This window comes from Oncorhynchus gorbuscha, linkage group LG15, assembly GCF_021184085.1.
Source record: "Oncorhynchus gorbuscha isolate QuinsamMale2020 ecotype Even-year linkage group LG15, OgorEven_v1.0, whole genome shotgun sequence".
NCBI classification, from domain to species: domain Eukaryota; kingdom Metazoa; phylum Chordata; class Actinopteri; order Salmoniformes; family Salmonidae; genus Oncorhynchus; species Oncorhynchus gorbuscha.
Window position 1 is genome coordinate 74,503,571 of NC_060187.1, and position 116,500 is coordinate 74,620,070.

Genomic DNA, 116,500 nt, shown 5'->3' on the forward strand with positions numbered 1-116,500 from the left:
GGTAAGGCAAGGTACAGCAGAGCCCATCCAAGCAGGCCATGGCAGGGTACAGCCGAGCCAATCTAAGCAGGTAAGGCAAGGTACAGCAGAGCCCATCCAAGCAGGCCATGGCAGGGTACAGCCAAGCCAATCTAAGCAGGTAGGCAAGGTACAGCAGAGCCCATCCAAGCAGGCCATGGCAGGGTACAGCCAAGCCAATCTAAGCAGGTAAGGCAAGGTACAGCAGAGCCCATCCAAGCAGGCCATGGCAGGGTACAGCCAAGCCAATCTAAGCAGGTAAGGCAAGGTACAGCAGAGCCCATCCAAGCAGGCCATGGCAGGGTACAGCCAAGCCAATCTAAGCAGGTAAGGCAAGGTACAGCAGCTACTCAAAATGCAGCAACTCAGCCAACACCTCCTTTTCTGTTTCTCTGTTTTCTCTCTATTTTCTTCATTTTATTTTCTATTTCTCTCTCTTTCTCTCTCAGGACCTGTTCTTTCTCTCCATACCTCCCTCTCTACAGTCCCCCTCCCCCTTTTAACTCATACCTAAACCCCCATCCTCTCTCCCCTACTCCCCCTCCCCTCACACTCTAATGCACTGACACTACAACATAACTGGAGCATGCCAAAGCTCAGACAGGCATGAGCGTTTGATACAGTAGAATTTCTGCTGAGGAGAAATCACCCACAACAATGCCAAAACACAATGGGGGGACGCGCCAGAGCGTGAACCAGCCGCAGTCGGGAAAGAGTCACATTTGTCATGCTCTCTGACCACGCTAAACTATGCTAAATGACACATTTAAGGAGACTAGAGCCCACAGTGGAGAAAAGGAGGGGGACAGGAGTGGAGAGGAAGAGATAGGGAGAGAGAAAGTGGGAGTAAAATAAAGAAGGGTGGGAGATACTGAGATACAGTTCACTGAAAGAAAGAAAGGAAGAAAGAAAGAAGACGGGTGCTTTTAGAGAGAAGGAAGGCTAGAGTAGGTGAGGGGAGGTAGAGAGGGGGAGAGGTGGCTTGGGGCAGAGTGAGGGGTGGTGACAGGGAGTGATGCGACTCGATCTAGCGTAAAAATGCTTTTTGTGTGTCTGGCTGAGGAAGTGATTCATTGATTCAGCTGTCTGTTTGTCCGTCCATCCAGGGAATGGGCTCTGCTCTGCTCTTGCCCTTTTCCAGAGCTGCCTGTGAGACAACCCTCCCCCGCCCCCCCTCCTCATGGCTAAGCCCAGAAATACAGACACAGACACCTCTGCCATTACTGAACACTGTCTGACAGCAGTGTGTGTGTGTGTGTGTGTGTGTGTGTGTGTGTGTGTGTGTGTGTGTGTGTGTGTGTGTGTGTGTGTGTGTGTGTGTGTGTGTGTGTGTGTGTGTGTGTGTGTGTGTGTGTGTGTGTGTGTGTGTGTGTGTGTGTGTGTGTGTGTCCTTCGAAAGCAACGGGCGATATCTCCAGAATCTACCCCTTTCCTCACTTAGGCGTATTGATTCCTGTGAGCAATAAATAGATCTCAAAGATGATGACAAACAAGGAGCGCTGACTGGGAGCACTCTCAGAAATGTGGGAACAGCACATATCCCCAGGCGCATCATAAAATGTATGATTTAACTGCCATGCCAATGGACTGGATGGCAATTTGAATGACTCACACGTCAGAAATATAGGTCCCGCAGTGTCACAAACACCTAGAGGGGGAAGACTCAGCAGGGCCTTACTATGAGCCTATACCTATTCTATACCTTACTTCCCTACTTAAACCACTTTGTCTATTTAGAGACCAAAATATATTAATTCATGGATGTAATAAGGACTCATAACTCCCTCTGCATGTTTAACAGCTGTCTCTAGTCTGTCTTGACCATTGAGATGTACAGTAAACATCGTAGATGTCTTATCTCCATGTCTCTGGTCTGTCTCTCCTAGATGCGGATGGAGGATGGGAAGAGGGAGCTGGCTGTCAGTATGCTTCCTGTGGTGCCGGAGGACAAGGACTCTGGCCGTACCTACACCTGTCGCGTCCTCAACCCCGCCGCCCCCGCCGGACTCCAGACCTCCGTCACCATCAACGTCCAGCGTGAGTGTCCTCAGTGACACTTAGTGTCCCCTACAGTCACTCTGTAGTGCCCTTGTCCCAGTGATGGGGACACACCTCGGGTACAACCCTCTATAGTGCCCTCGTCCTAGTGATGGGGACACACCTTGGGTACAAAACTCTGTCAGAGGACGGAGAACTCAGAGTTAAATACATTCAACTACCAACTATCACACTTGCATACTACTTAGTATGTACTGATGTATTGTCCATGGACACCAGTATGCTATTGTGGACGCTAGTATGTTAGTGTGGATATTGGGACATAGTCCTATAGGTAAAGTTTATAGTGACAAATATACTGCCAATAACGACAAGGTAGTAGCCTATGCACATATATATATATATATTATATACTTAAGGCATTAGTTGAGGGCTTTGGTTGAATAAATACATTTCACCCAGCACCACTTTAGAGTTAATGGAAGAGTGGTTAGTTCTGCCTTCCTGCACATGCACTCGCTCACCCTTCAATGATTCATACACCAACCTCTCTGTGACAAACACACACCCCTTCATATAGGTCCCAGCTCAGTGACACATACCTCCAGTGTTCACAGAGCTTCCTTTAGTACTGCTGTCCTGTTCCTTCTCCCTTGACTGACACATATTCAGCCTTCATATACTGTAGAATCCTCCCGTAAAGGGATGCGTAACTGGTGGCAGGGAAGTCAGACGCAGGAGGGCAGAACTAGGTAATAGCCGGAGCAGTTTAATACCAAAACCAACGGCATAAAGAAATAACCAATATTGGTACAAACCCGAGGCGCACCAGTAATCATGTGCACAACAAACAATTCCACACAAAGACATGGGGGGAACAGAGGGTTAGATACACAACAATTAATGAGGGAAATGACCAGGTGTGTAGGAAAACAAGATAAAACAAATGGAAAATGAAAAATGGATCGACGATGGCTAGAAGACCGGTGACGCCGAACGCCGCCCGAACAAGGAGAAGAACCAACTTCGGTGGAAGTCGTGCCACCTCCATAGTGATAGATATGACACATACTATGTTTACCTCTCAGTAATGTTCCCCTCCATCCTGCAGACCCCCCATCAGTGACCCTGTCCGTCCAGCCCCAGACTGTCATGGAGGGAGCCAAGGTTCTGTTCATCTGCTCTGCCTCTGCCAACCCTGAGATCACAGGATACAGGTAGAAAACAGCACCTCAACCTACACTTCATTGGGTTCATTTCTTTCATAGAGTCAGTGTGTACTGCATTATTATGGAACTATTATCCTTTTAGTTGGTACAGTTTGGACTTTATCATTATGGCACAACTCAAAATTATCTAGTGACCCAAAGTGACATGGTAACCCAATGTGTTCTGGTAAACCAAAGTGATCTTGTAACCCAATGTGATGTGGTAAATTGACCTTCCAACTTCATGTGAGCTGGTATATTGACCTTCTAACCCTATGTGATGTGGTAAATTGACCTTCTAACCCTATGTGAGCTGGTATATTGACCTTCTACCCCTATGTGATGTGGTAAATTGACATTCTAACCCTATGTGATGTGGTAAATTGACATTCTAACCCTATGTGATGTGGTACATTGACATTCTAACCCTATGTGATGTGGTACATTGACATTCTAACCCTATGTGATGTGGTACATTGACATTCTAACCCTATGTGATGTGGTATATTGACATTCTAACCCTATGTGATGTGGTACATTGACATTCTAACCCTATGTGATGTGGTAAATTGACATTCTAACCCTATGTGATGTGGTAAATTGACATTCTAACCCTATGTGATGTGGTAAATTGACATTCTAACCCTATGTGATGTGGTAAATTGACATTCTAACCCTATGTGATGTGGTAAATTGACATTCTAACCCTATGTGATGTGGTAAATTGACATTCTAACCCTATGTGATGTGGTAAATTGACATTCTAACCCTATGTGATGTGGTGATCTGGTGGTCCAGGTGGTCCAAGGGAGGAGTCCCCATCTCAGAGGCGAACGGGGACAGCCTGGAGGTGACGGTAGACCACTCGTACTTCACAGACCCTGTCTCCTGTGAGGTATCCAACTCAGTGGGCAGCACCAACGTCAGCACCCTGGTGGATGTACAATGTGAGTGGAGCACATCAGTGTATTATAGTACTAGTAGCCTGTAGTGTAATCTGAGTAGTGTGTCTGTGAACACTTCCACCCTCGTCACAAGAGTTATCGTGTCTTTGGAGGATACTGTGTAATGTGCTTTATGCTTTGAAAATGCCTTAGGGGATATGATAAAGTCATAATGAATGGTGAATAAGGGCTGTATTAGTTCTGATGGCGTCCTGGGCTTCTCTACAGTTGGTCCCAGGCTGCTATCGGAGCCCAAGCCCATGAACGTGGACATTGGGATGGATGCTGCCTTCACCTGCACCTGGACAGGCAACCCTCCCCTCACCCTGGCCTGGACCAAACAGGGCTCAAGCGTGGTAAGACAAGTACCTCAATCAATACTTATACTGTGTGTGTGTGTGTGTGTGTGTGTGTGTGTGTGTGTGTGTGTGTGTGTGTGTGTGTGTGTGTGTGTGTGTGTGTGTGTGTGTGTGTGTGTGTGTGTGTGTGTGTGTGTGTGTGTGTGTGTGTGTGTGTGTGTGTGTGTGTGTGTGTGTGTGTCGGATGCGAGTGTGTAATGAGAGAAAGCCCTCAGACATCAGAGCTAAACCTTCAGAGGCAGTGTATGTGATGACTGTCAGGTTCTCACACTGCTGAGAGTAGGGGAGGTGACACTCTGTCATAACAACGTGACCACTAAATCAATCACATCCACAGTTGAGACACACTAGTTAAAAACCAGCCGACACTCCGAGAACAGCTTCAACCCGGACCAAGACACAACACAAAGAAAATCCAGGGAGGAATATGTGAGGTAGCTTACAAACAGCCCAGTTCCACCTTTAGTTTGCATCATCCTGGTTCAAGGTCTCCCACCCCACCCCAGGCAACACTATCAGCGCTATCTCCAGGGAGCCTCTCTCCCGGTGTTTAATCGGATTTCAGAGGCAGCTTTTGCTAAAAACGCCACCGCTAAAGAGAAGAGAGCTGCAGGACAGCAGGCGATGCTGTAAAAGCCATGCTGTCATCTCCCATCTCCCAGACTGAACCGACGCTCTCCGGAAGAAAAGAACAGGCGGTGCTCTCTAATCCACACGCACCGCGGCCACCACGCCTCACACAGCTACCAGTAATGGATTCATTAGGTTACTCTATAATTGTGGCTGAATAGAAAATGGAGAGTGGGAGTGAAAGGACGGAGGGAGAGGAAATGGATTAATCACAGCTTGATGGAATGGTGGGATCAATGAGCCAACGAGTGCGCAAGTGTAGAGCGAACTGTAGCAGCCTCTAAAGGCTACGGCCCACTCACACCATGATAACGTTATGCTCTTCCGGCAACGTTTAATTAGGACAATCTCCACAGCAGCATGGTCACTCCAGAGGAGTCAGAGCAGCAGTGGCTGGAGTGCTTCATGTCTGGGATTAAAGCCACAGCATTGTCACCACCATTAAATTAAACTGAAACAGAGTGTAGGAGCTGGAGAGACTGTACGTACGGCCACATCCGTTCTGCTGCAACAACTGCCCCAATGAACTGCTGCTAAAAAGACACTCACTAGCTCCCCTCCCTCCCCTCTTATCCCTCCTGTCCACCCCTCTTTCTCTCTGATTTCCCCTCTCCCTCCCCTCCTCTCCATCCCGTCTCCCTCTTACCCCTCCTCTCCCTCCCCTCCTCTCCCTCCTACCCCTCGTCTCCCTCTCCAGGTGCTCAGTAATGGCAACACCCTGCAGCTGAAGGCTGTCACCCAGGAGGATGCTGGGACGTATACCTGCAAGGCCATCGTCCCCCGGATCGGTGTGGCTGAGAGGGACGTCACGCTCACTGTCAACGGTAAGTCTCATATGAGTCTCAATAGTCTGAAAATAGGGCTAATTCAATATCACTTTCAACATGTTGTTTTTGGTTGACTTTTAGATGTAGAATATTAAAGATGCACGTTTGGTATTATCTATGTAGAATGTTTACTCAAGCATCATATGTGTCAACCATCTGACAATGCATCTATGTTTAAAATGTCAATGTCTCAAAATCTCCCTCTTTCTCTCCCCCACGACTCTCTCACACAAACACTTTCTCTCTCTCTCTCCCTCTCTCTCTCCAGGCCCACCTATCATTACAGCAGACGCCACACAGCACGCTGTCAAGCACTCCAAGGGCAAGCTAGAGTGCCTGGTGGGAAACAGCCCCCCGCCTGACACGATTGTAAGTGAGCCTCTTGTCTTTTCCTGTCTTTCCTGTTTCAATGTTTGTGTGTGTGTGTGTGTGTGTGTGTGTGTGTGTGTGTGTGTGTGTGTGTGTGTGTGTGTGTGTGTGTGTGTGTGTGTGTGTGTGTGTGTGTGTGTGTGTGTGTGTGTGTGTGTGTGTGTGTGCTCACACACGCAAGTGTGTGCACATTTAATACACACTGAATCCCCCCCACCTTCACACACACACACACATCATCCCTTCACCACTCAATGGGGATGAGAAAGAGAGAGAGAACAGAAAGGTTCGGGGGGGGGGGCCTTCTGCAGGCTGCAGCCAAACCACATGGCTCAATTAGCGCTGCATCCATCAGGCCTCGGTGGGCTGACCCGTCAGGTGACCCTGGGTGCGTGGGCAGCTCTGACAGAGGATAATTAGGGTCTGAGGGGGAGGTAGAGGCAGGCACCCCGTTGACCTTACCTAGCAGCAGGAGAGAGGCTTCAGCACCAACAGGAGCATCTTACACAGCCTCACAGGTCTGGCAGGGCTTAGAGGCTGACAGGGCTTACCTCCAGGGCAAGACGTAGGAGGCAATTTAGACCTACGGCTCTTAGCAATGTCAGCCAGGTGGATGGAGAGGGAGGAAAATAGAGAGAAGGAAAGAGAGGGGGAAGGAGGGTGGTTGGTTAGAGGGATTGATCTAAACATGGGAAGTAGTGGTTGATCTGAGCTCTGACAGCGCTGCTAGCCACTCACCTGCTGTTCATCTCCCATCTTTCTCACTAGGTGTGGACGTTTGGAGACGTGACCCTCTCCTCGGGCTCCTCCGGTCGTTTCTCTGTCCAGACGGTGACCAGCGACCACGGAGTCCTGTCCTCCCTGGTCCTGTCTGAGACCCTGGCCCAGGACTTCCTACTCCGCTACAACTGCACCGCATGGAACCGCTTCGGCACAGGCACCGCGCTCGTCACCCTCAAGGAGCAAGGTACGGGTAGGAACTGGACAGGGGTCCTTATTATCTATCATCTCACACAGTCAGCATGACCAATCTCACTAAGACGAGCACTGTGGAGAGACGGTGCTGGGAAGAGAGAGGGGTTAGATGAGCTCAAAGCAGAACTCCAATTGAGTGCTTATCTTAATAATACTATTTTAATCAATATAATTTAATCAGCAGATGGTGGGCCTTAATGAATACATTGGGCCAATAACATAGATATGGATTGGGGACTAAAGTCAATTAGATCAGGCCACAGGTGTCCTGGGGCCGAGCCGCCGGCGGTCCCTTAGCTCCCTCTCTCTCTCTAAGTGTATGAGAGCCACCCTCTTCAAATTTACTTAAACCACAATTTACTTACTCACACACACACATACATGCACACACACACACACACACACTCTGCACACTGGAGTTGGCGGAGGTAAGGAAGGAAGGACTTTGTTGCAGTAGACACCAAAAATAAGGTCCTCGCCAGCAATTTACATCAAGGCAGCTCAGCCGGGGTCTCGGGAGAGTTGAGCGGTGCACCGTATCTCTCTCCTGGAATCTCTAATTAGATTACTGTCTATTGCTTCATTGCATGTCAGGCCTTGTTACCCTTCTTCCAGAGAGATTAAACACAATAGCCGAGGCTGTGGGGACGCAGGGGACTCTAAGTGTGTGTGTGTGTGTGTGTGTGTGTGTGTGTGTGTGTGTGTGTGTGTGTGTGTGTGTGTGTGTGTGTGTGTGTGTGTGTGTGTGTGTGTGTGTGTGTGTGTGTGTGTGTGTGTGTGTGTGTGTGTGTGTGTGTGTGTGTGTGTGTGTGTGTGTGTGTGTGTTTCTGAGGGACCATGAGACTTACTGCAGATGCATTTATATAGGAGCAGGCGTTGGCAGAGATTAGTTGGGGGGGAATGAGTAGAGTGGCGTTAGAACAGGAGACTGGATCTAGTCCTGCCTGTCTGTCTCTGATCAGTAACAAGATCCTGAGTCTTTTCTCTTTTCCTCTCTCTCCTTACAGAGGCCCTGCCCATGATGATCATCATTGGGGCGGCGGTGGGCGGAGGGTGTGTCCTGCTTATCTGTGTCGTCACCCTGGTCTCTCTCTGCTGCAGGCACAGCGGAAAAGGTGAGGTCGAAGGTCAGATATGGGCCATACTGGGGTTGGGCTACATTCCATGTCAATTCACCCTATTCAAGGAAATGAATTGACATTCAGTAAATGACTATTCACTCAATATTTTTCAATCAATGTGAACTGACTGAATTGAAATAGAACTGACCCCAACCCTTAGTCATGCATGGTTAGTTTCAACTTCATGAAAGGAGCACAATCAAATCCTTTTCTATAAAGGCAACAGGCATGAAAAGCAGTATTAGAATCGTTTCTAAATCACCTGTCTCTTTTGAATCCTCACAGGTAAAAAGTGCACACGCCTCTCAAAGAGTGACATCAGAGTTCAGATTGTGCACAGCGACCACAATGCTACCCGTGGCAACGATGATGAGGAGGATGTCAAGGAGCCGATGGTAAATGCCTCCGTTCAATCACTTTCAGTAGGTTTTCAAATACCTTTTCATCTTTATATAACAGATATACAGTATATAATGTATATTACTGTGATGATGTGATGATACACAGTACAGTCATTTTGTTGTGCTCATGTTGGTCTGAGTCTAAGATGTTCCACCTTTGTAATTGTAGGGCCTGTTGTTTCCCCCTCAGGCCCCCAACAGCAGTGAGTCTCCTGGGACGTCCCGGACGGAACACAGTGACCTGCTGGAGGAGGACGAGGACGAGAGGTCCGACATCAAGGTAAAAACCGTAAGGAGAAACACTCACTTATACAATGTTTATACAATATATATGCATGGGAAAAAATGCAAACATTTGTTGCATGTGCTGTTTTGCTGGGTGTTTTGAAGAAGTCTAACATCTCTATATAAATACTGTATCTTTAAAAGCAGTTTAACAACTTAACACCCTGTTGTTATTTCCTCTCCCCTCAGGACCCCACTAACGGCTACTACAACGTGCATGCTCACGAGGACCGGGTGATCCGCAGTGGTTTCTCAGATTACGTGCCCAACCCCCGTCCTGTCTACACGCCATCCCAGCTGCCCTCCCCCAGCCCGCTGTACGGCCAGCACACAGTGGTGGCAGCCACACAGCCCCGCATCTACGACTTCTCCCACCGCTACGCCACCACCACAGGGGCCCGCTCCACCTACGAGCAGCAGCAGGCAGCGGCAGCCCAGCCCGGAGCCATCTACCCCACCGACCCCGTCTACAGCGGCTCTGCCTACCTGCCCACCGCCGCCACATACGGCCGAGCCTTCACCAGCTACGTCAAGCCCGCCTCCTACGAGAAGGTGGACGCCTACGATCAATCAGACCAGGCTAGCAAGGTGTCTAGCTCCTCTCGTTTCTCCTATGCATCATCGCAGGTCTCCTCCCAGCAGTCCGACTACGGACGGCCGTCACAACGCATGCAGACTCACGTCTGATTGGACAGCGGAACAGGGGGTGGAGCGTGAAGGGCCATGTAAAGAGGAAGCATTTGTCATCTCTATAGGAGGTGTGGCCAGACTAACATGAGGAGAGAGAACTGGATGGCTGGTCCTTCTCCTGGACACGTTTTGGAAGGAGATGTAGGTGACATGGATTGCCTTCCTTATTTGTTATTCAGTTGTCATTCTGGGATTGAATGGTCCCAATGGAGTCCCAATGGCATTCCAATGGAGTCCCAATGGAGTCAATGATTGTGATGTGCCACTCACATTCCCCGTCAATAAATAATCTACTACAGTGTCTGCTCCTTCAGAGATGAGCCTGCTATTCTGTCATGGCACTGGTTTTGTTTTACCAGTGAGCGGATGGGAGGAAGGCAAACTGGAAATCACCAGACAGGAGCATCTCATGACTTTGGGTGGCCTAAACTAACTGGATGCTGGAGCCTCGCTAACATTTCTCAAAAAGAACAGACTGCTCGGACAAATAGAACTTCTAACAGACTATGAACAAAATAAAAAATACAGACATCTTCATAAAAAAGTTAAAAAGTCAACACATTGTGGTCATTTGGTGTTTGTCGGCATGTGAAAGGAGTTCTAAGCACATTCGTGTCTCTCTATCCATTTAAAGAAGCCTGAGCTCCACAATGGCAGCCGCTTAGCAAAACAATATGTTTAGCTGGTGTGTGGGTTATTGGGGAGTGAAAGCAGAGTGAGGTATGGAGAGAATGTGTATCCTGGCCTTCACCTAATAGAGAGACAGCCTCTGTGTTATTGTTCTACCCTGGAGGACAAGAAAAGGAAATGGAAAAACCCAGAGATGGTGGGCTACAGTACATAGCAGTGTATTGAAAGAGTTAGGGATTGAGATGAATTCCTCTGGGTACTGTATTACTTCTGTGTTTACCAGATTGCTAAATGGAGACTCTTTCCAGAACAATCAGAGAATGTGGTTTGTAAAATGGTGTCAATCTTGAACTTGAATAATCTCAAGGTGCAGTCTCAACAGGCTAAGATGGGTTCTACTTGTGAAACTGTCGCTCTTCAGACACCATCCACACTCCAGTCTTTATGACACAATCAAGTAGCTTCAATATGTTTACAAAAACACAGTACTACCCTGAAATACTGACGAGATCAACTGTACAAATGGGTGAAGAAGTCCCATTCTTTCTCTGTTGCATGCAGATGATGTGTCTAGTGAAACTCTTCAGCATTTCTTTTCCATGTTCATTATGCTTGTTTGAGAGACTGCTTACTGCACCTGGCTCAGTTGCATTCCGGTTCTGGACACTGCTGGATCCCTGTACTGCCATTTTGTGTCGAGAGCCGTGCTACCGGTCAGTCGGCCCAATTGGAAAACAAACGTCACTAAGTGAACCAAGTGATTTCAAAAAAGATCATCGCTCGTCTTTATTTTTATATTTTATATAAGCCTTAATGTACAGCTTGTAAGCTGCTTTACTGTAAAGTATCTTTATATTATATATATACATATAAATCTATATCTTGATTGATTTTATTTGGGTCCACAATTTCTCTCCTTCTGTTCCGTTGTCCATCAATCACTGAATGCAGAAAGATGAACTATGCTTTTTGGGAACACAACTAATTGCCATTTGTTGGTTTGGTTCATTTTGTTTTTTAAATAATGTATTAAGGATTTTATTTGCTAAAAATGAGCTATTGTTGCTTGTAACTTTGTACACATATTTATATTTAAATAAAACCATTTCAGATAAAGACCAGCGTGGTTTGAGTACTGTACTGTACATTGGCCCGGTGAGGAGATGCAGTGTGTGTGCTGTGTGTGTGTTGTGCGTATGTCATGGGGAACAGGTACAAACAAAGATGCTTATGTACCGAAGTTGATGAATACATAAATTAGAAGAGCTGTCTATGTTGATTCTCCTATTCCCGTGGTGGAGCGTAGCTTTTAATGAAGACAGATGTGATTGTAGATCTCCTACTGTCTGTGTATCCACCTCCTTACAGCCACACGCCCAGCTCCCCTGGTAACAGGATATTGCTGTGACAAAGCTAGGTATAATGTGACAATATCAGCTTGTCATGTCACCTTGGTCTCTTGTTACATCTCGTCTCCAGATAGACATGCTTGTCACAGCAGGGAGGAGATGAGTGCTATGAGAGCTCCAAATTCACAACAGGCTGATTGTGTAAAGGGACATGGCCCCACAATAGACTCAGATAATACTTACTATGTAATAACTATTATGGGGCGACAGGGTAGCCTAGTGTTTGGAGCATTGGACTAGTAGCTGGGAGGTTGCAAGTTCAAAACCCCCGAACTGACAAGGTACAAATCTGTCGTTCTGCCCCTGAACAGGCAGTTATCCCACTGTTCCTAGGCTGCCATTGAAAATAAGAATGTGTTCTTTACTGACTTGCCTAGTTAAATAATAAATAAATAAAATTAAAACAATTATGAGAGACACGAATCAGTCAATTACAAATGGAGGTAATTGACATGCAGAAGGTTCAGGTAAAGTATGTTTATTGTCTAGGATTCATAAACATTTTATATAAAAATGAGGAATACAAAAAAATATATCTTCAACCAATTAAAATCTCTTCAGCACTTCATAATTTACAAACATAATGGAGATCTTTGGGTTTTCAAAGTCACAGTAAATGTACAAACACAAGACAAAACAGAGAGTGAAAGAAAACCAATGAAGAATCTGAACAGTTAAAAGCAGGACCAGGATTGTCCAATAAGAAGTCCACTGTTTGAGAGGGATGAGATGAACTCATTGTGTTGCTCCGTGCAAACAGCTAAACCCAATTGATTTTCTTGAGCTGCCGTGCGTAGGGGAGTGAAGACCCGAGTCACCCTCAGCTCAACTGGCAAATGGAGACCATTTTAGCTAGCCTGTATATTGAGTTCTCCTAGAATACTAATGTGAATAAAATGGCCAAGCATCTATAGGAATAGATAGGAACCTCCAAATTGCACTGTGCCCATTGACCTTCAGAGAGGAAGAGGCGAATAGAGAGGTTTTACTCTGGTCAAAATCTGTCCACGAAAATAAGTCCATGAGGTGTCGAATTTGGTCAACAAACATTTTATTGATAATTTGCTAATATACATTTTGTAATACTTTTGTTATTACGAATGCACTGATATAAGTGGAAGCATGTGGCCTTTCTGCAACTTACCCAAAACAACTTTATATCAGTGTTGTGCCTGTTGTCAAAGAGGACTCATCATAGATATAACCCCTGTATCATGGGCATTGCCATTGAGGGATTCCACTATTTTAAATTAGTCAACTGGGTGGGGATTCGAGAGTTGGGAGCGATCATCCAATGAAGAAGAACATTGACTACTTTAAAATGGAGATAGCTAGGTTTGAGCAGTATACGGTATTCTGGGGTATTTAGAAATACGCTCGGTATGATTTTCCAATTGAGTTGTTTTTGAATATTTGTACTTCTTAAATAAATATCTGCATTCAACTTATGCACTAGGTAATAGATAAAGCAGATCGCATTCACCATTTCCCGTTCCATTATTTTTCACTATGAAGCCTACATGTACTAGTTTCACAAAACAGCTGTTTGAGCCAGTCAAGTGCTTATTAACAAGAAAAGTGCTTGTTAACAAGAAAACAGGCTTTGTGAGATGATTCACTCCTGCTTCACCATTTCCTGGTTGCTAAAACTAAATAATTGCCTCATTTCAGTTTGTGTGACAAACAAAATAAGATAGTGCAGAGAATCATTGCACCATCTGTGAAATATACAGCATTTTCCATAACCAAGAATATTGTTTCAGGGGTTTGATGCTGTTATACAAAACGGAAAGTTGGAAACGCAAAAACAAAACTTAATAACAAGAAGCATAGAAATAGCCCACATAGACCAGGTCTACCGCTTCTTAGACTTGCTTTCAAGCAGAATTATCGATCTATAACTCATATTTATGTGAATTTGATCAGGTACCCAAAAAAATTTAATATTTCCATTTTAAGCGAGGTGGTCAATTTACAGGAAATTTTTGCCAGTTAGATATCTTATTACTATTAAGTTAACTAAGATGTACCAAATACATTACTTTCCAGGTTTTGCTAACTTGATAATGCTAAGTGGCTAACATTAGCTTAAAAGATCAAGCTTCCTGGTAACAGCAGCAGACAATCCCCTCCTGGATTAAGATCCCTGTGGTCTAAAATTAGTTTTGTGGTCTGAAAACTGCACTTTGAGATACTGTTGAAGTCAGAAGTTTACATAGACCTCAGCCAAATACATTTAAACTCAGGTTTTCACAATTCCTGACATTTAACCCTAGTAAAAATTCCTATCTTCTCTCTTTTGTGCCGGTTTCCTCCAGCATCTTCACAAGGTCCTTTGCTGTTGTTCGGAGATTGATTTGCACTTGTCGCACCAAAGTACATTCATCTCTAGGAGTCTCCTTCCTGGGCAGTTAAATGGCTGCGTCGTCCCATGTTGTTTTATACTTGCGTACTATTGTTTGTACAGACGAACGTGGTAACTTCAGGTGTTTGGAAATTGCTCCCAAGGATGAACCAGACTCGTGGAGGTCAACACATTTGTTTTCTGAGGTCTTGGCTGATTTCTGTTGATTTTCCCATGGTGTCAAGCAAAGAGGCACTGATTTTCAAGGTAGGCCTTGAAATACATCCACAGGCACACCGGATTTAACAAAGAAAAATAAGATAAATTGCACTGCTGGTAATATCGTATATCCCGGGATGGCACAGTATGAAGGTATAGAAATCTGGATACCGCCCAACCCTAGAGATAGCATGGGAAGCACCATTGATACGTGTGTGAACAGACACTATAGTGGCACAGATTCCAAGATGAGTCATATATCTATCTCTATGGCCTGTTGTGCACAAACACACGTATTGGCCCTCTCATTGGCTAGAATGGTCCCACCTGATCTCGCCTCCTCCTGCCTGCCTTCCATCTTTGAGGACGTGTACTTCCATTGTTAGAGCGGTCACTCAAATATCTTGTCAGTTCCTCCTGAAAATATTCATACCCCATGACATTTCCCACATTTGTGTTATTTTCTGATTTTAAAATGTATTAAATTGAGATTGTGTCACTAGCCTACGCACAATAATCCATAATAAAGTGGATTTATGTTTTTAGAAATGAAAAGGTGAAATGTCTAGAGTCAATAAGTATTCAAACCCTTTGTTATGGAAAACCTCAAAGTTCAGGAATAAAAACAAGTCACAAATTGCATGAATTCACTCTGTGTGCAATAATAGTGTTTAACATGATTGTTGAATGACTGCCTCATCTGTATAACCCACACGTACATATAATTGTAAGGTTCCGAGCAGTGAATTTCAAACACAAATTCAACCACAAAGACCAGGGAGGATTTCCAATGCCTTGCAGAGGGGCACCTATTGGTAGATGGTGTAAAAAAAAAAAGGTTTAAAAAAAGCTGACATTGAATATCCCTTTGGGCATGGTGAAGTTAGTAATTACACTTTGGATGGTGTATCAATACACCCAGGCACTAGAAGGATACAGGCATCCTTCCAAACTCAGTTGCCAGAGAGGAAGGAAACCGCTCAGGAATTTCACCATGAGGCCAATGGTGACTTTAAAAAGGTTAGAGTTTAATGGCTATGACAAGAGAAAACTGAGGATGGCTCACCAACATTGAAGTTACTCCACAATACTAACCTAAATGACAGACTGAAAAGAAGAAAGCCTGTACAGAATAAAAATACTACAAAATATTAGAAAACATGCATCCCGTTTGCAATAAGGCACTAAAGTAAAACTGCAAAAAAAAATGTGGCAAAGAAATTAAATGCACACTACCGTTCAAAAGTTTGGGGTCACTAGGAAATGTCCTTGTTTGCGAAAGAAAAGCACATTTTTTAGCTCATTAAAGTAACATCAAATTGATCAGAAATACAGTGTAGACATTGTTAATGTTGTAAATGACTATTGTAGCTGGAAACGGCTGATTTTTTATGGAATATCTACATAGGTGTACAGAGGCCCATTATCAGCAACCATCCCTCCTGTGTTCCAATGGCACGTTGTGTTAGCTAATACAAGCTTAATTTTATAAAAGCTAATTGATCATTATAAAGCCCCTTTGCAATTATGTTAGCACATTAACTGGCCTTCTTTAGACTAGTTGAGTATCTGGAGCATCAACATTTGTGGGTTCGATTACAGGCTCAAAATGGCCAGAAAAATAACTTTTCTGAAACGCGCCAGTCGATTCTTGTTCTGGAAAATGAAGGCTATTCCATGCGAGAAATTGTCAAGAAACTGAAGATCTCGTGCAATGCTGTGTACTACTCCCTTCACAGAACTGCGCAAACTGGAGCTAACCAGAATAGAAAGAGTGGGAGGCCCTGGTGCACAACAATATACACTGGAGTTGCTTACCAAGATGACATTGAATATTCCTGAGTGGCTTAGTGACAGTTTTAAATGAAAATAGACTTGAAAATGGCTGTCCAGTAATGATCAACAACCAACTTGAAAGAGCTTGAAGAATTTTGAAAAGAATAATGTGCAAATATTGTACAATACAGATGTGGAAACCTCATTAGGGACTTACCAAGAAAGACTCACAGTTGTAATCCCTACCGAAGGTGATTAGAACATGAATTTACTCAGGGGGGTGAATATACATATGTAAATGAGATATTTCTGTACAAACGTTTCTAAAAATAGGTTTTCACGTTGTCATCATGGGGTATTGTGTATAGATGGGTGATTTTAGTTTATATTTAATCCCTTTTTAATTCAGTCTGTAACAAAATGTGGAATTACTAATATCACCGGTATCACACTGACTTATAAAACATTCCATGTTCTTGTCAAGGCACTTTAAGTGAAAATTGGCAGGTGAAAACAGCTGGTAAAGAAATACATTGTAAAAATACAACCAACTATTCTACTTCTGTTCCAATTCTAATTCCCTCAGTTCATTTGGTATGTCTGTCTGTCTAACAGAAGATGTGATCTCACATCATAGCAATGGTGGAGATTTGGCAAATAACGTACCACTTAAAAACAAAGTGCATCTTCAAAATATACATCTTCCATTATTTACACTGGGTGAATATTAATCAAACCAGTGGAACATGACATGATTGATGGAGGTGCAGGAGTCTTGCTGCTTCTCGGAGCCTTTGAGAACCAGGTTTGCATCAGTACAGCATAAAAACATTGAAAAATCTAATCCAAAACCCATTTGAAATCATTCATCTGAGCAGTAGCTAGCCCCATGCAGGCCCTCAGTGGGTGTCGGAGGCTGGTCGAGGCTGGCTAGATGGATGGATAGCTCTGGTCATCATGGAGGGACTCGTCCTCAATCAGACTCAATGTTCCATATTCCTTATTTTTTGTCTTGTTCTGTCAGACCCCCAAACTGTCTACCCGCTGTCCCTCCCCCTCCCCCATGTTCCATCATCAAACCCCTGTGTTCTTGTGGATCCAGTCTCTCAGCTTGGTGACACGCGAGTAGACGCCGGGCTTGTTCCGACGAGCGCAGCCCTCACCCCAGCTCACGATGCCTGCCTGGAACCACATTCCACTTTCCTCGAAGCACACCAGGGGACCCCCCGAGTCTCCCTAGTGATGAGAGCAACAGAGGACAGACATATTACATTGGGCACAAAGGAAACGTGTTTAGGAGTGTTTTAAGACGTAGGTGTCTGCCATATGTTTCTGTTTATAATTGCAAGTTTTTGTATTGTGTGTGTGTAGTATGTAGAGTGATAATGTAGCCTGCCATGCGTATCCCTCCCACCTGACAGGCGTCAACCCCTCCAGACAGGAAGCCGGAGCAGAGCATCCTGGATGTGACCTGACCCTCGGTGACCACGTTACACACCGTGTCGTTAATGATCTTCACCTCTGCCTTCTGCAGCAGCCGTGCTATGGCACCTGACCGCCACGAGAAAGAGAGGACACGTGGTTATAACTAGCAGGAGACGTCCTGCATGTCCATTAGCTACTGCCTACAACCCAGGTGCTAATGAGTTGGCTTTGGGTTGGCTAATGGGCAGTTAAGAGATCCCTCAAGAGAAAGAGGGAGAGAGAGGGAGGAGGTCTGGTATGAAATATGGGTGTGGAGGAAGGTGTAATGGAAGAGGGATGATAGGAAAAAGATGTGGGAGAGATGAAGGGAACAAGAGGAATGACATGATGAGAGAGATGAGGAAAATATTAGGATGAAAGATGAGGGAGAAGGAATGGGAACGGGGTGACAGAAGACAGGGATGTCATGAGAGATGAAGGGAGACAGAGCAGGATGTCATGAGAGATGAAGGGAGACAGAGCAGGATGTCATGAGAGATGAAGGGAGACAGAGCAGGATGTCATGAGAGATGAAGGGAGACAGAGCAGGATGTCATGAATGGGAGAGATGAGGGTTGAGAATGAAAATGGGGAGCGGGTGAGGGAAGACGGACGTCAGGAGGAGAGAGGGATGAAGGGAAGAGAAGGATGCCATGGCGATGAAGGGAAAGACACCATGATGGGAGAGATGAGAGAGGGATGAAGAGGGAGGGATGGAGAGAAAGCGCAAGAAATGTCAAGATGAGGAAAGCGCAGAATGCCAAGAAGAAAGAGAGATATAAAAGGTGTGTGTATATATATATATATCAAATACTATGCCAAATGGTTAGTATGTGAGGTGAGCTGATTCAGCACTTTCTTGAACTATCCCACTGTCTCTTGGCTCCTTTCCTTTCAAACGAAATCAAGTGCAGCTCGAGCATATGGAAATACTTGACCTAATGCACAGTATTTGACCCAAGCCTGCCGTATGAGAACAGTAGTGCTGGTCTAAATGAGACCATGTCTGGTATCTCCGTCTTGTCAGTATTGCTCGAGTGCGCACAGATGTGGATTACTTAGGCCGAACACCGGGATAGGTGGTGGAGTTTAAACCCTTTCACCTGCCTTTTATGTTGGAAGTCGTGTTTTTTCTTCAATGGAGTGATCAGGGTTGAGCAACTATATCCTTCACAGAAAATACATTTGCACAACACATTCATCAGGAAATAGCTTCATTTTCATCAGATGACATGCGAAGTGCAACACTATTCAGCTTGCAGCCACACAATTAAATGAGCTAGCCAGTGAGTAAGGTCATTTTTTGCAAAAGTGATGCATTGCCATCATATACATTTCTAGTGTTGTTTATCAGCTCCATTTCTTAATCAAATGTTTTATTTGAAGTTAATCTTGCATTTTACCAGAGAAAAGGAAGCTACGAGAAAAGTAGCTACAAATCAGTCAGAGTGCTGTCTGCTGATATAATGCCAGTTGGTGAATTCTCAGAGTGAAGAAGCGCAAGTGAAGCAGTCTGATGCCAAGCATTTAGATCTGCGTTTAGAAATCGCAGTAAGATTATTTCCTTATGCGTTTTCTCTTTTATATTTTGCCACTGCTAGGAGAAGCCAGAGCCGAGCAGGTAATACCGCTCATTATGGTTTAAAATTAACGATTCTAAAATGGCACTTCGTTTTTTATTGACTGAATATACTAGGCTATATAGAACATGTTATCTGTGAAGGTTATGATAAATTAGGCATTTTTGCACGCCGTTGGCATGTAGATAAACATGCACATATTTTCCTCAAGTGTGTTCTAATATACTTTAACTTGAATATTCTAGTACAAAAAAATAATAATGAGAGTACTCTTAACAGTAAAAACATTTCAAATGACCATCCCTAGTATGACCCAGTTCTGTAGCATGAAATAGAAGTAAATGTATGTTAACTCTGAACCCATGCACTAAATCAATTGCAACATTAGCATTTGAAACTATTCAACATATGTATTGTATATGACCTAGGTCTATAAGAACAACCGTGTAACTATATGATCGCCCACCTCCTTCGCGGAGAGTGCCCCAGCCTGTAACCCAACAGGACATGCCAGCAGGGAAGAGGTGGGAGCGTGCGGGTAGGCAGATGGGGTGGATGGTGTTGGTGAACTCCAGCGGCTGGCTCAGCTCCAGCAGGGCGACGTCGTAGTCATAGGTCATCTGGTTGTAGTCTGGGTGGGTGATAATGGTCTTCACCGATCTTCTCTGAACAGTATCCTGCTTATACTGGTCCTGCATGCCACTGTACGTCTGCCAGTTGGAGGCCACGTGGTTTCTAGAGGCGGTGTGTGTGTGTGTGTGTGTGTGTGTGTGTGTGTGTGTGTGTGTGTGTGTGTGTGTGTGTGTGTGTGTGTGTGTGTGTGTGTGTGTGTGTGTGTGTGTGTGTGTGTGTGTGTGTGTGAGAGAAAGAGAGCATGGGATGTTAACATTATTCAGTTATTCTGCTGGCCTCTCTGCCTTTGAAATTTCACTTGAAAGTGTTTTGTTTTTTTACAAAGTACAGGAGTGGATAGAATTGATTGTGGGCATGTTAACCAGCCTACAGGGCCAAGGGCTGGCAGTCTTATCTGAAAGGGGCCCGTGTGGGGGCAGGCTTTTGCTCCGGCCAAAGCAGCAACACACCGAATTCAAATAATGAACAAATTAGTCTTTAATAAAGACCCAATTGATTGAGTCGGCCGTGTATAGAGCCTCTCCACAGCATAAGAGAATGCTGTCTGTAAACACAAAGGAAGCCGTTTCTCTTCCAAGCTGACTGTGTGATTGTGAGAGGAACCAATGCTAGCAGCAGAGCTCTGTAAATCTCTGTACTGTTCATGAAACTGCCGCAGTGCACAGCTACATCATCCCCTACAGTGGCTGGCTCGAAATGGAAAAGACCACATCCATCCCAACACAGCAGTGCCAGATCACATTCTAGTGCAGGGATAGTGCTCCACCTACTGGCAGCCCAGCTAATTACACACAGTATATACATACAATAAAGCTACTTCGATGTAAATGTGGCCCTGAAGCATCTCTTCTAAACAGTATAATCAAGGGGTAATTTCTCATTCCTTGTGCTGTGGATCAAAACTCCTGTGTTGTGTAAAGCACCGTTTACCCATCATACTCGCAGGGCTCTGTTCAATCCGCATTGAGGAAATTCAGCTTTACAGCGTGATTGAAATGTAAAGGCAATGTTTCCACTTTAGTGGAGAACGCATTCATGGTAAACGCTGCACATGTTGGCTCAATACCTTTACATTTCTATTGAACCTGGAACTCTTCAGCTTTACAGATTGAAGAGCCCCTAAGTATTAAATGAGCGAACAGGATCCCTAAAACGATGTCCTCTGGAATAATGAATAATAATAATAACGAGAACGGGGCACCAACAAACTAAGTTAACTCAGTGAAGTAGATGAAAGACAGCAGAGTGGCCATAAACTACCCCCGAGGGAAAGGTAAAAATTGTTTTTGTTTGAAAGCAGAGTAGAGGGAGGTGGGAGATAGAGGCTTCAGAAGCAGAGATGGGACGATCTGTCTGTGAATCAGAAACCAGAAGAGGTGTGAGGGGTGCCATGTACACATACAGGGCTGGAGATCTTGAAAGAAGCTTCAGTACAGTAAAGAAGTCATAAACTACCCACAGGCATGACGGGATAGACAGACCCAAAAAAGAGGCATAGAGAACAAAAGCGAGGCGGAGGGAGGGATGAAGGGAGGACATTTGAAACAATAGGAAGGACAACCTGCAGAGAGGCAGGAGGAGCAGAGAGGAAGGAAGGAGGAGCAGGGAGGAAGGAAGGAAGAGTAAGGAAGGAAGAGCAGTGTTGTGTATGGAACTCACTCAGGGCTGATGGTCTTGAAGCAGTGGGCGGCAGACAGGAGCCAGCGGTTGGAGATGATTGACGCGCCACACACATGCCCACGGGTCTGGAAGTGCAGGCTCACCTGCCAGGGCCACTCCCCCAGCTGCGCATTCTCCCCGCCCACAATACGGTTAAGCTTGTATGGCCGGATGCCACAGTCTATTGGAAGGTATGTCGGAGAGGAAGAGTGAGACGAGCGTTAATGAACAGAGAGAAGAGAAGGAGAAAATAACTTCAACTTGACACCGCAGCCTTGGCGCTGAACCGCACGGCTCGTTGAAATTATAATAAGGTACCGACATTTGCTTATCAGAAAAACACTGCCAGACCCCGAGGCTTGTAGGAAAGGAAAAACACAAAAATATTCACACAGACGTCAATAGTTCTCCAAAGAAGAATGAAATAAAAGTGCTGGATGGAGGCCCTCCGGCTTGTTTGGTGCTCTGTAGACAAGTAGCCAGTCATACGTTATCCCAGCCCCACTACTCTGTAGACAAGTAGCCAGTCATACGTTATCCCAGCCCCACTACTCTGTAGACAAGTAGCCAGTCATACGTTATCCCAGCCCCACTACTCTGTAGACAAGTAGCCAGTCATACGTTATCCCAGCCCCCTACTCTGTAGACAAGTAGCCAGTCATACATTATCCCAGCCCCCTACTCTGTAGACAAGTAGCCAGTCATAAGTTATCCCAGCCCCCTACTCTGTAGACAAGTAGCCAGTCATACGTTATCCCAGCCCCCTACTCTGTAGACAAGTAGCCAGTCATAAGTTATCCCAGCCCCCTACTCTGTAGACAAGTAGCCAGTCATACGTTATCCCAGCCCCACTACTCTGTAGACAAGTAGCCAGTCATACGTTATCCCAGCCCCACTACTCTGTAGACAAGTAGCCAGTCATACGTTATCCCAGCCCCACTACTCTGTAGGCAAGTAGCCAGTCATACGTTATCCCAGCCCCACTCCTCTGTAGACAAGTAGCCAGTCATACGTTATCCCAGCCCCACTACTCTGTAGACAAGTAGCCAGTCATACGTTATCCCAGCCCCACTACTCTGTAGACAAGTAGCCAGTCATACGTTATCCCAGCCCCACTACTCTGTAGACAAGTAGCCAGTCATACGTTATCCCAGCCCTCAGACAAGTAGCCAGTCATACGTTATCCCAGCCCCACTACTCTGTAGACAAGTAGCCAGTCATACGTTATCCCAGCCCCACTACTCTGTAGACAAGTAGCCAGTCATACGTTATCCCAGCCCCACTCCTCTGTAGACAAGTAGCCAGTCATACGTTATCCCAGCCCCACTCCTCTGTAGACAAGTAGCCAGTCATACGTTATCCCAGCCCCACTCCTCTGTAGACAAGTAGCCAGTCATACGTTATCCCAGCCCCACTACTCTGTAGACAAGTAGCCAGTCATACGTTATCCCAGCCCCACTACTCTGTAGACAAGTAGCCAGTCATACGTTATCCCAGCCCCACTACTCTGTAGACAAGTAGCCAGTCAAGTTATCCCAGCCCCACTACTCTGTAGACAAGTAGCCAGTCATACGTTATCCCAGCCCCACTACTCTGTAGACAAGTAGCCAGTCATACGTTATCCCAGCCCCACTACTCTGTAGACAAGTAGCCAGTCATACGTTATCCCAGCCCCACTACTCTGTAGACAAGTAGCCAGTCATACGTTATCCCAGCCCCACTACTCTGCTGTCCTGTAGCTCACTGTTAGGAGTGACAATGATACATGTACTACTGGTTTCATGTGCTAGTCGAGGTTTTCGCATCAAACAGGAGTTCTAAAAGTACATGCTAACTCATGGATGTTTTTACAAAGACAGAGAGAGATGCCCAGAGAATAGGAAGTGAGTGAAGACGTAAATGAGAGGAGGAATGAAAGAGCTTTCTGCTGGGTTGTCTTGTCTTACCGCAGCCCTCCTCATCGGATTCGTCGGTGCAGTCTTTGACCCGGTCACACTCAGCGTTCACCTTGTTCACACACGCCTCGTTCTTACACTTAAAGCTGAAGTCAGAGCAGATACCAGGAGCTGCACAGAGAGACGTGGATAAAAATGTCAAATAAAAAGTCAAAACCCACAAAGAGATCCTAAGACAACACATTTCTGATATGAAAAAACAATCAAATTTTTCATAAACCTATTTCAGTGCTAGGCCAGGTTTGATGAAAAAGACTCTCCAATCAGTCAGGCATTAGAATGCAGTGCACCATACACAGTGATGGTGCTGTGGTTAACATTGACTGGCTGTATTGATTGAGATGGTCTAGTCTAAAATCCCACTTTATCCACAAAACTGAGATTGAAAAGGAGTGACAGGCTTTTAATGTGAGGAAAAGTGTGTGCAGTAGCATAAACATGGCTAATGTATGTCAAAAGAGAGGTGTGTCCTGTCACGTAATGAGTGGGTCTGGTGTGTGTTGACTTACAGACGGTACAGGAAGCCTCGTCACTCCCGTCTACACAGTCCATCTTAGTGTCACACACCACATCCTGAGGCAAACAGGTCCCGTCGCCACACCTCCACTCATTCTTAGCACAGCCTGGGAAAGGGGGGAGGAGAGAGAAAGATACATTTTTACTGATGTGGTCAGACTAGATGCTTGCTCTCGCTCCATCTCTCCCCTGCTCTGTGTTTTAAAAGGCTGAATGCATTATACATGATTAAGAGTCTAGACGGAGGCTGAGCAAATTGGGCAAGGCTTCCAACAAGCCACATTACTGATAAAGTAATGACCACACACAGCCGAGCTAGGAGCCAGTGTCCACCGATTAGTGCCTCTAATGTTAGCACAATTAGCATGGCATTAGTGGTCCGTATAGCCCGCAGACTGGCATTACATAGATAGAGATGGTCTTGTCGACTAGGAGGCTACTCACTGCAGTGCTTCTCATCACTCTCGTCACCGCAGTCGTTGACACGGTCGCACACCCAGTACTTGGGCTTGCACATCCCGTTGTCACAGGCAAACTGGTCCTTTTCACATTCTGAAAATAGCAAGAGGAAATGTCCAGTGTGTCAGAGGCTTCTATCACACAGACATGCACACACACAGGATTGTGAGAAGTATGCGAAGGGAGGGTTTGAAGGGGCAGTGAGGAAGGGTTGGAAGGGGCGGTGAGGGAGGGTTGAAGGGACGGTGAGGGAGGGTTGAAGGGACGGTGAGGGAGGGTTGAAGGGACGGTGAGGGAGGGTTGAAGGGACGGTGAGGAGGGTTGAAGGGACGGTGAGGGAGGGTTGAAGGGACGGTGAGTGAGGGTTGAAGGGACGGTGAGTGAGGGTTGAAGGGACGGTGAGTGAGGGTTGAAGGGACGGTGAGTGAGGGTTGAAGGGACGGTGAGTGAGGGTTGAAGGACGGTGAGTGAGGGTTGAAGGGTGAGTGAAGGGACGGTGAGTGAGGGTTGAAGGGACGGTGAGTGAGGGTTGAAGGGACGGTGAGTGAGGGTTGAAGGGACGGTGAGTGAGGGTTGAAGGGACGGTGAGGAGGGTTGAAGGGACGGTGAGGGAGGGTTGAAGGGACGGTGAGGGAGGGTTGAAGGGGTGGTGAGGGAGGGTTGAAGGGGCGGTGAGGGAGGGTTGAAGGGGCGGTGAGGAAGGGGTTGAAGGGGCGGTGAGGGAGGGTTGAAGGGGCAGTGAGGGAGGGTTGAAGGGGCGGTGAGGGAGGGTTGAAGGGGCGGTGAGGGAGGGTTGAAGGGGCGGTGAGGAAGGGGTTGAAGGGGCAGTGAGGAAGGGGTTGAAGGGGCAGTGAGGAAGGGGTTGAAGGGGAAGTGAGGAAGGGTTGAAGGGGTAGTGAGGAAGGGTTGAAGGGGCAGTGAGGAAGGGGTTGAAGGGGTAGTGAGGAAGGGTTGAAGGGGAAGTGAGGAAGGGGTTGAAGGAGCAGTGAGGAAGGGTTGAAGGGGCAGTGAGGAAGGGGTTGAAGGGGCAGTGAGGAAGGGGTTGAAGGGGAAGTGAGGAAGAGTTGAAGGGGCAGTGAGGAAGAGTTGAAGGGGAGATGAGGGAGGGCTGAAGGGAGAAGCGAGGTAGGGAGGGGTGAACGCGAAGTGAGGGAAAAAGAGGGAGGGGAGTGAGGTAGGGGTGAGGTGAGGCCAAGCAAGGCCAGAATCTACTTACTGCAGTTCATTTCATCACTCATGTCCCCACAGTCATTCCAGCCATCACAATGCAGCTCCTTCTTGATACAGAACCCAGAGCCACAGGAAAACTGGTTGGGGCAAGCTGCACACAGTAACAGAATGGAGGGAATGAGGAAGGAAGGAGGGAGAGAGGGAGACAGGGGGAAGAGACAAATGAGAGTGAGCGATGAGAGAGAGCGAGTGACAGAAGGCGTGTAAGGGAATAATAGTGTATTTCCGGCCCATCCGTCTTGTTGCAATCTGCTCGTCCCTATTGATCAAAGCAATTAGAAATCCATTATGGCCCAAACTCTGAAAGAGCAGCACTACAGAGGGTAGAGGGGACGAGGGGAGTGGAGGGGACAGACAGAGACTAGAAGTGCTCCTGACTGATAAAACAGACAATGAACACACTCTCATGGTGATTGGTGGACGTGTGATGTCAGAGCTGCAGTCTGTAAACCTCCATCATTGAACCGTCTCTGGCTGAGTGTCAGTCAGTGTGCCACTGGGTTTGGGGCACTAGTTCAGTTGTAATCGTCACTAAAACTCTGTCATATAGCAACTCCACTCGCATATCAGTTGCCATGGAGATTAAGAGGAGTTTGAAAACAGCACCATAAAATGGTAACACCTTCATAGGACGTTTCATACAATCCAGAGTCATATATAACACCAGAGAGAAACCACTCACGGTTGGAAGGATCATATGCGTTGTACTGAGCCTGGAAGCCTTTGTCTGTGAAGGACTCATCAGAGTGGAACATCACAGCCAGAGAGCTGGTGGTACTGGTAAGGGCCAGAGAAGACAACTCCCCACAGTACCTGAAACAAAGCACACAACGTTTATTTGACTGGAAATACTGACATTGTATGTCAATGGAATGTGATGGTTTAAAGCAGAGGACACATTTCCTTTATCCTGTGATAATCAATAAAGTAATACTGTTCTATAGAGCATCAGTAAGTAGAAGACAATTCTTACTTGATGCCCATGACCTCTATGTAGTCTTTGTGACACACCCTGACGTCCACTCTCGGCTCCTTCATACGGAACATGGTGAACTTCACACGTACCTGCTTCCCTGCAGGGACCTGAGACAGGGTTGTGTTCACGTGAGTTTTAAGAGTTGGAAAATGTCACCACTTTTCCCCTCTGCCCTGCTCCTTAGAGGTACGCACTTGTTCCTTCCTCCTCATAGTTTCCAAATAAATGGTGTACAAAATATAGTGGTCCCTCAAGCCTGCTTACACCAATTCGATGATTTGTAATCCACAAGGGGAACGGGACCAAGTGGGAGGTGTAGGGAATTGGAACTCAAACTACACTAACTGTGAGAGAACACCTAACCCACCTCCTCCCCCAAGACACAAAGCCTTAAGGACTGCTGCTGCAATAGGACATATGAAGATGGAAGAGGTGCTGAACAGCCTGGCTGACATTCTGCAGCCTCAGCATTCCCCTCATACAGAGCTATGGATGGTGCAGGAAAGACGGGACAAGAGAGAGGGACCAGAGAGCGAAGGGGTAAATAGAGAGGTAGCAGAGAGAGGGGGGTAACAGAAGGGGCTATGATGCAGGATCACCAACCTCGATGGTCCATTTGCAGTCCAGGGCTGGGGGATAGAAGCTGGGGTAATGGGGAGAGCTGAAGTTCCCCTGAGCATCACTCAGGACTCCTCCACAACTTTTGGCTAAAATGGGGTCATTAGAGTGTTCATCATCTTAACTTAGTGAAATGTGGACTGTTTGACTGGTATTGTCGTTGTACATCTTGGTAAGGGGATGACTGTGTGATGTTATCTTACATGTTGTTAGGGGGATGATTGAGTACTCTGCACTGAAGCCGGGCCTCTGGACAGCGCTGTCGGTGATGAGGTTGATGAGCATGATGTTACTGGACGACACCACCTCCAGGGGATTGCTGGGAGGCCTCTGACCACACTTGCTATAGGAGGCGATTCATACAGGAAATTGAGACATCAATCAATGTCAGGGCTGGGCAACACTGGTCAAGGTGCGAGACTTGAAAGGCATAAACCATCAGTATACCATCTACACTGTGTTGCTAAAGTGACATAGTACACTTTTAATAAAACACATTAATCAGAAGCCCAAAGAAGCCCATTAAATACATTTGAAATTAAAAATTGAAAATTGAACTAAATAACTGTTGAGCACCCACACATCAAAAAGCATTAAGTCAACTATTAAGGGAAGAAAAATAGCCCTGCCCACTCAGACACACATGGCATTTCAAAGTCAAACAGGTATTTTAGCGAAACGCTGCTAGAGCAGCACTACATCTACCTGCAGCAACGTAATGCCATTAGAAACTATTGTATTAAGGCTCTCATAAACCTGGTGTCACCTTGGATAAAGCTGATCGGCTGAGCAGCAATATAAAAATCTTATGCAGCGCCTGGCTACCCGCATTTGTTTGGCGAAGGGTTTGGAACTTGAAATTGCCTACAGTGTAGCCCCCACTGATTTGCACTCAGGTTGCCACAGTGGGGGAGAGAGAGAGCGAGAGCGAGAGAGACGGACGCCCACAGAGTCCACAACAGACAACCAACCACAATTACACACAGCAGCATGGCTGCTGGGTGGCACCCCTGGTAGATTGGAAAAGAGAGGTCCTTCTGAGCCAACTCAATCTCACTGAAGGTCCCCAATGTTAACAATGAAAGACGACGTGCTGGGCTAAATGCACCAGGATCCCAACAAGTGGCTAAAATCACCAATGATGTATTGGGAATGAAGTCCACAGCATTCGCTACACTTCAAAACGACCTTATAGCCAAATACAAAGTGATGTTCCTGTCCCTCTTGGGAATCCTGGAAAACTACATGACACACTTGTACTTTCTTTCCTCTTTAAGTAAGCATATGCATGTCTTGGTTGGACCATAAATGAATAAAAAGGTTGTAAACAAGTGGGATACACTGAGTGTACAAAACATTATGAACACCATCCTAATATTGAGTTTTACCGCCCACTTTTGCCCACAGATGTTGGCCCATGTTGACTCCAATGACTCCAAAGCATTGACTCCAATGCTTCCCACAGTCGCGTCAAGTTGACTGGATGTTCTTTGGGTGGTGGGCCATTCTTGATACAGACAAGAAACTGTTGAACGTGAAAAACCCAGCAGCGTTGCAGTTCTTGACACAGTCGAATCCAGTGCGCCTTGCACCAACTACCATACCCGTTCAAAGGCACTTAAATCTTTTGTCCTGTCCATTCACCCACTGAATAACACACACAATCCATATTTCACTTTGCCTTAAAAATCATTCTTTAACCTGTCTATGTATCTTGGTAGGATGAAGAATATATTATTTATTGTGCTAAAAGAAAGCAAGTTTGAAGTTGACTTCCTGCTTCCTTTTCCCCCACTGTTAACATAACCTTATCGATTGGAAACAAACCCGCATTCTCGCAGCACAACAACCTATCAATTACACTTAGCCTAGACACCAGGTAACCACCTTCGATTGAACAAAGCCAATATGTCTCACACAAATTTGCAATCTTACAATTGAATTCACTTGTCTGTGTATCACTGCTGATATTAAGACGGAGTTTGTCACAGATTTCCTTGGGCTGTGGAGAATAGTGGCATTATGACAAACATTGGCCTGATTCAGCCTCTCTCATCACCATCCCTGTACTAGAGTCTTTGGCTCCATGAAATGCACCAATAAAACAATCAATGCATTATTCATATTATTTATCTCTCATCATCATCATCATCATCATCATCACAGTAGTGGTTGTGAGAGCACTCACTGAGTGATGGCCTGGGACTCATCTGGGCTGAGGGAGTCGTAGATGGACACAAAGTCATCGGAGCAGTCGTCCTCTATGTGAAAGTGGGAGAAGCGGACTGAGATGGCGTTCTGTTCCGGGGCTCTGATCTGCCACTGGCAACGGGACTGGGCCGGGTACTGATCAGGAAAGCCTGGAGACTGGAAGCTCTGAGCTAAAGGGTCAGCCTCCAACCGGAAGAAACACTCGTAATCTGACGGGCAGGAAATGAACAGCATAACAGATTACATTAGTAGATGTACAGACATAAAGGTACAGTAGCCCAACAAAGGCTGTGGGTTTTCCCTGGTCAGCTCACATGCTAAAGGAAGAACTTTAGACTCTCTAGTCCCAAAAGATGCAAACGCCAAGGCAGATAACTTAATGGAAAAAAGAGCTGTGTGTATGGCATCAATCAAAATGTCATATCATGGTGAGGAGAAATGTACACATTTTATACCACATCTACTACACTGTTCATCATCCAGTGTCATCTGTTGATGCAATATCAACTCTCATCTGAAATTAAATGTAACATGCGCAAAATCTTTTGAGGATTACGCATCAACACAGAGGGTAAAAAAAAGACGCGTGAAATAGGCCAACATCCATTTTTATTCAGTAGTCCACTCATGTACTATATAGCCAGGGCTCTCAATCTCTTCATGAATGGAGCAGCAGCAGCATTATGTATCAAGCGGAGCAGGCATTCGTCACAGACTGGCAGCAGCGGGGTGAACATCTAGCGGGCTGGAAAATTACAGCGGCGTGTGATTGAAACGGTAGACAGTGGGTTTACTCACCGGCTCTGGGGTTCCTGGCCATCCTGGGGTCTGTGCCTGGAGAGAAGGGGGGTGGGGCAGAAGAGTTGGAGGGAGAAGGAGGAGAGAGAAAGGGAAAATGAGAGATAAGGGGGAGGGTTATAAGAGTGTTACCTTACTGAGAGGCTGATAGAGTGATGCACGGGTGTATAATATTTGGGTTGCACTTTTACTGTTCCAATTCGCCGTACACACTGCTGTTGAGAGAGCTGCCGATGGAGTTTTTTTAACCCCCCCCCCCATTGCCCCACGGAGCCCAGGGATACATCTCTGTCTAACCATCTGACAGCCACATCAAACCATATAAACAGAAATCATTTTAAAAGAGAGCAAAACCACTAAGTCATATAGGGTGACCTTTTTGCAATGCAATGTGAAGTAGACAGAAGCTAGAATAATGATAATGGCTAGAGCCAGGCAGCTAAAGGGCAGCCCAGGGGCCAACTAATATAACGTCATTAGAGAACCCAAACTACATAAAGTGTCCAATCACTGATACAATACAAACAGAGTGGCGTCCCTTATACCTCCACGTTATCTTATTAGAGCATGTCAGAGACATCTAGCTGGCATAGAACAGCCATTAATGCAGAAATCATATCAGATATGAATGCTTATGGAAGATGACAGAGGGGGCTTTCTTCAGACAATACATTTATCTTCATTAAACATAACCCTTTAATGTAGGGGAGGCCAACCCTGCATCTGGAGAGCTACTGGGTGCACAGGTTTTTGATCCAACTCTGTTGCCCCTCATTCAGCTGATCAAGGTCCTGGTGAGCAGCCAATTAATAGAATGAAGGTTTTGGATTTGGGTTGAAGTGGAAGCTTGCAGGACTCAGTAACTCTCCAGGTGGGTGGGTCACTGCTTGCTTAGTTTAAACCCTAAACCCCTAGATAAACCCTCTGCCCCAGGGACTACACCACCTGGTTTGGTCTTGACTGGGTTGTACTACCTACTAACTCACGTGAGGCAGTGACTTGGCTGATGTGGAGGCTCTGGCCGGAGCGTTTGCCCTGCTCCCTGATGCCGTTCCACAGCACCTCCAGGACCCGCTCCTCAGAGAACTCTGGCAGTATCTCCAGGTCCGCTGCCGGGATGTCAAACTGGGTCCAGTAGTAGGCCAGCACCCCCTCACTGGAGAGAGAGGAGGACTTGAAGGAAGGAGTAGAAGACCAAACTATGCTGACTGAGGCATTCATTGATCACTCACAGTCATGCATTTCAACATTTCTATTGTGCAGGTTTGACCAAACCTCTCCTCAGGAACAGCTGGTGTTTTGAGTTGCTGCAATGGACGTTCCATTGTCCAAATCACACTTATCCAATAAGCTTTTTCAAAGATTCATATTATGTAATAAACAAAGTGATCTCATGACTAGCTTTATGGCCAACTGTACATTACCAACATGCAGAAACTCCACATCCCAGAATGCTCTCCTACCTGAAGGCGGTCACCACAGATGTGGTGTAGTACTTGGAGAGGAACTCAACTTGTTTGTAGTTGCTCTTAAGCTGGTGAAAAAAGCCAACATAAAAATTAGCATTCACTAGGTTACCTGACAACCCATTTGCTGTTACCATGGCGAAGATATGGAGCCATGACCTCAGAGTTCAGCCGAATCCTCCATATAAGGTTTAATTGATCAAGGTTACCATGATGTTGGGAGTGCTCCAAGTATTGGCCAGTTAGATACCAAGAAAAGCTTGTCTGCGAGTCTGCAATAAGGCCACTGAGAACAAGTGTGTCTGTTTGCATTCCAACTGCCTGTATGCCATGAATAACAGGGTTTTCATTGGAGATCCCATGGAGGATGAGTGCTTTCAGCTACAGATATGTGAAAGAAATGTAGAAAGAAACTGGATATCTAATCCTAGCATGTGTTGTTACTAATCATGCTGTCTACTCATAGTGTGTGTGTGTGTGTTTTAAACTTCAGTTCAGACTGTGAATAAGAATGCATGTAGCGGACATGCAATTATCAGGCTGGTAAATGTTAAATCCAAAAGGTACATTATAAAGGCAGTGTAGCTGAACTCACCTCAGCGCCCTGAAACAGACTGAAGAGAATAGTGAACGATCTTCATCTTGTATCGACTCTGATAAGACCACATTGAGAACCGAGAAATGGGCTGGAGACTTTTCAATGGACCACAATGGAGAAAGTCCATTAACAATTCCGGAGGTGAGCAAAATGAGTGATCCACTGAAGTTGAACCCAGAAGCGTAGAATGTGATCACGTTGCAGTTTGCAGAGCTCAGACGAGAGACACAGTGTCTCCTAAGTGTGGATTTCCTTATTCAAAGCTGTTTCTAAGCACAAATAACATATTCTACAGCAGGTAACAGCAGACTACCAAGTCGACCACACAGCACCTCCAACATACAGAGAGGTGCATTGTTCCCTCAAAAAAAATATTTAAAAAAGAACTCAGTGTATTCTTTAGTCTTGCCAGTGGAGCCAATAGTGTGTTTCTGATTGGCTTTGTTAGTTCAGTTGTATATACTGTAGACCCAATCACCAACATATAATGACACTTTGCTCTACTGCATCTGCAATACATGGCCAGAGGAAGAACTGAATGTACCGAGCAGAGCGAATAATGGTGGGGGTGTGTTCTGTCACATTAATGCTCATTGAACAGCCATCTAGAATTCCATTCAGACCACCTACCTTATATTGTCACTCATGCAGCCATACATTCTAAAGCAATGCCACACTGACTGGGGGTTTAGCAATAGCAGTTTATCATTGTCATGTTCCCAAGTGGCGATACACACATCTCCATAACTCCAATGAAAGGAAATGTTGTTCGAGGAAATAACAGAGTAACTAAATGATGTTCTCTCTTCCAGTCCACCCACACAAATATGCCTTTAGCAATCTCCTTCCACCAGGAGAAAAACATGCTGTGGCAGATAGCTACAACAAACAAGAGAGAGAAACTGAATCTCAGTCAGTTCTGAAATCTGACACCTGACTTAATACCGTACCTGGCCTAAAGGGTATTGTGGGTGGAGGTTAACTTGGTAGAAGGATATTGGGCCAGTCATCAACCTATCTATCAAAAGTTCAACTAATTTCAACCTTTGAGGCAGGCAGGAAAATGATGGGAAATGACTGATGTCTGTCATCTCATCACTTTTGTCTGTCACCATAGAAAAACAATAATCTCAATCGTTTTTTTTTAACAGAACATCACCAGGACGTGGTATCGGAGCCTAAACCTGGGTCAAACTCACTATCTCTTCCAGGTCATCTGCCAGCTTTTGGAACTCTGTGCTGGTGGGGTCCTCCAGATTCTGGTTGTAGGGCACATTGTCCAGCTTCATGTGCCCGCTATACACCCGCTGAGCTGGGACACGCTTCATACTTATGGTGGCCGCAGACTCCCTGCCTTTGACTGAGGGAAAGAGAGTGGGAGAAAGAGCAGGTCATTTAATACAATTCTACATGCAACACCAATGCCTCCTCATAAACATCCAGAGATGGTTAATAAAAAGAGAACAGGGATTTAGGAGAATTAGGAGTTTGTTTATCTTTTGATTATCTCTCTGTAAAAGCCTCTTTGATCAGGCTGTAGAGTGAGCGTGTGTGTGACTGTCAGGATGTTTCGTCTACTCTGCACCGCGCCACTTTACTCCCCTGAATTATTAACACCAACCAAATTAAGGCCTGTCAAACAGGTTATCAATGTCAAATTAAAAACTTCCAAACTTCACACTTAATTTGGATATTTGTAACTAAAGTCTTTCCGGGTAGATAATAAAAAGCTGTTTGCCATTATTTACATTTCAGGTATCAATTTTATATTCAGACATTAGAAGAAACAAACCTCCCAGAATACTCCAGGCCAAACTGAGAGGGTGGGAAATTAGCAACATTAGTACAGTTGGAGTTATTGAGTTATTGAGCATCCTTTGCATTTTCACTTAGACTGAGTGATAGTACCTAGTCTAGGATTATTACATGCATTAGTCTCAGACTACATAGCAAAGTTGTACTCACTAACAAAGAGCCAGATGAGGATTCCTGTCACAGCGGCCAAGACAAGCAGAGCAATGAGGACTCCCACTATCACTCCAGTCTTCTTCTTCGATGCCATCTTGTCTTTGTTATCCAGGAAGGTGACCTGCTCATGCCGCCCGTTCTGCCCCTAGGTAGACAGAGGCAAACCGACATAAGAGGGAGATAAGTTCATTACTTACCTACAGTTATATGATGAGATTACTAATACTCAAGACGTAGGAGTACAATAACATATCGAGTGTAGGGTGTGAGTCACCTAACTTGGAGGACATGGAGATTGTTAGGAGATCATAGTGTTCAGTCTCTTCCTAAAATCATCCTGAAACTAAGTGCAAGACAGTAGCTATAGCCACCTCCAGACTCCAGTCTTACCATACGAGTTGAAAGTAATGACAGTGGACTTGTAAAAAGCTAGCAAGGAAAAGCCTGTGACATCAACGAAGGCACTAGAAACAAAGTGCCAATTCTACTGTTCCTGGCATCAGAAAGTTCCCATCGTCAACATTAGAACAGTAACAAAAAACTAAATGAAAGCTAAAATTCTGTGGCTCGGCAACTAAAATCAAGAAACAACCACAGTTGCATTATATCCCGAAGGTGAACTGATCCAAATCACCGTTCTCACCAGGAAGGGTTATGTATCACTAGTATAAACTATGCCATACTTCTCATTTCACATTGGAGGCTAAAGCATCTAAAAAGACATGAGCGCAGAGAGACAGAGCTGCCATGGAAAGTTCAGTGTGTCTATCGGTGTAGTAGTCAGATGTGTGGTGTGTGTAGGTCAGCAGGGGAAAGACAGACAATTGCATTGTTTGTGAAACTGACCGCCATCTTGAGCATCACCCTGTATTAGACTTACGGTGAATTGCAAAGACTGCTAACACAGATTCAAAACCATAACAATAACGTGTCTGTTTTACATTACTTTTCATGTTTTTGTTTAGGGAGAATCACTGACAAGTTTAAACAGGCTCAGAACGAATCCTGACGTAAAAACAGGCCCAACCAGTTTAGTGACCTGAGAGCACACACGTTGCACGGCAGAGAAGACTTCCATGGCGCTCTGTACATGCTTCACCTTCATTAAGGAACAGCCAACGGTGAGCAAGTACTTGGTGACATCAACAGCAATACTCCATAGCCACTGCCTCACCATGTCACTAAAACGTCAACAAAACGAAGCAGCTGATTGTGGACTTCAGGAAACAGCAGAGGGAGCACATCCCTATCCACAGATGGGACAGCAGCGGAGAAGGTGAAAAGCTTTAAGTTTCTCGGTGTACACATCACTGACAATCTGAAATGGTCCACCCACACAGACAGTGTGGTAAGGCGAAACTGCCCCCATGACCCACAAAGTTTTACAGATGCACAATTGAGAGCATCCTGTTGGGCTGTATCACTGCCTGGTACGGCAACTATACCGCCCACAACCGCAGGGCTCTCCAGAGGGTGGTGTGGTCTGCACAACGCATCACCGGGGGAAAACTACCTGCCCTGTAGGACACCTACAGCACCTGATGTCACAGGAAGGCCAAAAAGATCATCCAGGACAACAACCACCCAAGCCACTACCTGTTCACCCCGCTATCATCCAGAAGGAGAGGTCAGCGCAGGTGCATCAAAGCTGGGACCGAGAGACTGAAAAACAGTGTCTATCTTAAAGGTCATCAGACATCACTAGCTGGCTACCACCCGGTTACTCAGCCCTGTACTTTAGAGGCTGCTGCCCTATATACACAGACATGTAAACACTGGTAACTGTAATAATATTTACATACTGCTTTACTCATTTCATATGTACAGTGCCTTCTAAAAGTATTCAGACCCCTCAACTTTTCCATTTAAGTCATTTAGCAGACGCTCTTACTGCCTTATTCTGAAATGGATTTTTAAAATCCTCAGCAGTCTACACACAATCCCTCAAAATGACAAAGCAAGAACATTTTGCAAATCTATTAAAATAAAAAACAGAAATACCTTATTTACATAAGTATTCAGACCCTTTGCTATGAGACTCAAAATAGAGTTCATGTACATCCTGTTTTCATTGATCATCCTTGAGATGTTTCTACCACTTGATTAGAGTCCACCTGTGGTAAATTCTATTGATTGGACAACATTTGGAAAGACACACACCTGTCTATATAATGCCCCACAGTTGACAGTGCATGTCAGAGCAAAAACCAAGCCATGAGGTTGAAGGAAGGTAGATGAGGTAGACAGGATTGTGTCGGGGCACAGATCTGGGAAAGGGTACAAAAACATTTCTGCAGCATTGAAGGTCCCTAAGATCACAGTGGCCTCCATCATTCTTAAACAGAAGAAGTTAGACACCACCAAGAGTCTGCCTAGAGCTGGCCACCCGGCCAAACTGAGCAATTGGGGGAGAAGGGCTTTGGACAGGGAGGTGACCAAGTACCCGACGGTCACTGACAGAGCTCCAGAGTTCCACTGTGGAGATGGGAGAACCTTCCAGAAGGACAACCATCTCTGCTGCACTCCACCAAATCAGGCCTTTATGGTAGAGTGGTCAGAATGAAGCAACTCAGTAAAAGGCACATGCCAGCCCGCTTGGTGTTTTCGCCAAACGGCACCTAAAAGAATCTCAGACCATGAAAAACAAGATTCTAAATGCCAAGCATCACATCTGGAGGAAACCTGGCACCATCCCTACGGTGAAGCAAGGTGGTGTCAGCATCATGTTGTGGGGATGTTTTTCAGTAGCAGGGACTGAGAGACTAGTCAGGATCGAGGCAAATATGAAATGAGCAAATGAGATACAAATGAGATACTTAATAAAAAACCTGCTCCAGAGCGCTCAGGACCTCAGACTGGGGTGAAGGTTCACCTTCCAACAGGACAATGACCCTAAGCACACAGCCAAGACAACACAGGAGTGACTTTGGGACAAGTCACTCTGGATAAGAGCGTCTGCTAAATGACTTAAATGTAAGTCTCTGAATGTTCTTGAGTGGCCCAGAACCCGATCAAACATCTCTGGAGAGACCTGAAAATAGCTGTGCAGCAACACAAGGTTGTAATCACTGCCAAAGGTGAATCAAGAAAAAAACTGCGTTAAGGGTCTGAATACTTATGTAAATGTGTTGGGTATTGATTGGTGTGGGAAAAAAAAACAATTTAATACATTTTAGAATGAGGCTGTATCCTAACCAAATGCATAAAAAGTCTAGGGGTCTGACTACTTTCCGAAGGCACTGTGTTGACACTTTATTCTATTCTACTGTATTTTATTCAATGCCACACTGACATTGCTCGTACTAATATAAAAAAAATATTTAAAAAATCCATTCCTTTACTTTTAGATGTCTTAGTATTGTTGTGAATTGTTATATGTTACTGCACTGTTGGAGTTAGGAACACAAGCATTAACATATGTTAAATATATGTGTATGTGAACATTAAAATTTGAATTGATGTCATATTGACTTATGTGCATATAGTGACTCTCCATAACACAGCCCTCTCCCTACAGTACGATGGGTAAGTTCAGGGCTACCTGGGGCATAGGCTAAGATCTATGTGCCCTGCCCTGGGTCCAGGGTGTGTCCGAGTCCTCTTGCACACGCAGAAGACAGAGAGCGATTACAGAGCAGATAGTAATCACCGCACACAATTGCATCTGCGCCTGTGGCCCAGTGTGGAGAAGGACCCGATCCACCATTAGGGACAGGAAAATCGCTTCGGTATTAAATCAATTTGTCAGAAGTGCCGCCCCTTAAGATGGGGGCTCAATTACACTGGTCTAGATGATAACTCATCGCAATTAAAGGCCATTCTTACGATGCTCGGCTCTCACACATGCCTCCTAAATGGGAATTTCTAACAGCAATCATGGTCTGGAATTAAGGGAATCATTAGAGACGGGGGTCGGTGAGCGCTCGGGGGTCGCTCTCTCCATCAGTCACCCTGATCACAGCCTAATAAAACCATTACATGCTTTTCGTCATATCCCGTCTCCATCTCTCTGCCCCCAAACAAAAATACTACTCCCTCCAGTTAGATCCATTTGTAAACTGTGCTGGTTGTCTTTCCAACTACAGGCCTCAGTAGTGTCCTATGATTACACAGGAAATGGTGTTGAATGCAGTGGCCACATACATACAGAACAGAATAAAACAAATCAAAAACATTGCAAAAGCTTATCACAGTATTACACCACAAAAAGTCAAATAGAGGCTTCGGAAAGTATTCACACCCCGAACTTATTCCACATTGTTGTGTTACAGCTTGATTTCAACATTGACTACATACATTTGTCTGACCCATCTACACACAAGACCCCATAATTCAAAATGTTTTCAAATTTATGAAAACAAAAAACAAATATTGAATTTACATAAGTATTCAAACCCCTGAGTCAATACATATTAGAATCCCCTTTGGCAGCAGTTATAGCTGTGATTCTTTCAAAATTGCTGAACATTGCTAGACAACCATTTATGTCTTGCCATAGTTTTAACTTAAATCTGCTTGAAAATCTAACTCGGCCACTCACCCATAACACGACACAGTCACCACTATGTTTGAAAATCTGGCGAGTGGTACTCAGTAATGTGTTGTATTGGATATGCCGCAAACATAGCACTTTGTATTCAGTACAAAAAGTGAATTGCTTTGCAACATTTTTTGCAGTATTACTTTAGTGCCTTGTTGCGAACAGGATGCATGTTTAGGAATAATTTTATTCTGTACGGGCTTCATTCTTTTCAGTCATTTAGGTTAGTATTGTGGAGTAACTACAATGTTGATCCATCCCCAGTTGTTTCCTATCACAGCAATTAAACTCTGTAATTGTTTTAAAGTCACCATTGGCCTTATGGTGAAATCCCTGAGCCGTTTCCTCCCTCTCCGGCAACTGAGTTAGGAAGGACGCCTGTATATTTGTAGGGAATGGGTGTTTATACACCATTCAAAGTGTAATGAATAACTTCACCATGGTCAAAGGGATATTCAATGTATGTTTTTTTCTCCCCCCCCGTTTTTTTCTCCCCATCTACCAATAGGTGGCCTTCTTTGCGGGGCAAAAAAAAAAAGCCTCCCTGGTCTTTGTGGTTGAATTTCAAATTCACTGCTCGACCTTACAATTATCTGTATGTGTGAGGTACAGAAATGAAGTAGTCATTCAAAAATCATGTTAAACACGATTGCACAGAGTGAATCCATGCAATTTGAGACTTGTTCAGCGAATTTGAATTCAAATCGTTATTGGTCACATACACACGGTTAGCAGATGTTATTGCGAGTGTAGCGAAATGCTTGTACTTCTAGTTCCGACAGTGCAGCAATATCTAAAAAGTAATATCTAACAATTCCACAACAAATGCCCAATACACACAAATCTAAGTAAAGGAATGGAATAAGAATATATAAATATATGGATGCGCAATGACAGAGCACCATAGGCTAAGATGCAATAGATAGTATAGAATACAGTATATACATATGAGATGAGTAATGCAAGATATGAAAACATTAGTAAAGTGGCATTATTAAAGTGACTAGTGTTCCATTTATTAAAGTGGCCAATGATTTAAAGTCCGTACGTAGGCAGCAGCTGCTCTGTGCTAGTGATGGCTGTTTAACAGTCTGACGGCTTTGAGATAGAAATAATATAATAATAGAAGCTGTTTTTCAGGCTCTCGGCCCCAGCTTTGTGGCACCTGTACTGACTTCGCCTTCTGGATGGTAGCGGGGTGAACAGGCAGTGGCTCGGGTGGTTGTTGTCCTTGATGATCTTTTTGGCCTTCCTGTGGCATCGGATGCTGTAGGTGTCCAGGTAGTTTTCCCCTGGTGATGTGTTGTGCAGACCGCACCACCCTCTGGAGAGCCCTGCGGTTGTGGGCGCTGCAGTTGCCGTACCAGGCAGTGATACAGCCCGACAGGATGCTCACAATTGTGGATCTGTAAAAGTTTGTGAGGGTTTTAGGTGGCAAGCCAAATTTATTCAGCCTCCCGAGGTTGAAAAGGCTGCTGCGACTTCTTCACCACACTGTCTGTGTGGGTGGACCATTTCAGTTTGTCAGTGATGTGTATGCCAAGGAACTTAAAACTTTGGTTGGGGGTTGCTCCCACTGCGGTTTCCTGAAGTCCGCGATCATCTTCTTTGTTTTGCTGACGTTGAGTGGGAGGTTATTTTCCTGACACCACAATCCGGGAACACTCACCTCCTCCCTGTAGGCTGTCTCATTGTTATTGGTAATCAAGTCTACTACTGTTGTGTCATCTGCAAACTTGATGATTGAGTTGGAGGAGTGCATAGTCACGCAGTCATGGGTGAACAGGGAGTACAGGAGGGGGCTGAGCAAACACCCTTGTGGGACCCAGTGTTGAGGATCAGCGAAGTGGAGATTTTTCCTACCTTCACCACCTGGGGACGGCCCGTCAAAGTCCAGGACCCAATTGCACAGGGCGGGGTTGAGAACCAGGGCTTCAAGCTTAATGATGAGCTTGGAGGGTACTATGGTGTTGAATGCTGAGCTATAATCAATGAACAGCATTCTTACGTAGGTATTCATCTTGTCCAGATGGGATAAGGCAGTGTGCAGTGTGATGGCGATTGCATCGTCTGTGGACCTATTGGGGCAGTAAAGCAAATTGAACTGTGTCTAGGGTGACAGGTAAGGTGGAAGTCATATTCCTAAACTTTAGGTTTGCGTCAACAAAGGGGTTGAATACCTATTGACTCAGGACACTTCAGCTTTTAATTTCTTATTTATTAGTAAACATTTCTAAAAACATAAATTCTACTTATTGTGTATAGGCCAGTGACAAAAAAAATCTAAGTGTAATCCATTTTAAATTCATGCTGTAAAACATGTATTTATTTATTTTACTCAAAAGGGTGTGAATACTTTCTGAAGGCACGGTACGTGACCACTACAAGCACGAGGGGACATCTGGAGAGCTAATGGCATTAACTAAACAATAAGGTATAGTAGAACTGCTAGGCATACAGTAAGGTAGCAGCATATTAGTCAAACCAGTTAGACTGATAGGTAATGAGGTGTTCTCTACTGAGAGGTGTGGTCCAGAGAAATAGCTAACAATGACAATCTCCTTTTTACACACAACCTTTTGTAATGTAAACATACATATGTGCATCCTCTGTGTTTTTCATGTTGTATAGTACATTACATTACAAGATGTGGCTTTCGAGAGTGGGAATGAAAGTCAAACCAAATCAATGAGTAGTCTGATTCGGCCTACACAATATAACTAAGCAGAGCAACTGCGCTTTAGACAGGCATTCCATCTGTTTAAACATTAACCAGGACTCTGAATGGTTGTTATTTAAACCCTCAATCATTATCGATGTAGCACCTTTCCAATGTCAGCTCCACCAGAACTTTAGAAACCTGTTGGTTGAAATATCTCATCAGCCTAAAACTACATGACAAATACATTGTGAGAAAGTGAGGAGCACAAGATCTGAAATGACTTAAAATTCACAAATGAAGTGATCTATTTATGAAAGTGTAATGCATTTGTGAAATCATATTTGATGTAAATTTCACATCAAAAGGACTACACTAACCTTCTCAGGCTAGTAACATTAACTTAAAATGAAAATGTAGTGTTCTAATAAAGTCATGATATAGCTATGCTTGTTTATGATAATGAGCATCCTAATAGTCCATGTTATGGAACTTTGACCATATAATAACCCATAACATTAGATTACAGATAAGTGGTAGAAAATGGTCATGACAAGTGTCAGGTTATTTTGTTCTAGTACAATAACATCACCACATTGTGATGAGTTAGTGTGAATTCTCTCTTCCTGGACACCATGTGGAACTGACCTGAAGATGTTACTAGGTGACTGGGTTAATTTAATAACCAACCTGCTCTACTGGTAATGTGTGAGAGACTACAGTAGGCAGGGTTAACGGGCCATTCCACAGGACAGTCAAGAGATAAGACCGCAGACTGTCGGAGACGCCCCTGTTGAATTCCTACCTGGGTGTCCCCGTACTGCTCACTTCCACTCTGACCCACACCTTTCACTCTGATCTGACCGAAACAGCCACATTCTTCCATAATCACACCCCACTGCGGACACTGATCCTGTCTGGAAAAGGACCGGTCACACTGACCTCACCTGACCCTCAGCTCTTGGGATCCTAAGATCAGAATATTGCTGTTGTGCCCTTACATTTGGGGATCCACTTTGTTTATGGATGTAACGCATCTCCACATGTACAAATAGATCTTCTGTGAACAATATGCATTACTGGCCAGAACAGAGTTGGTGGTGGTTATGTTTCTAGAAAACCTTTCTTCAAGTGCAATTTAAAACGGGCAATCTGCAGTTCAAACAATAACAAAGTGGGTACCCTGCCACTGTTATTGTAAAAAGCTGAGGTATGAGGCAGGAGAAAAATAACCACTCTCAAATGACTTGTTAATAGTTTACTCCACTCTGTGTTGTCTGCTCACACTGCTATGCTTTATCTTGGCCAGGTCGCAGTTGCAAATGAGAACTTGTTCTCAACTAGCCTACCTGGTTAAATAAAGGTGAAATAAAATAAAAATCCATTATATCAACATTTTAGATTTAACCATGTTGAGACTATACGGTGTTTGTTTACGTTTACAAACAATAGCACTAAAACAAGCTTACATTTGGGGCTCTGATGGGTACGACAGTTGAACTAAGCTCATAAGGCACACAATTTAGCTAGCCAAAATAAACAACATCATTACAAACTCTGAGTGAAGGAATTTCTCTATTATAAATACTCACTGTTATACACCACTAGACACCCCAAAGGTCTCTTCACAGTCCTGCACAGACTATGGAAGGTGTAAAATCAAACTTAAAAAATGGATCAAAATGCACCTTAAGGAACAACGGGGACTGTGAGGACACACACACAGGCATACACACACGATAACATACGCACTATACACACACACATGGATCTTGTGTTGTAGATATGTGGTTGTAGAGTAGTGGCCTGAGGGGACACAATGTGTATCGGTTGTGAAATTTTATGTAATGTTTTTACTTGTATAAAACTGCCTTAATTTGGATGGACACCAGGAAAAGAAGCTGATGCCATAATAAATATAAATACTCAAGAGGATTCAAACAGGAAATCCTAAATTGGTAACTGGGGAAATGACAAAGCACAAATCAGGACTATGACATCATTCCCTGATACTAAGGTGGATAACATAGAGTGCCTTCAGAAAATATTCATAACCCTTGACTTATTCCAAATTGTGTTGTGTTACAGCCTGAATTCAAAACAGAGTACATTTATTCAAAAATGAATTCAATACCCCATAATGACAAAGTGAGTGCGGTGTCAGGAAAATAACCTCACTCAATGTAAAAAAAAGAAAGAAAACAACAGCGATGCTAGTGGTCTTCAGGAAAGAGCAGAGGGAGAACCCCCCCAACCATATTAACGGGACAGCAGTGGAGAAGGTGGAAAGTTAAGTTCCTCGGCGTATACATCACTGACAAACTGAAATGGTCCACCCTCACAGACAGCGTGGTGAAGAAGGCACAACAGCGCCTCTTCAATCTCAGGAGACGGAAGGAATTTCGCTTGTCACCTAAAACACTCAAACTTTTACAGATGCACAATCGAGAGCATCCTGTCGGGCTGTACCACCGCCTGGTATGGCAACTGCTCCGCCCACAACCGCAAGGCTCTCCAGAGGATAGTGCGGTCTGGCCAAAGCATCACCGGGACAAAACTACCTGCCCTCAAAGACACCTACAGCACCCGATGTTATAGGAAGGCCAATAAGACCATCAAGGACAACAACCACCCGAGCCACTGCCGGTTTATCCCCACTACCATCCCGAAGGCAAAGTCAGTACATGTGAATTCAAGGTGGGACCAAGAGACTGAAAAACAGCTTCTATGTCAAGGCCATCAGACTTTAACAGCCATCACTAACATAGAGTGGCTGCTGCCAACATATATATAGTGGGGCAAAAATGTATTTAGTCAGCCACCAATTGTGAAAGTTCTCCCACTTAAAAAGATGAGAGAGGCCTGTAATTTTCATCATAGGTACACTTCAACTATGACAGACAAAATTAGGAAAAGAAATCCAGAAAATCACATTGTATGATTTTTAATGAATGTATTTGCAAATTATGGTGGAAAATAAGTATTTGGTCACCTACAAATGAGCAAGATTTCTGGCTCTCACAGATCTGTAACTTCTTTAAGAGGCTCCTCTGTCCTCCACTCGTTACCTGTATTAATGGCACCCGTTTAAACTTCTTATCAGTATAAAAGACACCTGTCCACAACCTCAAACAGTCACAATCCAAACTCCACTATGGCCAAGACCAAAGAGCTGTCAAAGGACACCAGAAACAAAATTGTAGAACTGCACCAGGCAGGGAAGACTGAATCTGCAATAGGGAAGCAGCTTGGTTTGAAGAAATCAACTGTGGGAGCAATTATTAGGAAATGGAAGACCCCTGATAATCTCCCTCGTTCTGGGGCTCCACGCAAGATCTCACCCCGTGGGGTCAAAATGATCACAAGAACAGTGAGCAAAAATCCCAGAACCACACAGGGGGACCTAGTGAATGACCTGCAGAGAGCTGGGACCAAAGTAACAAAGCCTACCATCAGTAGCACACTACGCCACCAGGGACTCAAACCCTGCAGTGCCAGAAATGTCCCCCTGCTTAAGCCAGTACATGTCCAGGCCTGTCTGAAGTTTGCTAGAGAGCATTTGGATGATCCAGAAGAAGATTGGCAGAATGTCATATGAAACCAAAATAGAGCTTTTTGGTAAAAACTCAACTCGTCATGTTTGGAGGACAAAGAATGCTGAGTTGCATCCAAAGAACACCATACCTACTGTGAAGCATGGGGGTGGAAACATCATGCTTTGGGGCTGTTTTTCTGCAAAGGGACCAGGACGACTGATCCGTGTAAAGGAAATAATGAATGGGACTATGTATTGTGAGATTTTGAGTGAAAACCTCCTTCCATCAGCAAGGGCATTGAAGATGAAACGTGGCTGGGTCTTTCAGCATGACAATGATCCCAAACACACCGCCCGGGCAACGAAGGAGTAGCTTCGTAAGAAGTATTTCAAGGTCCTGGAGTGGCCTAGCCAGTCTCCAGATCTCAACCCCATAGAAAATCTTTGGAGGGAGTTGAATGTCCGTGTTGCCCAGCAACAGCCCCAAATCATCACTGCTCTAGAGGAGATCTGCATGGAAGAATGGGCCAAAATACCAGCAACAGTGTGTGAAAACCTTGTCGAACATTTTCTGTAAGTCTTCACCTCTGTCATTGCCAACAAAGGGTATATAACAAAGTTGAGAAAATTTTATTATTGACCAAATACTTATTTTACACCATAATTTGCAAATACATTCATAAACAAATCCTACAATGTGATTTTCTGGATTTTCTTCTTCTAATTTTGTCTTTCATGGTTGAAGTGTACCTATGATGAAAATTACAGGCCTCATCTTTTTAAGTGGGAGAACTTGCACAATTGGTGGCTGACTAAATACTGTTTTGCCCCATACATAAAAAGATACACTATTTCTATTAAAAAAGTAGGTGAACACCGCTTTAAACATTTGTGGATTTTGATATTTCAACCACACTGATGACAGCTGTATAAAATTTAGCACACTGTCATGCAATCTCCATAGGAAAACATTGACAGTAGAATGCCCTTACTGAAGAGCTCAGTGACTTTCAACATGGCACCGTCATAGGATGCCACCTTTCTAACAAGCCAGTTGGTCAAATTTCTGCCCTGCTAGAGCTGCCTCGTTCAACTGTAAGTCCTGTTATTGTGAAGTGGAAATGTCTAGCAGCAGAACTGGCTGAGCTGCGAAGTGGTATGCCATAAGTTCACAGAAGGGGAAGCTCGTAGCCTGTAAAAATGGTCTGTCCTCGGTTGCAAAACTCACTACCGAGTTCCAAACTGCCTCTTGAAGCAACATAAGCACAATGACTGTTCATCGGAAGCTTTATGAAAAGGGTTGTCATGGCTGAGCAGTCGGCTGGAGTGGTGTAAAGCTCACCGCCATTGGAGTTCGGTGCAGCGGAAACACGTTCTCTGGAATGATATATCACACTTCACCATCTGGCAGACAAATTCATCTGGGTTTGGTGGATGCCAGGAGAACGCTACCTGCCCCAATTTATAGTGCCAACTGTCAAGTTTGGTGGAGGAGGAATAATGGTCTGGGGCTGTTTTTCATGGTTCAGGCTAGGACCATTGGTTCCAGTGAAGGGAAATCGTAACACTACAGCACACAATGACATTCTAGATGATTCTGTGCTTCCAACTTTGCAGCAACAGTTTGGAGAAGGTCCTTTCCTGTTTCAGCATGACAATGCCACCATGCACAAAGCAAGGTCCATACAGAAATCGTTTGTCAAGATCGGTGTGGAAGAACTTGACTGGCCTGCACTGGCCTGCACAGAGCCCTGACCTCAACCTAACTTTAGGCCTGACTATGAGCCAGGCCTAATCGCCCAACATCCACTCCCAATCTCACTAATGCTCGTGGCTGAATAGAAGCAAGTCCACGCAGCAATGTTCCAACATCTAGTGGAAAGTCTTCCCAGAAAAGTGGAGGCTGTTATAGCAGCCTCCATATTAATGCCCATGATTTTAGAATGAGATGTTCGTCAAGCAGGTGTCCACATGCTTTTGGTCAGGTAGTGTACGTGTTCATCAGGGAACTGCTCTTAACGACACTTGTGGAAGCAAAGGAATATTTTCCCTTAAACACAACTAATGAAAAGCTACTGCATTTACTAACTTACTGTGTAACCTGGAAACATATCAATGACAACCAGGATATCTGTGTGGAAATCTCCATGACCCAATTCTACAGACAATACTTAATCCAGCTCTTCTATGTGTAGCTAATATTTAACTAAAGACCTCTGGTGACAGAGTTTTTACTATCATTTCTGTATTTGTTACGTGAAACCTAGAGACAGTCCAAGAACTATGACAAAGCATAATGTACAAACCAGGAAAACTATGACTACATTCCTGAGCATGAATTAACTGCACAAGCACCCATCTCATCAGGACACTCAGGGAAAACAGATCATATTATTCAGTATACCAGTAAGTATTCAGAATTGTTGTTCCTTTCCCTTACAAATATGATATCCATTTCTGGTCCCTAAAAAGTGCATGTTCTTTCAGGACTCCTGTTTGCGTTTCATTTTTGACTGAGCTCAAAACTATGTAGAATTTCTCAACCCTCACCTTTTAATCAACATAACTATGTACGTGTATAAACATCAAAGACAACATTTAGAATAATATCAAAATGTATAGTGTGTGAAAGAGGTATACCATAGAGGAACCTACCTTCCCCCCTCTCTAAACTCCTCTGTGCAGCAACTAACTTTCATCTCAGTAGTCTTCCTCTGTGGGTGAGCAGCAGCGAGGACGGAGGGGGATCAAGTCAGGACAAGTCTGGGATCCACAGGGTATCAGAATACCTGGAAGTTGGGGCAGCACTGTCTGGGTTGGGAGTGGGGACTCAATACTATGTACTGTTACCAGGGGGCCGGTGCCTGCCCTTAGTACAGCAGGGAAATGAAATTAGTTTGTGATCACTGAACACTGCAGGTATATGAAATCAATATGGCCACCCTGACCAGTGAGGGAGAGATCGAGTACACAGAGCTGACATATTAGAGTGATGTGACTTATACCATGAATTGATACCTTTACACTTGTCATGTGTCTCTCTTATCAAAGTGTTTAGGTCTTTAAATTAACATAAGGTTGAAGAAATATCCAGACAGTCAAGATGGGGAGGGTCGCTGCTAACTAGTCTACAGGTGTTTCATTCATGCTGTCTAGGGCTCATCTGAGAAAAGAGATGTAATTATCAATGTGACTTCCCTGTTTAAATAAAGGATATTTTAAAATAACATATCCTATCCTGTGTTTCTTCCTCCAACACAATTTTTGCTTAAGTCATTCAAAAGACATCGCATTCAAAACAGATCTAATTTTTATTTTTAAATGATTTAACCTTTATTTAAAATGTTATTATGCACATCCATCTTCAAATTATATGATCATGAATAATTACCCTACATAAAAGTTAACTATACAAGTTTAAAATTAACTGGGATAACCTGAAGGTCAGTGAGAAAGCAACGTACTTCCTTGAAGTGTTTACTTGTGGTATGTTGTCACTAAAAGTCAATTGAAGTAGGTTTGCCTATATGGCGGAGTTTGACAGGTGGACCTTACAGAAACATGGTGGTGACTGGAATTAAACGTTATGCATTTGTCTGTGAAATAGAATTTCAAATGAAGTTTCTAACAACAATACAACTGTGAAAATGCTAAAGTGACAGCAATGGCGCATGCGCGACTTGGTTACATCGTTGTTCCGACATTTCTAATTTGTTTGGTGTACACAACATTTCCACCTAAACAAAAAAAACTTACCTCGTATTCATATTTTGCGGAATTCATGTTCTTCAATTACCTCAGCGTTAAATCCAGTTGGTAGAAAGTTCTATCAAACAAAACGATTTAGACACGTTAAATGCACGGGACTATAGTCCTCCCTCCCTGGGGTCCAAGAAGTTTCAAATCAACACGTGAGGGAGATTAATTCAAATGTTGATCAAAAGTAGCAACGGTCCCTTTGGAAAATTCCTTCAATGACTCAAATCCTGTGGTTAAAATGTGTGAAAACGTTATGGTTGTCGTGGCTGAGATCTTTGTTTCAGTCAACAATTGTACACCTTGAAACTGACCCTTTCCATCCACACCCACGACATTTGGCCACGCCCCCACCTGGTGCAGCCTTGTAAAATGGCCAGAACGCCAGGTGAGATCAGGAAGTTGCGATTTTACAGAACATTTAAATTAGAAGTAGTTTGTGTAAACAGGCGCGGTTCTGTTATATCAGCTCTATATGTACGTAGGCTAAAAATATATATATATTCTCGATAGCAACGTTTTATAACAAATAGGTCTATATCACGTCTTCATAACGCTGAGAAAAATATTGTGTAGTAGTAGAAAAATCGCCAATAGTGATTGAAGACACTGATAGCCCTCACGTAGAGAACGAGGCCATTAGCTTACCTTGTGTGCCACCTATTGAGCAAATACAGCATTTGGATTGGAATGTTTTTATCTTTCGTATGATGAATGACTGGGTCCATTGCTGAATGCTTGGGCCAGGAAATATTTTTTGGACCCGACCATACTTACAACGTAAAACACACTGCAATTCAATCAAACAGGAACTACGGAAAAAACACCCAACGTTTTGTGCATTTTTTTTAAACCGGCCTGTGATCAATTACATCATTGTGAATTGGAAGGTTATTGTGTTTTTAGGGTGCGTTCTTCTTTGATGAGGTTTAACGGCGGTTGCCATCCAATAAACATTGCATTACCGTCACCTACTAGACTGGAGTATAACTCCCTTATACTTTGCTAAAAAATAATAAAATAAAAACAATACCCTACCTAAAAATAAAATAAATACCATACTCCACTATTTAAATCTATTTAGTCCTACTTCAGGCCAACAGCCTGAAAGGGTGGGACACCCCGACTTATAACACACCATGTAACTCTTCCGAAGTCAAATATCCCAATTCCAACTCGGACATTTCAAAGTTGCCTAGTTCCGACTAGCACATGAACGCAGCCTCTTTCACAACTGCTGTAACTGAATTCGTGACGCATATTATGAAACGCTCAGGCAGTTTCACAGATCGACCATTTTCTATCCACTGCCTGCACTTCCCATTCATATCCATTGGGTGTCTCCCTCTACCAAATCAAACCGCAGTTAATCTAAAAATGTTGGCGCTTTGAGGAAAGTCCATGGTACAATACAAACTCGTAGATGGGCGTTGAGAGCCAGACTGCAGCCACATAATAGTCTGGACTGCGATTGGAGAGAGCAAGTGCGCACGGACGCAGACGCAGGAGATATCGGAGGCAGGCACCAAACAGAACAGAGCTCATCATAGTATCTGATTTAACTGTATTTGGGAATCAATTCAGATTAGAAAGAAAAAACGTTCCAATTGAGAAACGGAAGAAGAAGGAGTGAAAATGGGACATACAGTGTTACCCATTTTGATGGCCGTATTATCCCATTGCATGTGGGGAAATGTCGAGGTAAGCCCCAATAGTAGTATCTTTCATTTCTATGATAAACACATTGTTGCTTTATATTTGTTGTATAAACATGCGTTTTGCTCGAAGTGGTGTTGTAAATGTTCATATCTATATCACTCATGTCATGAATATCAATTCGTATCAGTTTTGCTGACGCGCACCGTTATCTTGGACAGATTTAATTAACAAATGAATGCGCACACAGACTGTCAGATGATAAATGACACGTCAACAAGAAGGAACGCTCAGTAACCTACCTACGCAGAATAAATGCTATTGTCCAATTAGCAAATTTGTATTATTGAAATACAGAAGATATCTGTAGACATTTGGTCGTGCCAACCAAGTATTCAAGCCAATATATTTATTTTGTATTGGGCTATTGTATGTCAGCCTCTCCCCATGGTTTTTAGTGAGCAGGAGAGAGACCATCTGGGATCTACCCTTGATAAACAAAGAGATAAATGTACTGAACGTCTTCATAGCCTGGGGTGGGGTCATTGTTTTTTGTTGGTTTTTACTCTGGTCTAATTGGGGAAAAAATGAAGAATGCAACACAACATCTCATTTGTTAGTATCATATCAGTAGGCCATAGACTGGTATATGCTATTATAGGCCTGCAAGTCTATCGAAATAATACACAATCAAGTGCTGTTTGAACATCACAGAGCCATGAATGTAATGGTGGCCTTATACCATCAGTATAGAAGGTAGGGGGGCTGTAGAGGAGCCCCACTGGCTGCCTGCTTGCTTTGTCATGATGCCCATGCTAGGAATGCTGAATGAGAGTACGCAGTAGGCCTTTCCCGGCTGCCTACAGAGAGAGAGTAGCATCACACCTGCTATTTTAATGAAAATGTACAGTCTTTTCCAGGCTATGTCTTGAATCTGGGACTTGCATCGGATGCATAAGATTTATCTGCAGTGGAGGCCTGAGCTTGAACCTTTATTGTGCCACTGTGAATCCAGGGGAAAGAGAGAGAAATTCTGTATTGATTGTGAAATGTGGTGCTTTTCATTTTACACCCTTGTTTCTTTTTTTAATGAGTACAAATTATCTTTCTGTAAGCCTACACCTTAGCCTCCTGCTTTGAAATGGGGTCAACTTTGATCTAAGTTTGATCCGACTACATGTTGTATAGCAGGATGTAGAATGAACTAAGGCTGAGGCCTGAGCCACTACTAATCTCCATCTTGTCACTGCACTGAATGACGAAAAAAAATGCAAATGGCTGTTCTCAGGTCAGCTCAGCAGGCTCTCTCACCATGCTTCATGTGTTGTAGATAAGAGTCTCTGACAGACAGACTGTTCTGGGGCCAGATCAATGTAATGACCAGGCAGCCATCAGTCACTCTGCCCTCCCATCATACTGCTATCACTGACAGCATACTTTAAGGAGATCTACCACTGCATAGCTCTGCACTCTCCAGACTATGACTCTTCCATTTCCCCCATGGATCACTAGAATAGACCCAATTATTTTAGTTTCCCATCTCAAAATCATGACGTTTGAATTGTTAGTACCTTGCTGTGTTACTTGAATGGGGTCATTTATTTTTTATTCTACTGTTTTACCTTTTTATATAACGGCTCGTGTATCTCAAAGTGCTAACACTTAGACATAACATTTAACCTTGTCCACAGAGGATCAAATCACTCCCGAGGCTAATTGGGAAACCATAGCACATGTGCAGAATTTTCTCACATCTGGCTATTCTATATAGAACACCTGTGAAGGTCTAGACTCCAGAATGATATGTGCCATCATGGGCCCTTTCAGCCTGTGCCACCCACCACCGAGCTGTGCCAATGCGTCAGAGGTGACTTCCAGGGACCACTAGACCCAGACGCTGCCTTCACCCAGCCCCCAGAGGCCTTCAGCCCCACAGCTAATGAGGGAGGCCAGGCTCCCTGTGGGGGATCTGGAGTGGAGGGGAGGTATAAAATGGCAGAAGGGCGTGCTGGGTGGAAAGCAGGGGAGAGTGGGGCGTGAGCAGTGACTCATGGAGCCTCAGCTGGAGTTACAGTGCGGGTCAAGCTTACTTCCCACCTGGGAATAGAAGTGGGAATAGAAGTGTGAGTTGTTCCCTCGCTTTGTTACTGTTTCATTGTAAGGGCGTAGGTAGACTAGAGGAGAAGCTCTATGTTCCTCTGTAAGAACTAGCTCACATTAATAATCTCACTCTATCTACACATCGATCTTTCTATCTATTTATTGTAACTATTCATATACTGTCTACCAACTGTACATTATGCCCTTGGAAGGTATTAGAAATCCCAATCTCCAGTCAGTAGAAAGCATGTAATCATCATAGTAGGGTGTGTAAGGATTCATTCTGAAGATGTTAAGAGGATTAGCATGTGTATTTATTAACCATCGGCGCTGGTTGCTCACAGTGCGTTTTATTAGCCATAAACCTGTTCCTTTCATTGTGGAATTATTCCACTGCTGTAAGAGCATTACTGGGATTACTGCTGTATGCTGAGGAACCATGCTTAGGTTTACACAAGGAGACCTGCAGATATGTGAAGGTTTACAGTCCAGATTACACTTTGAAGAGGGCTGGCTTGTTGACTTAACAGCTGTGTTAAAGATGGTTCTTGAATTTTGCCACCATTTCCGTGGTAAACGTTGAAATTGGGCAATTTTGCGTAGCTGCGGCCTGATCTTTTCCACTTAATGCATTGCTGGTAGATGGCACTACTCTATTTTTTTATAGTCTAATAATGCCTTTGTAAATGAGATGGAGGCAAACTGTTGTCTGTATCATGTAATGGCTTTAGGGTGCAGTACAAATGGTGTTTGTTTACAGAGAACGAAATGTAAGAGAACGAAGGCATTAGAGTTTCAAAGCACAAGGGCAAAGTCAACATTTACCTATCTGAAACACAACCATTATGCAATGTGTACTTCTGCTCTCTGTCCTTGTTCTCCATTTTGATTGCTATTCCCATACTGTGTATGATGTTCTTACTGTGTATTGTGTTAAAAGCAGGGAACAGTGCATTGTAGAATACATTTTCTTACTGTTTACTTCACTTCAGTGTCCATGAAGCTGACACAGTAGCGTGACACTCCTAGCATGATACTTTGGTAGTTTATCTATACTGTCCTATGTGCCTTAACCTCAGCCACCTTGGATGCAATGACATGTACCACTTGCAGTGCTGAGATTGTTTTGTTGATTGGCAACTTGGCATAGGTCTTGCCTGATGACTCAAACTGAATTCTTCATTCGCTAAATACTTCAGTCTGAGACTGCAATCTCAATTTGTTTGTGGTGACATCAAAATGAGTGGTGTTGTACAAAACAAAGCCATCAGTGATTGGATCATCTCTAACCAATCAGAGTATCAAAGACAATGATGAATTTTCAAAATGTTGCTTTACCCACCTGTGTTTTGTCTCAGGCCCAACCCTGGATTGCTGTTGCTATGTATTGGCCATTGAGAGGCTTTGAAGTCACCTGTCTGCCATATTGGCACTCCCCAGTAGGAGCAGTCCTCCATAAGAATCAATGGAATTTTGCACGCCCAATTCTTCAGTTTTTGATTTGTTAAAAAAGTTTGAAATATCCAATAAATGTCGTTCCACTTCATGATTGTGTCCCACTTGTTGTTGATTCTTCACAAAAAAATAGTTTTATATCTTTATGTTTGAAGCCTGAAATGTGGTAAAAGGTCGCAAAGTTCAAGGGGGCCGAATACTTTCGCAAGGCACTGTGTGTGTGTGTGTATATATATATAATCCTTGGGCCCAACCCATCAGTTTCTGAGACCAATCAGACTGTCTAGAATGACCAATCAGACGTTCTAGAACATGTTTGCATTCTAGAAATTGTAGGGGAGGTACTCATTGCAGAGAAGAAACTAGTGGGCGTGGCGTAGCGTTTGGCTGGAGCAAGGAGTTTTGGTAGTCAGGCAAGCAGAGGTCACCTTCCCTACAATAACACAGCGTGTGTCATGACTGACAGAAAATAACTGCTATAAAAAGATTATGTTGATGATCTTAAACATTGACAGATTCTGTTTATAACAGCACTTCAGCCTCATGCTACTTCCACCTGCCTGAAAATGGAAAGATGGTAGTGATGATGAACGTTTCCTCAAAGACATGTTTTGTTTCAAGCTGAAGTGTCAGAGTCAAGTGATGTATTAATGATGAGGAATGAGCAGGTTTTGTTATCTGCCCGTGCATATATTTGAGTACAGTACAAGCCTCCCGAGTGGTCCAGTGGTCTAAGGCACTGAATCACAGTTGCTAGCTGTGCCACAGAGATCCTGATTTGAGTCCAGGCTCTGTCGTAGCCGTCCACGACCAGGAGACCCACAATTGTCCCAGCGGCGTCCGGGTTAGAGGAGGGTTTGGCCAGCAGGGATGATCTTGTCCCATCGCGCTCTCGCGACACAGTCACCAGGTGTACAGTGTTTCCTCCGACACATTGGTGTGGCTGGCTTCCGGGTTAAGTGGGCATTGTATCAAGAAGATGTGCGGCTTGATTTGGTCGTGTTTCGGTGGACGCGTGGCTCGCTGCCTTCGCCTCTCCCGATTTTCCATACGGGAGTTGCAGCGATGAGACAAGACTGTAACTACCAATTGGATATCACCAAATTGTGGAGAAAAAGGGGTAAAAGTAGAAAAAATAACAAAGGAGTACAGTAAACCGCAAGCTTTGGGGGAAATAAATGACTGCAGAGAAAGCCACTGGAACCCAGGGAGGCCGGAGAAGCTGCCGGCCATTGGTAGAGCCATGAAACGCAGCTTTCCGGGTCTCATATGCACTCCAATTTATGTGGGAGGAAGGGGGAGAATGATAGTGGGGTATGTTTCGAAGAGGAGGAAGAAGATTAAACTGATACAGGGAGTTGCTAAATTGATGCGCATGTTCCCCCCCCCCCCCCCCCCTCAGCATTTTCAGGCCTTGTGTTGGAACACAGACGCTCACCCCTCCACTCCCCCTGCCCGTGACTGCAGTGCTATGGATATGTAGAAACGGTTACAGGATACTAGCAGCTCTCTGTCTGTATTTCTTTCTCCTTTTAATTAATTTCCGAGCCAGGAGATAATCAGGTTTCCTTAATGGTTTCCCTTGTGCTTTGCTCTGTCGTGTGCCTGGGCCTGGGCCTGGGCCTGTGCCAGAGGACATGTACCATTTTATTGGATCCCATCTTTCTTCTCCTCTCTTTATTGTGCTCTTTCCAAGCGTTTTAAAGGGAAAAGCACATAACAAGGACCTGATCCAAAATCTTGCACAGTCATTGTGAAATTTAACCTGGGCACAATGAAAGGAAAGGTGTGAGATACAATAACTGCTGGAAATGTGCATCAGCAATCAAGCCATTACCAGTGGTGACAGCTAAATGAAAAGGTTACATGTGCCATTAAACAAGCGACCTGGGTTATTCGTGCCATGACAGACATTCAAGGAAGTGCATGCATGGTATCACGAAGTACAAATGGCCATCGGGAGACTCATGCAAATCCAACAGCTAGGGAGATTGGGAGGGTGCAGCACGAATGGGAACTAAGATTCCCTAAAACTGTGTGCATGTTTAGGAGTTAGGGGAACGTGTGGAGAGAGAGAGGGAGTGTGAGGCATACAGTACATCCATAGCTACTCTGATCACATCTGGATCCTGTGCCTGCCTGCATGTCAGAACTTCTGGCAGGCTGGAGATATCACTCCAACCCAAGGTCTCCCATCCTAAATGCTAGGCCTGGTAAGCCTAATTGGCAAAATTTCTGCTGTAAAATGTTGAAGCGAAAGAGAGCTGTGGGTCTGGCTGGTCCCTGCTGAAGCCAGCAGGAGGTTTCAGTAGAGCTGCCCGTGAGACATCTGCTGTGGAGTGATAACATTTGTCCTCCGTGTTGAGAGCGAGAGAGACCTCCGTTAGTCAGGGAGAGTGGGGGAGGCTAGAGAGAGTAGACAGAGAGGGAGAAGAGACAGTTTACTGAGAGAGAGTGGCGATATAGGCTTGGTGGGTAGGAGGGGAGTAGAAGGCACATAGTTGGTGCTAAAAGAAACTCTAAACCCACAGGCTCTCTGGCCCTGGTGTCTTGAAAGGCAGATATTAATCTCTGTCATGTACTGTATATGTATTCATAGGTGGCCCAGGGAAAGTGGAGGAAGGACACTGCCTGCTGGCCATAGCACTGAGCCTAGTCATTACCCATTCACACACATGTGCGCGCACACACACGCAGAGAGCCAGTGAAGAGGAGGGTGAGGAGGGGCTGGAATGCAACAGGACATTTCCATAATGGCACTGGGACGCATGGATACGTTTTTGGAGGCTGACCTGGCTGACGGAGTGGGGAGGTAGCTGGCCTGGCTGACAGGGAGGGGTGGGGAGGTAGCTGGCCTGGCTGACAGGGAGGGGTGGGGAGGTAGCTGGCCTGGCTGACAGGGAGGGGTGGGGAGGTAGCTGGCCTGGCTGACAGGGAGGGGTGGGGAGGTAGCTGGCCTGGCTGACAGGGAGGAGTGGGGAGGTAGCTGGCCTGGCTGACAGGGAGGGGTGGGGAGGTAGCTGGCCTGGCTGACAGGGAGGAGTGGGGAGGTAGCTGGCCTGGCTGACAGGGAGGGGTGGGGAGGTAGCTGGCCTGGCTGACAGGGAGGGGTGGGGAGGTAGCTGGCCTGGCTGACAGGGAGGGGTGGGGAGGTAGCTGGCCTGGCTGACAGGGAGGGGTGGGGAGGTAGCTGGCCTGGCTGACAGGGAGGGGGGTGGGGAGGTAGCTGGCCTGGCTGACAGGGAGGGGTGGGGAGGTAGCTGGCCTGGCTGACAGGGAGGGGTGGGGAGGTAGCTGGCCTGGCTGACAGGGAGGGGTGGGGAGGGTGGGGAGGTAGCTGGCCTGGCTGACAGGGAGGGGTGGGGAGGTAGCTGGCCTGGCTGACAGGGAGGGGTAGCTGGCCTGGCTGACAGGGAGGGGTGGGGAGGTAGCTGGCCTGGCTGACAGGGAGGGGTGGGGAGGTAGCTGGCCTGGCTGACAGGGAGGGGTGGGGAGGTAGCTGGCCTGGCTGACAGGGAGGGGTGGGGAGGTAGCTGGCCTGGCTGACAGGGAGGGGTGGGGAGGTAGCTGGCCTGGCTGACAGGGAGGGGTGGGGAGGTAGCTGGCCTGGCTGACAGGGAGTGGGGAGGAAGCTGGCCTGGCTGACAGGGAGTGGGGAGGAAGCTGGCCTGGCTGACAGGGAGTGGGGAGGTAGCTGGCCTGGCTGACAGGGAGTGGGGAGGTAGCTGGCCTGGCTGACAGGGAGGGGTGGGGAGGAAGCTGGCCTGGCTGACAGGGAGGGGTGGGGATGAAGCTGGCCTGGCTGACAGGGAGGGGTGGGGAGGAGGCTGGCCTGGCTGACAGGGAGGGGTGGGGAGGAGGCTGGCCTGGCTGACAGGGAGGGGTGGGGAGGAGGCTGGCCTGGCTGACAGGGAGGGGTGGGGAGGAAGCTGGCCTGGCTGACAGGGAGGGGTGGGGAGGAAGCTGGCCTGGCTGACAGGGAGTGGTGGGGAGGAGGATGGCCTGGCTGACAGGGAGTGGTGGGGAGGAGGATGGCCTGGCTGACAGGAAGTGGTGGGGAGGAGGATGGCCTGGCTGACAGGGTGTGGTGGGGAGGAGGATGGCCTGGCTGACAGGGAGTGGTGGGGAGGAGGATGGCCTGGCTGACAGGGTGTGGTGGGGAGGAGGATGGCCTGGCTGACAGGGTGTGGGGAGGATTTCAGAGGGTCTGGGTGAGGCTGATCAGCAGTGCATTAACATTCCACACACTGTTGGATAGGTGGAGTTGATTGGCATAGAGGGAGATGTCTGGATCAGTGTCAGTGCCCTGCTCTCTGCCATCTCTAGCAGCAGAGGGATGCAGCATGGCACAGTGGTAGCTAGGGCAAACCCAGCAGCTGGTGGCAGGGAGTGAGGTGGTGTGGTGTGAAGCGGGTGAGCTAGCTACTCATTTCCTCCTTCCTATGCTCACATGAATACTAAAGGGAACGTGGGTACACAATGCACCTCAATGACACGCACACCTCCACACATGCTGACAGACAAACAGCCCAGACACATGCAGGGTAATCCAACACACACACACTATCCAGGCACTCACACTCACTGCTTTAAAAAGATGTCACGCTGCGGCAGCTGCATCAATTATTGACGGTCTTGGAAAGGTTTGGGCTCTTGCTTGTTGGATTGAGCTCTAGAACTCTCACGCACTCACTCCTCCCCAGAACCCACCCCAGCCCCATTCCTCCCTCTGTCCTCCCCTCCCAGCCTCTGAGTGGATCCTGACCATACACCAGCTCTTCTCCAGGTTTTTTTCTACACATACAATATGTTTGCTCTTGAAATATTCATCCTCCACGCCCACTCTCCGTTCTCTCGCTCTACCTCGCTCTCTCACTCACTCTCTCTACCTCTCTCACCCACTCTCTCTCCTGTTCTCTCTTTGTCTCTACCTCTCTTTCCTCTATGTTCTCTCTCAACACACAGACACTCTGTCTCCATCTTCCGTGTCGTCCATCCTCACCCAACCTCATCAGATCTCACTGCTCCTCGTCTGTGTACATTTTTCATACCTCCAACGAGACAATATCCTCCACATACAGTATGTTCTCACAACAGAAATCTCTAATTGCCATAGCATGTATTTATACAACCTTGTCAAGATGTTCAGACGTTTTGGGGTAATGGCTAAGGTGACAGACGTAGGTACGATATGGAAGGGAACAGCTAATGAAAAGTCTCATGTATTTAATCTGTGACAATAGGACTCCGACAGACACTGAGACAGCTCCATTTTTCATTCATCCCCCAGCTCACCATGGTCGAGGCCAAGCTCTCAGCTGCACACACCAGCCAATATTCACGCTAGCTCCACTGACAAATTGGATATTTTTTGGTCTACTGTCTGCAAAAAAAATAAGTTCAGAAAGGACAAGAAGCTCAAATGGAGGTTTCCAGGCCTGGAGATATATGGTTCATTTTACAGATCGTCTGAATGATTCAACCATTCTTCTCCCCCATCTGACAGTCTATAGGGATTTGATGGCCTGAGGAAATGAGATAATACTAATGTTTAATCTACTGAGGGACTGGAGAGCAGACAGACCAGCAGACTGCACCCTGCAACACGTTATCTCACCAGAGCGGCACAGGTTGAAATAACACACACAGAGACAGACCAGCAGACTGCACCCTGCAACACGTTATCTCACCAGAGCGGCACAGGTTGAAATAACACACACAGAGACAGACCAGCAGACTGCACCCTGCAACACGTTATCTCACCAGAGCGGCACAGGTTGAAATAACACACACAGAGACAGACCAGCAGACTGCACCCTGCAACACGTTATCTCACCAGAGCGGCACAGGTTGAAATAACACACACAGAGACAGACCAGCAGACTGCACCCTGCAAAACGTTATCTCACCAGAGCGGCACAGGTTGAAATAACACACACAGAGACAGACCAGCAGACTGCACCCTGCAACACGTTATCTCACCAGAGCGGCACAGGTTGAAATAACACACACAGAAACAGACCAGCAGACTGCACCCTGCAACACGTTATCTCACCAGAGAGGCACAGGTTGAAATAACACACACAGAGACAGACCAGCAGACTGCACCCTGCAACACGTTATCTCACCAGAGCGGCACAGGTTGAAATAACACACACAGAGACAGACCAGCAGACTGCACCCTGCAACACGTTATCTCACCAGAGCGGCACAGGTTGAAATAACACACACAGAGACAGACCAGCAGACTGCACCCTGCAACACGTTATCTCACCAGAGCGGCACAGGTTGAAATAACACACACAGAGACAGACCAGCAGACTGCACCCTGCAACACGTTATCTCACCAGAGCGGCACAGGTTGAAATAACACACACAGAGACAGACCAGCAGACTGCACCCTGCAACACGTTATCTCACCAGAGCGGCACAGGTTGAAATAACACACACAGAGACAGACCAGCAGACTGCACCCTGCAACACGTTATCTCACCAGAGCGGCACAGGTTGAAATAACACACACAGAGACAGACCAGCAGACTGCACCCTGCAACACGTTATCCCACCAGAGCGGCACAGGTTGAAATAACACACACAGAGACAGACCAGCAGACTGCACCCTGCAATACATTATCTCACCAGAGCGGCACAGGTTGAAATAACACACACAGAGACAGACCAGCAGACTGCACCCTGCAATACATTATCTCACCAGAGCGGCACAGGCTGAAATAACACACACAGAGACAGACCAGCAGACTGCACCCTGAAACACATTATCTCACCAGAGCGGCACAGGTTGAAATAACACACACAGAGACAGACCAGCAGACTGCACCCTGCAACACGTTATCTCACCAGAGCGGCACAGGTTGAAATAACACACACAGAGACAGACCAGCAGACTGCACCCTGCAACACGTTATCTCACCAGAGTGGCACAGGTTGAAATAACACACACAGAGACAGACCAGCAGACTGCACCCTGCAACACATTATCTCACCAGAGAGGCACAGGTTGAAATAACACACACAGAGACAGACCAGCAGATTGCACCCTGCAATACATTATCTCACCAGAGCGGCACAGGTTGAAATAACACACACAGAGACAGACCAGCAGACTGCACCCTGCAACACATTATCTCACTAGAGCGGCACAGGCTGAAATAACACACACAGAGACAGGACATGCAGTTACACACACATACCGGGGCAGTACAAGACAGGACATGCAGTTACACACACATACCGGGGCAGTACAAGACAGGACATGCAGTTACATACACATACCGGGGCAGTACAAGACAGGACATGCAGTTACACACACATACCGGGGCAGTACAAGACAGGACATGCAGTTACACACACATACCGGGGCAGTACAGGACAGGACATGCAGTTACACACACATACCGGGGCAGTACAGGACAAGACATGCAGTTACACACACATACCGGGGCAGTACAGGACAGGACATGCAGTTACACACACATACCGGGGCAGTACAAGACAAGACATGCAGTTACACACACATACCGGGGCAGTACAAGACAGGACATGCAGTTACACACACATACCGGGGCAGTGCAAGACAGGACATGCAGTTACACACACATACCGGGGCAGTACAGGACAGGACATGTCATTTTGGCATGGTTTCATAACATTATTCCCGGCCTGTTATCCGCAGTGCCTATTTTTCCATCTTGCGTCACGACAAGATGCCAGCCCTCAAACCATTTCTTTAACTGTGATTTAAAGAGGGGGAATAGCAGGAAAGCAATAACACAATGCGGTGTTCATATTAAGAGGCCCTGTGCTGTGTCTGGAAGTGACAGGCTCCAGACAGTTGACAGATTGAGTGGTGAGATGGTGTCAAGCCTATCACAGTGATCGTTGTAGCCCTACAGCATGTAACATGGTGATATGTTGCCTTGTCTAAATTGCATAGCCTACTGTTAAAGGACTAGTGCATGTAGGGTTGTACGTAGCCTTATCTGAATTGTATAGTGTACTCAATTTTGTATGGTTGACCTTTATGTCAAAAATTGAAGTGACTCATATTATTGTGCTATTACCATGTGGTGAAGTGACTGATATTATTGTGCTATTACCATGTGGTGAAGTGACTGATATTATTGTGCTATTACCATGTGGTGAGGTGACTGATATTATTGTGCTATTATCATGTGGTGGAGTGACTGATATTATTGTGCTATTATCATGTGGTGAAGTGACTGATATTATTGTGCTATTATCATGTGGTGAAGTGACTGATATTATTGTGCTATTATCATGTGGTGAAGTGACTGATATTATTGTGCTATTATCATGTGGTGAAGTGACTGATATTATTGTGCTATTATCATGTGGTGAAGTGACTGATATTATTGTGCTATTACCATGTGGTGAAGTGACTGATATTATTGTGCTATTATCATGTGGTGAAGTGACTGATATTATTGTGCTATTATCATGTGGTGAAGTGACTGATATTATTGTGCTATTACCATGTGGTGAAGTGACTGATATTATTGTGCCATTACCATGTGGTGAAGTGACTGATATTATTGTGCTATTATCATGTGGTGAAGTGACTGATATTATTGTGCTATTACCATGTGGTGAGGTGACTGATATTATTGTGCTATTATCATGTGGTGAAGTGACTGATATTATTGTGCTATTACCATGTGGTGAAGTGACTGATATTATTGTGCTATTACCATGTGGTGAAGTGACTGATATTATTGTGCTATTACCATGTGGTGAAGTGACTGATATTATCATGTGGTGAGGTGACTGATATTATTGTGCTATTATCATGTGGTGAAGTGACTGATATTATCATGTGGTGAGGTGACTGATATTATTGTGCTATTACCATGTGGTGAAGTGACTGATATTATCATGTGGTGAGGTGACTGATATTATTGTGCTATTACCATGTGGTGAAGTGACTGATATTATTGTGCCATTACCATGTGATGAAGTGACTGATATTATCATGTGGTGAGGTGACTGATATTATTGTGCTATTACCATGTGGTGAAGTGACTGATATTATCATGTGGTGAGGTGACTGATATTATTGTGCTATTACCATGTGGTGAAGTGACTGATATTATCATGTGGTGAGGTGACTGATATTATTGTGCTATTACCATGTGGTGAAGTGACTGATATTATCATGTGGTGAGGTGACTGATATTATTGTGCTATTACCATGTGGTGAAGTGACTGATATTATTGTGCCATTACCATGTGATGAAGTGACTGATATTATCATGTGGTGAGGTGACTGATATTATTGTGCTATTACCATGTGGTGAAGTGACTGATATTATTGTGCCATTACCATGTGATGAAGTGACTGATATTATTGTGCTATTACCATGTGGTGAAGTGACTGATATTATCATGTGGTGAGGTGACTGATATTATTGTGCTATTACCATGTGGTGAAGTGACTGATATTATTGTGCCATTACCATGTGATGAAGTGACTGATATTATTGTGCTATTACCATGTGGTGAAGTGACTGATATTATTGTGCCATTACCATGTGGTGGTGAAGTGACTGATATTATTGTGCTATTACCATGTGGTGAGGTGACTGATATTATTGTGCCATTACCATGTGGTGGTGAAGTGACTGATATTATTGTGCTATTACCATGTGGTGAAGTGACTGATATTATCATGTGGTGAGGTGACTGATATTATTGTGCTATTACCATGTGGTGAAGTGACTGATATTATTGTGCCATTACCATGTGATGAAGTGACTGATATTATTGTGCTATTACCATGTGGTGAAGTGACTGATATTATTGTGCTATTACCATGTGGTGAAGTGACTGATATTATTGTGCCATTACCATGTGGTGAAGTGACTGATATTATTGTGCTATTACCATGTGGTGAAGTGACTGATATTATCATGTGGTGAGGTGACTGATATTATTGTGCTATTACCATGTGGTGAAGTGACTGATATTATTGTGCCATTACCATGTGGTGAAGTGACTGATATTATTGTGCCATTACCATGTGGTGAAGTGACTGATATTATTATGCTATTATCATGTGGTGGAGTGACTGATATTATTGTGCTATTATCATGTGGTGGAGTGACTGATATTATTGTGCTATTATCATGTGGTGGAGTGACTGATATTATTGTGCTATTACCATGTGGTGGAGTGACTGATATTATTGTGCTATTATCATGTGGTGGAGTGACTGATATTATTGTGCCTTTATCATGTGGTGGAGTGACTGATATTATTGTGCTATTATCATGTGGTGGAGTGACTGATATTATTGTGCTATTATCATGTGGTGGAGTGACTGATATTATTGTGCTATTACCATGTGGTGGAGTGACTGATATTATTGTGCTATTATCATGTGGTGGAGTGACTGATATTATTGTGCTATTATCATGTGGTGGAGTGACTGATATTATTGTGCTATTATCATGTGGTGGAGTGACTGATATTATTGTGCTTTTATCATGTGGTGGAGTGACTGATGTTATTGTGCTTTTATCATGTGGTGGAGTGACTGATGTTATTGTGCTATTATCATGTGGTGGAGTGACTGATGTTATTGTGCTATTATCATGTGGTGGAGTGACTGATGTTATTGTGCTATTATCATGTGGTGGAGTGACTGATGTTATTGTGCTATTATCATGTGGTGGAGTGACTGATGTTATTGTTCTATTATCATGTGGTGAAGTGTTACCTCCACTACAAGGCGAGTCACCTGCAGTCAGTTCAAACATGGTGATAGGGGTGGCAGTGTGGATTCCATGATAATGACTGTGTCAAGGAAATGTACAGGTGTTGAGTCATACAAGACGAGGTGTGTGTGTGTGTGTGTGTGTGTGTGTGGCATATCACAGCAGCTGTCAGTAGAACAGATTCAGACTTGAAGATCGAAGGCGAGGATGATTAAAAAATAAGGAAAGAGGCACAGCTTGTTCTGAAGCTAAATGCTTTGTCATTCCACAGTGCCCTGAGGCAGGGGGAACAGAAGGGATGTTGACACAAGATAAGGGATTGGGTAATCTAATGGTTCATCAGGAGTGGCTCTGACCAGTGGCTCGCGTCTGGGAAGAGCAGGGTGATTAGACTGGGGAAGAAGAAATATCTGATTTGATTTGAGGCTCAGCAAATCAGACTGTTATGAGTTTGTTTGTTTATCAGTAGTGTTGGTGAAACATGAGCTCTAAACAGATCTATCCTCCACTCTGTTAGTGTCCTCTACTACTCATTAGTCTGGACCTGAGGCCTGAATCATTGATGTGATTCCTATTAACATGACTCTTACGCATACAGAACTCTGATAGGCTGTTTGGATGGGAGATTTCTGTTCAGAGATTGGTGATACATTTTAGTTAGTCAATTGCATTTAATTATTTCAATTATTTTGATTATGTGCCAATTGTTTCTAGGAATTTGTAAAGGAGGCACTCTTAAGATGGAGGTTTCAGAGAGGAGGCAGACAAGTTGTAGCAGTGCAATGTCCAGGGGGAGGACTTTTATTTAATGTGCAGGAGAGTGGGTGGCAAACTCTACACTGTGTATATGTATACAACAAAAATGACGATGACTAAGACTGGTACCATAAACTGGGGAAAACAAAGTAAATAAAATAATACATTAAACTCAAATAACGCAGGCCTCAATCATGTCTGAACCAGCAGTATACCAGCCTTACCCATGTCTGCCAGTTACATAAATGATGAGGCTTAAATAGTACCTGGGTTATCCTCCGACCTGGAACATACCAATATTGACCAATCAAATATCACTGCCGTGAAATAAAGACAGGAAATGACCAAAAGGCATGTGCAGGCATTTCCATGGACATTTTATAAATGCACACTCTCCAATAACAGGTTAGCAAGAAACATAAAGCATACCATCGCCCGGGGTAAGCAGTCATAATATCATGCACGGACTGACACCAGCTCCGTGACAGAATTCTTGAAAACATTTTTCCGATGTTGTCTTTCCCAACAAATGCATACTTCCACGTTGACGGGCAAATGAATGGATGTGTAAACTAAACAACAACCTGCTGGCAATGCGAAACATGCCGAACCTACCATTCCTCCAGCCAGCAGTGACCTACTGAGCCCATATCACTAAGCAAACATGGAGACACAATTATCAGACCCAGTGAGAGCAAGCAAAGGAGAGGGACCAAGTAGCGTGTTTTGAAATTCTGCAGGGAGCCAGTTGCTACAGTAACAGGGAATGTAGCCAGCTCCGATGGGAGGTGTTTCCACGGCAACGGGTCTCAATGGCCAAGTGATCTTGCTGAGAGGGAGAAAGAGAAGGAGTGAGAGGGGGGGGGGGTGTAAAATGTATGCGTAAGTGTGTGATGTGAGCAAGCGAGTGAGAGGGTATGTTAAATGAGATTGAGAGGAGGAGAGGAAGCTGATGAAAAACGTGTGAGTGTGTCATTGAGGTGTGCCGTGATGCGTGTTTCATTAATTAGTCCATTTAGCTGAGCCTCCGCTCCTCATGGAAATTTCTTACCCTCCCTTCACAGAGAGAGAGGGTTCAAATAAAGAGATGGAAGGGGTGAGAGGGATTGTGTGAGAGCTGGGATACCCTGGGGTCTCATTTATAAACTGTGTGTACGTACAAAATATACCCCACAATGTACGTGCTCTCGTTTTCACACAAAAGTTTGAGAATGTGCTCATCTCCCCGCAATATTTAGACCAGGTCTCTCCAACCCTGTTCCTGGAGAGCTACCGTCCTGTAGGTTTTCAGTCCAACCCTAATCTACCACACCCGATTCTAATAATTAGCTGGTTGATAAACTGAATCGGGGTAGTTAAAACTGGGTTTGGAGTGAACCTACAGGAGAGTAGCTCTCCAGGAACAGGGTTGGAGGGCCCATCTTTAGACCATGTGTATGCACATCCGCTAGTTGAAATGTTGTACTGAAAGCTGACAAATATGTATTTTGTGCTAATGGGGGATATGATGAAAAGCTTATTATTTAAAAAATAAAAACAGGAAAACATATGAACAAGAATGCAACAATTTTCCGTTAGTGAGAAGTGTTTTATTGTGTTTTATTTTTAGAATCTGAAATAATTACATATAGGAATCTTATAATTATAATCTTTTTCCTATTTTTTATTTTTATAGCAATTGCAGAACATACTGTAATCCTCACCTTTTCTATCTGTGATGGGTTAATATTCCTGAAGGAGCCATACAAGAAATGACCACGCACATCTCATTAAATTGGACCTAGTAGCCTAGTAAATAGATAGGCTCTATGTATTTAAACTTTTGCAATATCGTAGGCAGCACTGTTTATATTACCAGTATACAGTTGAATTTAACAGCTGATGATCTTTAATGTTGGGGTAGACCTACGTATCAAGTTCCATGTTTTTATTGTCACGTGCGCAAGTACAGTGAAATACCTTTCTTGCTTGCTCGTTCCCAACAATGCAGTAATGAATATCAGTAGTACAATTTTTTTTTTAAAGTTAAGTAGAACAAAATGCATGAGAAATAGAACTGTAAGTACTGTAATTAATTTTTTTGAGTAGCCTACCCTACAATGTTTCAGAATTCACGGGCATATTTAGGTTGGGGGAAGGGTTGATTATATACACTACCGGTCAAATGTTTTAGAACACCTGCTCATTCAAGGGTTTTTCTTTATTTTTACTATTTTCTACATTGTAGAAAATTGAAATAACATCTTACGGAATCATGTAGTAAGTGTTAAACAAATCAAATATATTTTAGATTTGTCACTGGTGTAGAGAGGAGTAGGCAGGAGGCAGTTACAGGTTTAGAACTACTGAGTTTAATTAAGCACTATAGATCAAAGACAGACGGAACCCAAATGCTGCTGTGCTCAAAATATATCTTCAGAAACAAAAGGCACAGGGTGAACCCAAAGTGCAAAATATAAAGTACTCAGGAAATAGTAGGAGAGATTTCTCTCAGGAAAACAATTAACATTTGCAACGACCGACAAAGACAAATGGCAGAGGGAGTATATATACAGTGACAGAGTGGGGATTGGAACGAACCGTGTGTGTGTGTGTGTGTGTGTGTGTGTGTGTGTGTGTGTGTGTGTGTGTGTGTGTGTGTGTGTGTGTGTGTGTGTGTGTGTGTGTGTGTGTGTGTGTGTGTGTGTGTGTGTGTGTGTGTGTGACAAGACAAGACCAGGGTTGATGAGGGAAGGGCGTTTGCCAGTAGTAGGATCGGCAGCAGCTAGAATGCCAGCAACGCCGAACGCCTGAGCTGGACAGGAGGGGGAGACAAAAAATGAAGGCTGGTGTGACGATCTTCAAAGTAGCCACCATTTGCCTTGATGACAGCTTTGCACACTCTTGGCATTCTCTCAACCAGCTTCATCTGGAATGCTTTTCCAACAGTCTTGAAGGAGTTCCCACATATGCTGAGCACTTGTTGGCTGCTTTTCCTTTACACTGTGGTCCAACTCATCCCACACCATCTCAATTGTGTTGTGGTTGGGGGATTGTGGAGGCCAGGTCATCTCATGCAGCAATCCATCACTATCCTTGCCCAAACAGCTCTTAAACAGCCTGAATGTGTGTTTTGGGTCATTGTTCTGTTGAAAAAGAAATGATAGTCCCACTAAGCACAAACCAGATGGGATGGCGTATCAGAAACTGACACCATCCTTTTCCAGATACAGCATAAATTCTGCCAACACCATAAATAGACCAGTAGCTTATGTAAAATCGTTGACAGTAAGGTAGGCTACAGTATTGCTGTGCAATAGGAGCGCGGTATCGTTGCATATTTAATCTCAGCGTCTCTACCAAGGCAGGGTAAAGAAACCCAATAATCTATTGATAAACTAAATATTGAACAACAATTTGTCTTTTCTATGCCGTGGCCTAATGGCAATAGTTCCAAATTATACAGCAAATAAAGGGTGTTATTGTCACCATGAAAGGTGAATGGAGGCGCTTTCCAGGTGTTTTAATGCTCGTTTAAGTGCACACAGTTTTACGAACGGTCTGATTTCTAACAGGAAACATGCGTATGTATGGCATGCAGCCCCAGCTGCTCTGCCTCCTGTCCATTAAAAGCACATTAGCAGCTCCTTTACTATCATGAACAATGTGCCAAACATGCTGGGGTGGCGGGGACAGGAGAGACATTGGGAGAGGGGGACAATGAATGTATTGTGTGAGAGTTCAAATGATACAATGCATGGACCGGGACAATAGGTCAAACCTGTGAGGTGTGTGTGGGCTTCTCAGCGTGTAATTCCCATGGGCTTCACTGTGTGTGTATTGGCCTTGTGTGTGTCTGAGAGTGTGTGAATGTGCGTGTGTGTCTCTTTGTGGAGTGATCTCAGCTTTGTATCTTGTTGTCAGCCACAATGGTCAAATAATCTCTCATTTTAACCGCCCCCCCCCCCAACACACACACACACACACAAATACTGTCTGTAATATCTAATTTCAAAGTCTTATTTCAATCGCAGGCATCTACCATACAGGCACCCTGGAGAACTGTGGGGGCACACATTTTTGTGAGGGAGAGGGGGGAGATAAAGACGGGGGGAGGGAGAGAGAACAGGGGAGAAGTGAAGGAGAGCGGGATAAGTCCCACAGGTAAAAATGTGTAGTTGTAGTCTTCAGCTGAATCTCATATGGGATCAAATCATTTGGGTGCATGCACTGCTCATGTTACTACGCTTTCTCCCCCCTCTCTCTTTCTCCCCCTCTCTCACCCTCCCTCTCTGAGACACTCCTCCAATCTTAACTACCTGTGGTGTTGGAGTCAGTCTGTGTGTTTGTGGCAGGGCTGAGAGATCAAGCGGAGGAATATTCCAAAGCCACCGCCATCTATTAAATATGCACACGTACCACAGGCCCACGGGACCCCCCGCGCCAAGTAGCCCTGCTGAGGAAAACCTCCTGCATACAGAGTAAGATGTAGAGAACTACTCAGAAAGCCATTTCCTGAGAAGGTATGCGGGTAGTGGAGTAGTGAAGGGGAGAAAATGACACACATCCATTTTAAGAGAGACAGAGCAGAACGGAAGACATCTCCTGGGAGAGGAGGGAAAGACTTCAATAGAGATGTCAGTATAGATGGAGAGATGAGGGGACCAAGGCCTAGAGCAGGAAAGGAAAGCTGATAGATCAGAGATGCTGCCTGACAGGATACACACATGAATGAGTGCATCAAATGTTTATCTGGATGTTCTAAATCTATTATGACATTGTTTTAATACCTCTTCAAACCTGACCCCTGTACAGTAGTCTATAATGGCTCTGCCACTCATGCACCTTTTTATTTTAAAGAAAGACCTAAAGAAAAGCTTAGTTTCGACCCCCCCCCCCCAAAAAAAATCAAATCAAATCTCGTGCATAATCCCTAATCTCCAATAACCTGGGATGAAAAGTGGCTACTTCCAAAGGGGATTAATAATTTCACACAGGTAACATACCCAGTTCTAAGCACCGACTGTCTGTTCACACAGGTAACATACCCAGTTCTAAGCACCGACTGTCTGTTCACACAGGTAACATACCCAGTTCTAAGCACCGACTGTCTGTTCACACAGGTAACATACCCAGTTCTAAGCACCGACTGTCTGTTCACACAGGTAACATACCCAGTTCTAAGCACCGACTGTCTGTTCACACAGGTAACATACCCAGTTCTAAGCACCGACTGTCTGTTCACACAGGTAACATACCCAGTTCTAAGCACCGACTGTCTGTTCACACAGGTAACATACCCAGTTCTAAGCACCGACTGTCTGTTCACACAGGTAACATACCCAGTTCTAAGCACCGACTGTCTGTTCACACAGGTAACATACCCAGTTCTAAGCACCGACTGTCTGTTCACACAGGTAACATACCCAGTTCTAAGCACCGACTGTCAGCCAGTTAAAACGTAGGGCGGCTGATTCACCACGCTCAAATCGAGGAGGAAAGGAGATGCAGCTGCTGTCCTGTCTTGTACTGGCTGTCCTGACTGCTGTCCTTTCCAGCTAGAGGCCTGGTTCTCCTGTTTAGCTGAAGCCCACACTGTATTGGTTCACTATGTGACTATCTATGGATTTATATTTTTGATGTTTCATTTGAATAGGGACAGAACATTAGATTAGTATTAGGCCTAGGCATTATTCATCCCTGTCGGGATGTTATTTTGTCATCTTGGCCATGGCATAAAACACACATGCAATAAAATAACAGACAAGACACTGGGCACACACTGGTTAATCCACAATGTCTCCACGTTGTTTCAATGAAATGAAGTTGAACCAACATGGAATAGACTTTGAGTTGACGTCTCTGGACAGCTGGAAGCATCTTACCTGGTATCATATAACAATGGTTTAATAATTGAATCTAGCAATTTAAACCATTGACATATTGAGTAAACATATAATCTCTGTTGCACACCAGTTTTTTAGATTAGCTTTTACAAAGGATAATATTGTCTTTTGAGGCATGTTGGGGCTGCTTTCCATACTGCCCGTCTTTATCTGAGGCAATCAGCCAGGTGCTGAGTGAAGTCTCCAGTGCTCAATCTCTGATTGGGTGGTAGATGAGTTGACAGTTGGGTGTTGCAGTCATAGAGATCTGTAGTGGAGCTCCAACTAGAGCTAAGCCTTTGATTCCTTAAACCCCTGAGGGTTCAGATGTCAGATCTTAATTTGACCAGTATTATTATATATAGTATGTTATACAATTCTCAGCAACAAAAGAGTTAAGCTCCTACATCTGTAATACTTTAGCTGGGAGGCCTTCGTCACATCTGGAAGAGTTACACAACACTTGGCATTAAATTACCAGTGTGATGTTCACTGTCATGGACGACCAGTATGTTACATGGAAATTGCATTTCATGGTTTGAGTTGGTGGACCAGGTTATCTAATGTGAATTTCAGTGGATATGATGTTGAGCTTCTGATGGGTATTGACTGACTGCTGGACTTGCATGTTAGGAAGTCTCCTTTTGAAGCACAGGAACATTTTATAGCCTACTAATGCAAAGTTCGACAAGTTCAGTTTTCAAAGTCCAAGGTCCTCCGTACTGTCAGTGGAGACGTTGGCACAGGAGGACATTCTGGGCAGACCTCCTTATGTTTGAAGGTCAGAACACTTACTGTACACATGTAGGTTCCCACTTCTAGGGTGACGAAGGTGCATGACTCAGAGAGAACGCATCTGTCAAGACGTGGGCGTCAGAGAGGGGGAGAGAGAAAGGAGGTGGGGTGGCCTCTCTTCAACCAATCACTACATTCTCTAAAGAGAAATCCACACTACAATAGAATCGTCAATATAACAAGTCTGGGAATGAGTGCCTCTCAATAAGAATCATTCCAGAGCAGATGAATCGTTTTAGTGTCAGTGGGAGTTATTGTGTTGATTGAATTGTAAGGGTTTCATTGACTGTTAGGAGGACTCTTGCTGTGTCTTCAGTCTCTGTTCTATTGTTTAGTAAATGGAGAGAAAGTATTAGGTAAACAAATAGATAACAACAAAAGTGGTGCACTAGTGCTTGTTAAGTCCATATTTCAAATGACTAAAGCCTTGCCTCTAATGGAAGAAAACAGCTAGATAAAACCCTTAGTGTATGAATGAATAAACAAACCACTGAAAAGGATTGAAGAAACAGAATGTGGACAGAAGATGGATACATTGAGTGGAATGATTAAAATGTGCTCCTACACTATAGCATTGATACAAATACTGTGTGTGTGTGTGTGTTTGAGTCACGGCTGTGAACCCATCTGTGTGAATGTGGGAGTTTTGTGGAGGAGATGCCTACTAGTCTGTTGGGTGATATGCTCCTGGACCTGGCCTGGTCTGTGGGAGACAGGACTCTGTCAGCCAACCACAGCCGCATGACTTCAGGAGAAGTTTGGGACCTTTGCAGAGGAGAGATGCCTCTTCTGTAAGTCATGACTTACCGTGCTGCCTATTCTCCAAGCCACAGCTTGATAGGTCAGGATGAAAAGCAGGCGCTCAGAGAATGGAGCTGTAAGATAGTAAGGTTTTTTTCTATTAAGTATCTATGATTTTGTATATGTAGAGACCAGTGCAAATATGACTCTGAAAAATTATACACACTGTAGGTTTACTTCTAAGAGGTATAGCCACCATAAAAATAGAATCCCCAAAATATGATGATCACCGTCAAGAACTGGTTTATATACCTGCTGACCACTCTCTCCATCTCTGGACTCTCTGATGTTTGTGTCAGTTGATAGCTTATTTTAACTCACATCTGAAATTAAATTAAATGTTGCTCTGTGGCCTTTGGCTGATTTCTGGCCGGTGCTGTGGCCCTACGTAACCTGTGGGTTTCCGGGGTGATTATAGACCATCTGCTCCCAGTGGGCCCAGCTGGATGGGGCACCGCTGTAATCTGGTTGGATGAAGTCCGGGTCGCTGGGAGACAATGATGTCACAGCATAACATAAATAAGACCCTCCACCAGGATCATCTAAAGCCATGTTTTATTTGATTTGAGTGTGTAAGGTGTCCACTAATTTCTGGGTTGAAGGAAAGACAGCAATCCTCCATTACAGGGAGAGACTAGATGTCGAGTCAGATTTGTTTTGTTTTATATGCACTACCAGTCAATAGTGTGGACACACCTACTCATTCAAGGGTTTTTCTGTATTTGTACTATTTTCTACATTGTAGATTAATAGTGAAGACATCAAAACTATGAAATAACACATATGGAATAATGTAGTAACCAATTTCTTTTTTAACAAATCAAAATATATTTTATATTTGAGATTCTTCAAATAGCCACCCTTTGCCTTGATAGCTTTGCTCTTGGCATTCTCTCAACCAGCTTCACCTGGAATGCTTTTCCAACAGTCTTGAAGGAGTTCCCACATACAGTGGGGCAAAAAAGTATTTCGTCAGCCACCAATTGCAAGTTCTCCCACTTAAAAAGATGAGAGGCCTGTAATTTTCATCATAGGTACACTTCAACTATGACAGACAAAATGAGAAGGAAAAAAATCCAGAAAATCACATTGTAGGATTTTTTATAAATTTATTTGCAAATTATGGTGGAAAATAAGTATTTGGTCAATAACAAAAGTTTATCTCAATACTTTGTTATAAATACCCTTTGTTGGCAATGACAGAGGTAAAATGTTTTCTGTAAGTCTTCACAAGGTTTTCACACACTGTTGCTGGTATTTTGGCCCATTCCTCCATGCAGATCTCCTCTAGAGCAGTGATGTTTTGGGGCTGTTGCTGGGCAACACGGACTTTCAACTCCCTCCCAAAGATTTTCTATGTGGTTGAGATCTGGAGACTGGCTAGGCCACTCCAGGACCTTGAAATGCTTCTTACGAAGCCACTCCTTTGTTGCCTGGGCGGTGTGTTTGAGATCATTGTCATGCTGAAAGATCCAGCCATGTTTCATCTTCAATGCCCTTGCTGATGGAAGGAGGTTTTCACTCAAAATCTCATGATACATGGCCCCATTCATTCTTTCCTTTACACGGATCAGTCGTCCTGGTCCCTTTGCAGAAAAACATCCCGAAAGCATGATGTTTCCACCCCCATGCTTTACAGTAGGTATGGTGTTCTTTGGATGCAACTCAGCATTCTTTGACCTCCAAACACGACGAGTTGAGTTTTTACCAAAAAGTTATATTTTGGTTTCATCTGACCATATGACATTCTCCCAATCTTCTTCTGGATCATCCAAATGCTCTCTAGCAAACTTCAGACGGGCCTGGACATGTACTGGCTTAAGCAGGGGGACACGTCTGGCACTGCAGGGTTTGAGTCCCTGGCGGCGTAGTGTGTTACTGATGGTAGGCTTTATTACTTTGGTCCCAGCTCTCTGCAGGTCATTCACTAGGTCCCCCCGTGTGGTTCTGGGATTTTTGCTCACCGTTCTTGTGATCATTTTGACCCCACGGGGTGAGATCTTGCGTGGAGCCCCAGATCGAGGGAGATTATCAGTGGTCTTGTATGTTTTCCATTTCCTAATAATTGCTCCCACAGTTTATTTTTTCAAACCAAGCTGCTTACCTATTGCAGATTCAGTCTTCCCTGCCTGGTGCAGGTCTACAATTTTGGCCATAGTGGAATTTGGAGTGTGAGGTTCTGGACAGGTGTCTTTTATACTGGTAACAAGTTCAAACGGGTGCCATTAATACAGGTAACGAGTGGAGGACAGAGGAGCCTCTTAAAGAAGAAGTTACAGATCTGTGAGAGCCAGAAATCTTGCTTGTTTGTAGGTGACCAAATACTTATTTTCCACCATAATTTGCAAATAAATTCATTAAAAATCCTATGTGATTTTCTGGATTTTTTCCCCTCATTTTGTCTGTCATAGTTGAAGTGTACCTATGATAAATTACAGGCCTCTCATCTTTTTAAGTGGGAGAACTTGCACAATTGGTGGCTGACTAAATACTTTTTTGCCCCACTGTATGCTAAGCACTTGTTGGCTGCTTTTCCTTCACTCTGCGGTCCGACTCATCCCAAACAATCTCAATTGGTTGAGGTCGGGGGATTGTCGAGGCCAGGTCATCTGATGCAGCAATCCATCACTCTCCTTGCACAAACAGCCCTTAAATAGCCTGAAGGTGTGTTGGGTCATTGTCCTGTTGAAAAACAAATGATAGTCGCACTAAGCCCAAACCAGTTGGGATGGCGTATCGCTGCAGAATGAGGCGTGGTCCTTGGGCTCAGGTTCTCCGGAGAGGAAAGAAAGATGGCCGAATTAGATGGAGCATACTTAAGATCACACAGTACTATAGTTCGACCCGTTCCGAAATAGACCTTAGGCTTTCCCAACCGGACCTGATATGCATACATTTATTTATTATATAGAGACCAGTTCCGAATGGACTTGTGGACAACTAGAACAATTCTGTATAGACCTGGTCAGATCCAGACTTAATCTGAATGAGGGAAGCAGCAGAAAATAATAATTTTTTAAAAGCTATTTTATTAACCGGAGCTGATAAAGCGTGAGAGGGAGAGAGAGATGCCGCTCTAGCAGGCGGGGGAGGGGCTGTAATGGGAGTGAGTGACACGAGGGAGTGACGGCTACCAACCAAGCCGACTCGCGCTATAGTAGACTTAAAGTTGCCATAGCTGTGTTATTTATCATCAATATGATTACGTAGTATCTGTCTTGAATGTGGCCTGTGGCCTCTTAACCATATCCCTGGCATGATGTCTACTTTTGTCCACTATTGTGCATGTCAAATTGGATCTCTTTTGTGCATGTCAAATTGGATCTCTTTTGTGCATGTCAAATTGGATCTCTTTTGTGCATGTCAAATTGGATCTCTTTTGTGCATGTCAAATTGGATCTCTTTTGTGCATGTCAAATTGGATCTCTTTTGTGCATGTCAAATTGGATCTCTTTTGTGCATGTCAAATTGGCCATTCAGCAAAGGTAGCGTACATTGGGGGTTAAGAACAGCACTAAGCTGATGTGTTAGGTACCTAACACAAACTGGAAACCACAACAATTTAGCAGTGGGGTTTTAATTAGTATGGAGCGATGATGGGGGTTGATGTTGATGGCATGCTATTCCCTATATAGTCAAATGTATTTTATATTTATTTATTTGATAAATATAGTGCATTATTTGTGATCAGGGCCCCCATTTGTGGCACAAACCTTAACTGTCTCCATGCTCCACCAGACCAGACTCAGACCAGACCCTGGAAAAGCCAATAAAATTTTAAACACTGTGATTACTATGATGAATACTCCCAAATCTATTTCACCATTTAGTCTGAGCCCAGCAATAGGGATGGAACAACAGAAGGTGTGGTGTAGGAGCGAAGGGAGTGTGGGTTGGGACGGTGTGGAGGAGGAGGAGGAGGAGGAGGAGGAGGAGGAGGAGGAGGAGGAGGAGGAGGAGGAGGAGGAGGAGGAGGAGGAGGAGGAGGAGGAGGAGGAGGAGGAGGAGGAGGAGGAGGAGGAGGAGGAGGAGGAGGAGGAGGAGGAGGAGGAGGAGGAGGAGGAGGAGGAGGAGGAGGAGGAGGAGGAGGAGGAGGAGGAGGAAATATCTGTGCTGCAGAGAACCACAGGCACAGCAAGGCTTCAGGCTGTGTTTGTAAGTGTATGTGCTTATATGCCTCGCCCTTGCGGTGTCACCCGGCCAGCCAGCCCTGGATGTAAATTAGCAGGTGAAATAACTCGGACCCCTCAGAGGTCCCATTTCTCCGGTTCACCCCCCGACCCCCCCCCCCCCCGAACATCCATCAACATCATTACACCAGTGTGAACATAGACTTAACATGGTCCTCTCAACACACAGCCCTTAGCTACAGATCTAAGATCAGCTGACCCTCCCCAAGTCCTAACCTTATCCACTAGAGGGAAGAAAACCAAACTGATCTTAGATCAGTGTCATTGGGCTAGGATTGATTTACAAACGCACACACAGGAAGTGATGAGCCAGATGAGTCGGTGTCAGACGTGCAGCTCAGCTAACATTTATGGCAGGGCCATCTGATGGATTAAAGGGATTGACAGACGATGGAGTGGCTCCTCCCCCTCCGCTGCCTGGCCTTGCCATGTAGGGCTTGAAGAGATTGCATCATATCAGAGGATGAAGTCATCCTGCAACAAAAGGCAGACAGGCAGGGGGGAACAGGTGCTGCATATTTAATTAGACAAGGGGGTGGGCCGTGGCGATGCCAGAGGAATATGTAAATTTGATGGAGGCCCTGGCCTGGCACGAGCTAAACCCAGCTGACACAGAGATATTTATGGGCAAGATTATGGTTTTCGTTTAGTCTCTTTATTTTTCCCCAGTACTCAGTCACACACATGCATCTGCATTGCAGCTTAATTACCTCCTATCAGGGGTATATCTGAGAAATGAGGATGGCGGTCTCTCTTTTTCTTCATGCTATGCTAGGATATTCCCAGACCGCTGTGCTTCCCTCTGCCCTTTGCTTTTTGTGTCAGAGCACTCAATACCTCCTTGTGATGTTTTCTTCCTTGGAGAATAGGGAACATGGGGACGAGGGAGTACTATTCATGAAAGGAGTAGAGTCCATCCATCCCCAGTTAGTGGATAATGGAGAAAAAGAGGGAAATATCAGGGGAGAATGAGGAGCAAGAGAGAGGAAGGAACCAGGAAAAGACAAAAAGGCAATCGATGTCTCTGGGCTTGTGTCAACAGGCAATTATTAATGATGAGGTGGGCTCTGGCTCTTTGCCTCTGTGCAGTGGTAGAGTCAGGGAGCTCTCCTCTCCTGTCCACTGTGTTTAGCTCCCTCAGCACTAAGGTGTGATTTGTGGGAGCGAGAGAGGGGGGGAGGGAGGGAGGGAGAGAGAGGGAGGGCCTTGAAGGAGGTTGAAGGAGGTGGAGGGAGAGGGATGGGGGATGGGGCACCACACACCCCTCTCAAACACACACACACCTCAGCTCACACTGTACTGTACATCTCTGGGAGACATCCAGGCCTTTACTGTCCAATTAAGGTTTGCCCAGGGGGGAAAGTACAGAACAGAGCAGACTCAGCCTCTCTCTCTCCAGCCTCTCTCTCTCTCCAGTCTCAGCCTCTCTTTCTCTCCAGACTCAGTCTCAGCCTCCCTCTCTCCAGACTCAGCCTCCCTCTCTCCAGACTCAGCCTCCCTCTCTCCAGACTCAGCCTCCCTCTCTCCAGACTCAGCCTCCCTCTCTCCAGACTCAGCCTCTCTCTCTCCAGACTCAGCCTTAGCCTCTCTCTCTCCAGACTCCGCCTTAGCCTCTCTCTCTCCAGCCTCAGCCTCAGCCTCTCTCTCTCCAGCCTCAGCCTCTCTCTCTCCAGACTCAGCCTCAGCCTCTCTCTCTCTCTCCAGACTCAGCCTCAGCCTCTCTCTCTCTCTCTCCAGCCTCAGCCTCTCTCTCTCTCTCTCCAGCCTCTCTCTCTCTCCAGCCTCAGCCTCTCTCTCTCTCCAGCCTCAGCCTCTCTCTCTCTCTCTCTCCAGCCTCAGCCTCTCTCTCTCTCTCTCTCTCCAGCCTCTCTCTCTCTCTCCAGCCTCTCTCTCTCTCTCCAGCCTCAGCCTCTCTCTCTCTCCAGCCTCAGCCTCTCTCTCTCTCCAGCCTCAGCCTCTCTCTCTCCAGCCTCAGCCTCTCTCTCTCTCCAGCCTCAGCCTCTCTCTCTCCAGGCTCAGCCTCTCTCTCTCCAGGCTCAGCCTCTCTCTCTCCAGGCTCAGCCTCAGCCTCTCTCTCTCTCTCCAGGCTCAGCCTCAGTCTCTCTCTCTCTCTCCAGGCTCAGCCTCAGTCTCTCTCTCTCTCTCCAGGCTCAGCCTCAGTCTCTCTCTCTCTCTCCAGGCTCAGCCTCTCTCTCTCTCTCTCTCTCTCCAGGCTCAGCCTCTCTCTCTCTCTCTCTCTCTCCAGGCTCAGCCTCAGCCTCTCTCTCTCTCTCCAGGCTCAGCCTCAGCCTCTCTCTCTCTCTCCAGGCTCAGCCTCAGCCTCTCTCTCTCTCTCCAGGCTCAGCCTCAGCCTTAGCCTCTCTCTTTCTCCAGGCTCAGCCTCAGCCTCAGCCTCTCTCTCCAGGCTCAGCCTCAGCCTCAGCCTCTCTCTCCAGGCTCAGCCTCAGCCTCAGCCTCTCTCTCCAGGCTCAGCCTCTCTCTCTCTCTCTCTCTCCAGGCTCAGCCTCTCTCTCTCTCTCCAGGCTCAGCCTCAGTCTCAGCCTCTCCCTCGCTCTCTCCATGGAGGAGCTGGGTAATTGTTAACAGATTGGGAAGTGTTATTGTGAAGCAGTGTGGATCAGGACATCTCAGCCAGCCGACCAGACCAGTCGGTCAGCCAGCCGGCTGGCCAGGGGTGTCTGTCTGAGAGGCTCACGCCACTGTGGTCACAGCAGAGGTCTTAGTGGTCTTAAGCCTAATTGACTAAGAAATAGAATGAAAAGCCCCCGTCCTGGCAGACAGAGGAACCCAGGCTGGCTTTTCTACTGAGCAGAGAACAAAGACTATTAGAGAGATAATTAAAAGGAGTCAAAAACTGACAAAACATACTTTTTATGTGAGACTAATTATCAGTTCCATTTCCATTAGGACTCATTTTAAAAGTCTACTGAATATATAGAAAAATGAATTACACCTGGAAATGTGTTTGATCTAGCGGTCTATTCCTGCATCTTCTCAGTTGACTGCCTTGGTTAGATGGGGGCTACACTTGACTGATTTACCATTTAAACAGGATTAGTGACTGGCTGCCAGATTCCCCTAGTGTGCCAAGGCAAACGCCAAGACCACACCAGCACCTTTTCATTCAGGCTTTTGGTACTTCCTCCTAAAACTCATTTAGACCAATTAGCAGAGGGCATGCTGTCTTGTCTGACCAACCAATCACAGCCATATAGAATCCATCTCCTGACAGGGACTTAAACAGTTAGGATTTTGATGTTCAAAATGTTCCAGATAGAGGTGCATTGTATAGAATTGATGTGACATTATATTATGTGTAATAAACTGTCATGCCAGGTCTATGCAGTACATTTCTATCTGCAACCCACCAGATTGAACAGGCCCTGGGTGACTGTAGAACAGGCGTGCTAAACAATTGTCATAAGTAAATGACAGCGTGACGGCAGCCAGTTCCTGTTCACACGCATGTAACTGTACCGTTCCTTCTGTAAACAACAGTGTTAGTCAGCCTGTCTGATTCACTGACAACAGAGATACAAGGCTTCTTTAATGAGCCTGTGGGTGGGAGAGTTTGTCTCTCCTGGGTCTCTCTATTGAAATGGACTGATTTCATGCATTTATGAACAATTTCATGCATTAATGAACACACTGAGAGATACTGTACCTTTTTAGCATTGTTTAGGCAGTGTTTGTGATTAGTATTTGTTATCTCGGCAGGCCCATCTAATCTGGTGGGGAATCAGGGAGAGCTGGGATTGGCTGAGGTGCTGCGGAGCCTCCTCTCCACGCTGGAGGTCAGGCCATCTGGCTACAAATGGGCTCCTATTGATCGGAGGGAGCATGGCGATCCAGTTGCAGGCGTACATCATCGATTTTCTGTTGAAGTGCGGGGGTAGGGGGGTGAAGGCTGGAGCACAGCAGAGCTGTCAGGTCATCTTCTCGAATATCCAGAAGTATTTTTTATGGCGTTGACCTTCCCTGAGTCAAAGAGACATATCTATTTAACCACTACCTCAGCAGGCACAGTGGCTAGTCGCTGTGGGCTGTGTGTAGCTTAAGCAAGCGCTTTAATTCACACACACACACACTTTCCTTAACACGCATCAATAACGTGCTCCCAGAAAGCTGCCAGTTCAGCAGAAATCAACATCTCTAAGCACCACTCTTAATAATATGCAAACAGTTTCTATGTCCACTTACTGTATATGGGGAGTTGAGTCTAAAGTCACGTACAGTACCAGCAGTCACTCAGAGAGACTTTAATTAACAAAGTACAGAGCTAAGGTTATCACTGAACTCCAAATAAATTGGGTGTCTGCACCATTCTGGAGCTCCAAACCCACTTCCTCAAGGCCTCGCTCGGCCACGTCCATACAACTTTCATTATAATCCAATGAACTCATTATCATGGTTTCCATTCATATCTAATTTGGGGCTCTAATGCTCAGACTCCTCCGGTCCTATTATATTTATTGTATTTTTATTCATGGGTTTTGTATATATTTATTTCCGATATTATACATTTCAATTAGAACTTCAAACACTTTAGCAGCAGTATGCTGAGGCAGAGCTCCCCTTTGATCAGACGTCACTCGCCCTGCTTTCCTCTCTCTCTCTCTCCTCTCCTCCTTACCCCTGGGCATCTTGATGCTAATAGGCTGAGTGTTGCTCTTCTTGCCTGTCAGTCCATCTGTCTGTCTATGGAGATTAAAGCAGTCGGGCCAGTCACAAGACGGGTTGAATGGGTTCTGGGTTGCCACTTTCAGTGTGGATAGGGATATTGTTTGAACTTTCCGTCATATTCGTTTTTATAAGTGTCTCTTGGCTGTTAAGCCAGAAGAATGGCAAGACTGAGCTAAATGATTTGTTAGGTAGATGTTCAAGCATGTCTTTGAAATATTCCCCTACATTTTCTGCACCAAAGAGGACTATGTGCTATGTGCTATCTATACTGTACGTGTGAACACAACACCTGATCACTCCATCCCTCTATGTCCCTTTCTAAAATAATCCTAGTGAGGCATTGACGTCATAATACTCAGCTTGTGTTAGAAAACGAGCATGTTTGGTCTCTACGTCTGTGGAGATTATCTCCTGCAGTGGGTACATCATTGTGTGCCCCCCCCCCGACTCTCCTCCTTTCCTCTCCCTTCCTCTCCTACTCTCTCCCCTCCTCCCTCCCTCTCCTGTGTGTTAATGTACTTGAAGTGGCCCGGCGGTCAATGAGCTTGTATTAACACCTGACTGGGAGCGGTGGGGCTGGGGCCGGCTGGTGTTTGTTCCTCCACGGTGCCTCCCCTGGGCCCGACCCCCAGTATTAACACCTGACTGGGAGCAGTGGGGCTGGGGCCGGCTGGTGTTTGTTCCTCCACGGTGCCTCCCCTGGGCCCGACCCCCAGTATTAACACCTGACTGGGAGCAGTGGGGCTGGGGCCGGCTGGTGTTTGTTCCTCCACGGTGCCTCCCCTGGGCCCGACCCCAGTATTAACACCTGACTGGGAGCAGTGGGGCTGGGGCCGGCTGGTGTTTGTTCCTCCACGGTGCCTCCCCTGGGCCCGACCCCCAGTATTAACACCTGACTGGGAGCAGTGGGGCTGGGGCCGGCTGGTGTTTGTTCCTCCACGGTGCCTCCCCTGGGCCCGACCCCCAGGCTGCAGGCAGATGGAACAGATCCCATGATCAATAACAACATCGTAGCAGGCTGCTGAGGGTAGGAAGGAGGGAGGGGGAGAGGAAAAGAGAGAGAGATAAGGGAGAGAGACAGTAGGGGAGAGATGGAGAGAATAAAGGGGAGTGGTAGAAAGAAGATAAAAGAAGGGCAGATGGGAGCAGGCTTTACAGTATATAGTTGTACACTTCCTGTTTATCCACCCTATCTTTATATTCTCAACTCTTAACATTGCTAACAAAACCAGGGCCTAGTTTGTCAGTCGATAAGTCAGACTTTTCATCAGCTTTGGGTGTCACTCAACGCATCATCTGGTATAAAGATTTTCTGATCCTTGTTTCTGCCAATATTCTCTATCACTGTAGATACAGTGTGTGAGACTAAATGGTATCTGCATTAGCTTGAAAGTCCATCTCTTTCTATACAAATATGGCACACACAATGCATACAACGATGTATACACAGTCTCTCTCTCTCTCTCTCTGTCTCTCTGTCTCTCTGTCTCTCTGTGTCTCTGTGTCTCTGTGTCTCTGTGTCTCTGTGTCTCTGTGTCTCTGTGTCTCTGTGTCTCTGTGTCTCTGTCTCTGTCTCTCTCTCTGCAGCTAAGCCATTGTCTGTGTTGGGAGATAGATCAGAAAGACTATATCAGCTGGTACATTTAGACTAATCTAAGGTCCTGTCCTTCATTTTCAAACTCGATATTATCCCACCACTTTGTTTGTATTGACTGCTCTTCATCTCGCTCTCGCTCTGTTTCTCTCGCTCTCTCTCTCCCCAATGGTTTTATTGGCATGGGAAACGTGTTAACATTGCCAAAGCAAGTGAAGTAGATAATAAACAATAAAATGAACATTGCACTCACACTCTCTCTCTCAGGACAACCATAACAAAGTATTTATTTTCCTCCACCTTTCCGCCTTCTTTCCTCTCTACTTCCATCTATTACTCTTTCTATTTCTCAACTTGTCTTTTCTCTTTCCACCTCCCTCTCTCTAGGCCTTGGCCGTGGCTGAGGTGAATGGACCGGGGCCCCTGGTGGCCGAGCCACAGATTGCCATGTTCTGTGGGCGTCAGCTGCTGCACATGAACCCTGAGACTGGCCAATGGGAGCCTGACCCTCAGGGCCGCCAGGGATGCTTTACAGAGCCCAACCAGATCCTGTCCTACTGCCAAGAGGTAGGAGCCAACAACACTGCTATGGTTATCTGATCGACCTCATACTGCACTGTAATGCTCAGCTCATCGCCAATGCTGCTGCAATAGCATAGTAGAGAGCAGATACTTTAGATCGGTTTATGCATATAAAGATAGTGGTAGATTCAGTGCCTTCAGAAAGTATTCATACCCCTTGACTTATTCCACATTTTGTTGTGATACAGAATGATTTCAAAATAGATTTATTTTTATTTTTAATCTACACACAATAATGACAAAGTGAAAACAACATGTTTTTGCAAACGATTAAAAGCATACGCAGAGCAGCCACAACTATGCTTGAAAAGAGGGAGAGTGGTACTCAGTAATGTGTTGTGTTGGGTTTGCCCCAAACATATCCAGGACAAATATGGAATTGCTTTGCCATATTTTGTGCAGTTTTCCTTTAGTGCCTTGTTGCAAACAGGATGCATGTTTTCTGTACAGACTTCTTTCTTTTCACTCTGTCAATTAGGTTAATATTGTGGCATATGGTAACTGCAATGTTGTTGATCCATCCTCAGTTGTATCCCATCACAGCCATTAAACTCTGTAACTGTTTTAAAGTCACCATTGGCCTCATGATGGCCGCAGATTTTTACTCCTGAAGTTATTTAGGCTTGCAATAACAAAGGGGTTGAATACTTATTAACTCAAGGCATTTCAGTGTTTTAATTTTTTATTGATTTGTAAACATTTAAAAAATTCATACCACTTTGACATTATGGGGTGTTGTGTGTAGTAGGCCTGTGACAAAAAAACAATGTAAATACCTCACACAACATTACAAATAGGAGTAGTAGTAGTAACCAACCCTAATCTCCCCTAATCTCCCAATCTGTCTCACTTGGTATGTCTTGTTCTATCAAATCTATATATTTCCATATATATAGTGGAGTGATGGTGGTCAGGAGGAAATATTTGATATTTCCTGAATATTAATACTACCATCCATCGGTCTTCCTCCTGCCACATTTATCCCCCTAATTCCAGAAAGTCTCCTGCATGCCAAATTTAAGACACATCAATGGCGTACCAGGCCTAGCCACAGCCTTGGTTTGATTAGAGACTCGCTGCTCCACCTCTGAAACAAGAGCAAGGAGACAGTTTTTATAAAAGGACATCATGCGCCACCTGGTGGCTAAATGAAGCATGGCGGGTAAAGACAACAGCAGTCACACAGTTGAAATAGCTGTAATGTGATTACCCAGCTCATTATGCGTCTGTGATTGCTTTTCCACAAAAGCGTTTCTTTTTCCTCAACGTCTGTGGATCCGGCTCTCAGACAGCGTGCCAAATACATTTCTCAATCCATTAAACCTCATTATAGAGCTATGCTTATGCCATTGCCCTACATTTTAATTGAAAGTAGTCAGATGTGAAATTGGGGTTATTGAAATAATTGGAAGTGGGATTGTATAGGTCAACTTGTTTTCAGACTCGAATTTTCCATACAACTTTAGGAGTATATCAGTGTACGACCTGCATAGTCAGAAAATAGACCCTTAGTGCCAAAGTGTTTCAGACCGTTGCATGAGTCTCTCCTTTTTTACCTTTCTCCCTATTGATTGTGCTATCCTCTCTCCTCCTCTCTCCCTCATTCCTCCTCTCTCCCTCTCTCCTCCATTCCTCCTCTCTCCCTCTCTCCCTCTCCTCCTCTCCCATTCCTCCTCTCTCCTCCATTCCTCCTCTCTCCCTCTCCTCCTCTCCCATTCCTCATCTCTCCCTCTCCTCCTCTCCTATTCCTCTTCTCTCCCTCTCCTCCTCTCCCATTCCTCCTCCTCTCCCATTCCTCCTCTCTCCCTCTCCTCCTCTCCCATTCCTCCTCTCTCCCATTCCTCCTCTCTCCCATTCCTCCTCTCTCCCATTCCTCCTCTCCCTCTCTCCTCCTCTCTCCCTCTCTCCTCCTCTCTCCCTCTCTCCTCCTCTCCTCCTCTCCCATTCCTCCTCTCCTCCTCTCCCATTCCTCCTCTCCTCCTCTCCCATTCCTCCTCTCCTCCTCTCCCATTCCTCCTCTCCTCCTCTCCCATCTCCTCCTCTCCCATTCCTCCTCTCCTCCTCTCCCATTCCTCCTCTCCTCCTCTCCCATTCATCCTCTCTCCCTCTCCCTCTCCTCCTCTCTCCTCCATTCCTCCTCTCTCCTCCATTCCTCCTCTCTCCCTCTCCTCCTCTCTCCCTCTCCTCCTCTCTCCTCCATTCCTCCTCTCTCCTCCATTCCTCCTCTCTCCCTCTCCTCCTCTCTCCTCCATTCCTCCTCTCTCATTCCTCCTCTCCTCCTCTCCCATTCCTCCTCTCCTCCTCTCCCATTCCTCCTCTCCTCCTCTCCCATTCCTCCTCTCTCCCTCTCCTCCTCTCCCATTCCTCCTCTCTCCCTCTCTCCTCCATTCCTCCTCTCTCCCTCTCCCTCTCCTCCATTCCTCCTCTCTCCCTCTCCTCCTCTCTCCCTCTCCTCCTCTCCCATTCCTCCTCTCTCCCTCTCCTCCTCTCCCATTCCTCCTCTCCTCCTCTCCCATTCCTTCTCTCCTCCTCTCCCATTCCTCCTCTCTCCCTCTCCTCCTCTCCCATTCCTCCTCTCTCCCTCTCTCCTCCATTCCTCCTCTCCCTCTCCCTCTCCTCCTCTCTCCTCCATTCCTCCTCTCTCCCTCTCCTCCTCTCCCATTCCTCCTCTCTCCCTCTCCTCCTCCCCCTCTCCTCCTCTCTTACTCTTACCCTCTCCTCCTCTCTCCTTCTGTCTACTGTACGTCTCCTCTTCCCCTAAACCCTCCTTTTTCCCTCAATTTGTCTGACCCTGTTGTCTCTCTCCTCTCTCTTGTCCTAACTCCTCCCTGATGTCCTGTCTGTCCATATCGTCCGTCCATCCATCTTTCCCTCCCTATGTCTTTCTGTCTGTCTCTCCCACCGTCTGTCTGTCCGTCCATCTGTCCAACCAGATGTACCCAGCCCTACAGATCTCCCATGTGGAGGAGTCCTCCAGCCCCGTCACCATCCCAGCCTGGTGTAAGAAGGGCTGGGGCCACTGCCAGACACGCCCCTTCATCGTCATGCCCTACCGCTGCCAGGGTAAGAACCACATGTCTGCAATGTCTGCACCCTCATCATCATCATCATCATTCTAATCTTCAGCATATCCCTACACAAACATCACTCAAAACATTGCACAACTTCCCTATGATCACCCACCCCATATCGGAGGATAACTTTATTATATTAATAAGTAACATCATGTCATCATTATGTTTAATACAAAGCATGTCATTTCAGTTATATGGTTAAGTAGCGTTCAAATTCAGCCTTGGGGAAGTAATAATAGAAATGGACATAGTATGTCTAATAGTTCATATGAATGGATTCCATTGTCAAAGCTTTGTCAGCTGTACCAAAAGGCTTCACTCCTTCAAAATGGTGGAAAGGTCTTTCAGTCTGTGTTGAATTTTAACCCACTTGTCTCCACATATTTCCAAACATGCCACTATGCACATCTTATACCATTAATAACCCTAACACGTAATCCAAATTGCTTTAAAAAATACCAGTAATTGAAAGGTATGTAAAAAATAATTGTGACTGATGGGAACATAGTGCTCTGCCTATAATAACATTAACAGACATTTGCCCCAATATCTACTGTATATACCTCAGCTCATTTACCCACACACCCCATCCCTCTTACCCCCATGCCCTAACCCTAACACCCACGTGCCAATACCCTAATATTGATACAATCAAGTACTGATACACCCATATCCTAGCCCTGAATGATACACCCATATCCTAGCCCTGAATGATACACCCATATCCTAGCCCCGAATGATACACCCATATCCTAGCCCCAAATGCCCTATTTGTTACTCATAGACCCCAGATCCTTTGTCAGTACACCTCATCCCTGATACTTGCCGATCTCAGCCCTTTCACCCATTTTCCTTAGGCCTGTATTCCCCAAGTCACCAACAGTAACCTATATCCAGCTATTCGCTGCACACCCCAACCCTGTTATTAGCATATCTTAGTCCTGTGACCTCTGACCTGGATACGCTAATAATTGACTAGATAAACTCATAGTACAGTGGTATGTTGCCAGAAAGGATTTGAATGGCCAATAGACGTCCATCCAGACCCATTGTCTGTATGAGCCTTGTTTAACCCTACATTCTTAGAAAAAAGGGTTCCGAAAGGGTTCTTTGTTTAGCTGTCACCATAGGAAAACTCTTTTTGGTTCCAGGTATAATCCTTTTGGGTTCCATGTAGAACGCTCTGTGGTTCTACATGGAACCCAAAAGAGTTTTACCTGGAACCGAAATTGTTCTTTCAACCTGGAAGCAAAAAGGGTCATTCAAAAGGTTCTGCTATGGGGACAGCTAAAGAAACTTTTTAGGTTCTAGATAGCACCTTTTTGTCTAAGAGTGTACACCCCTTTCTTCAGATAAACAAGGGAAATCCATGTGCGTACTTGTATAAACAGGTCTACCCCAGTGCCCAAGCCTCAATATTAATACAAACCAGGTTTACACTCGTACTTCAGACCCAATATTCTTACAGATCAGGTGTACACCTGCACATCTAACCCAATTTACTTACAGATCAGGTGTACACCGGCACATCTAACCCAATAATCTTACAGATCAGGTGTACACCTGCACATCTAACCCAATTTACTTACAGATCAGGTGTACACCTGCACATCTAACCCAATTTACTTACAGATCAGGTGTACACCTGCACATCTAACCCAATTTACTTACAGATCAGGTGTACACCTGCACATCTAACCCAATTTACTTACAGATCAGGTGTACACCGGCACATCTAACCCAATATTCTTACAGATCAGGTGTACACCTGCACATCTAACCCAATTTACTTACAGATCAGGTGTACACCTGCACATCTAACCCAATTTACTTACAGATCAGGTGTACACCTGCACATCTAACCCAATATTCTTACAGATCAGGTGTACACCTGCACATCTAACCCAATTTACTTACAGATCAGGTGTACACCTGCACATCTAACCCAATTTACTTACAGATCAGGTGTACACCTGCACATCTAACCCAATTTACTTACAGATCAGGTGTACACCTGCACATCTAACCCAATATTCTTACAGATCAGGTGTACACCTGCACATCTAACCCAATATTCTTACAGAGCAGGTGTACACCTGCACATCTAACCCAATATTGATTCAAACATTTATAAAAAACAGGTCTACTGCTACATGTCAGCCCCAATTGTCATAAGAAATTAGGTGTATTTCTGCATTTCAGCCCCAATATTCATATAAACCAGATCTACACCTGTACTTCAGCTCCAATTTACATATCTGTAAAGTCTGCACCTGTGTTTGAAACCAATTAGTCAACTAAGCCAGGTCTAAATGTACCGAAGCCTGAATACTTATAAACTGTAAAACAGGTCTACCCCTGCACCTCATCTCCAGTACTCTTACAAACTAGGTCTACATCTTTGACTGAGTCCCAATACTAATATAAACCAGATCTACCCCTGCATACCGACATTGACAAGACAGCCTATAGAGAGGAGGTCAGAGACCTGGCTGTGTGGTGCCAGGACAACAATCTCTCCCTAAAAGTGATCAAGACAAAGGAGATGATTGTAGACTACAGGGAAAAGAGGACCGAGCACACCCCCATTCTCATCGACGGGGCTGTAGTGGAGCAGGTTGAGAGCATCAACTTCCTTGGTGTCCACATCACCAACAAACTAACATGGTTCAAGCACACCAAGACAGTCGTGAAGAAGGCTCGTCAAAACCTATTCCCCCTCAGGAGACTGAAAAGATTTGGCATCGGTCCTCAGATCCTCAAAAGGTTCTACAGCTGCACCATCGAGAGCATCCTGACTGGTTGCATTACTGCCTGGTATGGCAACTGCTCGGCCTCCGACCACAAGGCACTACAGAGGATAGTGCGAACAGCCCAGTACATCACTGGGTCCAAGCTTCCTGCCATCCAGGACCTCTACACCAGGCGGTGTCAGCGGAAGGCCCTAAAAATTGTCAAAGACTCCAGCCATCCTAGTCCTAAACTGGCAAGCGGTACCGGAGTGCCAAGTCTAGGTCCGAGAGGCTTCTAAACAGCTTCTATCCCCAAATCATAAGACTCCTGAACACCCAATCAAATGGCTTCCCAGAATATTTGCTTGCCGCCCCCTCTTTTACACCGCTGCTACTCTCTGTTATTATCTATGCATAGTCACTTTAATAACTCTACCTACATGTACATATTACCTCAACTAACCGGTGCCCCCGCACATTGACTCCCACTGTATATATATAGTCTCGCTATTGTTATTTTACTGCTGCTCTTTAATTCTTATCCATATTTTCTTAAACTGCACTGTCGGTTGGGGGCCTGTAAGTAAGCATTTCACTGTACTCGGCGCATGTGACTAATAACATTTGATTTGGTTTTGAATCATACTTGACACCTGAATAATGCATAATATATGGCTTATTTGTTAATAAATACAACTTTAACTTCTCTAGAGTCTGTAAAGTACAAAATCATTTCTTTCCACTATTGTGACCGATGTAATCAAATGACTAAAATGAAAATCTGAATTTAAGCATATTTCACATTGTTCTGTCCTTGACTGACTGACTGGCTGCCTGCAGCTATTGAAAGTAGAACTGCATGCAGCAGCACACCATGGTGTTCTGGATCAATCTCCACTCCCCACCTTGTCCTCAGCTCAAATAGTGCAGAGGCACTGTAATGTTGGCATTATCTTATAATACTGAACCTTTCTAGTTCAAGTCTCTCTCTGTCTCTCTGTCTCTCTCTCTCTCTCTCTCTCTCTCTCTCTCTCTCTCTCTCTCTCTCTCTCTCTCTCTCTCTCTCTGTCTCTGTCTCTCTCTCTCTCTCTCTGTCTCTGTCTGGCTCTCTCTCTGTCTCTGTCTCTGTCTCTCTCTCTCTGTCTCTCTCTCTCTGTCTCTCTCTCTGTCTCTCTCTCTCTCTCTCTGTCTCTGTCTGGCTCTCTCTCTCTCTCTCTGTCTCTGTCTGGCTCTCTCTCTCTCTCTCTGTCTCTGTCTCTCTCTCTCTCTCTCTGTCTCTGTCTGGCTCTCTCTCTCTCTCTCTCTCTCTCTCTCTCTCTCTCTCTGTCTCTCTCTCTCTCTCTGTCTCTGTCTCTCTCTCTCTCTCTCTCTCTCTCTGTCTCTGTCTCTCTCTCTCTCTCTCTCTCTCTCTCTCTCTCTCTCTCTCTCTCTCTCTCTGTCTCTGTCTCTCTCTCTCTCTCTCTCTCTCTCTCTCTCTCTCTCTCTCTCTCTCTCTCTCTGTCTCTCTGTCTCTCTGTCTCTCTGTCTCTCTGTCTCTCTCGCTCTCTCTCGCTCTCTCGCTCTCTCGCTCTCTCGCTCGCTCTGCAGTGGGTGAGTATGTGAGTGAAGCCCTGTTGGTTCCAGACCGATGCCGTTTCCTGCACCAGGAGCAGATGGATGTCTGTGAGAGCTACGTCTACTGGCACAACATAGCCAAGGAGGTGCGGGCGGAGCGACATTATATTAACTAAGATTATATTAGAGTTAATTAAATTATGCATAAATTATATTACATGTTCATTTTTCAATTCATTTCTTAAGTTTTAATTGGGTTTTAACACAACTAAGACTCTTTATAGAGAGTTAGCATAGACTCTACGACATTAAACTTTGACTTGGACTAATTGAGTCAATAACTAAACTGCAGTGTCGACTGCAGTAAAAGACTTTGGCTGGAAGCTAACTGTACCTAGCTGGGTGTAGTGTAACATACAGTACCATACTGTATCAGCAGAGAAAGTAGCTAGAGGAGTTTAATATAGGCCGGGGAGGTGAGGTGGTTTAATATAGGCCGGGGAGGTGAGGTGGTTTAATATAGGCCGGGGAGGTGAGGTGGTTTAATATAGGCCGGGGAGGTGAGGTGGTTTAATATAGGCCGGGGAGGTGAGGTGGTTTAATATAGGCCGGGGAGGTGAGGTGGTTTAATATAGGCCGGGGAGGTGAGGTGGTTTAATATAGGCCGGGGAGGTGAGGTGGTTTAATATAGGCCGGGGAGGTGAGGTGGTTTAATATAGGCCGGGGAGGTGAGGTAGTTTATTATAGGCAGGGGAGCTGGTTTATTATAGGCCGGGGAGCTGGTTTATTATAGGCCGGGGAGCTAGTTTATTATAGGCCGGGGAGGTGAGGTAGTTTATTATAGGCAGGGGAGCTGGTTTATTATAGGCCGGGGGGTGAGGAAGTTTATTATAGGCCGGGGAGGTGAGCTAGTTTATTATAGGCCGGGGAGGTGAGCTAGTTTATTATAGGCCGGGGGGTGAGGAAGTTTATTATAGGCCGGGGAGGTGAGCTAGTTTATTATAGGCCGGGGAGGTGAGCTAGTTTATTATAGGCCGGGGAGGTGAGGTAGTTTATTATAGGCCGGGGAGGTGAGGTAGTTTATTATAGGCCGGGGAGGTGAGGTAGTTTATTATAGGCCGGGGAGGTGAGGTAGTTTATTATAGGCCGGGGAGGTGAGGTAGTTTATTATAGGCCGGGAGGTGAGGTAGTTTATTATAGGCCGGGAGGTGAGGTAGTTTATTATAGGCCGGGGAGGTGAGCTAGTTTATTATAGGCCGGGAGGTGAGCTAGTTTATTATAGGCCGGGAGGTGAGGTAGTTTATTATAGGCCGGGGAGGTGAGGTAGTTTATTATAGGCCGGGGAGGTGAGGTAGTTTATTATAGGCCGGGGAGGTGAGCTAGTTTATTATAGGCCGGGGAGGTGAGCTAGTTTATTATAGGCCGGGAGGTGAGCTAGTTTATTATAGGCCGGGGAGGTGAGCTAGTTTATTATAGGCCGGGGAGGTGAGGTAGTTTATTATAGGCCGGGGGGTGAGGAAGTTTATTATAGGCCGGGGAGTTGAGGCACTTTATTATAGGCAGGGGAGCTGGTTTATTATAGGCAGGGGAGCTGGTTTATTATAGGCCGGGGAGCTGGTTTATTATAGGCAGGGGAGTTGGTTTATTATAGGCAGGGGAGTTGGTTTATTATAGGCAGGGGAGCTGGTTTATTATAGGCAGGGGAGCTGGTTTATTATAGGCAGGGGAGCTGGTTTATTATAGGCAGGGGAGCTGGTTTATTATAGGCAGGGGAGCTGGTTTATTATAGGCAGGGGAGCTGGTTTATTATAGGCAGGGGAGCTGGTTTATTATAGGCAGGGGAGCTGGTTTATTATAGGCAGGGGAGCTGGTTTATTATAGGCAGGGGAGCTGGTTTATTATAGGCAGGGGAGTTGGTTTATTATAGGCAGGGGAGTTGGTTTATTATAGGCAGGGGAGTTGGTTTATTATAGGCAGGGGAGCTGGTTTATTATAGGCAGGGGAGTTGGTTTATTATAGGCACGGGAGCTGGTTTATTATAGGCAGGGGAGTTGGTTTATTATAGGCAGGGGAGTTGGTTTATTATAGGCAGGGGAGCTGGTTTATTATAGGCAGGGGAGTTGGTTTATTATAGGCCGGGGAGCTGGTTTATTATAGGCAGGGGAGGTGAGCTAGTTTATTATAGGCCGGGGAGGTGAGGTAGTTTATTATAGGCCGGGGGTGAGGAAGTTTATTATAGGCCTGGGGGGTGAGGCAGTTTATTATAGGCCTGGGCTGGGGGGTGAGGCGGTTTATTATAGGCCTGGGCTGGGGGTGAGGCGGTTTATTATAGGCCTGGGGGTGAGGCGGTTTATTATAGGCCTGGGGGTGAGGTAGTTTATTATAGGCCGGGGGTGAGGAAGTTTATTATAGGCCTGGGGGTGAGGCAGTTTATTATAGGCCTGGGCTGGGGGTGAGGCGGTTTATTATAGGCCTGGGCTGGGGGGTGAGGCGGTTTATTATAGGCCTGGGGGTGAGGGGTTTATTATAGGCCTGGGGGTGAGGCGGTTTATTATAGGCCTGGGGGTGAGGAGGTTTATTATAGGCCTGGGGGTGAGGCGGTTTATTATAGGCCTGGGGGTGAGGCGGTTTATTATAGGCCTGGGGGTGAGGAGGTTTATTATAGGCCTGGGGGTGAGGCGGTTTATTATAGGCCTGGGGGTGAGGAAGTTTATTATAGGCCTGGGGGTGAGGCGGTTTATTATAGGCCTGGGGGTGAGGCGGTTTATTATAGGCCTGGGGGTGAGGCGGTTTATTATAGGCCTGGCCTGGGGGTGAGGCGGTTTATTATAGGCCTGGCCTGGGGGGTGAGGCGGTTTATTATAGGCCTGGGGGGTGAGGCGGTTTATCATAGGCCGGGGAGGTGAAGTGGTTTATTATAGGCCGGGAGGTGAGGCGGTTTATTATATGCAAGAGAGGCGAGGCGGTTTATTAGAGGCCGGGGAGGTGAAGTAGTTTATTATAGGTCGGGGGGGTGAGGTGGTTTATTAGAGGCCGGGGAGGTGAAGTGGTTTATTAGAGGCCAAGGAGGCCGATCTCTAGTTCACCTTGGTCTTTTCCAACTTGATTCATGTTTTAACATATTTTTCTCATCCTCTCTCTTTCGGTTTCAGGCCTGCACAGCAGACAGTCTGGAGCTGCATAGTTATGGGATGCTGTTGCCGTGCAGTGACCGTTTCCGTGGGGTGGAGTATGTGTGCTGCCCGGGGAGGGGCGGGTCCAGTGGCAGGGGGGAGACCGAGGGAGGGGATGTTCTCCCAGCAGGACCCCAGGCCCTCACCCCTCAGGTCAAAGTCAACACAGGGTGAGTCCCATTACCCCTTCTCTCTTTGGTGATGATAATGATGATGATCGTAATGTTTGACCTTGTACCCCATTCCCAGTGTCAAAGTGACAACACCCACCACAAGCCCCTCTCCTGACACTGATGTGGACGCGGCAGACATGGAGGAGGAAGATGATGAGATGGTGGAAGAGGATGAGCAGGTGGTGGAGGAGGAGGAGGCAGTAGAAGATGAGGAGGAGGAGGAGGATGAAGAGGAGGAGGAGGAACAGCAGCAGGAGGTTGAAGAAGCAGCAGCAGTGAAGGAGGAGTATGAGTACTCCATTGACTCTGGCCCCTACCAGGCTTCTGACTACACAGACTCCTTCTACTATGAGAAAGGCCAGGGTCAGACTGGTCGCAACCCCTCCACATCCCCACCCCAGACCAGGGGAGACAGCCGTGAGTAACCCTCTACCTTCTATCACACAGTTACATCTTTGCCCTGTCCAGAAACAATCTTTAGCCCCTACTTACCACCTCTCAACTAGATCTGAGAGTATTTAATGGGCATAAGCTTTATAGGAAGTGGAGTATTAAGTAGTGTCAAGGGTTCTGTGTCTAGTCTGGATCTTTCTCTCTAAAGGCCAGTCTCCGTAGGGGAATAGTCTGTAGTTTCTACCCTTAGAGTGGTTAACAGGGCAGTAAAAAATTGGGTAAATGCTGACATCACCCTCCCATCTCCCACTTACTCTTACTTACTGGGGAATGAACTGTAGTGCCCAGTTAGCATCTCCAATACTTTATCTCACACACTCTATCTCTCTGTAATAGACTAAGGATGATTACACACACACGCATGCATGCAAGGGCACACACACACACACACACACACACACACACACACACACACACACACACACACACACACACACACACACACACACACACACACACACACACACACACACACACACACACACACACACACACACACACACACACACACACACACACACACTCACCATGCCTATCTGTCTGGCTGGATATAGGAGTTAGATAGGAGTGGCTGGCTGATGTATTTACAGCACTACTCGTCTCCAACTCAATAATGCTGACCACTCACCCTACTATCTGGATCAATGGCTCTCTGTCTCTCTGGGTAATGGCAGTGATTAGGATATCTTTCTGTCTCCCTCAACCTTCCCCTGTCTTTCATTCTGCTGCACTGCCTGTACCTCCATCTCTCTCTCTTCTCTCCTCTGTTTTGCATCCTTTATTCTCTCTCCCTCTCGTTCCCCTCCTCTCCTTATCCCCCGCTCCTCCTTCTCCTCTGTAGTACCCACCCCTCACCCCACAGATGGCGTGGATGTTTACTTCGAGATGCCAGGGGACGACAGCGAACACGCCAACTTCCTGCGTGCCAAGATGGACCTGGAGGAGCGGCGAATGAAACGCATCAATGAGGTAAGGTGGACAGGGAGGCGGGTTTGGACAGGCAATGAACCAATAAGAAGAGGCCCGGCCTGCTGTGCTGTTTCCATATCTGTGATCTCCTACAGAACCCACTGTTGACAGACTGGGGCAAATTGCTCTGGGACCTGAAGTGAGGTTTTAATGCAATATTAATATATTGGGAGAATCTCAATTGAATACTCTTTATGTCCTCTTTCCTCAACTCCTTCTCAAAACCCATTGGAGGAGAAGGTCAGAGGGCGGGACCGCTGGCTTTCTCATCCAATGGGTTTTGAGAAGGTTGCGAGGAGAGAGGATGCGAGGAGTATGCAATTGAGATTGTCCCACTGTTTACTTCTAGTAAACCAAGCCAAGTGGTTACCCAAGAACAGACAGACTTTTTTAGTAGCTGCAGTTTGAGGCAGATATGGAGCATTTTAAATATCAGAATGGTCCTCAGTGGATTCCTGTCTGAGGAAATTAGTACTTGGCTCTGAGTGTGTTTGTGAATGACGTTAACGCACGTTGCCTTTTCAGATCATGAAGGAATGGGCTGAGGCTGACAACCAGTCCAAGAACCTGCCCAAGTCTGACCGCCAGGCCCTTAATGAGGTAAGAAGATGGAATAGGAAGAGGAGGGGATGGAAGAAAGGAGAAGAGGATTAAAGAAGGGAGAAAATATGGGAGATGGACACTCATACACCTATTAACACAACAATGATCCCCTCTCCTCTCCCCCCAGCATTTCCAGTCTGTGTTGCAGACTCTGGAGGAGCAGGTGGCAGGGGAGAGACAGAGGCTGGTGGAGACCCATCTGGCCCGCGTGGTAGCCACCCTCAACAACAACCGCAGACTGGCCTTGGAGAGCTACCTGACCGCTGTGCAGGCCGAGCCCCCTCAGGTCCGCAGGGATATCTACATTTTGTTAGGCAGAGAGCATGACTGTACAGATCTGCACCGCTGCTGGGTTTTTCACACAACAATTTCCTGTGTGTATCAAGAATGGTCCACCACCCAAAGGACATCCAGACAACTTGACACAACTGTGGGAAGCATTGGAGTCAACATGGGGCAGCATCCCTGTGGAATGCTTTCGACACCTTGTAGAGTCCATGCCCTGACGAATTGAGTCTGTTCTGAGGGCAAAGGGAGGGGTGCAACTCAATATTAGAAAGGTGTTCTTTATGTTTGGTATACTCAGTGTATATTTGTTAGGCAGAGAGTATGAGTGGACTGTAGTGTATTGATCATTTCTTCCACACCTTCTCCACCCACTCCATTCTCTGACTATAATATCCCTCTCCTCTCAACAGCCGGAGCAGGTGCTGCAGTCTCTGAAGCGATACATGGCAGCAGAGCAGAAGGACCGCAGACACACTCTGAGACACTACCAGCACATTGAGGCCGTCGACCCCCAGAAAGCTGAGCAGATGAAGTTCCAGGTGTGAAATGAAAATATACCGGAATATACTAGGATGAGAAGATACTGTACCTCTTCCTTAAGCAGTGATGCTGCTTCTTGAAAAACGGAACTCATACAATAACTCTTAAAGGGGCAATCAGCAGTTGAAACAATAAAAAAAGTGTATCCCCGCGCCCGTTTCGGTAAAAAGCTGAGGGAGCTTTGACTTGTAATGAACCTAACCAGCATTGATCTCTTGGGGTTGCAGGTCTACACCCACCTCCATGTGATTGAGGAGAGGATGAACCAGAGCTTGGCATTACTCTACAAGGTCCCTGCCTTGGCTGAGGAGCTGCACGATGATATCCGTATGCTACACTCCTCTCTACACTCCTGTTAGCCATGTAGACCAGGATGTGGGGTTACTGCCCCTGTCCTTATATTCATGTTTTAGTTCCTTCATAAGACATTTAGAAAGAGATAAGCAAGCATTTATCATGATGGCTTTTGTAAGACATTGCATGTTCCAAGTTCACATGATCTATTAGTAGGTTGTTATTATCTTGACATTTCTCTATGGAACTCTCATTCAGAAAAGAAAAAAAAGGCCGTAAATACATGATACTTTACTGTATATCAAGCTTTCCTGTTTTTAAAACCTACTTGTTTCTCCCTCCCTGTAGAGGAGCTGGTGAAGGCGGAGCGAGGAGATATCAGTGAGCTCATGACCACTTCCTTCTCTGAGACGCGCACCACCGAGGAGCTGCTTCCTGCCGAGAGTGAGGAGGAAAAGGATGACGAGGAGGAGGAGGAGAGAGCCTTCCAGAACAGGCCCTACCCACCTCGCATCGGTACGGGGACACACACACACACACTCATGAATGCATGCATACACACAAAATGTCTCCTCTTCAAATAGTTCAGGAATTAATTAATTTATTTGAATACAAGCAGTAGGTTAACATTTTATTTATCTCTATTGTTTCTGTCCTGTCAAGACCCACAGTCCAACACTAAGAAAGGTGAGTTAAAGGGAAGGGACATGAAATCTGATATTTGTCTGCCAAAATGTAATTTTCAAAGACAGAAATGTTGAAGTTGATCTGTGTTTTCTGCCTCTGCACTCAGCCTCTACAGATGAGTATGACTATGCCACATCTGAGAGAAGCCCCACATATGAATATGAGGAGAAAGTAAGAATTTATTTTTATTACAAACATACATACACATCACTTTACGGACATGGTATCCTTCTTGCACTTGTGTTTACAACACTGCCAAGAGTTACCCTGACACATTATCTCAATCATCTCATCTCTCCTTCTCTCCCTCCATCCCAACCCACTTTGTATCTCACCTCCTCAAGTGTATATGGAAAAATAGCTTGTGTCGCACTGCAGCCTCCACGTGATCAACTGCTACATTTTTACTCACTTACTATAACATCCTCCCACAGCAGGAAGTCAACTCCTATAGAGATATAGTTAATGTGTTCTATTTAATTCTGTGGTACTTCCTCTGTAATGACCTATTAAATTACCCCCTCTCTCACTTTTGCTCTCACTCTCTAGATTAACACCTCTCTAGAGCTCAAGCAGGTGGTCTTCAAGTCTCCTGAGATCCAGACCGATGAACTGGTGAGTCTGCTACCTAGATAAGTGTCTGGATGGGCTGGGCGGAACCGTCCCCTCTTGTGGTATTGTAAGTCATTCCCATGATGATATCAACATCTAATTTCTCCATCTTCCCCTCTTTGTGCCTTCTCTTCCCCTTTTCTGTTTCTGTCCTTAGCAACCAGACGCCCTGGAGACGTTCAACCGCGGGGCCATGGTGGGGTTGCTGGTGGTTGCCGTGGCCATCGCCATGGTGATGGTGATCAGTCTGTTGCTGGTGCGCAGGAAGCCGTATGGCACCATCAGCCACGGCATCGTGGAGGTAGGAGGCAGGGAATCAGTTAGAACAAACACCTGCTCACTTTGATATTTCCAAAACTTGTAATCTGGAACAACTTGTTCCGATTGGTGTTTTTAAATCACTGATGAAGGATTTTGAGGCTGATTCCTTGACCTGTCAATGTTTTTAATTAGCTGTTTTATGATGTTATACTCTTGTGAATTCTATGGTTTTTATGAGATTACTTGTAGTTTTTCATGTTGTCTGTCTGTAATTGTGTAATGACTTGGTGCTGCCTATCTTGGCCAGGACACTCTTGAAAAAGAGATTTCAAATTTCAATGAGCCCTTCCTGGTTCAATCAAGTAAATCACAGTCCAGTAGACCTCTTTATTATCATCCCTTCCAGTTCCATTACTCACACAAATTGTTGATTCGTTGATTGTTTGTACAGCTTCTAGCTGTATGCAAAATAAAACTAAACACAATCAATAAATCAAATGTATTTTATGAAGCCATTTTTACTTCAGCAGTTGTCACAGTGCTTTACAGATGCCTTGCCTAAAACCCCAGAGCGAAAGCAATGCAGCTGTAGAAGCACAGAGGCTAGGAAAAACTCCCTAAAAAGCAGGAACCTAGGAAGAAACCTAGAGAGGAATCAGGCTCTGAGAGGTGGTCAGCCCTCTTCTGGCTGTACCGGGTGGAGATGCAGGTGGCCATTAAGGCCAGATAATTTTGGAAGAAGTTCAAACTTTCATAAATGACAAGCAAGGTCAAATCATAATCATGGTGGCAATAGAGGACGCAGCAGAGCAATACCTCAGGAGTAAATGTCAGTTGGCTTTTCATAGGCAGGTATTCCCTGCAGCGGAAGGTAGGAGAGGCACTTTATGCTTATAGCACATTAGTGTCCCCCTCCTTCCTGCTGATAGCACTTCCTTATACCGTAGCATTAACTTGTACTGTATCAGTATAACCTTTGACCCGCCATGTCTCACAGCAGGTTGACCCCATGCTGACCCCAGAGGAGCGCCAACTAAACAAGATGCAGAACCACGGCTACGAAAACCCCACCTACAAATTCTTTGAGCAAATGAACTGAGGCGATGGGTGTGGCCTCCCGGTCATGCCCAATCACACGAGGCGCTCCCTTTCCTTGTTCCCCTCCTAGAGGTGGTCCCAGTCACACCGCCTATGATGTATTAAGATGTATCATTACGACCAACACTTTAATGTAACTTGACAAGCAAATAGGGCGGTATACGCCCCAAACCTCTGACCAACCATGTCCCCACATCAGTTTTGGAATGTAAACCAGTAACAGAGATGTATTACCAGCTGATCCATCCTCTTACTCTTCTGGTCTAGAATAAAGGGGTGGACATTAATGCCACAGTGTAACAATCATCTCCTTTGGAGAGATTCACTTCTGTCTGCTTGGATAGGAATGCCATTGGAATGGCTTGAGTTGACCCCCTTATTCTTAATCAAATTGGATTGATATTTGTCAGAAACTGACTGACTCAATGTTGAACACTGCATTTTGCTTTGTTGTGTGTGTCATCTGTTTATTCTTTGTTTTTGTGTTACAGCTCTGATTCATTATATTCCACTTCAGATAAATGGTGGAAAATGTGAACAAACAATATAGTCTGATTATAGTATAACTGATTTAAATCTCCATACAAACTGGTTCTCTATCTAAAGCTACAATGACTCTGACGTGATGACCACCAAGCCAACCCCACCTCCATGAGTCAATGTAGGACATCTTCTTTCAAAGCCAGGCACAGTTGTAAAGGTTAAGCAGAGATGAGGAGGTTGGGAACGTGAGGTATTGAAGCTTGATTAACTTAGTTGTTCCTTACACCCACATATATTATCAATCCATGGTAATATGGGTTGGTGATCTTTTGATATTAAGCCCAATCTCATCTCCTTCAGTCTGTGGCATCTGACACAACTGGCACCCAGAGCCTGTTCTATGCGGATGTGAACTATAGAATTGAACTAATGTACCAAATGTTCCGTTAAGTGAATGACTGCTACCTAAAAAATGGTAACAAAGTAATGAGAAGTCTATTGTTTTAATGAAAGCATGCAGATTTGGTGTTTGATGCTACCGTCTTTGTGTTCCTGGTCTTTGCTTTTGATCAAATGGAAATGTGACAGATTAAAATAGACAGTGTAAATATCTTTAGAAAAAAAAAACATCTTCAAAATAGACATTTCTAGAATGATTTTGCATCAGTGTAATGGAATAAAAAATAAAAAAAGAATACCTTGTGCTGTTCAGAGCGAGAACATTTTCCTAACATGGCTGATTGAAAACGGACTGTTGTAAAAAACCAGCACAAGACGATACAGTTAACTTCTGACTGAATGTATTTTAGGTAGACGTTGAGACTCCATTTCTTCTTCGGTAGGGCATCACTCCCCTAGTAGAACCCCAAGGACTAACCGGTAATCAGTAGACAAGCTACATATCCAATACCTTCCTCATCATCTCACTGTAGTTTATTAACAATGGATGTCTCTTTTCACTATTTGCAGGTCTGAATGAGAACAGTGGGATGTCATTCATTATTTTGGTGCAATGGACTTTAGCATTAGGGAACATAGTGATGTTGGCAACATGGTGGTATTGGGTAACAGTTGCATGTAAAGGAGGTATGCCGAGGACTGGACTATTGCTCAGATTGGGTGGGACCACAATATTTGCTCGAGCACACCTTAGTGAGTTATCTTCAGTTTATTGCTTCAAATTCAAGTTGAATCTTTATTAGGGACATAGCCGGTTTCAGGCAGGATGAACATACAATACAGAACATATAGACGCTGTATAAACACCAGTTGAATGTTAGTCTACTAGGGAGAAGTGTTGCGTCTCACTGAAGTATCTGTCACCGTTATTATGATCAATATCATTCACTGTATATAGATAAGAAGGGATTGTCCACTTTTCAATGGCTGATTGTTGCCTCTTGGATGGGTTTTATGTTGAATTTATTTTCCACTACATGATTTTGGCACCAGAGAGAGTTCTCTGTGTTGGATGGTCACATACACAGTAGGAGGTTTCTTCGTAATCTACAGTGTCAAATCCAACTACTGTTGGCCTACTGTACTACAGAGGATCCTAACCAAAACCAATCATCCTTCACTACTCTCAGAATTCTGAAAATAGCACTTTGTAAAACACCACCACTCCTGACACATCCTTAGAGGTTCATAGTTTATTTATAACTCATGGCTAGGTTGTTCTGCTGTGTACTCCATGAAACCACTGGCGACACGAGGGAGTCAATTATTGATCACATCAGAGGAGAGATGTGGCTGACTCACCTTCATCAGCTCAAACCGTTCTGTTTCTTTATTCAAACACTGCTTTGAATATGGGGAAGAGGAGTTCAAATGCTTGAACTAAATTTGAATTTTCCATGTATTGCTTTTGGATTGTAGGAATCACAGGTTGTGGTTACTGCATCAAGATCATTAGATAGCTGAGATAGGCTTTGTATAATTTGTACAGGTCCGTTTAGTGAATGAAAACATGGTACGTTCACAGTTTAAGTCAGTTGAACCTTGTATCGATACTACTGAAACCATAGAAGAGAATAAGCTTGCCTGTGTTTCCCCAAAGATTCAAGGTTTTCCTACCAGCATTTAGCAGATGTAGAATGGTGTATACTGTAGTGACTGAACACCTATTTGTATGTCCTCTCTTGATTAAGATACTTCTATGTTGGCCTTTCTCCCCACCAGAGAAAATATAAACAATTATATGGAGAGTTTAAATGCTGCATTATTGCCTTTTACAATGCTGTGTTTTGGATGTAATTATGTATTTTTTATTTGAGTAATTATCAATTGGATTGAGGGTCATGTTTTCTCACTGTATGAAAAATGTAGTAGCTTGTTTAAGGCACCGTAAAGAGGTTAAATGTCTAACCTGCATTTCAGATACAGTAGACCTACACTGTCTAAGTGCATTGTTGGGCCAGTAACCGAAAGGTTGCTGGATCGAATCCCCGAGCTGACAAGGTTCAAATCTGTCATTCTGCCCCTGAAAAATGCATTTAACCCACTGTTCCCTGGTAGGCCGTCATTGTAAATAAGAATTTGTTCTTAACTGACTTGCCTAGTTAAATAAATGTTCAATTTAAAAATAAAAAAGTCTAAATTGTCCATGGTGTGGCGCCAAGCACAACTGAACAAAATATTGCTCTATGTCAGACAGATACTGACTGTATATAATGTGAACTCCCACCGTTTTGACTATACTCTGATTGGAATGAGGGAGCTGATCTTCAAATCCATTCAGAACTTGACCAAAGACATACTCTGCTCTAGAAGAGGTCAGACAACTGACTAATTTGGCCAATTGTCCTGAGCTATGTAGAATGTAATTCATGTGCAAGAAATCTGAGCAATGGAGATCTGATTAAGCTAATTAAAACTGTAATAAAATTACAACTGACCCACAAAACACTGTTTCTTGAATCACTGTTCTTCCCCTCTGACTACAGGATGGGATAGTTGTCTTGATTTTATAATACCAGCCAGGGGTCACCAAGAGAGACGCATGTGTTCTGTCACAGCTATGACCAGAGAGATAGTCTATGGTTCTAATAACACATTAATAAACACACCACCCACAGGAAAGTGGAGTGTTGTAAAGTATGGCTTTTATTGTGGTGGGATATAGCCTATTTTATTATCTAGTTTGGTGAAGGTATCTATCTATACTGTGTGCAACACTATAAAGTTTGCTGCCATATTTGTGGTTTGGATGTCTTAATTGAAACCCACTTTCATATTTGTACAAAACAAAACCAGCGTTGATAGTTAAGGAAATAAAACCTCAAGTGTTGTGAAAATGTGTTTATGCAGGGAGTTGAACATAACCACACATCAACCAAACACCTATTTAGTTTCAATAGAACATGTAGCACAATGACATCACATCCTGTTCTTTCACCTCAATTTCCATTCCAGTTTTAAAACGTCACAGACTGAAACTATCTGCAATGTCAGGAAGTCAACATGGTTATGGTTTTATGGTTTATTCTAGGCCAAATGACAACCCTCGGCAGCAATATTGTCTTAAACACCATAGACAATGGTTTTGCTTGTCTACTAAGTTAAATTCACCTGTTTCAATTGAAACTCATCTTAGTGGAATTTCTTTTTTTTAAGTGTCATCAGGCTCAGCACATGTTATTTGGTTGTAATATTATTAGGCTTTAATTATGACTTTTTCTATGACATTTGATACATGATTATTTATCTAGGCCAGTGGTCACAAACCAGTCGGTAGCGATCTACTGGTCCATCTCAGAGGAATTCCTATTAGATCATCAAGCATTTTTGTAAAAAACAATGTGCGTTCCCCCTACAACCAGTACTGCAACTGCATTGAATGAGTATAGCAAAGTGTTCCGATAAGCTTGCGCTGTTATTATTAGCAGCTTGTGTCTCATTTAATATCAAGGAATATTTCACTTTCTCTGGTCAAATGAGTAACAACATCAATTGGTGCATGAGTCAGAAATAATGCAGTACGACCTGAGTTTGGCCATTAGTTGGAATATGGTGTCCCCACGGATAGAAAAATGAGAGAGAGTTTAGAACTTCTAGGGCTAGGCCTCTTTTTTTTCTCCATTTCCACCTGAATGACGTACCCAAAGTAAACTACCTGTTGCTCAGTCCCTGAAGACAGGATATGCATATAATTGGTACCATTGGAAAGAAAACCCTTTGACATTTGTAGAAATGTTAAAATAATGTAGGAGAATATAACCCAATAGATATGGTAGGAGAAAGTCCAAAGAAAAACCAACCAGAATTTTTTTGAGAGAGACCATACTCTTAGAAGGGTAAGTGAATGCTCCCTGGATGCAATTCCTATGGCTTCCACAGGGTGTCAGCAGTCTATGATCAAGGTTTCAGGCTTGTAACTTCAAAAACGAATAAGAAATATCGGTTTTAGTACAGTCTTGGAAATTTGTGTTTGCGCGTGCCATGAAGACAGGACGCACCTGCTAGAATTTCCTATTGAACACTTATTTCCATAAGAAACATTATAGTTTGATTACATTTTCGTTAAATAAAGGTAATTAAAAATACATAAAAAACCTTGCAACACTCCCTGATCTACTGGGTGAGCAGACTTCTATTCCAGCCCAGCAATAATACACATTAATAATACACATTACTATCAACTCATTAGGTTTGATAAGGTGTGTTAGTGCTGGGCTAGAACATAAGCCTGCACACCCAGCATACATGAAGTAAAAGGATTGGCCTGCAACCATTGTAATATGTTTGTAGCCTACGTTGTGTGTGACTTTTAACTGTATTGTTGTATACAACATTTGCTAAAATAAGTACACATACAATGTGGTAGGAGAGTCAGAATTAGCTAGGTTTACATTTACATTTACATTTAAGTCATTTAGCAGACGCTCTTATCCAGAGCGACTTACAAATTGGTGCATTCACCTTATGACATCCAGTGGAACAATTTAACAGCAAACCTAGTTTCAAAAAACAAAGCAAAACCTCGCGGAACAACGCCTCTCTGTGACCTACTTGTCATGTACGTGTAACAGATAGAGGCACACACACTACATGTTAATGTTTTTTAATGGTATGTAAAATTGTTAAGGATTTGTCTGTAATGTCTTTTTCGCTATGTTGTCGGACCCCAGTAAGACTAGCTGTGACCATTGGGATTCTAATACATAACTGGTGCACACTGCTTGCCCTACAGGACACCTACAACATCAACACTTGGACGGACAAGAAGATTATCATGGACCCGAGCCACCCAAGCCTTGCCCTGTTCTCCCCACTTCAAAAATCACTCTGACAGTACAGGAGCATCTTGGCAAAAATGTAAAGACTGGCAGTGTCAGAGGAAGCCCCCCCCCCCGAGCCGCAAGTTTAGGTCCAAAAAGCTCCTTAACAGCTTCAAATTGCCTTCCATTCTCAGAACAAGAATAAACTGACAATTTTCAGAAGAAAGTTATTTGTTTCTGACCATTTTGAGCCTGTAATCAAACCCACAAATGATGATGCTCCAGATACTCAACTAGTCTAAAGCAGGCCAGTTTTATTGCTTCTTTAAATCAGCACAAGAGTTTTCGGCTGTGCTAACATAATTGCAAAAGGGTTTTCTAATGATCAATTAGCCTTTTAAAATCCTAAACTTGGATTAGCTAACACAACGTGCCATTGGAACACAGGAGTGATGGTTGCTGATAATGGGCCTCTGTACGCCTATGTAGATATTCCATTAAAAATCAGCCGTTTCCAGCTACAATAGTCATTTACAACATTAACAATGTCTCCACTGTATTTGTGATCAATTTTATGTTATTTTAATGGACGAAAAAGGTGTTTTTCTTTTAAAAACAAGGATATTTCTAAGTGACCTCAAACTTTTAAACAGTAGTGTATATATTGGGGTGGAGGCAGAGTAAAGAATGAGGGGGTGGGAGAAATGACCATTGAGTGAAAAACAAATATATATAAACAAAAACAGCACTATATACAACAACTACAACAACTGTGGCAGTGATGAACAAACAAGTGTTATTATATGCATGTAGTGCTATTTATATAAAACATATATTACATGTTTTCACTAAACGGTCACCCCCCCCCCAACAGTCATGCTGCTGCTCCCCCACGGTCATTCCCCCCTCAACAGTCATGCTGCTGCTCCACCCCACGGTCATCCCCCTCAACAGTCATGCTGCTGCTCCCCCCACGGTCATCCCCCTCAACAGTCATGCTGCTGCTCCACCCCACGGTCATCCCCCTCAACAGTCATGCTGCTGCTCCCCCCCCACGGTCATCCCCCTCAACAGTCATGCTGCTGCTCCCCCCACGGTCATCCCCCTCAACAGTTATGCTGCTGCTCCCCCACGGTCATTCCCCCCCCCCCTCAACAGTCACACTGCTGCTTCCCCCATGGTCATTCCCCCTCAACAGTCATGCTACTGCTTCCCCCATGGTCACACACCCCCCCACAACAGTCATGCTACTGCTCCCCCCATGGTCAATTCCCCCACCCCCTCAACAGTCATGCTACTGCTCCCCCATGGTCCCCCTCCCTCAACAGTCATGCTACTGCTCCCCCATGGTCACCCTCCCTCAACAGTCATGCTACTGCCTCTCCCCCATGATCACCCCCCACCCCTCAACAGTCATGCTGCTGCTCCCCCAATGATCACCCCCTCCCCTCAACAGTCATGCTACTGCTCCCCCCATGGTTTACATAGAAAATGAAGATGTCTTATCTGCAGAATATGCTTATGTGATTGAACTGTTGAACTCTTGTCTCCCTTCTGATTCTGGTGTTGCCAACTGCACTTCCTCCCTCATATGAGCCTCAGTCACCTGGGACCCAGAGAGGGGAGAAGTCAGGCTTGTCTATCACATGTCCCTGTTGCTGTGCAGAATATCAGAAAGAGAATAGTGCAAAGGAGGTCAGAAGGGAATGTTGTTTCCATATGTAAATTTGTCTTTACCTATTGCAAACCATGTGAAGGGATGGCGTGAGTAATGGGGAACCAATCACTTGTCTCCACAATGTCTGTGCATCAGTCACCCCCTCCTTGGGCCTTGGGGGGGATTGTTCTCTCCCCTAGTTCCCTTTTTAGCAAGGTGCAGACTAAGTAACAACAAATGTCCTTTTAAGTTCTTAGAAGTGAACAAAACAACAAGATATTTATATTTGGGGCCAATGTCTGGCACAGGATGTGTGGGGTTGGTGTCTAGAACCATTGTAACATCATCTCTGATGTTGCACCTGTCGTATCTTTACTATCATTAACTGAAAACTGATAGTTTTTATCAAAGATTCTCTGTAATTAGTTATTACGCGATTAGACTGATTAATCATGTAACCGTAATTACTAGGAAGTCGGGGCACCAAGGAAAAATATTCAGATTACAAAGTTAGAATTTCCTAAAATAACTTTTCAGATATTTTATCTGATCAATTAGTCTTCGAATTAATGAATTATTTACTTTACCTCACGTTAGTCTCATTCTAAACGTCGTAAATTGTTGGTTATCTGCACGAACCCAGTCTTCATTATGAGTCATCCATACATCAATTGTCTTAAATCATTTATTTATTACTAACTATGTAATTCACAGAAATGCATAAATAAACAAACAAACAAGGTAAATGTAATGATAGGAGTATGTGCCCTTGTGGGCTAAACCGGCATGGCGGCTTGTTAGACAAAAGGGGAAGTGGGGGTCAACTAAGAAGTCACTACAGAGTGATAATTATAACAATTGAAATGCTAATCCTTTACACATAAACGCTCACTCATTCGGGAACAATTGCAATCAATATATATACGTATTTACGCTCAGTGTGTCGTCTTGATCGCTGGTGAAAAGTTAGTCTTGTAGAATTGTCCGTCTCTCTACCTCTCTCTCTCTCTCTCGGTTGTGGTTAGAAGGGATAGTTCAGAGTTGAGTTGATTATTCTGTCACATTGTATAATGATAGGGGACAAGCTAACATTTTTCACTAACATTTTCAACCTGTCGCTGACTGAGTCTGTAATACCTACACGTGTCAAGCAGACCACCATAGTCCCTGTGCCTTAGGAAGCGAAGTTAACCTGCCTAAATTATTACCGCCCGTAGCACTCATGTCGGTAGCCATGAAGTGCTTTTATAAGCTGGTCATGGCTCACATCAACAGCATTATCCCGGATACCCTAGACCCACTCCAATTCACATACCGCCCCAACAGATCCACAGATGACGCAATCTCAATAATATAATATAATATATGCCATTTAGCAGACGCTTTTATCCAAAGCGACTTACAGTCATGTGTGCATACATTCTACGTATGGGTGGTCCCGGGGATCGAACCCACTACCCTGGCGTTACAAGCGCCATGCTCATCTCAACCGCACTCCACACTGCCCTTTCCCACCTGGACAAAAGGACCATCTACGTGAGAATGCTGTTCATTGACTACAGCTCAGCGTTCAACACATTAGTACCCACAAAGCTCATCACTCAGCTAAGGACCCTGGAACTAAACACCTCCCTCTGCAACTGGACCCTGGACAACCTGATGGGTTGCCCCCAGGTGGTAAGGGTAGGCAACAATACGTCTGCCATGCTGATCCTCAACACTGGTGCCTCTCAATACTGGGGCCCCTCAACTACGTGGCCAAACACGACTCCAACACCATCATTAAGTTTGCTGACGACACAACAGTGGTAGGCCTGATCACCGACAACGATGAGACAGCATATAGGGAGGAGGTCAGAGACCTGGCCGTGTGGCGCCAGGACAACAACCTCTACCTTTTATTAATTTTAAAAATATATATTTTTTATTTCACCTTTATTTAACCATGTAAGCTAGTTGAGAACAAGTTCTCATTTGCAACTGCGACCTGGCCAAGATAAAAACAAAGCAGTGAGACAAAAAACAACAACACAGAGTTGCACATGGAATAAACAACCGTACAGTCAATAACACAATAGAAAAACATTATGTTTATATACAGTATGTGCAAATGGCGTGAGGAGGTAAGTGTCATGCAGGTGATAGAGGACCCAAAAGCGACTTAACAGAAACAGAGTTTATTCAAGTCCAAACAGGGAATAACAGAAATCCTCTAGTCTGTAGAGGGGAATAACAAGAGAAGCGGCCACAGACTGCAGGTCGCTTCGGGTAGGCGCAGGCCGTAGTTGACAGAGACACCTGCTCACACGCAGCATCTGATGAAGGCAAAAAACACGACAGGACAGGGCGAAACACAATCACAGCACGGTGAATACTAAACAAGGAACCGACAGGACAGGAACGGAACACAAAGGAATAAATAGGGACTCCAATCAGGGGAAAGGATCGGGAACAGGTGTGGGAAGACTAAATGATGATTAGGGGAATAGGAACAGCTGGGAGCAGGAACGGAACGATAGAGAGAAGAGAGAGCGAGAGAGTGAGAGAGGGAGGGGGAGAGAGAGGGATAGAAAGAGGGAAAGAACCTAATAAGACCAGCAGAGGGAAACGAATAGAATGGGGAGCACAGGGACAAGACATGATAATAAATGACAAACATGACAGTACCCCCCACTCACCGAGCGCCTCCTGGCGCACTCGAGGAGGAATCCTGGCGGCAACGGAGGAAATCATCGATGAGTGAACGGTCCAGCACGTCCCGAGACGGAACCCAACTCCTCTCCTCAGGACCGTAACCCTCCCAATCCACTAAGTATTGGTGACCCCGTCCCCGAGAACGCATGTCCATGATCTTATGTACCTTGTAAATAGGTGCGCTCTCGACAAGGACGGGAGGGGGGAGGGAAGACGAACGGGGGTGCGAAGAAAGGGCTTAACACAGGAGACATGGAAGACAGGATGGACGCGACGAAGATGTCGCGGAAGAAGCAGTCGCACAGCGACAGGATTGACGACCTGGGAGACACGGAACGGACCAATGAACCGCGGAGTCAACTTACGAGAAGCTGTCGTAAGAGGAAGGTTGCGAGTGGAAAGCCACACTCTCTGGCCGCAACAATACCTTGGACTCTTAATCCTGCGTTTATTGGCGGCTCTCACCGTCTGTGCCCTGTAACGGCAAAGTGCAGACCTCACCCTCCTCCAGGTGCGCTCACAACGTTGGACAAACGCTTGAGCGGAGGGAACGCTGGACTCGGCAAGCTGGGATGAGAACAGAGGAGGCTGGTAACCCAGACTACTCTGAAACGGAGATAACCCGGTAGCAGACGAAGGAAGCGAATTGTGAGCGTATTCTGCCCAGGGAGCTGTTCTGCCCAAGACGCAGGGTTTCTGAAAGAAAGACTGCGTAGTATGCGACCAATCGTCTGATTGGCCCTCTCTGCTTGACCGTTAGACTGGGGATGAAACCCGGAAGAGAGACTGACGGACGCACCAATCAAACGACAGAACTCCCTCCAAAACTGTGACGTGAATTGCGGGCCTCTGTCTGAAACGGCGTCTAACGGGAGGCCATGAACTCTGAATACATTCTCAATAATGATTTGTGCCGTCTCCTTAGCGGAAGGAAGTTTAGCGAGGGGAATGAAATGTGCCGCCTTAGAGAACCTATCGACAACCGTAAGAATCACAGTCTTCCCCGCAGACAAAGGCAGACCGGTAATGAAGTCTAAGGCGATGTGAGACCATGGTCGAGAAGGAATGGGGAGCGGTCTGAGACGACCGGCAGGAGGAGAGTTACCCGACTTAGTCTGCGCGCAGTCCGAACAAGCAGCCACGAAACGGCGCGTGTCACGCTCCTGAGTCGGCCACCAAAAGCGCTGGCGAATAGACGCAAGAGTGCCTCGAACACCGGGATGACCAGCTAACTTGGCAGAGTGAGCCCACTGAAGAACAGCCAGACGAGTGGAAACAGGAACGAAAAGGAGGTTACTAGGACAAGCGCGCGCGACGCAGTGTGCGTGAGTGCTTGCTTAACCTGTCTTTCAATTCCCCAGACTGTTAACCCGACAACACGCCCATAAGGAAGAATCCCCTCGGGATCAGTAGAAGCCACAGAAGAACTAAACAGACGGGATAAGGCATCAGGCTTGGTGTTCTTGCTACCCGGACGGTAAGAAATCACAAACTCGAAACGAGCGAAAAACAACGCCCAACGAGCTTGACGGGCATTAAGTCGTTTGGCAGAACGGATGTACTCAAGGTTCTTATGGTCTGTCCAAACGACAAAAGGAACGGTCGCCCCCTCCAACCACTGTCGCCATTCGCCTAGGGCTAAGCGGATGGCGAGCAGTTCACGGTTACCCACATCATAGTTGCGCTCAGATGGCGACAGGCGATGAGAAAAATAAGCGCAAGGATGAACCTTATCGTCAGACTGGAAGCGCTGGGATAGAATGGCTCCCACGCCTACCTCTGAAGCGTCAACCTCGACAATGAATTGTCTAGTGACGTCAGGAGTAACGAGGATAGGAGCGGACGTAAAACGTTCTTTTAGAAGATCAAAAGCTCCCTGGGCGGAACCGGACCACTTAAAACACGTCTTGACAGAAGTAAGAGCTGTGAGAGGGGCAGCAACTTGACCGAAATTACGAATGAAACGCCGATAGAAATTAGCGAAACCTAAAAAGCGCTGCAACTCGACACGTGACCTTGGAACGGGCCAATCACTGACAGCTTGGACCTTAGCGGAATCCATCTGAATGCCTTCAGCGGAAATAACGGAACCGAGAAAAGTAACGGAGGAGACATGAAAAGAGCACTTCTCAGCCTTAACGTAGAGACAATTCTCTAAAAGGCGCTGTAGAACACGTCGAACGTGCTGAACATGAATCTCGAGTGACGGAGAAAAAATCAGGATATCGTCAAGATAGACAAAAACAAAGATGTTCAGCATGTCTCTCAGAACATCATTAACTAATGCCTGAAAAACAGCTGGCGCATTGGCGAGACCGAACGGCAGAACCCGGTACTCAAAATGCCCTAACGGAGTGTTAAACGCCGTTTTCCACTCGTCCCCCTCTCTGATGCGCACGAGATGGTAAGCGTTACGAAGGTCCAACTTAGTAAAGCACCTGGCTCCCTGCAGAATCTCGAAGGCTGATGACATAAGGGGAAGCGGATAACGATTCTTAACCGTTATGTCATTCAGCCCTCGATAATCCACGCAGGGCGCAGAGTACCGTCCTTCTTCTTAACAAAAAAGAACCCCGCCCCGGCCGGAGAAGAAGAAGGCACTATGGTACCGGCGTCAAGAGACACAGACAAATAATCCTCGAGAGCCTTACGTTCGGGAGCCGACAGAGAGTATAGTCTACCTCGAGGAGGAGTGGTCCCCGGAAGGAGATCAATACTACAATCATACGACCGGTGAGGAGGAAGGGAGTTGGCTCGGGACCGACTGAAGACCGTGCGCAGATCATGATATTCCTCCGGCACTCCTGTCAAATCGCCAGGTTCCTCCTGAGAAGTAGGGACAGAAGAAACGGGAGGGATGGCAGACATTAAACACTTCACATGACAAGAAACGTTCCAGGATAGGATAGAATTACTAGACCAATTAATAGAAGGATTATGACATACTAGCCAGGGATGACCCAAAACAACAGGTGTAAACGGTGAACGGAAAATCAAAAAGAAATAGTCTCACTGTGGTTACCAGATACTGTGAGAGTTAAAGGTAGTGTCTCAAATTTGATACTGGGAAGATGACTACCATCTAAGGCAAACATGGGCGTAGGCTTGTCTAACGGTCTGAAAGGAATGTTATGTTTCCGAACCCATGCTTCGTCCATGAAACAACCCTCAGCCCCAGAGTCAATCAAGGCACTGCATGTAGCACCCGAACCGGTCCAGCGTAGATGGACCGACATAGTAGTACAAGATCTAGATGAAGAGACCTGAGTAGTAGCGCTCACCAGTAGCCCTCCGCTTACTGATGGGCTCTGGCCTCTTACTGGACATGAATTAACAAAATGTCCAGCAACTCCGCAATAGAGGCACAGGCGGTTGGTGATCCTCCGTTCCCTCTCCTTAGTCGAGATGCGAATCCCTCCCAGCTGCATGGGCTCAGTCTCAAAGCCAGAGGAGGGAGATGGTTGCGATGCGGAGCAGGGAAACACCGTTGATGCGAGCTCTCTTCCACGAGCCCGGTGACGAAGATCTACCCGTCGTTCTATGCGGATGGCGAGAGCAATCAAAGAGTCCACATCTGAAGGAACCTCCCGGGAGAGAATCTCATCCTTAACCACTGCGTGGAGTCCCTCCAGAAAACGAGCGAGCAGCGCCGGCTCGTTCCACTCACTAGAGGCAGCAAGAGTGCGAAACTCAATAGAATAATCCGTTATGGACCGTTCACCTTGGCATAAGGAAGCCAGGGCCCTAGAAGCCTCCCTACCAAAATCTGAACGGTCAAAAACCCGAATCATCTCCTCTTTAAAGTTCTGGAACTTGTTAGAGCAATCAGCCCTTGCCTCCCAGATAGCTGTGCCCCATTCTCGAGCCCGGCCAGTAAGGAGTGAAATGACGTAAGCAACCCGAGCTCTCTCTCTAGAGTATGTGTTGGGTTGGAGAGAGAACACAATCTCACACTGCGTGAGAAAGGAGCGGCACTCAGTGGGCTGCCCGGAGTAGCAAGGTGGGTTATTAACCCTAGGTTCTGGAGGCTCGGCAGGCCAGGAAGTAACAGGTGGCACGAGACGTAGACTCTGGAACCGTCCAGAGAGGTCGGAAACCTGAGCGGCCAGGTTCTCCACGGCATGGCGAGCAGCAGACAATTCCTGCTCGTGTCTGCCGAGCATAGCTCCTTGGATCTTGACGGCAGTGTAACGAGCGTCTGAAGTCGCTGGGTCCATTCCTTGGTCGGTTCCTTCTGTCATGCAGGTGATAGAGGACCCAAAAGCGACTTAACAGAAACAGAGTTTATTCAAGTCCAAACAGGGAATAACAGAAATCCTCTAGTCTGTAGAGGGGAATAACAAGAGAAGCGGCCACAGACTGCAGGTCGCTTCGGGTAGGCGCAGGCCGTAGTTGACAGAGACACCTGCTCACACGCAGCATCTGATGAAGGCAAAAAACACGACAGGACAGGGCGAAACACAATCACAGCACGGTGAATACTAAACAAGGAACCGACAGGACAGGAACGGAACACAAAGGAATAAATAGGGACTCCAATCAGGGGAAAGGATCGGGAACAGGTGTGGGAAGACTAAATGATGATTAGGGGAATAGGAACAGCTGGGAGCAGGAACGGAACGATAGAGAGAAGAGAGAGCGAGAGAGTGAGAGAGGGAGGGGGAGAGAGAGGGATAGAAAGAGGGAAAGAACCTAATAAGACCAGCAGAGGGAAACGAATAGAATGGGGAGCACAGGGACAAGACATGATAATAAATGACAAACATGACAGTAAGGCAATAAATAGGCCATAGTTGCGAAGTAATTACAATTCAGCAGATTAACACTGGAGTGATAGATCAGTAGATGATGATGTGCAAGTAGTGATACTGTTGTGCAAAAGAGCAGAAAAGTAAATAAAAACAATATGAGGATGAGGTAGGGAGATTGGGTGGGCCAGTTACAGATGGGTTATGTACAGCTGCAGCGAACGGTGAACTGCTCAGATAGTTGATGTTTAAAGTTAGTGAGGGAAATGTAAGTCTCCAGCTTCAGAGATTTTTGCAATTCGTTCCAGTCACTGGCAGCAGAGAACTGGAAGGAAAGGCGGACAAAGGAGGTGCTGGCTTTGGGGATGACCAGTGAGAAATACCTGCTGGAGCGGGTGCTACGGTTGGGTGTTGTTATCATGACGAGTGAGCTGAGGTAAGGCGGAGCTTTACCTAGCATAGACTTATAGATGACCTGGAGCCAGTGGGTCTGACGACAAATATGTAGCGAGGGCCAGCCGGCTAGAGCATACAGGTTGCAGTGGTGGGTGGTATAAGGGGCTTTGGTAACAAAATGGATGGCACTGTGATAGACTGCATCCAGTTTGCTGAGTAGAGTATTGGAAGCTATTTTGTGGATGACATCGCCAAAGTCGAGGATCGGTAAGATAGTCAGTTTTACTAGGGTAAGTTTGTCGGCGTGAGTGAAGGAGGTTCAGTGAAGGAGTACAAAACAATATATACATACAAAAAGTAAACGAGAGGACGACAAACCACGTGTGCACTGCTACACCATCCCTCAACGAGATCAAGACAAAGGAGATGATTGTGGACTACAGGAAAAAGAGGACCGAGCACGCCCCCATTCTCATTGATGGGGCTGTAGTGGAGCAGGTTAAGAGTTTCAAGTTGCTTGGTTTCCACATCACCAACAAACTTTTACCCCTAAGCCATACGACTCCTGAACATCTAATCAAATGGCCACCCAGACTATTTGCATTGCCCCACCCTCTTTTATACCGCTGCTACTCTCTGTTGTTATCATATACAGTATATATAGTCACTTTAATAACTCTCCCTACATGTACATATTACCTCAACTAACCAATGTCCCCGCACATGGACTCTGTACTT

At 45.3% G+C, this 116,500-nt stretch overlaps 3 protein-coding genes across 17 annotated transcripts in view; 2 read left to right on the forward strand and 1 right to left on the reverse strand.

The window, feature by feature from the left end:
* LOC123997999 (kin of IRRE-like protein 3) overlaps positions 1 to 11,565 on the forward strand; it is a 54,572-nt gene extending 43,007 nt beyond the window's left edge. Inside the window, exons 5-15 of one of the 13 annotated variants that reach the window (XM_046302785.1) lie at positions 1,905 to 2,055; positions 3,128 to 3,233; positions 4,023 to 4,171; positions 4,397 to 4,524; positions 5,855 to 5,981; positions 6,253 to 6,353; positions 7,122 to 7,320; positions 8,336 to 8,455; positions 8,735 to 8,871; positions 9,020 to 9,139; positions 9,325 to 11,565. In XM_046302785.1, coding sequence (XP_046158741.1) covers positions 1,905 to 2,055; positions 3,128 to 3,233; positions 4,023 to 4,171; positions 4,397 to 4,524; positions 5,855 to 5,981; positions 6,253 to 6,353; positions 7,122 to 7,320; positions 8,336 to 8,455; positions 8,735 to 8,871; positions 9,020 to 9,139; positions 9,325 to 9,822 — 1,836 coding nt within the window. In that variant the 3' untranslated portion in view covers positions 9,823 to 11,565. The remainder of the gene's footprint in view (positions 1 to 1,904; positions 2,056 to 3,127; positions 3,234 to 4,022; positions 4,172 to 4,396; positions 4,525 to 5,854; positions 5,982 to 6,252; positions 6,354 to 7,121; positions 7,321 to 8,335; positions 8,456 to 8,734; positions 8,872 to 9,019; positions 9,140 to 9,324) is intronic. The other 12 variants (XM_046302786.1, XM_046302788.1, XM_046302790.1 and 9 more) reach the window with 12 other exon arrangements.
* A 4,883-nt stretch (positions 11,566 to 16,448) lies between these two features.
* On the reverse strand, positions 16,449 to 49,607 carry LOC123998002 (suppressor of tumorigenicity 14 protein homolog). Of its 2 annotated transcripts, none has more exons than XM_046302803.1 (19): positions 49,473 to 49,607; positions 34,332 to 34,479; positions 33,566 to 33,726; positions 31,766 to 31,836; positions 31,289 to 31,458; positions 30,303 to 30,338; positions 29,482 to 29,713; positions 27,497 to 27,636; positions 27,279 to 27,382; positions 26,673 to 26,782; positions 26,382 to 26,512; positions 25,686 to 25,790; positions 24,455 to 24,562; positions 24,004 to 24,117; positions 23,486 to 23,605; positions 21,540 to 21,720; positions 19,714 to 19,982; positions 17,618 to 17,754; positions 16,449 to 17,439 (listed from the first exon to the last, which is right to left on the reverse strand). In XM_046302803.1, exons 2-19 carry the CDS (start codon positions 34,426 to 34,428, stop codon positions 17,278 to 17,280), a joined length of 2,448 nt encoding a protein of 815 aa, XP_046158759.1. In that variant the 5' UTR covers positions 34,429 to 34,479; positions 49,473 to 49,607; the 3' UTR covers positions 16,449 to 17,277. The 2 variants fall into 2 exon arrangements, with proteins under 2 accessions (XP_046158759.1, XP_046158758.1); XM_046302802.1 differs by lacking the exon at positions 49,473 to 49,607 and adding an exon at positions 48,825 to 49,163.
* Positions 49,608 to 50,236: 629 nt separating this feature from the next.
* On the forward strand, positions 50,237 to 103,953 carry LOC123998003 (amyloid beta precursor like protein 1-like). Of its 2 annotated transcripts, none has more exons than XM_046302805.1 (17): positions 50,237 to 50,525; positions 83,860 to 84,039; positions 86,988 to 87,117; positions 91,448 to 91,560; positions 94,567 to 94,757; positions 94,837 to 95,177; positions 96,055 to 96,182; positions 96,708 to 96,782; positions 96,913 to 97,071; positions 97,484 to 97,612; positions 97,841 to 97,940; positions 98,256 to 98,423; positions 98,571 to 98,594; positions 98,701 to 98,765; positions 99,144 to 99,209; positions 99,364 to 99,507; positions 100,468 to 103,953. In XM_046302805.1, the coding sequence occupies exons 1-17, from the start codon at positions 50,460 to 50,462 to the stop codon at positions 100,564 to 100,566; spliced, it is 2,178 nt and encodes a 725-aa protein (XP_046158761.1). In that variant the 5' UTR covers positions 50,237 to 50,459; the 3' UTR covers positions 100,567 to 103,953. The 2 variants fall into 2 exon arrangements, with proteins under 2 accessions (XP_046158761.1, XP_046158760.1); XM_046302804.1 differs by having other exon boundaries at positions 50,239 to 50,525; positions 100,465 to 103,953.
* The last annotated feature ends 12,547 nt before the right edge of the window (positions 103,954 to 116,500 follow it).

Coding starts and splice junctions, on each gene's coding strand:
- LOC123998002 (XM_046302802.1), bottom strand. CDS start 48,851: ATGAATTCCGCAAAATATGAATACGAG. Junction 33,727..34,331: donor CCTCATCTGGCTCTTTGTTA/GTGAGTACAACT, acceptor TCTTTCCCTCAG/TCAAAGGCAGGGAGTCTGCG. Junction 25,791..26,381: donor CGCATATGATCCTTCCAACC/GTGAGTGGTTTC, acceptor TACTGTGTGCAG/CTTGCCCCAACCAGTTTTCC.
- LOC123998003 (XM_046302804.1), top strand. CDS start 50,460: ATGGGACATACAGTGTTACCCATTTTGATGGCCGTATTATCCCATTGC. Junction 96,183..96,707: donor GAATGAAACGCATCAATGAG/GTAAGGTGGACA, acceptor TTGCCTTTTCAG/ATCATGAAGGAATGGGCTGA. Junction 97,941..98,255: donor GGAGCTGCACGATGATATCC/GTATGCTACACT, acceptor CCCTCCCTGTAG/AGGAGCTGGTGAAGGCGGAG.